The sequence below is a fragment of the Rattus norvegicus genome, chromosome 10 (genome assembly GCF_036323735.1).
Source record: "Rattus norvegicus strain BN/NHsdMcwi chromosome 10, GRCr8, whole genome shotgun sequence".
NCBI classification, from domain to species: Eukaryota; Metazoa; Chordata; class Mammalia; order Rodentia; family Muridae; genus Rattus; species Rattus norvegicus.
The window spans coordinates 96,797,820-96,941,998 of NC_086028.1; the positions used below are offsets into that span (position 1 = coordinate 96,797,820).

General features: G+C 39.9%; 2 long non-coding RNA genes across 3 annotated transcripts; both read right to left on the minus strand.

The window, feature by feature from the left end:
• Window positions 1-13,516: 13,516 nt before the first annotated feature.
• Window positions 13,517-68,076, minus strand: LOC108352153 (uncharacterized). 2 transcript variants are annotated; one of them, XR_001840311.3, is made up of 6 exons: window positions 67,787-68,076; window positions 60,762-60,870; window positions 58,369-58,553; window positions 56,532-56,629; window positions 54,577-54,664; window positions 13,517-14,421 (listed from the first exon to the last, which is right to left on the minus strand). It is a non-coding gene; the product is annotated as an uncharacterized LOC108352153 (long non-coding RNA). The 2 variants fall into 2 exon arrangements; XR_005490517.2 differs by having other exon boundaries at window positions 55,708-56,629.
• A 1,241-nt stretch (window positions 68,077-69,317) lies between these two features.
• Window positions 69,318-81,724, minus strand: LOC108352154 (uncharacterized). The gene is made up of 3 exons (XR_001840312.3): window positions 81,562-81,724; window positions 80,868-80,944; window positions 69,318-69,816 (listed from the first exon to the last, which is right to left on the minus strand). It is a non-coding gene; the product is annotated as an uncharacterized LOC108352154 (long non-coding RNA).
• Window positions 81,725-144,179: the final 62,455 nt, after the last annotated feature.

Genomic DNA, 144,179 nt, shown 5'->3' on the forward strand with positions numbered 1-144,179 from the left:
TATTTCTGTATTGGTGTTAAATGAACCTTGCACCACGAAGAGGCAATTGGGTGAGTCATTTATGAGTCTTTCTAATGTAGCTATTAAATTAAAAATGTCTGGTTTCTAATTCAATAATATTTTCCTAAACACATTAAGCTTATTACATACACATGGCATGACATCCCTGCAGTTTGCCTCATTTGTAAGAGGCTCCTGCCATTGCAAATCTTGGATTCATTAGCTGATACCTAGAACATAGCTCCTAGTCGTTAGTTCAGCCAGTGGTACTATTTGTGGTTTTAATAGTATGAAATCAAGCTAATTGTAAATAAAAACAAGCCATTTGCCCCAATGGCCAGGAACTGAGACCTCATAATTCTATACATAGCCATTGGCCTGATTATCCTCAGCTGCGGTTTACCCTCTGAGCTCAAACTAAAGTCTTGTTTTCTGTCTTAAGTCTTTATGATAAGAGGTCTCCATTTCTATCAGTTGCAATGACATTTCAAAGGTTTTTAGCCTTGGTTGTACAATGAATTTTGTATTGTTCTAAATTATTATCTGTGGTTGGCCAGTTTTCTCTTGTGTCCCCAACTCATAAAATTAAAAGACCTTTGAAGATCAAAGGCACTGACCTGCACTTCTGTGGCCATGCTGGGCCTTATGTCCCACACATTACAACTATCACAGATGGCGTTCCACTCCTGTGAGAGCCCAGACAATGTTGTGCTACATTCTTTGCCTTGTCGTTCTGCAACCATCATATGGTACCTTATCCTTAATGTGATCTTCCCCGCTCTCCTCTCTCCTTCTCTCTCATTGTCTTTATGCATACAAGCACATTTGCAAATTGTTTTATACGATGATACATGGGATACTTGCATAACCCCAGAGGTACATAAGTAGTGTACTTATCTCTCAGGGACTGACATCGATGGGGCTTTAGCAGTTCCCCTGTAATGATGCTTCTAACACATGGAACAAATCTCTTGTTTTCTCCACTATGAGAACTTGGCAAATATTTTTAAAAAGATAGAAATGTTAACTATCTAGATTCGATCATGATACATTACATGCATATACCAAATTATCTTCTTATACTCCACAGCTATGCATCACATGTGTATAACATTTTATACGTGCTGAGAAAAGTCTATAAAATGGAAAACTTTCAGTTGAATTTAATTTTTCATATCCCCCTTCCATTCATTCTCAACATTCTATTGAGAAGACCAAGAGGTGGTGAAGAGAATAGTGAGACCCAAACATGCTGAGCGCAGGTTACAAGTCACATTATCTGCAGTCGTGTTGACAGGCAAAGATTGGTTTGTTCTGACTGTGACACAATAAGATAGCCTCGCACATCCTCTTTGTGTCTGGTTTTCCCCTCTCGAATCATAGGACGTGAGTAAGGGTGACCCGGGAGCATCAGCTGATATATGTCAAGATGAAGATCTTGAAGTAGGAGCAGAAGATGTTTAACCATGATTTGGGTGCATTCTGCATACCACGAAAGCTGGGTTTTACCCTCCTTTACCTAAGCCCCATCTTTCCAAAACCTACAACATTAAACTGAACTTATGATCTCATCTGCCCATCCTCTTTGAGGAAACTCATTTTGGTATATTAGTCCTTCCATCTGCTCTGATGGGCGCGTCAAGTGCTGTGGAACAGAACACTGACATAGAAAACCACACAAAACAAATGGGAGACCTCATGAATTAGTAAAAACTAAACATTCTCTCTCTCTCTCTCTCATTGTTTTATTTATAATTTATTTGCCAGAGAAACCAGATCTTTGGTCTGCATGTTTTTCCATATTTCTGATTCTTTTGAATGTGTTTCCATGGTGATGTTGAACTAGTTTATACTTTCTGAATACTATAGGTTGGTTTCAGTGTACCGGCGGGATGAGATTCTGATTGTCTGACTTTGGGACGACTACTTCAGAGAGGATGGGATTATCCAATAGAGCAGGAGGCCCACATTTCAGGTTCCCCTTCATTCTACCTCATAGAATGACTCAGTGGAAGCTCTCTAAAGATTATAAAGTCAAGCAGACTTTTTTTTTTTTTCTGGAACCTTTGAATATTTAACTGTACTATCATGGTTTAAATACAAATACCCCATATAAGCTTATAGGTTTGAACATTTCACTCCCAGTTCATATTGCTCTTTTGACTGTTGAAGAGCTTATATTAAGAACTTGCTAGAGTGAGTAGACCGCTAGGGATAGGGTCTTGAGGATTGTAAATGGGTTCCACTTCCCACCCAACCTCTCTGCTTCCTGACCTGTATACTTCTACCACCCGAGATCCAGCATCAGCTTCTATCCCTTTTCTATCACAATGACAGTGTCCCCTAAACGGGGAACCCTTCTCCCATTAAATTACCTCTGTCATGTACTCTGTCAGAAGGAATAAAAAAAGTAAGTAATGTATTTGGTCACAGACAATTTTTATTTTTACTTTTCTGTATTTGTAGGCACTGATTCATATAGACATTTAATGGTGACACATTTAACATGTGCTTGCCTGGGTGACACTGCTATGTCATATTCACTTTCTGTTTAGTCTTTCTAAATACTGCTTATGAGTCACTCTGGTCACACCAACTGCTAGCTCCAAGGTAGTGTAATGATGACCAGGAATCGGTCTTCCCCAGCACCAGTAAAATTTGTTGTTTTCATTGATTTGCTCTTGTTTAATTAAGCATGCATGTTTTATCATTCGGGATACCTAGTTTGTGTATCCACCATGGTAAGTGAGGTTGAGATGTTCTTCCTACGTGGACTTCAAATTTAATGTCCTTTCTTTGGTCGATCGTTTGTTCTACAGCCTTACCTACATTTTGAGTCTTCTCTTTCATTTATTGTGTTTTAGAAATTTTTTTTAGAAAATGTTTATTTGCTTTTGTTTTATTCATTGTTATTTGTGTGTACAGTAGTGATCTTTATGTGTCCATATAAGCTTACGTGTGCAGGTGGTATGGCTGCCAGGAGAGAGTGTCAGATCTCTGGAAATTAGTTACAGGTGACTGATTGTGTACCATTTCTTCTGCTGACGAAACCTTGATCCTCTGCACGAGCGACCAACAAATAAGTCCTTTTACTACTGAGCCATCTCTCTAGCCCTCAATTTTAGAATGTTTTGTTAAACAAACAAGTCACTTATTAGCTCTCCCACATTATAGCCTGTCTATACTTCTTGGGAGCTTAGGGAAAATATAACAACTTAAATAGTATGTAAAGTCCAGATCACACTTATCAATAGTCAATATTTTAGAGAGCCTATAACTCACAAGCCATTTTCTATGTAAAATGAAACCAAAAATCACTTCAGTATAAAAATCATTTTTTTCTCAAGGATCCCTTTACCCAGAGGTTTGGCTTCTACATAAGGTAACTTACTCGCGCAGGGTGATGTGTGTGGTAGCCGCGGCACAGGCTCTATCTGTAGGGAAGGGGTGCGTATCTGGCATGGTGTCAGACACAGCGGCCTTGTTGGAAAAAGAGCAGTATTTCATAGCACTAACTGCAACTACAGCAGATGCAGAAAACACACAGCGTGTAGTCCGAGGATCTCTCGAAGCCGTTGTATTTCATGCTGACTCTTGTAGTTGAGTGCTAGAAGAGACTTCCATGAGAAGGACAAGGAAAGATTATATTTTTGATGACAACTGCTTCATTTTCGCGCGTCGAAATAAAAATTCCACTGGGAGAAGCCGTCCGTGCCTCTGTTAATTATGCAGTATGTACAGCATGTGTGTGGGAAAGAGATGATGGCAATTAGACCCTTCATACTGTGTCCTTGGGTAACAGAACAATTATACAGAATATTCCTGCCAGGTCCTAGTTAGCGATAAACACAGAGTGCCCGTGTTTAGGAGACTAATGAACTTATCAACTTTATTTATGAGTGTAGAGATTAGAATAGAGATTTTCTTCCCATCTGGATGGCAGTTTTGGCTGCCCTGAGTGACGGGTTTTGGATTTTAGCTGAAGTTCCCTTTTTCCATTCCCCGTGAAGCTATCTGTCTGCTCTCTGGTGCTGTACTCAGTTCTGTCTCTCTAGGGACACAACCTTCTTTCCTCCCATGCACAGGCAGACTTAGTTTTCGGCAACAAGACCTGCCGTATTCTCCCTTGCTTGCAAAACTTTTGAAAAACTTACCCCAAACGAAAGACTTTCCCTCCTTGCTATAGTCAGTTTGGTTGAGAAAAATAGCTCTCATGGATTCCTGAAGGCAGGCAGCTAGGATGTTTCTGTAGCTTTTATCCCTAGAGTGTTGGAGCCCAATCTTTCCTGCAGAAACATCATAGAACACTAGCTGTCCTCACCCTTTGAGTATTCTAAGCCTTGGAAGTGTCTCTTCTTGCTATGACTATTTTCTGTGGAGGTGGTTTATATCTTTGATTCCATTTGGTCTTGTGCCTATGCCTAGCATACTAAGTCCCTTCTCCTGAAACCATTTCTTCTCGTTAGAGGAGCTCTTAGTAAGAAGTGGAAAGTAGCCATATGACTTAACATAAATGTATCTCGTACTATATGTTAATGGACGACCAATATGGGGAGGCAGAGATGGTCAGAAGGAGAAGGGGGGAGAGGGGTGCCTAGTCAAAAATTTGAAAAATAAATGAAATAGAAGCTGGGAGGTGATTTTAGTTACAAGTTTTATTGCTTGGTAGAAACACTATAATACATGGAAGCAGGTGAGTGTGTGAGCCAATAACGAAGGGAGATCACACAACCCAAAGAGTAAACTGAAAATTATCAATAATAGAAATGCAAAAACATTAACAAGATTCTAGGAAAATAAGTCAAAAAGAGGAGCAGATGGTTGGAGCATACAGCAATTCACGTGCTCATGGGCTCACGGATGAAAGGTAAGTGGTTTTCCATGACATCAATTGAAAAGTAGAAAGTGAGGTCACCCTCTAGTCAGAGTAGAAAGATTGAAAGACACGCTGGCATTTGAGAGGCCATTTCAATTCATAGTAATGATGAGCCAACCAGACAAACCCAAGTAGAATTTATAATGGGTTTCAGCAGAAAAATTGTTGGTCCCATGCAGAGCACAGGGATATTATATAAGTTGGTCCTAATATTTGATTGAATTTTAATTCACTTTATTATACTGGTAGGTTTCAATCTCCTGTCAATTCTTCATCTTTCAAGGCTAACTGACATCTATTTGCTGTTTAGAGATCTATTAGGAGATAGTTTAAATGTCAGATGCTGTGTCAACAGAATTAATTATCTTTCAGGAAAAAATTAACCAAACCAGTAGTGTAAGCCAGTATTTGTGGCAGGTTTCTAAAAGAATAATGAAGGAGTCTTTGCTCTGGCTTAAAATCTTCCTGGCTCATTCTTTCTCACTTAAATTCAATTTCAGAAAGTTGCCCATTAGAGGTAGAGGATTGACTTTATTGTTTTGTTCTAACCCTCGTGCCTCTCTCTCTCTCTCTCTCTCTCTCTCTCTCTCTCTCTCTCTCTCTCTCTCTCTCTCCCCCTCTCTCTTTCTCTCTCTCCCTCTCTCTCTCTCTCTCTCTCTCTCTCTCTCTCTCTCTCTCTGATGTTGAAGTGGTGATGAGCACCCAGATTTTGGGCAATCTACCATCATGTTCTACAGATAAAAGTTTTCAAAGGAGAGACCTAGAGAAACATCCAGGAGGAACTGAGAACTATGGTCCTACAGTTTCCCTTACTTCCTGAGATGAAGAAAAAGAGTTGAAAACAAGCAATGTGCTATCTGGATTGGAAGGCCATGTTTCTTTATGACCCTAGAGTGGACATCACAGGATGAACTCTGGCCTGCTACTCTGAACAGTGAGTGATTCCTTGGAGTTGAGGCTGCTGCCTTTCCATGGAGAGGTTAAAGAGGAAATGGAACTCAGTTTGGGGAAGGAACAGAAGTCGCTCTTATTCATCAACAGGTGAAGCCTAAAATTTTCACTGGAAACAGTCATGGCAGAAGTAACAGCTGAGGGGCTGTTTGGGGAAAGCCAGCAAAGCAATTTCCATCTGGTGTGTGTTACATTGATCTTTCTTGTTTCCCCCCTGTGTAAACAGGGTATGCACCGCAAACCCACTTTATTTGGGAAATGCTATGTCTTGAGATATAAAAGTCTTTGTAAGCCGCCATGGTCATAGATATTCAATGACTTATACAGGGTTTGTAAGATAAAGTCATTTAGCTAACTGGTTACTGGTTTTCATAAGGAGTGACTGTATGAATAGTGGGATAGAAGCAAGAGTTAGGATTCTTGAAAATCAGTTCAGAATTTATTGTAGTAGGAACCTTGCAGAGGTGAGAATTATATGGTCCTTTCAAGATATTCTGCATAAGAAGAACCCAATTCCATAAGGCAATATGTAAAACTTACATGTAAGCTTGCTGGAATAGTGGTGATAGAATATAGCAAAGATTAAACATGAACACGGTCGGGGTTGGGGATTTAGCTCAGTGGTAGAGTGCTCGCTTAGCAAGCGCAAGGCCCTGGGTTCGGTCCCCAGCTCCAAAAAAGAAAAAAAAAAGAAAGGAAAAAAAAAGTAGCGAGTGGAACTGTACTAAGGCCTGACTGCTCTGGTCTATTTAAATTTCCTTTGCCAACGATGGCAACATGCAGAGGACCAGCACAGATCCAGGCCGAAAGGGGTCCCAGACCTAACATTGGACGTGGATGCATGCCCCCGTTCCTGTACAAGAAGTTATCACTAAATGACAATCATTTTCTAATGAAAATAAAAAAGTTTTCTCCAGTGGAATCTCAAGGGGTATACAAGCCATACTTAAAGACAAGTCATATGCCTAGAAGTAGAAAACAAAGTAAAATCAATGATATTTTTATAGAATTTTGTCTCATGATTTCTTTGAGCACTATTTCTTTTTCAACCCTCTTCCGTCTTTTACTTTGGGTCTTATGCTATAAGGGAGACATGAGGGAGGGGAAACCCTAGCCAGAATATGTTCTATGAAAAATATTTTCAATTTATAAAATAAAGGAAGAAATCTCTGCCAAATTAATTAGCCCATGACGTTTACAGTAAGCCTCCCACACAGGATGAGGACAGGAAAAAATAGGTAGACAAAAATCTTTGCCAGAATGCAACCTAAATGGTTTTCTATTATCTTTCCAACAGATTCCTTCCCAGAGAGAATATCTTGACAAGAGGGGCCTGCGGAGGAGGAGGAGGAGGCTGCTCTTGTCAGGATGAACAGGAAGCAGAAGAAAAGGAAGAGATCAGGCATCAGGTACATCCTCCAAAAGCAGGAAGCCCTCCCCCACCCCCAGTGAGTTACTTCCTCTAAAAAGCTTTACCTCTTGAAGTCTTTACTCTCTCTCAAAAATGGCAGAACTCTCTTGGAGCCGGCTCAAACTGCTTTTATTTTCAAAAGCACAATATTTATAGCTTAGCTCCATTTTCGTCTTTTTATTTGGAATTTCAAGTGGCAGGATAATAAAGTCCTAGTCAGATTATTGGCTGCACATGGGTTGAATTCACTTTGTCTACGAAAGGTAAATGAAGACACAATAGACAGTGACATAAAGCAGCGTTGGCACATGAGCAAGAGGTAAACTTCTAGGAAGAGATCAGACTGGAAAATGTGTTTGTTTGTCCAGAAAGTGATTTCAATAAAGCCAATAGTGTTTTTGAAAAAGCAAAGGTGATTTGCCATCATTCTGAACAGGATTATCCCACCCTAAGGAAGGTAGAAAGGGATTTCCCACTTTCCTTCCCAACCACTAATGAATTGATGCTTTTAACAGCTCAAATTCAAGTCACCTCAATTGAGACTGTCAAACTAAGCTGTCACCCACATTGAGTTACTGGGAACAAAATAAATGTATTCTTCTTGACTGACTCTCAATTGAAATTTTATCCTCTCTCCCTTGGCTAGGATGATAATACCGAGCTAGCCAAATAAAGGGTAATAGAGAAGATGAAAATGAGAGGCTACTCACTTTAAACATTGATTGTGTTAGTTTTTTGACAATTTCATATGTGTATGTAGTGTATTATGTTTAATCTCATTTCTAACCCTCCTTTATCTCACTCTTTCTTCTGCCATTTCCCTCACCTCTCAGCAGGCCCCTTATTAATATTCATACCACTTTGCTTTGCAACTCACTAACTTGAGCAGCACGGTCTGATCTGTGTGACTATGGTTTTGAAACCGTCCATTGAACCCAATGGTCTCGCCTACTGGTTGAATTCACAACTGAAGGCAGTGCGTGACCCTCTCTGAGAACCCATTGATAAGGAATAGTTTAGCAGACAGAGACAAAATTTCATTAGCCCCATCTCAGTCCTTGAGTGACTATTGACAACCCCGGTCTTTTTCAGGCCAACTGCAAGCAAAAGCAGCTGCTATGATATCGTGTTTACAGAGGCTGTCGGCCCTGAAGATACCATCTTCCGTCTCCTCTCCGTGTGTCCTCTCCACTCTCACATTCTTTGCAATGTACCCCCTCTTCTGCAATATTCCTTGAGTCTTAATGGGGGTGGTGAAAATGTCTTGTTTAGGACTGACCATTCAACCTTCACTTAGTGTGAACATTTTTCAGTAGTCAGAGACACTCCGGAAGGTTATTTAGTGACGCTAGCTGTCATAGAGAAACTCATTTTAGAAGACTCCGTTTGCAAAGAATAGCATAATTCTTTTTCCCCACGAAAAATGAGTTTATCATGCTTCTAATGGCAACAGTCATACTCTGTTAAAGCTTTAGAAAACATCCTGAGAAGTATTTGAGACGAGCAGGGCTTCCTAAGTTTGGAAGAGAAGAACCTGGCTTCTTTACATTTACAGTATCTAAGAAACATTCAGAGATTTGATAAGGTGTGTTCTATGCTGCAGTATGTTTCTGGTAGATCTGAGATTTTATTCTTCAGAAGCTCCCCAAGGACACTCACGGTGCTCATCCAAGAAGCACATCCAAGAGCCTCTTTAGAGAAGGCTTTGGTTATATCTTCTCCTTCATTGTTTGGACATAGAAATAAGAAAACCACTCAGTGCAATGGAGGAGCTGTCTGCATGTTATGTAGAAAGAGGAATTAGAGGGTTCGTGTAGCACCCCACAGTGGAGCTGCAAAAGAAGTCGAAGTGCAGTTTGGGTATGTCCAAGCTTTTTCTATGGGATGTGCAGGGGGCATCTGTCCATTTCTCACACAGTGTGTTAAGAGGAATTTCACAAAATTGTTTGGAATCTGGCTGTGGCCAGAGGAAGCCGAGGACACACATGTACCAGGATAAGGAGTTAAATGATGTATGAAATGCAAACTCAGATATAACTGTCAACCTCTACTGAGTATTTCACCTGTGTCAGGGACTCTTAAGAGATGTGCAACTTTCAATATTATAATTGCCATTTTATTTGCTAACAACAACAACAATGACGACGATGACGACTACTACTACCACCACTACTACTAGTACTACTACTACTACTGCTGCTGCTGCTACTACTACTACAGCAACAAGACACAAACCTTAAGGGGTAGAAAGGCAGTGAGAAGCAAATTGAACTCAAGCCTCCTATCTCTGAACTAGTAAACCTTGTGAGCCCATTCAATCATACAAGAGCAGGACTATGTATTTTCATTTAGAATAGAGAGTCCTTTCCCCACCCTCCGTCCACCCTCCTTAATAACTCAGTTAGACAGTTGTCTTTCGAACTCCTGAGAGTTACCTTTTATTTCACATCCTCTCACCTCCTGCACAATTTCTGCTTCCCTTCTTTGTTTATAGTCACACCTTCAAACTGCGTTAACACACCTGCTTTCTGTTAGGCAACCTCTTGCTGGTAATGAATTGCAGCTTCCCAGGGTGGCATGGAATTAAGTGATCACAGAGGGATTGCAGCTGGTTTTATAGAGAGACTTCTCATTAAAATATTCTCCTTACCACCAAAATTAATACACTAAATCCTGGATGTTAGAAAGCTAGCTGGTACCCTAGACTGTATTCATTAGTATCCTACTCTTACTTATAGCTTCTAAATAAATGTGTGTGTCTCTCAATAAGTATCTATTTTCTTTTTTCTAAACTTACAAAATGGACATTTTAAATGTTTTCTCTTATAACCTCTACCCTGGAAATGAACGTAGTCCTCGTGAGATCTATACACCTGTATAGCTCAGGCTTATTTATCGCCTCATCAAAGAATAATGAGGCATTAGTCTCGAACTCATTGATCCATTTGTTTGCTGTCAGAGGACATGGGGTTTGGACCCAAGTTGCTTTGTTATTGTTACCACAAAAACCACGACTTCCTTAATCTATTTCCTCCATCCCTGCCATGTCATATCCTTTTGCACATCACTTTAATCCATATCCTAATCCTTGGTGACGTATTAGAATCACCTGAGGGAATTTTGAGACTCCCAATGCCCTTATTGTATTTGAAACCCAATATATCAGAATTTCTGGAGACCAGAGTCAGTTATTAGTATTATGCAACTCTCTCCTGATCCTTCCCTTGGAGAGAGAAGTTTTATAATGTTGCTTTATTTCTACCTCATTTAAAAGGAAAAATTGCTCTCTTGGCTCGAGCCGCATTTAATATAATTTCTCAGCACAATGTCCTCAAAAATCAGAAGCTAAAATGTTCCATCCCGTACCTGGAAATCTATCCCCGTTAGCTGATTTTAGTTTGAGCTACATGAACAGCATGCCGATCTATCTGCTCATGTTAAGTGTGCCCCGTGGTGACATCATTGTTTAATGAGCCCGTTAGCAGTAGCTTCCTGAGAAAGTGGTATTGATTCATGGCAGTCTCTGTGTAACTTTGTAATTCATAGATCTGGTTTGCTTAGAGACCAGAGGTTACAACCTCAAATCACACCGGATCTTTTAGCGATTCAGATCAGAAGGGGAAAATATGTGTAGCATTTTGCTTCCAAGTTATTAATTGTCCAATTTAGGGTCGTATGTTCTACTTGGAGTATTTGAAACCACAGACATACTATCACTTTTTGAAGAACTGTTCTGCTGGCCACTAGCCATTTCTTCAAACCCTTGGGAGAGGACAAGTCGAAAGGGTGCATGGTGACTCAGCTCCAAGGAAAACAGAGAACAAACTGATTTAGTGTCTTAAGAGTAGCTTGTTATGTAAACCACAGACCAATATCCAAGACGACAATTATCCACCATGATCTATGGTGTGGAGCTGAACTCCTCACTATCCCAGTGGGAAGCATTAGATAAAGCACTATTATTCATTTTTTATGGAGACGTAGGTAATTGGGGCAATCGGCACCCAGAACCCTGTAAGAGCAATGTATAGCAGCTACAAGATTATTCCCTTAGAAAAAGGCTTGGAAATTGTTATTTTCTTTGTTAGCCATATTGAGTATATTTCCCAAGGGATGCTAACCTAGGAAGCAGTGATTTCAAGAACTGTTCTCATCTCCTTTGTCTATTCTGTTTTCTTCCTTTTGACTGCCAATCCATTTTTAAACCAATTTTTATACTTTCTATGTTCAGTAATGGAAGTTAGAGATATATAACTTGCTACCAAGAATAATTGAGACATAAATCACATGTATTCACTTGATTTCTTTTTATGAGAGCTCCTAGAACTTGTAAGGCATAGCACCTATTTTAGGAGTTAACTTGGGCAGAAGGTTGCACACATTCATGTATTACGTTGCTTGAAGGGAACCATGATTTGACTTTTCTTCTTGGACAAGTGATTGATTTTGAATTTCAGTTGTCTCAGCTGTAGGGCTTTACAGAGGTCACGTGCGGGGTGCTTATTAATATGTTGGAAAATTTGTAACCATCTGCTGTCCTCTACAGGGCCATTTATTACTCAGAAATTTAAGGATGTGTTTTAGCTATACAAACAAGCCTGTTTTCAAATGGATGAATATTGAACCATCTGTAAACTATTAGAACCTACATAATTTTACTCTGTGAGGGAGGGATAGACATAGAAATAACAGATCGAATAAAGCTCAGCATTCTCTTTTCTGTTTGATATTTTCTCAAGATGAAAATCAAATAAAAATGATTGTGCAGAGTTTTCCAGTGGTACTCCTGAGCACCCCAGGTTTTCTTCAGACACATCTACATGGTCCACAATACTCAATCTATAAATAGTCTGTTTATGTTAGTTAAAGAGGAAGAAAAATAATTGGATGGAAGGCCAGCCCTTGGGAAGCAAGGCAGGCTTGATACTCTGTGTCAGAGGCCTGGACCTGATTACATCTACCTGTCATCTTCTGTCTGTTCTACTATCATTCATCTATCTATCTATCTGTCTGTCTGTCTATCTATCTATCTATCTATCTATCTATCTATCAATTATTTAGTCATTCATTGATCTATCAACTCTCATCTATCTATCTAATCTATCACCAATCTATCACCTATCTGTTTACCATATATTTATTATATGTTCTATCTATATCTATTTATATATATTTAATGCTATAAATTAGATAAAATATGTCTGCATATTTTATTATGACAATGATAGCTATAGAAATTTATCACATCTAAAGTCGGTTAGAGTTCATTTATCTGTATACACTATCCCAAGGTAAAATATATAACAAGAGGAGTTAAAGGAAGAGACTTTCAATAAAGGAGTCAGCGAGAACATTCTCTTTCATGTTTTTCTTCATTGGAGAATGTAGATGCTAGGGGAACACTGGTAAAGAAGCATGAAGAATATTCTACTCTCTTGAACAAGAACTGCTTTGTGAACAATGAGACTAAAGGAGATGCTATATAGATCTTATCCATACGCTTTATAACTGAAATTCTACTACGGAATAGAAAAATCACCATGCCACGTGAAAGCAAGACTGCGAATCATGTGCGTTTGGGGCAATGCTCTATTCCAGATTTTCTAAAGTGCTGGCCCTCCATTGCTGTCCATCAGAGCTCTGTGAGCACAAAGCATCCTACATTAAGGAATACCTTATGTCAACTTAATGGCATTTTACTTACCACATCTATTCCATGTGACCCAAATTCTAATGGGAACACAATTAGAGGGTGAAGTGTATTTTTAGGCTTTGCTTAATATTTTTGAGGTTAGCCATTATTAAATTGTTTTCGCTGATGGACTTTAATGGCAGAAAATGTAAAATAAATGAAGCAAGTCGAATTGCTGTTTCATTGCCTGTGGCCATCTGGCTCGACTGGAAAGGAAAGTATATAAGGGACCTCGAGGTTGTAGGCTCAATAAGGACACAGGCAGCAATTCATTCTGTCCCTTTCACTCCTCCCCGCCAGGCACATCACTTCTCCTTCTGTGTGGTCTGACTCATAAGGTAAGATTCAACAGTGAATTGGATCAACATGCCAACATATACTCCCTCTCTCTCTCCCTCTGTCTCTCTGTCTCTCTGTCTCTGTTCCCCTCCCTCCCTCCGTTTCCCTCTCCATCTCCCTCTCTCCGTCTCCCTCTCCGTTGTCTCCGTCTCTCTCTCTCTCTCTCTCTCTCTCTCTCTCTCTCTCTCTCACACACACACGCACTCGTAGTTGTATAATTTTGTCATTTTCAAAGACATGAATCCATTCCTAACTCTACAACATACAAATATACACATCTATACAATAATTGCAACTATCGTTTATTAGGCTTGCATTAGGTGAATTAACTCAAATGCTACCTTCGTTTTTCAAATGCCATCTTCAAATTTCAAATGCCACGTTCATTTTTGGTATGGATGACTCCATTGTGAAGACAAAGTTGAAAAGCTAAAAATCTCTCTTCAAACGAGAGGTCAATTGTCTTCTTGTCGTGTTTGCCCGAACTTCCATTGAAAATCTTCACACTGCACTTAGTACAAACTTAACTTTTCTGTATTTTCAGTATTCCTTAAGTAGTGGATCCAATTAAATATAACTTCAATGTGCTTTCACTAATAATGTGTTGAAGAAATCAAGATATGTCTGACAAATCACTTCCAAAATTCAGTGCTTGGTAGATATCACAAGAAGCAAACGGCGACCTCGAATGGTTATCTCAGGTTTTTCCTACGTAAGGGGCTTACTGTTATGCCATGTCGTAATTTTTTCATATATGACGTCAGCAGTATGCCACACATGTGGCAATGGGAAAAAGTTGTCAGTTTCTAACCTCATCTATGTAATGATATTGCAATAGTTATCTGCAGTAACTTTGTACTTTTTCATCTAAGATTGATTAGTGTCATGTAGATTGAATTTTTATTCCATCACAATGATTGCAGACCTAGAACCAGTGAAAAATAACTTCCTATCAAGAAGATATTTCTTTGAAGCCCATATAGGTATTAAGAGCATTTAGTTTACACACTCTTAGCTTCTGCTTGCGCTGAAAATCATTATCGTTTTCTCTAAGTGTCAGAGTGAAAGGACAGCTTGTAAAATATTTTTCCAGTCCTTGCTTGAGTGATGTAGGCCAGTTGTCAAATTTCCATCTTGGTAATCCAATGCCCCCTGAAATGTTATATGACACAATGATTATCATTACAACTAGAAAATTTCATACAAAAGCAAAGCCACAGGAGATCATGTTCATTCAATTCTGACTGAGATGCTACACTGGAGTTGCGTTCGATGGTTTGGTGTATTATTCACGATGAAGCAGGTGCTTCATGCTAGACAGTCTCTCCCCATTATTCCTGACACGTGTAACTGAACTCAACCCTGCTGTCTCTATTCTTTGGTGGAGATCCATTTATTCCATAAAGCTTAGAGGGAAATAAAAATAGGCACCTCACGTAACAAAACACCAGTCTCTTTCAACGCGGCCTTGAATACACCTCTGTGTATACCAGATCTATTCCCTAGGCAGCGTTTCCTCTCGGGTCTAATTAGATCCCGTTCTGTGTATTTACAAACAGGAAGCAGCAAGGCTGTGACCTCAGAATCTTCCAGCAAAGGCTTCATCAATTATCATGGGTGCTAGTGTTGTTTGAGAATGAACATTGGGGTCCCTCTGAGTTCTCTGTAGAACAAAGATAAATGTTATATTTTTCTGTATCTTAAAGATGACAGTCAGTATGTTTGTTTTTTATATTACTACAGGAGAAATAATTTTTCTTTCTTAGTTTTTGTTTTAAATGGTAAGCAGATCCTACTGACCTTAGAATGAGTTGATAGGAAACACACACACACACACACACACACACACGCACACACACATCTATATGTTGGACTTGAATGACAAACTTAGAGATATCAATTCGCATGGAAAAATTCCCATTTGATATCAAATAAAGGTTGGACACAAAAACAGAATGTCATAAGATTCCTGACCTGTAATTTGATAATATTGTCATACATTTTCACAACATACTTATGCATATAATCAAATTAATAAAGAAAAGGTAGGGATTCCCAGGTGATCCAAATTTTTTTACAAAGTCCTGCTTAAAATCACATTTGATACTGCAACTTCAACTCTACATAATGAAAATATTCCATTGAATTAACTGATTTAATGAGAATAAATGCCACTTTCCCTTTCTTTTTAATTTCTTTTACATGTATTTATTTATTCTGGATGTATCTCTCCATGTACTATGTGGGTCTCAGGAGTCAATCTCAGATGTCTAGGCCTGGTGACTAGCACCGTCTCCCTGTGAACCATCTTGCTGGACCTAAGATTTCTTTTTATAAAGATATCATTTAATTTATAGGCAGTGTATAAGAGTGTCACGCCACAATAGGAAGAGCCCTGGAAGAATGGTATGTGCAAGTTTGTCTTCTCTTTCGAGCGCATGAGTTCTAAGGATTTAATTTAGTGCTAATGCTGCTGCATGCAGGTCCATCTCACCCACACCCTCATCATTTCTTCTAGAATTTTCTTTTTTTAAATGCACATATTTTGATATTAGGATGAATTTTTTGACACTACTGAATGTATATGCTCTATAAGCTTCAATAATTTGAGCACTAACATGAAGTATTCTGTGGATATAAATCAAAGGAGCCATCTAGATATTAATAAAATAAATCATTCTATATTCATAATGGGATTCCTGACAAAACGCTGAGGCCTCAAAACCAGGTATACACTTTCGGCTCCTCTTTAAGAGGCCTTACCCTTCCAACTCTTGACTGTGAATTTGGCATAGGCACTTAAGCTACCAATACAAGAACCAAATAAAATTTTAGACTGGAATTGGTTATTATAGATTCTGATAGTTAGCATGTCTCACAAATACTGTTGAAAATTAGAACAAACATAGCATACCCTTTAAATGTCAGCCTGCACTCTACGGGCTGAAATGCCATGGTTCTTGGAAAGACAATGTCAGGAATCATCTATTCGAGAGTCAAGCTAATATCCGAACAACTTCAGTTGTTTTCTGCTCTGATTTTAATGGCCTATGGTTCTAGTCTGACTTTTGTTGTTGTGATAATCATTATTTCCAAAGTCGACTTGGGGAGAAGAGGGTATATTATATTTTACAGACTGCAGTCCATCATCAAGAGCCAAGGTGGGAGTTTGAAGAAGAAACCAGTGGAGAAGGAATGCTTCTTCTTGGCTTGCTCCAATTTTCATAGGTAGCTACATTTCTTGTCTAGCCCAGGCCTCCCTGCTTGGGGATGCTGCCACTCACAGTAGATTGGGTCTTCTTTCATCAATCATCAATCAAGAAAATGTCAACAAGCCAATCTGATGGGGGTAATTTTTTAATTGAGCTTCCTTCTTCCAGGTATATCATGTTCACAAGCAAAATTAGCCATCATGCATGCATACATAATATATGTAATACCTTATATATTATACCTAGTTAGTATATAGAAATACTTAATAAGATTTAAATGAAAGATGCTAGTGAAAAGATGCTACCCATGTCTGGACGTTGTCATGGGTTTTATATATTACCAAATGTGATAGTTCACCTCCTAATCAAATTGACTATACTTACAGTCACCATGGAAACAAACCTCTGGGTATGTGTAGTCATTTGAATGAGAGAAATTTCCCCTAGTATTTTGTGCAAGCACTTAAGATCCCAGTTGCTAGCATTGCATGGGAGTATTAGGAGGTATGATCACTGTGAAGGAAATATGTCACTGGGGTAGACTTTGAGAATTCAAATCCTTGAGAGACTTTTTATTATTATTTTTTTTTATGTACTCTGTGCTTGTGGCCTAAGATGTGTTCAATCAGTTTCCTGCTCAGAAACACCATGCTTGCCTGGTGCCATTGTTCCCCTTCAGATACAATTCTATCCCTCTAGAACCAGATACCAAAATAAATATTCACTTCTCTAAGTTGCTTTGCTCATGGTGTCTTCTCACAGCAATAGAGCAAATGCTATTGCAGTATGGCTGCGATGTTGTCTTAGAAGGTTTTCGTAGAGCATGGCAGGCTCTCTAAACATGAGGAGTTCCACCAACCCAGGAAGTTGCTCTACTCGGGACAAAGGGAGGAAGTTATTTGCATTTATCCATCTCTGTTTCCTGACTGCAAATGGAGTGTGACTGAATGCCTCAGGCACCTGCATCAGTGCCTTCCCCACCAGGATGAAGGGTGCTACCAAGCCCTTCTTTCCTTAGGTTACTTGTATCAGGTATTTTGTCACAGCAGCGAACAAGTTAACTAATACAGAGTTAGTAATAAAAATGATCAATGTCCCCCCAAACAGTGTTAAGCTATCATGAGAATTAATTCTTCTGTTTCATGTTTTATATTAGTTATTAGAATTCCCCTTTCATAAGAAAAAGTAACAGGCTAGAGATAATGACAATGTGCGCATAAATAAAAGGATAAGAGTGGCAAAATCACAATTAAACTCAAGAGAAATGTCAGTTCCATTTTGTTGACGATAGAAAGATGTTTGCAACTTAAAAAAACCCCTTAGATTTAATTTTTGTCTGTATAAGTGCTTTGTCTAAACACAGCATGTGTGCCTGCTTCACGAAGGGGTCAGAAAAGCATGGCAGATCCTCCAGATTTGGAGTTACAGAGGGTTGTGAGCCACAATGTGGGTGCCTGACCTTGACCTTAGGTTCTGTAAGAAAGCATTCAGGGCTCTTAATACCCGAGCCATCTCTCCAGTGCCCTGACTGCTCTTTTAATACATTTTCTCCTCCTCCTCCCTTCTCTGTCTCCATCCCCGCCTCCTTCCCCTTGCCCTCCCCTCCCCCTTCATCTTCATTTTTGTATCATCATCATCACCATCATCCTCTCACTTCCTTCTCTGTGCACCTGACTATTACTTTTCACACTAAGAAGCTGAACCCACCAGTTTTTCAAAAGGCCCACCACTTGGATAATGTTGAAGGAAGAAGAATTACAATAGTAGATGGCATTTTGGAGACAATCCAGAGACATCTAGTGTTGCATTGAAGAGGCCAATACAGAAAACTGAAAATTGATGGAGGGATGGTAAGGGGTACATTCTCCCGAGCTTTAGGTAATTAGTGGTCCTTATGGATTCAAAACAAGTATTAATAAGGAGGAAGTCAGAGAGCGCCATAGGCAGGAAGGAGTAAATGTGGAGAAGGCAGGAAAATGAGCTGGAGTTAAACAACAGAGAGGGGCCTTTCCATGGAGTCACAGCAAAGGGGAAGGAGAATAGCGTGGCGTGCCTCATATTCTTGGAAATGGCTTTTCCTCAGTGTTCTCCGAAGTCAGAGAAAGATGAGCAGACGGATTCCTATCGTTTGACCTGGTCATCATCAGAGCTGGATCCCAGACTTCCCAGTAGCCCTGACCCAAAGGATACAGAGGTCGAAAGTTAATCACTGGAGCTGTGCTTCTAAAGTCATCATACACTCAGTGTGTTTTGTTTCATTTTAAACTCAGGCATTTTTGAGTTCAGATCTCTATGAAGCAAAAATTGCTCTCTTTGGAAGGCACAGAGCATGCTGTATTCAGCTTCTGTTGGGTCTATTTAATTAGAAGCAATATATAATGATGTTTTGGAATCCAGATAACTGACTCATGACTTATTGATAATACACTAAATATATTTTGTGTTAGATTTAAACTTTGGACAGTATATTGGAAGCCATATTAAAACCAGGGACAATTGCTTAACATACTGAACAAATGCTTCTCTACTTATTGTTTATGGTTTAGTTGGATTTTTCAACATAGTTTTATAATTTTGAGACAATGTTTTACATTTGATAGTTCAAGCTAGCCTTGAACTTGTGTCAACCCTCCTGCCCCAGCCTCTGACAGTAGGATTGTGTCATGAGCCCCTACCTTTAGCTCATTTTCTGAAATGAGCTTTCTGCAAAGCCCGTTTTGTGGAGTGAATGAAGGCCCACTATTCTGAGCGAGGTGGTTAGCTATTTTCCAACAGCTACAGAATGGTCTGCAATAAACCAGAATTGGGGTAGAAGGAGGCCAAGTGCTTGGTTTTGAGGGTCCTTGCTCTCTGTAGCTCCAGGGGACTGACAAAGGCCATTTATAACTGTATGGATGGGGGAGATACCTCTCAACTCCCTGTAATGCATCTCATCATGTCCATAGAGGGGAACTTTTTTTTTTTGGTTCTTTTTTTCGGAGCTGGGGAGAGGAGAACTTTTAATGCTGTAAGCATTAAGTGGCCAAAATGGGGGAGCTTTCCAGACTTTTAGGATATTACATAAACTCATTTTTTTTAGGGCACTATCTAAATAAATCCTGGGAACATGACCCCGATCTGTGAAAATCTCAAGAATTTTCTCTCTCCATCTGATTTTCATGTTAACCCCGAGGGAATAGGAGAGGCTATAATAAAGAGAGAGAGTCAGAAGTTAAGGGTTCTTATATATGTCTGGAGGAAGTAGTAAGGAAATAACTCATAAACCAACTTGGGGAAGCCAATCACACGAGTTTTCCTGGTATAAAACATGGAAGAAGCCAGTAGCTGAAGTAAGTTATAGGCAACGTCTTAAAGAGGAAATCAGAGAAAAAGAAAGGAAATTTAGCTTGTGAAAGGATTTATGGACTTCTGATGTTAAGATAACATTGGGAAACCAGAGCCTTACTGGCTCCGCCAGTCTTCTCCTCTGTTTAGGGAGAAAAAAACAACTTTTCATCAACTCTACCTAATCCCAAGGGTGGTGTGCAGTGTGATTAAGTAGGAATTCTCTCTCTCTCTCTCTCTCTCTCTCTCTCTCTCTCTCTCTCTCTCTCTCCCTCCCTCCCTCCCTCCCCCTCTCCTCCCCCACCCTACACACAATACCTTTCCCAGGCTTGTTTTGAATGAATTGAAGTAACTGGTTGTTGAGAGAGGAAGCCAAAAATTAAGAGAAAAATGGGTACATCTACTGTGTTTCCATTCGGAAATTCCTGCATAAACTTCAAGGTCCCATCAATATTGCTTGCAACAGAGGGTGGGTTGTAAGTCTCCTGAACTGGGCTCACTTTCCCCCACTCTTTACCTCTCTCTGAACAAAAGTGAGCCCAGTCAGTGTTCTCTCAGCTCTTGTCAGTGAGATGGCTATATGGGTAAGGGCATTTGGCTCTTGCCATCAAGGTTGAGCATCTAAGTTTGATCCTTGGAAACCACATGGGATCAAGTTTGGACAGGTTGGGCTGGAGAGATGGCTCAGCGGTTAAGAGCACTGGCTGTTCTTCCAGAGGTCCTGAGTTCAATTCCCAGCAACCACCTAGTGGCTCACAACCATCTATAGTGGGATCCCATGCTCTATTCTGGCACACAGGGGCCTCTTCTGTGTGTGCTGATACAGTACTTATATACATAAATAAATAAATCTTAAAAAGTTCGCACAGGTTGTCTTCTGACCTCTCCCTTCTCTCTCCCTTTCTCTCTTCTTTCTCTCTTCTTTCTCTCTTCTCTCTCTCTCTCTCTCTCTCTCTCTCTCTCTCTCTCTCTCTCCCTCCCTCCCTCCCTCCCTTCCTCACCCCTTCTCCCCCAGCCCTCCATACACACACAAAAAAAAATCTAACAAAAACATCTTCTCTCCTCTTTTGTTGGTTTTTATCATCTCTTTTGTGAGGATAGGTTTGTCTCTTGAAGAGAAAAGTGTTTGCTTGTTTTTGTTTTTTCACAAACTTCAAGAAGTATGATGAAGCCATCTGGAGATGAGGTATTTATGAAAGGCAGAACACAGTCACTGAATATCTGAGCCGCAGCTGAGGAATCAAGACTGGGTGTAGCCTGTAAGTCTACCACTGCTGGGCTGAGAGCCCTCTTAGACAATGTAACTTCTATGAGGTATAGTTTGAGATCTAGATTCATTCTATGACATTCTCTAGATGTCATATGGCTCTGACTTTGAAAAGTCACCGAATTGCCAGGGCCTTCATTTTCTTCATCTGTAAAGTAGGGGTGATACTACTGTTCATCCCTCAGAGCTCATATGTGGGTTAACTGAAGTGGTGATGCTCATTTCATGTATCTGAATGCCCAGTCGCCAGGGAGTAGCATGGCTTGGTTGGTGTGGTTGCAGTCTTGAGAAAGGAGATGTGTCTCTCAGACTTTGAGGTTTGAAACTTTGAGGTTTCAAACGCCCACAATAGTACCCAGCCCCAGCCTCTCTCCGTCTCTGTCTCTGTCTCTCCCTTCTCTCTGTTGCCTGTCTCTGCCTCTCTCTCTTGCTGCCTGCTCCCTTTAGCAGCTCTCAGCTCTCAGCAACCATCCAGCACCATGCCAGCCTGCTTCTTGCCATGACCATACTGGACTTAACCTTTAAAATTCTGAGCAAACCCCCCAAAATTTCTTTGGTCCTGGGGTCTCTGGACAGACCCATTCATCCTCTTTCATCTATGGACTTGGCTGAAAGCAGCTTAAGGGAGGAAAGTTTTATTTTTGTACCATGTGCTTTGTAGATGTGTCTAGTCATAGGAAAGAAAGTGTGGCGTAGGGACCAGCTGGTGATTGCTAACCTTTTCTCTACCTCGGTGATGCGGATGTAGGCCAGATTAAAGGAGATAAAGTCGGGTTTATTCGGATGCAATTCTTGGATATGTTCATTGATCTCACTTGGAGATCGGTGGAGTCTGGGCTAAAGCAAGGGTTTTAGTACAACCTAAGGGAGGAGTGATGAGGTCAGCAAAGAGCTGGGTTGCGCCCATAGAAAACTGAGCCCCTGTGTGGGTTATGGGGAATGTGGACAGGAGGAGTGACGCCTTGTCAGGCTGGAGTTTTCTCCAAGCAGGTAGGGAAGTTTTCTCTGTGAGGAAAAGGTTGGGTGAAGGAGGGCAGAAGGGATTTCCCAGCTTGGGTAGGGCCCTGCAGGGGTTCCAGCCTAACAGTGATTATGGCTGTAGGCACTTGAGCTTCTTACTGGGTTCCCAACAGGATGGAGAGCAGAAGTGAGCAGACCAGACCTTAGCTGGCTCTCCTCCTCTCACTTTTTCTGTTCTGTGCCACCCACATTCGGAGCAGGCCTTTCTGTCTTACTTAATCCGCTCTAGAAATATCCTCAGACAGGAACCCGTAGGAGTGCCACACTGATGCCCTAGGCGTTTCTTGATCCAATCAAGTCGACAATCAAAACTAACTCTGACCATAAGTAATAAAAGAAAAGTTTCTGTGGAGAATGAGGATCCAGGATTTTGGGAAAATGTATCAGCAGTCAAGTGCTTTGTCCCTGGGCTATACTCCCGAAGGAGAGACTATTTCTGGAGATCAATTAATGGCTTAAACTGTCAGTCTTCCATAAAACAAACTCACATCTCTAGACTACTGCCTGAGGACACAGGAGAATAGAGGCTTAAAGGTATACGTGGAACTTTATGAGATTCATTGGGCATTGGTATTTTTGTTTTTACTTTTGATTTTTAGAAAGTATAAGTGTATTTAGAGCATTTTTACTAAAATTGAAAGCAATTCAAATGTTTATTGACCTAGGAAGCAGGGTAAATAATGATGCCTACTCCTAGTTCATCTGCTGCGGGCACCTACTCAGTAGACTGCTACTACAATGCTTCTGCAGTTTGGATACCTATAACATATGTACTGCATGCTGTGGACATTTTATCAACATATTAGAAAGGGCCTATGCCTGAGGGAGCTTGAGTTTTTAGTACATCTCATTTTTGGTGTTTGCCCCTGAGAAAAAAATTATTTTTACTTGACGATAAAAGTCTGGAGACTCAGATCACTGAAAGAGAGTCAGGTTAGGCTGTTTTTCTTTGTTGTTTTTTTTGTTTGTTTGTTTGTTTTGTTTTCTGGTTTTTTTTTTTTGGTTTTTTTTTTTTTTTTGTATCTGCAGAAAAGAAGAATTGACCTAGATAGAAGACAAAAGTGTCTAAAGCCCTGATTTGTTGCAAAACAATAATTTGTATATTCCAAATGACTTGGTTTTCCCACCTAAAGTCCTTATTGCCTGAGCTCTCCAAGGCAGTATAATCTTTCCTGCTTTTCTATCATAGTCCTGAACCCAACCTCCTATCCTCCCATATAATTTCCTCTTTTCCCGACAGTTGGGTTTAGTGACATGATTGTTCATAACTTTGCATTCCTAATATACAAAAGAAAAATAAAATAAAATGCTCACAGGAACTTAGGCTCCAGCTGCTAGCTACAGGACACATGGCTTTTTGCCTCCTGTTTCTCTGAGATTTACTGATGATCCTTAAACACACCGCACACTACAAATGGACTGGAATGATTCATTTGGATACTATTAAGGAACGCATTTCCTATCCCAGAGTTTTGTTTTGATACTCTTTCTAGTCAAGATTAATTTCTGGAAACACATCTTATGTACTTCCTTTCAAGACTAAAGACAGTGGCATGGCTGCCAGATATCTACTGGGGGGGTTGGTTTTGTTTTTTTCTCTTATAGTAAGCTATGAGGTCATGAAAATGCCATTTCATGGAATCAGCTTACCATTACCTGAGTGTTCGGTTGTTGACACCCTATGGAGTTAACATACGTGGTCTGCACAGGAGTCTACATATGTGCAATTCTATCTTAGTTGTGGATTCCTAATGGAAGGCACCACCACAGGTCAACCTCAGGAAGTAAAGGAGCAGTTTCAAAAGGACAAACTGGACTAGAACCACTCAAACAGAGGAAATTAATTTCCTGATGTCTAAAATGGACTTGGAAAAATAGGATCTAGAATAGAGACCTTCTAGACTCTAGCTCAACGTTCTTCTCTGAACTTGGAGTAGAGAATTTTCTAATAGAGAGCAGTAATGAATGAGCAATATGTAACCTCTTACTCCTTCTCCTTCTCCTTCTCCTCCTCCTTCTCCTTCTCCTTCCTTCTTCTCCTTCTCCTTCTCCTTCTCCTTCTCCTTCCTTCTCCTTCTCCTTCTCCTTCCTTCTTCTCCTTCTCCTTCTCCTTCCTTCTCCTTCTCCTTCTCCTTCTCCTTCCTTCTCCTTCTCCTTCTCCTTCCTTCTCCTTCTCCTTCTCCTTCCTTCTCCTTCTCCTTCTCCTTCCTTCTCCTTATCCTTTTCCTTCTCCTTCCTTCTCCTTCTCCTTCTCCTTCCTTCTCCTTCTCCTTCTCCTTCCTTCTCCTTCTCCTTCTCCTTCCTTCTCCTTCTCCTTCCTTCTCCTTATCCTTTTCCTTCTCCTTCTCCTTCCTTCTCCTTCCTTCTCCTTCTCCTGCTCCTTCCTTCTCCTTCTCCTGCTCCTTCCTTCTCCTTCTCCTTCCTTCTCCTTCTCCTTCTCCTTCCTTCTCCTTCTCCTTCTCCTTCTCCTCCTCCTTCTCCTTCTTCTCTCCTCCTCCTTCTTCCTCTTCCTCCTCCTCCTTTCCTCCTCCTCCTCTTCTTCCTCCTCCTTCCTCTTCTTTCTCTTCTTTTTCTTCCCTCTCCTCCTCTTCCCCATCCTCTTCTTCTTCCTCCTCCTTCCTCTTCTTTCTCTTCTTTTTCTTCCCCCTCCTCCTCTTCCCCATCCTCTTATTCCTCCTCCTCCTCCTCTTCCTGCCCCTCCCCCTCTTCTTCATCTTCCTTCTCCTATTCCTTTTCCTCTTCTTTAATAAAAGACCCAGTCAGTCTCTTTGGCTGTTTTAATGAGTACTAATCAACATTAATGCTGGACAGAGCATGGTTATCCCAAATACAAAGTTTGACACTTTGCAAACTTTCAATTGTTTCAGCATTTAGGTGTCTTGCCTCTTTCTGTCTGTCCACTCTTCTTTCTTTTCTTTCATTGTTGTTATTTAAAATAGATTTTTCTCTCTGCATCTCCCCTTTCTCTTAGATGCCCTCCCAGATCTGTTTTCTCCATGGATCATTAAAACACCTTAATGGATATATATATATATATATATATGTATGTATATATATATATATATTAATCTGCACAAATCTGTTAGAGCACCTCATACAACAAACCTCTTCTTACAGTTCTTACAGCAATCATATGCTTCTGCTAATTCCATAATTATAAATACATCTTATCTCCAGGTGCTACAGATGAGGGGGTGAAGACCTCGAACTAAGATATCACACAGGCACTTTCATCTTGGATGCAGTGATGACAGGAAACTCTTCCAGTTACAGGTCCTAAATCCCCAATACCTGCTTCCCCACCTCTTTCTCCATCCCCCGCACCCCCTATCCCCGTGACTCAGTCTGACCCTGTTCCTCTCACTAGGTCCTTTCTTTATCAACTCTCCTAACTAGGAGAGTTTACTCCTGTTTTATGTCTTCCCTCACACAGCCCATCCCTGCCATGTGTCCTTTCAGCCTGGTTCAGGACAACAGCTTCTCATTGCCAAAGTCTCACCAACGCTTTAGCAGCTGAACTTTCTGCTGTCTTCACAGAGTGGGGAGAGTGGGCAGAGGGATGAGTGCTAAGCGAAAGAATCCTGTTTGTTGCTGCTCAAAATTCCCTGTGAGTACTGCCCAGGAGTCCACCGACACACTGGGAAGATAACTATATGGAAAAAGAAGTCCCACTGATGTTAGCATTCTGTCTAAGCTCTGCCTCACAGTTACCTGGCAACAGCCAGGCACGCCTGAATCACTAAAGGGGCCACTTTCTGTTCTCTTGAACTGTTTCCCCCTCTCCCCAGCCTCCTTCTCTACATGCTCATGGCTAGCCTCCTCTCTCTCTCTCTCTCTCTCTCTCTCTCTCTCTCTCTCTCTCTTTCTCTCTCTCCCCTCCCCTCCACATGCCCTGAATAAACTCTATTCTATACTGTACCTTCATGTCTTCATGTGGCTGGTCCCTCAGGGGGAAGGGATGACTCACATGGCCCTGCAGAGGCACCCCGTTCCCCCACACCTGACTACACACCCACCAAACATCTTTATTTTTATAAAACACAACAGCTGATACTTTGACTTCTGGGGAAATTACTAGGACAACATAGGTGTTATAATTAAATGTCCAGTCTCGAGTAGAGCAAACATTACTAAACACATCTGGTATTGGCCCTACTTGTTTATCTTTCCTATTCCTCTAAAGTTCTACTCAACACTCACATATTTTTTAATATTTTCTACTTTGCACCCTTTTTCTCCCAGCAGAAAACCTCTAGGGTCTACCCTGAAGGCAATGGTGAGAGACCCCTCTACTAGCAACCTTGATCCTCACATGAACATGCCCAGTGAGATTGTGGCTTTTATCGAATATTTGTAAAAGCAACAATCTTTGTCTTAAGGTGAAAACACTATCTTGACCCTACATGCTGTTTGCTTATTTGTATGCTACAGCTTTAAGAGGCATTTGGAGCTCTGCTGCCCAGAACCGATTTATCTATAAGACATAACAGGTATACGGTACCCAGGACCACAATATACTGGGGCTTTGGATAGGATATATATTTTAATATACTTTAAAATGAGAAAAAACATTAAAAATTACTGACGATGTAAGAATGCATGCAGTGGAGGATGTCTGTATGATTATACCAACAAAAATGCTAATATAACCACATGCTAGGGGTTTCCCAGCCGTGAATGGACTCCTGTGCATCTCTGGCTAAGTTCTGAACTGCTACTGGAGCTTTGTATACGAATGGCTCATATATCCGGGAAATAAACATGCAGGCAACAATTCACAGGTGTTTACAGTAAATAGCCTTTGATGAATAAGGGTGAATTCTGAAGCTCTATGAAGGAACTAACAAGATTTATTACAGGAAGTAACAGCTATTATTTGTTTCACAGACTTTCTTTTATATGCTTGACAAATAATTTTCATTCAATTCCAACAAACCCTAAATTAGCCCCTTGGGAAGCTGAGAAAGGGGAAATCTTCCTAAAACAAAAAGAACAATGTGTGTGGAACAAGGCAGATTCTCTAGTGTGAGAAAACCAGGCCCATGCAAAGCAAGGCACACAGGTGGCAAACAAAAGAGCTGTACATGGGCTCAGAATTCACAACCACAAATGACTTCTGAAAGAAGGAAAATCACACTGTATGAGAGGAAAGTTATGTCAATGGAACTATGTGAGGAGAAAAAAAAACTAAAATTCCTAAAGAAAGAGGGTTAGGTTGGGAAGACAAAATTTCTCTTTCACAGATATGACCTCAATGATAGTTAAAAAGTCAAAAGTGAAATCTATGAGGCTGGGATCCATTTGTAGAGCAGGTGCCTGGCGTGCATGAGGCCTGGGCTTGGAACCCCAAACAATGGAGAACCAAACAAAACAAGCAGTAAGTTCTGGTATTGATTTGTAATTTTGAGTTTTTAATCACATACTGAGAATGAGAAATTATACTCAGGAGGCAAAGGCAAGTGGTTCTCTGGAAATTCAAGGATAGCCTGGTCTACAAAGTGAGTTCTAGGAGAGTCAAGTCTATGTAGAAAGACCCTGAGCCAAAGAAACATATAAACACGAATAGTCAATTAGACTCCTTTAGGTAGAATATATTTTAAAATAAATGCTGATTGATGAATTTACTAGTGGAATATAACAGATTTCATCACTTTTTAACAAAACTAATACAAGAAATTGTGAAAAAAAAATCAAATGCAAGCGTAAAGTGTGATGAAGTCCTTGCCAAATGCTAGTATGTGTATACTTATGTTCACTCTAAGAATCAATACATAATCTTTTTAAAGTGCATCTTTTTTATACTTATTACTGTCTACATACAGTATTGGGCATCCTACACTTGGTACACATGGACGGCAGAGGAGAGCCTCAGATTCCCATGAACTAGAGTTAGAGACGGTTGTGAGGGGCCATGTGGGTGCAAGGAATTGGACTTCGGTCAGCGTAGCCTGCACTCAACCCCTGAGCCATCTCTCCAGCCTCACAGATAACAAATTCTACTTTTCTGACATTTTGTAGGTGTTGCTATGGGGATGTTGTACGGGTAATAAATGGAAACAGTGTTAGAAAGAAAAAAAAAGAGAGGGCAACATGGTCAACATAGTGGGGTTTGGCATTTTAAAAAATTTAGATGTTTAGTGCTCCACCTCTCCACTTTTCAAGTGGCGAAGACAGGATGGGATATTTCTGTAGATTGGATCTATAACGTTGTTTTTCCAAGTCAGCTATGTTTTCTAATGATTATTTTCTATCACTTCCCTGGCATTACCTGAACTTGACTTAACCACATGCTTAGAAACTCAACTTATCAAGCTATCCTTTACCATTGTGCTACGGCACTTCCTGTCGTCATCTCCAGCTCCCGTCAGTTTCTCTGTAATGATTCATCCATGGTCAACATTAAACCAAGGATAACACAACTGCTATGACCCCAAATGTCTCCTTCAAAAGCAGGGGCACTTCACCAATGTTCAATACCTTGACATGAAGCAGGGAGTGAAGTAATGTACATTTGTGCATGTGTGGAAAGTGCGGAAAGATTGAAAGAGCATTGGCACAGATAGGAAAGCATCTGTCAATGAAGTTATCTACATCCAGCTCGCCTGGAACATTAGGTGGTTGTAAAAAGAACAGTAAAATGAACCAGAGGATATAGTTCAGTTGGGAGGATGTTTGCTGAGCAAGCAGAATCTCAGCACTGAGAAGGTAGAGGCAGGAGGACTGAAAGATCAAGAACATGTTTGACTACATGGCTATATAGTAAGATTGAAGCCAACCAGGGTTAAAAGACCCTACTGCCAACTCTCTCTCTCTCTCTCTCTCTCTCTCTCTCTCTCTCTCTCTCTCTCTCCCTCTCCCTCTCCCTCTCCCTCTCCCTCTCCCTCTCCCTCTCTCCCCCCACTCTGTGTGTGTGTGTGTGTGTGTGTGTGTGTGTGATAAACAAGATGAACAAGGGTAAGAAAGAAAATATATTAGAGTAATATGATATCATAGTAATTGCGATAAAACTTATATACATACAGATTATGACAGAAATGAGGCCAACATTTAAATCTAATAGTCATTCCATTAACCAAAGTTTGGCTGACTGAACCTAATTGAGGTGCATGTGCATGTGCATGTGCGTGCGTGTGCGTGCCTGCGTGCGTGCGTGCATGCGTGCGTGCGTGTGTGCGTGCACTCGCGCCTGTGTGTTGTGGGAAGGGGGTTGCTTCCTAATGACTATTTAGGAATTAATGTTTTTGATTTGGCCTGGGTTATCTTCCAAGTCATAGGCTGCCAAAACACCAAATTTTCCTTCAAATGATGCTGCAGATGCAAACACGAGTTCTTAAGAAGCTACAGTACCTAATTTATTTTTTAAAAAACTAAGATCCTCGAACTTTTTAAAGACAATGGCACTACTCTCCAGCTGAAAAGTCATGTTTCCCTTTTCTTATTTTCTTGGCAGTGGCTTCTTCACAAAGGCTACACAGACTGTGATTCTTTTATTTGAATCCTAATTAAAAGTCACCATTTATGCACATCTAATGTGACACCCATAAGATTTTAATTGTCTCTGGCGCGACATGCTTTCGTTGTTACAACATAACAAGTATGCAAATTCAGCATGTTCCCCAGCTATTCCTCACTGTGAAATTAGAATTATCCCGGAGAATTCATCTGAAAACCGAGTTAAGCTTCTAGAGCACTGAGATAAATTACATAAACTTGATAAAGTCAGAAGTTGAAACAGAAAATAGGTAAAAAAAATATTTTTTTAAAGCAGGATATCTCTGAGACCATATTCTACAGTTCATGGAAACTTTCTAAGGTACAAAAATAAAGCGAGCCAATAGTATTATAGAAAATGTGATATCCAAATAGAATTGTTTATAAATAGAATGTTTTCCAAAGTTTCCATGAGGCATCAGCTGTTCTTTTAACCCCCTGAGTGCTGAGACTTTCCACCTCACCAGCTAAATTAAGGCATAGGAAAATATTACCTATGCATTGTCTTTCGTGGCGGCTGATCTATTTTTACGTGTCATGGATTCTGTCTTCAATTCAGTTTAAAGAGCCTCAGACACCTACACAAAACAACACAGAGAAACAGGCCAACACCAGGATAAATAAGAAATGTTTTTTTTGTTTTGTTTTGTTTTTTTGTATTTAGGCTGTGAATCGAATTACAATCAAATAAAAGAAGAACGCAGCATGCACGGCTTTCGGGACATGTCCTTGGATAAACTTGTACTGGTCTAGTTAACCAGCATATTTCTGTGAGGACACTAAAATGGGTTCTAATGCCTGACAGAATCTGTCATCGTCCAAGTGTGATACAATGTATTTGCGAGCTGTTCCGGTAGTCGCGGAGTTCATTACTCGTCAAGTGGAGAGAATAATGTTCCATTAAAAGCAAATTTCAGAAAATTTGGAATTAGAAAGTTGATTTGAAGCTAGTGTCCGGCTTGCTCCAAAGCAATAACAGTATTATGAGATGTGAACCTAACCTTTAACGGCTGAGCCATCTCTCTAGCCCAAGGAGCTGAAGGGGATGTCAACCTCATAGGAAGAACGATATCAACTAATGGGGCCAACCAGAGCTCCTCGGGAATAAACCACTAACCAAAGAGGGCTCCAGGCCCCCAGCTACGTAAGTAGCAGAGGACTGCCTTATCTGGCATCAATGGAAGGGGCGGCCCGTGGTCCTGTGGAGGCTTGATGCCCCGGTTTAGGGGGATGCTAGAGCAGTGAGGCAGGAGTGGGTGAGCAGGTCGAGAAGCACCCTCATAGAGACAAAGGGGAAGGAGGATGGGATGGTGTGTTTGCGGGGAGAGGAAACCGGGAAGGGTAACAACATTTGAAATGTAAACCAATAAAATAACCGATAAAAACCTCAATATTATAATATCTAAAACCACTGAATCTTGTCTGAACATCTTTCTTATTTTGTTTTTATAACAGTCATCCAAACACAGAGAAAACCGAAGAATGACTGAGATGCATCTTTCCAGGTATGGATGTCTAAGGTAAATGTAAACCAATCAGGCCGGGCTTGTACTACCCATAAGCCCTTTAAAGCCTGGGGAAGGATTGCATGCCGGGTTGGAGAGTAAAACCTTGTCTCACAAAAAGCAAACAGGAAAAAAAAAATTAAGAAATGTTTTATCAAAATGTATTCACTCTATGTTTGTTCTCAACCCAATTTAAAGTACTTTGCGAATTTAAATAAAGTTGAAGTGTTCTGTTAATGCGTAGAGCATAATATGACCACCTGTTCCTTGGAAGTAATCTGATGAATCATGGCTCCTGGGGAAGAGAGTTTTCTCCAAGAACGTTGTGTAAGAGAGGCTGCACATGCCCCCGTGAATGGTCTTACACCGATGTCCATACGGACGAAACTAAAAGGGCTCTATTAAAAAAATTGAAGCTCTTGCATTTGGGAAGGCAAAGGGTTGGGCAGTCGGGGAGTATCTGGGAAAGGATGGGAGGGTGAATTTTAACAAAAATCATTTGAAATTCTCAAACAACAACAACAAAATGACAACTTCACTGGCCTTTCTCCCCATTTGAAAAGATTTTATTTTAAAGTCCCATTAAAAATAAGCATCTTATAAAAAGGCAGGCTACATATCAACAACACTGACATCAAGTTTAGTAACTTGGGAGTTCAGCCCTGCCAGGTCCAGACTTCAGCCTTGTCCTTTTGAAATCTCTGTGGATGCCTTTCCCTGTCACCTGTTAAATGGCTTGAATGAGCTGTCTCTATAAGGCTTGCCCTATATGATGCTAACAGACAGCTCCGTAACTGGGGAATGTTCTTTGAGGCTGTACCAGAGGCGAGAGCCTCACCTCCCATCCTGCTACAGTAGGGGGTCCAAATTTTAGTTGTTAGAAAAAGTTTCTAAAAGGGAGGCGGTCTGGACAGATTGCACAGAGGTAAAAAAATAAATAAATAAAAATACTCATCACTCTTGCAGAGGATCAAGGTTCAGACCCAGGAGCCCACACAGCTATTTAACAACTCTCTGTGAATCTGGTTCAGGGATATGGTGATGTCTTCTGGCATCCCTGAATCCATGGACAGCATGCATGAACACACTGTACATACACACAGGCAAAATACTCATATACATAAAATCATAAGAACTTCAAGAAAAGAAAGAAGTAACTAGACTTCCTAATTTACTCCATAATTTTTCCTTTTGCAAGTCAGATAACTCAACATAATAGATCAATCCTTACACACACACACACACATACACACACACAGAGAGAGAGAGAGAGAGACAGACAGACAGACAGACAGACACACACACACACAAACACACACACAGACACACACACAACAGACACAAACACACAGACACACATACAGACACACACAGAGACACACACACAGACACACACACAGACACACAGACACAAACAGAGACACACACAGACACACAGACACACACACACACAGAGAGACACACACACACAACAGACACAAACATACACACAGACACACACAACAGACACAAACACACAGACACACATACAGACACACACAGACAGAGACACACACACAGACACACACACAGACACACACAGACAGAGACACACACACAGACACACACACAGACACAGAGACACAAACAGAGACACACACACACAGACACACACACACAGACACACACACACACAGAGAGAGAGAGAGAGAGAGAGAGAGAGAGAGAGTGAGTCAGACAGACTGACAGCTTGGCTGGCTGACTGACTGACTTATTGTGTGTGTAAGAGTAGCTGTGTATTGACTGTATCCACGTGAGTATGTCTCTGTGTGAGTCCTTGTGCATTCATCAGGACTTGGGCATGTTGCATCTTCCTCTGTCATATTTCCTTGAGACAAGGTCTCTCATTTTAACTGGAAGTTCATAATTTTGACCTGGCTGGATGGCCGTGAACTCTGTGCATGCAGCTTTCTCTGTACCCAGTATTGCATTTACAGACATCAGCAGCCCTGGTCGCCCCTGATGTGAGTTTTCAGATTTGGACCCAGGTCACCATGTTTGCAGAGGAAGCACTCCCATGTGTGGCGCCATCTGCCCCTCGCCAATCCCCGTTCATCTTCTAATAACCCTGCTGACTGTGTTAAACTGCCCCTCTATCCACCTAGCGACTAGGTAAACTGATGATCTCTTAAAATGATTTCAATTTTCTCAGACATCTGTTTTTCCCATAATCATTATAATTATCTTTGCCAGGCATATTTGGATATGACCTTGACTTTGGGAAACCAGACTTCGAAATGTTCATAGAGAAAAAATAAACATGATCCCATGGCAGAGAGATTTCTTTGAAAAAAAAAAGTATTAGACAGGACTTTGATTTTTAAATCACAAATAGTCCGGTGAGAATGAATTAGCAACAGAAGGATTAGTCATCATGGTTTCTAGATAAGGCCAAAAGAATTTTTAGAAAATATGCAAGCACACGCTGATCCCATACATGAGAAACAGGAGAAACGTAAAAGAGGAGAGGTGGGATCTAGTTAGCAAAAAGGCTCTAAAAAATGAAAAGTAAGTGTGAGGGAAAATAATGCTACTTCATAGGCAATGGTCAGAGACTGATGATGCCTTGCATGGGACAAAGGAAGCTAGAGCCATTACATATGGGTTTATTTTCTACAGCCTGCCCCACATGTGGCCCACACATATACAGCCACCAAGACTAGATAAGATGGATGAAGCTAAGAAGTGCAGGCTGACAGGAACTGGATATAGATCTCTCCTGAGAGACACAGCTAGAGCATGTCAAATACAGAGGTGAATGCTAGCAGCAAACTGCTGAACTGAGAACGGGATCCCCGTTGGAGAAATTAGAGAAAGGATTGAAAGAGGTGAAGGGGCTTGCAACACCATAAGAACAACAATGCCAACCAACCAGAGCTTCCAGGGACTAAACCACTACCCAAAGGCTATACATGGACTAATCCAACTGCATAGGTAGCCGAGAATAGCCTTGTTGGGCACCAATGAGAGGAGAAGCCCTTGGTCCTGCTAAGGCTGGACCCCCAGTGTAGAGGAATGTTGTGGTGGGCGGGAAGGAAGGGGTGGATGGGGAGGGGAACACCCTTACAGAAAAAGGGGGTGGGGATGGGATAGGGGGCTTATGCCTGGGAAACCGGGAAAGGGAATAACATTTGAAATGTAAATAAAAAAATCCAATAAACAAACAAACAAACCCAGGAAGCAATAACAGAAGCAACAGCGACAGCGACAGCCTGGGGTATATGAGACCCTGCCTTAAAAAGGTAAGCAAAAAGAGGTGTACAAAACAAAACAAGAGTTAAACGCTCAAGACAAACAGACTTGGAAAGGATCTGATGATCACGAGGGTGACCCTTTCAACACATAAAACATATTTAAAAAAATAACCTCATGCAGCCGCTAGGAGAATTGAGTGTATTAAATGAATGAAATTAAATATCGTAAGAAGTGCCTCTCAGGATGAAATTATGTATTATATAATTGCTACTATGTCATAATGAAAACAAGCACACACACACACACACACACACACACACACACACACACACAAATTATAACAAGGAAAAAAATACCCAGAAATGATAGTTATTTATATTAAAGTAGTCCAGTTTTTATTGTCCCTATTTCAAGAAAGATGTTATAGTTTGGTGGCTAAGGACTATACAGTCAGAATGAAATTTTTACCTTGGTTTTGGGCAGGTTTATTAAAACTGATTTTTCTGTTTGTATTCATTTACAATTGGAAGAGAGGAGGCCCCTATCCCAAGATGCACATGTAGAGGTCACTTGCAGGAGTCAGTTTTATGATTCTCTCCTATGAGTTCCAGAGACCAAACTCAAGTCGTGAGGTTTGGTGACAAGCCCTTCTACACACTGAGTCTACTCACTGGCTTTTGGACCAATTTCCTATCATCCCACTCTTCAGTGTTCTCAAACACCTTTGGCAATGATAGTGATACTACATTGGGGTGCTGGCCGTGTTGGAGCACTCAACTAAAGGCAAGAGACTCTGGTAAATCTGAGGAGACATCATGTATTCTCTGCTGCTCAATGAATAAATGAACAAATGAAAGCATGCATACATGCATGCATAATACATATACGCATGCATACATATTGCATGAAGGATGAGTTCATCTCAATATGAAAAAGTACTTTTGAAAGACGGAGCGATCTGCTGACAAAGTGGCTTGAATTATGCAGTCGTTTCTCAGTCACCAAGAGCTCCTAAGAAGACAGGAACGAGCTCCTGTTTAGCATGACGGGGGAATTTCCTCCACCAGGGAGGAACTGAACACAGTGAATTTGTCTGTTCCTTCCAACACTGAGGTGGAAATGTGTGGAAATTCCATCTACAGACTGTCCTATTTTGTACTTAACAACTTCTTTCCCCTTTGTGAGATTACGTGGATTAAGTTCTCCAGTGTTTAAGAGGTGAGTCAAGCGGTTTGAGATTTAATTTGCTGGTAGAACACTGCCCTAGAAAGTTCAGGACCCCAGGTTAAGTAGCCAAATTTGAAAAAATTTAAAGTAAACGCAGACATCACAAAAACAAATGAACTTGCGCTAAAACAAATGAACAAACAAACAAACAAATAAACAAGCAAAGGGCCTAGGCAGCTCATTGTATAGCATAGCAACAGGAGTCAGGCAGTAGGCGACTTCAGAAGAGACCATCATCAGGAATCTTCCCTAGAAGCCACTGCTCCTGGACAGTACACTACACTTCCCAGCAAGCCATGCGGGCTTTGTGACTGCTGTCCAGGGAAGGAAGTGGGTTTATGGAAAACCATAAATCCCCATGACATTGGCAGCTTGAAAATGGCCAACGTCTTCACTATGACTCAAAACTCAAACAAGAACGAGACCCCTTTTCAGTTCAAAGATGAGAGAGCTTTACCTCCTTTCAAATTACGTCCAAAGAGCACTTTAAAGGTCTACTTTTCACATTTAAACTTTTAAACTCTTATAGAAATTTAGTCTTCCAAAAAAAAATCTATCTCCTCTTCCGTGAGAAATGTCTTCTTTTCTGTCTCTGGCTTTACTCATTAACATTTTTGTTGTTGACTAGATTCTCTTCCTCTGTGTGTGTGTGTGTGTGTGTGTGTGTGCATGTGTGCAATTATTCGTGTGTTTGTACATGTGTATGGCATCAACCTAAGTGTTCTTCCATCCATTATTAATATTATTACTATTGCTATTATTACCACCACCGCTACTCCTGAAAGGAGTACTCACAGAGCTGGAACTTCCAGACTGGCTAGGCTACCTGGCTAGCAGTCCCCAAGGATCCTTTTGTCTCTGTCTCCTTAGATCTCAAGTGTTTGCCACAGGGCCCTGCTTTCTTTTTCCCCTGTGGCTTCTAGGGGATCAAAGTCAGGTTCTCTTGCTCACAAAGCCAGCCATTCACCAGTTTAATCATCTCCCTGGGCTTTCAGATACTTATGGAAGCGTTTCGTATTCAGAAATAGTTGAGAGTCTGTCTCTAGGCTTTAAAGATGTGTAAAGCAATACTAATCTCAATATTTTAAATCTTTATAATGCCACGATTAATAGGAATTTGATCCATGCCTTCAAAATCTTTGCTAAAGTGAACACAAAGACCCATGTATATTTTAAGGTAATCCACATGGTAGCATGATAACATTTGCCTCCGTCGAATATATGGAAGGTGCCACCATACATTTCAAGGAAATCTATTTAGTTCTTTTGCTCCTTTTATCCCCCAAAATCAAACAAACTCTTCTCCACAATTGCATTTAGTCATGATGTCGTGTCACAGTAATGCTAACCCTAACTAAGACAGTGGACAGTGGACTGTTGACATTCACAGATGTTACCTGATGGCAACATTCTCACCGTTGGAACCTTACTCATGATTCCACTTCATATAATATTTCTTTCCCCTGCTGACATTAATATGTAACTGTTCTGCTACTTGGTTTTCAAAGCTCTAGTCTCCTTGTGCCATTGTAATCTGGTTCCCTTCTTCACATTAACCATAGCCAAATTATGTGGCTTGTAACCAAGAACTAGTTTGGGTAAAACCCTACGGGATAATTTCATTTCCCAAGCGTTACTATTAACGGCAGGGAGGATTATAAACTAAGCTATTCTGGAAATGGACAAAAGTAATGTCTTGGATGAAAGATTAAAAGGAACACTGAGGAAGACAGTTGGGGGGGGTAAGAAATGTGTTAGAAGAATTATTAATTCTGTAGAAGACAACCAACAGCATGGCAGACCATAAGGGGGATTCAGATACTAATACCAGAGAAAAATGACATTGAGAGAGCACTTGAGATGAAACAGAGGCTCTGACAAACGTAGGGTTCCTTTACTGCTCTTCAGGAAAGGCGCTGCCTGTAGCCAGACTCTGATTTGCAGGCAGGAGACTGGGAATGATGTTACGCTGTATGAGACATTTCCTAGGGGGTCACTACACACATGTCTCCTGAGCCCAAGAAGGAAGTAAGGAATCTACAGGAGGTCAAGGTTACTGTCGCACCAAAGTCTAACCAATGACTTGGCTACTAACAGGAGAATGGGTGAAGGGTTACTTGTAGGGGCAGACATAACTCAAAAATGCAAAAAGCCCATTTTAATACAAGTGAGGATGAGGGAGGACTGAGGAAAGTGGCGTACTTGGAGTTCTCCAGAGTTTGCACCTAACTAATCAGAACCAATCTCCCCCCTTAGCAGCTCTGATGCTCAGGGTCCCCTCCCCCAGAATCGGCTTCCTGTTTCTATAGAACTGGAGAAGGGCTACTGAGAATCTTGTATGTTTCCACTTTCCCAGACATGAGATGTTTTGCTTACCTCCTGGGTCTCATCACCCCGTCCCTCCTAGAGAGACACTTTCAATGCTGAGGAAACTGTCATACAACAGGTAGGAAGCAGGATATGTCCCCACCAGTATCTCTTTGATGTAAACTCAATCCCAGTACGTGAGAAACTCCGGCCCCTGGAAATGTGTTGGCTATGGCCTTGCAGACAATGCTCTCGGTAGGATGCTGGTGTGAACCTGTGGAGGAAGGGGCTTCTAACATTACAAAGAATATATTGTGAGCATGACGCCACAGGTAAATCTGTAAAAGCTAAGAGAACTGACGCTTGATAGAATTATCATGTAGATTGCCCCAAGAGGTGAAGAGTCAATATGGAATTCAATACCAACTCTGGGTTATAACCTTGGTGGGTCAAGCAATCAAGATTCCTTTAGTTGGTGTGATTTCAGTACAACATAGTAGGGAAGGCGTGGGAAAGCCCACAGTGCAGGAACCTTTTGAGCAGACCTTTTTCACACGAATAATTAAGAATTGGGCGTGGATATAACCGTCAAAGACCTGCCCCTGATCTAGTACTGCCAACCATGGATCCTCTCCTGAAGGTCCCTCAGCCTTTGAAATAATGTAACAAGGTGAGAACATTCATTATTGTGTGAGGGCCATTTCAAATTTAAACCATTTTTATAGTACTTTTCTTGGGAGAGGCATAAGCAATTGTTTGATGCAGATCAGGCATCATCAGTAGAACAAAGAACCAGTTCCTTCCAAGCCCATCTTTAGTGAATCAGTGAGTTTATTTGGCTTATTTTCAGGAGCATGGGCGACCCCAAACAAATGCATCACTGGAAAATACAACCATAGAGTGGGTGATAACCTTTGGCATGCTGCATAGATGGAGTCTTCCAATTAAATTTAATTTCCTATCTGCCGTCTGTAGTGTTTTCTGAGACCATGTGCAGCTGAGGCAGAATTTTATGAAGTCTTAGTGGGGTTGCACAGGAAGAATAGAATAGCTCCAATTCCTGTCTAAGCTTCTGATTATTATTCTACGAAGGGATGCCAATTGGAGAAATCGTGTGTCTTCTACAGATAGTCACAGTGATTTTGATTTCAAGACAGCAATGATGAAGACATGACTGAAATATAGTATCCCATGACTCCATTACAACAGCATTCCCATGCATTTCATAATCAAACCATCCATACGAGAAACATAACTCTGACAGTACACTGAGCAGAAGCCAGGTCCTTGGCTTTAAGACCCCCAACATTTCTCCCAAGTCATCACAGATACGATGATTTTAGAAGTTCAGAAGACAGTACTGTTCTGATGGATTTTGATAACAGATTAAGAGTAAGGAAGTTTGTAAACAGAAGGTTCTTTCTGATAATCAAGTAGTCATCTTGATTAGACAACAATAAACTGATTCTACTCAAGGGGATGATTGACATCATGCATTTGGAAAGACCAAACTTTTGATATTATTTTAAAATTAATCAAAGTTAAGCTCTCAAAGGGCTTTCATGGACAAATAGTTTTAGATAGGAGTGGACTCTAAAGACTTTGCCTATTCTCTATGTTGAATATGTCTCTCAAGAAGACAATGAAACTGGGGTAAATGATCTCAGTAAACAAGAAAACAGCATCCGTATTTCATCATCCTCTGGGAACACATAACCATATTGGTCTAACTCCTTGACGGCCCTTGAATTTAAGAAAACCGAAAGCCCTCTGAAAATATTTGGAAATTTCACTCTTAATGTTGACACTAGATTTAAACAATCCCAACAACAATGAATAATATATCGATATAGGAAGGGTCATTTTGAAAAGAAGGCTTACATAACGATGTAGCTGAGAAAATATTAATTTTGTTATAACTTTAATTTAGTTATTACTCCATTCATCACATATCAGTCAACAGTTGTCTGAGCCCTGGAAGAGCTTCAAGTATAACAAGACAACAGAGCATCTCGGGCAAAAATATCCAGATCATATTTAGACAGCCATGTTGGTGAAAGAGAATTCATGAGCATAACTTTGGATATTTCAGAAACAAATATATAGTATTAAAAAGTACAGCTCCTGGACAAGAGATCTTGCAAATTAATTTTCCTGATCATGCTTGAATTTCACAACCTGTGCAATGCTATTTTTTGACTCCGTGGGATTCTCTGCCTTTTTTTGGCATGGGTTTCCCCGGGTTATGTTTTCAGGATACTCTGAAGGACACAAACAATTACATTACAGCAGAAAGAACAGGATCCTCATTTAAGTTCCCATTAGGTTAAATACACCTCGATTATGTTTCTTGTTCTACTGTTGTTTGTTATTGAGCTTCCTGTATTTGTTCTCAGACACCTTAAAAACATGAGTCAGGATGACTTTTTAGGTGTCGAGAAGGTTGGTAAAAGGAAAGAGAGTCGGTAATAGGGCACAGAGAATTTCTTGTTTCCTGTGCTAAATTTATTGAACTTGAATTGAAGCCAAGGCCTTAGGCTCTACAGCTGTTGTTTCAGTCTTCATTTGTGTATTCAATTGTTCAAGGGATATGCAGAATCTCCTAGTGGTCATCAGGGAACACTATCTTCATGCTGGTGTGCAATTTCAGGGTCAAAAGCATCTTTCTCCATGTCCTGTGTGTTTCATCCTTTAGCTTCAGTGATCTCTAGAATGTGAGTCTGTTATTCAAACAGACAGGGCAGAATCAATTCATATGATTTCTGTGTTCAAGAAATATGTACGATTCACACATAATCTCTCTCTCTTCCTCTAGTATGGGATTTGTGTGTGTGTGTGTGTGTGTGTGTGTGTGTGTTTTGCTTTTATAATATATCACCTTGTTTATATCAGATAATCACAGGCCTGAAGATAATGGAATTTTGTATGAGAGGATGTTTAGCCTATATTTTCACCCCTACCTTAAACAGTAGCAGAAAATATTTCCTTGTAAAGTTCGGCCAGTTAGTATTTTCAGCTTTGCAGACCATATGTTTCTCTTGTGTTATATGGACAAAAAGCCACAGACAAGAGAAGGGAACGGGTGTGTCTATGCTTCAATAGAACTCTTTTATTTTAACAGATGCCTGTTTAGTTTGAGATCACAGATGATCATTTCCATATACTGAGCTGAACTCTCTATTCAAGTAAAGATTTGTGTGTGTGTGTGTGTGTGTGTGTGTGTGTGTGTGTGTGTAGAGAGATAGAGATAGAGATACACAGATTTGATAGAGATTAGATGATATAGATATAGATAGATTTAGAGATATATAAATACATTGCTATGTATATGTGTCATTATAAATATATTCACTTAGGTATACATGTAAAATCTTGGAACTTTTCTTTAATTGTGAGGTTTCTTAAGCAAAAACTAGAAACATGCAGACAAATAATATTCTTTGAAGCTATTGGAGCCATCCTCTAAAAATAGATTTTTGTTGAAAACCAGTAATAGGTTCCAAAATTCTGGATTCAGCATCCTTTTCTGTCAGGCCAGAGCAGACCAGGTTAGGCTATAAGCTAGGTAAAAATAAATTGAGCAGGGTGTGACCCATAGGTTCTGAGAAAAAGTTCCTGACTCTGGGGTAAATTCCCCTGACTGTGGACGATTTTAAACTGTGCCCATGTGCTAGCAAGATAGACACAGCAGATGAGTATCACAGGACATTGGTCTTTGACACAATTGTGAGATCTATGCTTGCCTGTGTTCTCAAGATGAGCTAGACTTTGTAGCATGTCTACCCTCTTCATGAAAACAGTATCAAGTATGGAACCTTATTACAGGGGAGCATTGCATACCATGTCTAAATGTAGCATGTGTACCCTGAGCTCTACTTCCTCAGAAAGAGATTGGAACTTGGAAAAAGGCTCTGAATTAACATATAATCCCATGTGTATAAAATAAAGTCTTTTTAATAAAAGTCTCCTTCAAGTGAGAGGAACCAAAAGAAGGATGTGGAGTCCCATGCTTGTAATCCTAGCAATTAGGAAGTAGCAGCAGGAAGATGGTGAGTCCGATGTTATTCTGAGCTAAATAGAAGTATCTTGTACCCAAAACAACAAAAATGAAAGGATGGGGATGAGGATGAGTGTTAGTGAAACAGTGATTGCATGGGGCCATGGGATTGACCATGGAGGTAGGAAAAGGAAAGAGAAGGAAGAAACAAGCAGGAGAAGAGAATGGGTAGGAAAGGAAAGGAGAGAGGGGAGGGGAGGCAAGGTTGTACATGGCTGTATGAGAGGGAGGAAGAGAAGGGGAAGAGAAAAAAGCAAGAAGTGGAGAGAGGAGGGAAAAGTCTAGGATAACAGTACAGAAAGAAGGAGCAGAAGGAAGAGGCGGAGGAAGAGGAGGAGGAGGAGGAGGAGGAAGAAGAAGAGGAGGAGGAGGAAGAGGAGGAGGAGGAAGAGGAGGAGGAGGAGGAAGAGGAAGAGGAAGAGGAGGAGGAGGAGGAGGAAGAAGAAGAGGAGGAGGAGGAAGAGGAGGAGGAAGAGGAGGAGGAGGAGGAAGAGGAGGAGGAGGAAGAGGAGGAAGAAGAGGAAGAGGAGGAGGAGGAAGAGGAGGAGGAGGAAGAGGAGGAGGAAGAGGAGGAGGAGGAAGAGGAGGAGGAGGAAGAGGAGGAGGAAGAGGAGGAAGAGGAGGAGGAAGAGGAAGAGGAGGAAGAGAAGAAGAAGAAGAAGAAGAAGAAGAAGAAGAAGAAGAAGAAGAAGAAGAAGAAGAGTGAAAATAGAGAAAATGGAGGACAATGAGGGAGGGGAAGAGAGAAAAGGCGGGATGAAAGGGGAAGGGAAAGAGGAGAGAAAAGATGTGAGGCAATTCATATAGGGGAGGGGAGAGGAAGAAAAGGAGAGAGTAGGAGAAGGAAGGAGGCTGAGAAGGAGATGGAATGGAGAGTAGGGAAAAAGAGACTTAGGAGAAAGGAAAGGAAAACTTAAGCCCCTCTAGGCAAAGTGTAATTATCAAACATTAGCATCAGAAATTATGTTGGTAAGGTTCATTGTAGAATTTTTAGAATTAAATTTATAATATGCAAGATTTTGCAGATTACACATGTGCTTATAAAATGTTACAAAGACCTTGCTTGAATAGTCTATACTTCTAGCCATCTTACATCTTCAGACCTGGGTAAAATAAATAATAAATAAACAAAAATGAATTAGCAGATATTCAGAGAAATGCTTTCCTGCATACTGACTTCATGAGTTATGGACAAATATCCCCGAACTATTCAATGGTATAGTATAAAAGACAGTTCCATGAAATAAGCCTCTCAAAATCACAACTAAATTATGACCATCTATACAAATGTAGGACACAATAATACAGCTTATCTTATAGCACTTGATAATACATGGATCTGCTAAAGAATTATTCAAAAGATGCCCAAGTACATGCAGGCATTTATTCTATATGAAACCAAAACCTCTTTGTCTCCTGCAGTGAGCGATGCATGGGAAGGCATTCTCTCAGGACATTGGTTGGCGAATGCACAACTCATTGTGTATAAGAACATTTCCAACCATTGTTCTTTTCCTGTGAATTGGATTGTTTTCCAGTGAGCAGCTTCTCTTACACACACACGCACGCACGCACGCACGCACGCACACACACCCTCCAATATATTTGCATGGTTATCAATCTCTCCTCTATTACGCTGCACACCACCACACAGTTTCACTGCAGCTTCTATCTGAGGTATCCAAGTTTAATAGAGTGGTTGAGGCTTTCAGTCTCTGGAGATGAAAGGTACATATTATTCAGTTCAGAAACATCATGATCTTGAAAAGTAAATAATGCCTTCTGCAAATGAATGTACATGGGGTTGCTTTTAGGCAAAGATGTGCTCAAATGTGTAAGATAAAGTTGCATTAACATTGTTGTTTTAAAGTCACATGATCAATGGGCGCGAGGGGGGGGGGAGTGCGAAACCATGCATTATGGATAGAGCGGATAAAAAGGACCATAGCTTATGCATCAATGAAGAAATAGAACCTTTCAGAATTTACCTTGAAGTGATTAACAACATGTATAGGTTTTAGGCAATTTTCTATAGGGCATCTACACATGTTGGGTTTAATTAACTACAGATCAAAAAATAAGACAACTATCAATTTATAACCCATGACCTGTCCATTGGGGACAAAGCCCATATCCAAAATAAATGGAAGAACTCATGCGAACAAACTCTGCAGGTTATTTATATGCACAAGAGAATGCAGAGGTTGAAAAGAGGCGGCTCAAAAAATAGCCTGCGAGTTTGTAGTCGATAAGGGTTAAGAATAACACAAAGGGATGTATTCTGGGTAGAAACAAAATTACCTTTTTAAACTCAGATTACAAAACGGATGTTAAGAACACATGTTTATATGCAGAGACCACATATATCTCTGGATAATAAACTGAATCCTTTAGTACCAATGCATGACCCATTTTTTCAGGAATTTCTAGCCTTTCGGAGTTACAGGCAATAAAGTAGGCAAAAAGTAGACAGACTGAATCACATAAATGTGGTAAGCAACTGCAGATAAGTCTACTCATATGTATACAGAAAAATGGTGTTTGTCTCTGTCAAATGAACCAAATTTAAAATTGATTGTGTGTTCCTTTCAAGTGGGATGCTGGGACGCTTTTAAAGTTCCTTCTTACTGTTGGCATCCTAAGTCACGTCAAGTATTTAAGCAATGCATATGAATGGCTTTTCAAAACCAGAAACTCTCCCTGACGAATTTATCACAAATATCAAAACATAAAAGGAAGCGCGACCCAGTGTCATACGTCGTTGAAACAAGCGCTGGCAATGAAGACTGGGAAGCAAGAGATGCTCACTCAAACATTGACCAAAACTGCCACGGTGGGATCAGAGCAACTTCATCAGAGGCTGAACCTGCTCTGCACATGAACAGGCACACAGGCGGTCACAAACGCACACTCATATAATTACACACATGCTGCCTGTGCCCTGGACCACCCACTGCCCTATCCCACTTGGCCTTGGGGGTTGGAGGTGAGGTGCTGTGGAGTCAATGACAGACTCCAGAAGCAGGTGAGAAACGTTACAGCAAGCTCATCTAATGCTGCTGTAAGCTCTTTTAATGCCTTCCACCCACACACCATTGGTTCCAAGAAAGCATCGCTTCTGTACAGTAGTTTCCGATTGGCTGGTACTGTCTGTGTTAGCAATCCTTGGTCTATGAGCCAGTCCTCTATTAGGTCCTTCAGTAGGAGATGCTTTTGCAGCTGCACAGCCCCCAGCATTTATGCAGAGCTGGCTGTGCTTTTCCTACTTTACACACACATTCAATAAAATCAAGCAAACACACACACACACTCACACACACAGACATACATGCACGCACACACACATACACGCACACACACACTCACACACACTCACATACAGACATACATGTACGCACACACACTCACACACACTCACATACACAGACATACATGTACGCACACACACTCACACACACTCACACACACACACACCTGCACACACACATGCATGCACGCACACACATACACACACTCACACACACACTCACACACATACTCACACACACACTCACACACAAATTCCTTATATTATACACACTGAGCTTCACGAAAATATTAAAAAGCTATTTAAGGATTGACAACATTATTAATATCCTTAGCAATGTTAAATAGTGATCACATTAAAAATATAAGAAACGATAAATGTTTGGCATGGTTGCATGTGACATTAAAGCTAGGTCTTGGGAGGCATAGGCAGATGGCTGAATTCCAAGCTTCACAAGGAGACATAGTAAGATTCTATCTCTAGACACACATACACAGAAATAAAATGTCCTCAATGAAAATTAAATATTCACGATTAAAACAGCAACCATGTATAAATCTATGTGTGTGAAATTCTAAATTCTGTACATGCATAAAACAGATTTAAAAAAACTGTAATGCACCTCTCACTCTTTAAATAAAAAATTTTAACATTAAAAGCATGTTCTAGCTAAGTTAAATTCTAATTCTACATTTTGGTGAGCCTTTTAATGAAATTATGTTAGATGATAATACAACTTATTTGTATAACAGGCATGCAAAATTATTTGCAAAAACCTATGGAAAACATGGGACAGTGACGAGGGGAAGTACACATCATATAGACAATAAATCTCTCATAATTAACCACAGTGGTGTCAGTGTGTAAACAGACAAATGAGAACTGTGGAAAATAACAGAAAGGTCAGACACAGTACGTGTGGAAATTTAGAACAGGATGACACATGATTTAAAATCTATGTACTAGAGACGCCCTTCTAAATACATTAGTCTCGTTTCAGGGTAACCATGCGGTTACATAAATAGGAGCTTGTCTAAGAATAAAACCCAACTGGATGAAGGGAGTAAATGTGCAAAATAAAAATAAAGTAAAAATTCAATAGCAGAAAATATGAACAATTCCTTCCTTAAGTTCTTTTTAACTATGTGCATGTGTCTGTGTGTACATATCTTTATGCACATCATGGATGTAAAGGTGGCCATGAGGCCAGGATCCCATGAAAGTTAGGAGTGTATGAAAACTGTTCAACCAGCATCCTGGGAACTGAACTCAGACCCTCTGCAGAGCCAGCAAATACTGTGTTGTGGTGGTTTTATGGATAATCAAGACTTTTAGTTTTATATAGTCAAATTTATCAACTTCTCTAGTTTAGTATTTTATATATAGAAAGTCCTTTCCTATACCCAGATCAAAGGAGAATTTATAACCATCTAGCTTCTCTGAAAACCATTTCACTATCTAGGAGAAACAACCTAGTAGTTTCTCAGAAAATTGGAAATAGTTCTACCTGAAGACTCAGCTATACCACTTCCGGGCATATACCCAAAAGACGATCTAGAGAGCCAGGAGAATAACAAGAACCTATGCTCCACTAAATACATGGCTCATTTACACAGTGGGATTCTATTCAGCTAGTAAAAATGAGGACATCATGAACTTGGCAGGCAAATGGATGGAACTAGAAAATACTCGGAGTGAGGTAACCCAGACTCAAATGGATATGCATGGTATGTACTCCCTGATAAGTGGATATCAGTCATAAAGCACAGAATACCCAGGATACAATCCACAGACCTGAAGCAATTAAACAAGAAGGTAGGCCAAAGGGAGAAGGTTAAATCACACTTAGAAGGGGGAAACATAGTCATAGGAGGCAGGAGAGAGAGAGAGAGAGAGAGAGAGAGAGAGAGAGAGAGAGAGAGAGAGAGAGAGAGAGAGAGAAGTGGGAGGGAGAAGGGAGAGGAAGGAGAATGGGGAACAGGTGTGAGGAGAGGCAGGGGAGAGACCTAGAGGGCCAAGAGAATGAAACAAAATCTACAGCTGCTTGGGATAAGGTGGGGAGTATTTGGGAAGTCTCAAAGATCCCAGATGAGGAAGGCTTCCTGGAGTCAATGTGGGTGACTTAACTAAGATACCTAACAGTGGGGCCATGGACGATGAAGAGGCTGCCTCCTGCACCCAGACAGGACCCCAGTGGAGCAATAAGGACACTAATCTACCCACAAAGCTTTCAACCCCAAATTTGTGCTATTTAAAAGAATTGCAGGGACAAAATTGGAGACTGAACAAACAGCCAACCAATAACTGGCCCAACTTGAAACCTATCTCATGGGCAAGCACCAATCCTTGACATTATTAATGCTACTCTGTGAAGCTTGTACAAGGAGTCAAAAAATAATTGTCCTGTTAGATAGTGTTATAGTATAGATAGTGTAATAATAGTGTTAGAGACTGTATCTGGCAGCTGACTGAAAGATGCAGATATCCACAGCCAATCATTGGACTGAGTTGGGGACTCTTATGGAAGAGATTAGGGAAGGATTGAAGGGCCTGAGTGGGACAAAACCCAACAGGATGACCAACAGAGCCAACTCACCTGGCCCTCTGCGAGGTCTCAGAAATCGAGTCACCAACAAAATTGCGAGGCTCCAGGCACAAATGTAGCAGATGTGTGGCTCATTCTCCATCTGGGCCCCCAACAAGTAAAGTGGAGGCTCTCCCTAAAGCTGCAGCCTGCCTGTGCTACCTTTTCCCCAACAGGACTGACTTGGATGGCCTCAGTGGGAGAGAATGCACCCAATCTAGCAGAGAGTTGATGCCCCAGAGTGGCAGGAGTACAACGGGGGCCCCGCTTTCTCAAAGGAGAAGGGGAGGATGTATGGGGAAGGGACCATGGAGGCAGTATTTGGGATATAAATAATTAATTAAATAAGGCTCTAGCTTAGTTGTTCATGGTTTAATAATGTCTTAGTAAATACTTTTACTCTGTTAGTCACTAGACTACATGTCCCCAGATGACTAGGAATTTTCCCTAGGATCAGTTATCTGACTGTAACAACTTCCTTCACATTTCTGTACCACAATGAATTATCCTCTTGCTTTAGATGGTTAACACTTGCCATTTCTTTGGGTAGATTTCTAAGTCCAGCCAGGGGCAGTGGTCCAGACCTACAACTACAATACCATTCTCAGGGAACAAATCAGGAATTTGAGACCAGTCTGCTTTGAAAGATAATCTATAAGCAAAGAAAATATTCTACAAATTTCTTCTGGGCTGATTCTTTCTCAAACTTTAATCTACATAACTGAGCTGCTCACCAGACATCCTTTAATGGATGGATAGAAAGATAAATAGGTAGATAGATGATAAATGATGATGATGATGACGACGACGATGATGATGGATAAATGATAGACCAATAGATAGATGTGATACATAGATGATAGATATGCTATATGGCATATATAGATACATCTGTATGTGTAGATGGACAGACAGGCAGAGATAGATAGATAAACAGGCGACAGACAAATAGATAGATGACAGATAAAGGTAGATGATAGGTGGATAGATAGATAGTTTTAAATCCCATAATAGGAATCAGTTTTGTTGCAGCACATCTGGAACATCGCCTGTACATTTACATGTGTAAAAGGACTCTAACAATGTCTTATAGCATCTTTTTCAGATAAGGATACTGATTCTGTATGAGAATGCATATTAAAGATCTTGCATTATTCCCATTGCTCATCATGAATGGTATTGATTTTTATACTACTTTCTATAACCGTAGAGATGAATTACTTATGGTAAAAAAAATGAGATCCCAAGACTTTCAGTGAATTACAGCTGAAGGCACCATAGCCATTGTTATCCTTAGCTCCAGTTACAAGGGTTTGTTTAACCATCTGTAAAGTGATGCTCTGCGCTGTATGCCATTGGAGGAATATGACAAAACAGCAAGTTAGAATCACTGCATGCCAAAGAGGAGGCTCAAACACAAAACATTGTCAACGCCATATGTACATAAGAATGAGGCATAGAGGGAGGTGGTATTCATTGCCGCCGTTAGGAAAAGGAGAGGGCAGGACCACTTTGGAAGACAGTTGAACATCTCCTTATAAACATACTCCCATACTCTGTGCAATCCAGGAATCACATTTCCCATACACACAGATTAATATCTACCTATCTAATCTATCAATCTATCCTCTTTTTAATATTTATCCATTCCTCTGTCTTACATATAGAATCTTAGAAAAGTAGTTTCTATTCTATCATTTCTTGTACATTCTAGCTTGTGCATGTGTGTTCATGTGTGTGTTTTAACAGAATCTCTAACCCAAACTCTTTAATTGAGAACCAGCTTGACATTCTTATTCACTCTAGGGCCAGGATTGTAGTTGTCTACTGCAATGCTATATTAGCTGCTGAGGACCGAAACCAGAGCTGTATGTCTGTTAGGCGGTCATTCTACATCAATTGGCATTCTGAGATTTCGAGAAGGGTCTTCTAAATCAGTGGCGCTCAACTTTATTAATGCTGCAACCCTTTACTACAATTCCTCATGTGGTGACCCCAGATACAGAATTATTTTTGTGGCTGGTTCATAAATACAATTGCATCATTGTAAGTTTGCTACCGTTATGAATCTTAACAGAAATACTTTTAGGGATAATGGTTTGCCAAAAGGTCGTAACCCACAGATTGATTAGTTTCTCCATTCTTAAGGATTTGGTCAAGGTATGTTTACTTTGATTTAAATATCTACCAGTGATTTGAACACGCACATGCACACACACCACGAAGAGAGAGACAGACAGAGAGAGACAGAGACAGAAACAGAGAGAGTGTTCTGTACAAAGACACTTTTCCAGGCTGCTCAGAATTAACTTTTGTAATACTCCTGAATAACTATTACACATGTTGATGTAGACATTGATTTCTAGACTCACCAATCTGAAATAATTGGCATTTTGACCCAACTTTACTACTGTGCATTTTTGAGGGAATGGTCTATATGCTTCCTGTTTCTATAACACCAGAAACATCTTATTAAGTATATACTTATGTAGAGTGTGGAAAATGACTCCATTTCAAAATACTTCCATGTCACCACATCACTCCAGTTCTATCGAGAAAGAAAGAGCAGAGAAACCATGAAATGAATTACTTTAGAAGGAGTGCAGCAAGAACAATTTGTACCATGAGCTGAAATGAACAAGGCAGCAATCTTTGCATCAGAGAACACAATGGAATTTCACCACACAGATTCTTGGAAAGACAAATGACAAAGATAATAGCATAACCCTGCAAGTCTCTGAGCATGCTCTGCGGTATAAGGATCAGTGCTTTGGTGTCTGAAAATAAACATTCCAGTTATAATGAGTCCTGAGAGTTTCTCCCCTTTCAGTCCACACATGAAGCTGCTTGACATTATCACGTTTAATGCTTACATTAATATGTGGAATTAGTTATTGGTGTGGAAGAATTAACAGCTTGGGTTATTGGTAATTTAAATAACAATGGAAAACCTTTTTCTGGACCAACGGACGTTTCTTTGGTTCAGTGTCCAAGAATGCGCTCCCGCCCCTACTCTGTGCTTTTTCCATGATTTACATATTGCAAATGTACTCTTGGTCATTTACTTGGGCTGCATTCCCACTGTCTCCCCTTAGATAATGATTATATATGTGTTTACTTTGCAATATTTTCTAAGTGTTAAAAGGAAGAAGAAATGAAATGAAGAGGAAAAAAATGCATGCTAGTTTTCATGGGATGGATTCCAAACCAACGTCTCCTTGACAACAATTTTTTTATTTCCTTTCTCCCCACTGCCATCTTACCCCATTCTCATCACTTCTCTGAATTAAGTCACGCAACCACTTAGGTACATGGTTAAGGATTTTAACTCTGTCATGAGTTACAGAAAGAACACAAAGTAAAATCATGCAAGGCTATCGTGGTAAAGTACAAACTTCAGAAGTTCATTTCAGGAATTTTTCTAATGTATGGCTTGCCAGATACGTTTTAAACGTGTGTTCAAAGTCAATTTCCCTGTGTCTATTAAAACTAAAGGATGCCCAAGCATGGCGGTGCATACCTTTAATCCCAGAACTCAGAAGGCAGAGGCAGGTAAATCTCTAAGTTCAAGACCAGAGTGGTTTATACAGAGAGTTTTAGGGCAGACAGAGCTACACAGTAATATACTCTTACAAATATAAATAAATGAATGAACAAACTTCTATACTAAAGGGGAAAATGGTCATTTTCTCCTTATCATAAAGCTTCATGATCTTAAGTATATTAAATATTCTGGTTTCACTATATAGGACCAGGCACCCTCAACAAGAGGAAAACTGTGCCTCGTAATGGAAAACCAGCTAACTACTCATTGATCGTGAAGTCATAGTGAAATTGGTTTTCTAAATGAAATAGGGCAGTGTTTCAATCTTTGACCTTTAAGTCTTTTTTTTTTTTTTTTGGTTCTTTTTTTCGGAGCTGGGGACCGAACCCAGGGCCTTGCGCTTCCTAGGTAAGCGCTCTACCACTGAGCTAAATCCCCAGCCCCTGATCTTTAAATCTTTAATCACTGTGTTCCCCATTGGTGTTTAGATGGGCTACATTTCTTTATTGCAGAAGCAACGTCCTAGAAATTTGTCCATCTTGGCTCAGTGTTTCAAAAGATTTTCATTCATCTTGAATGAGAAGCCAAAGTCAAATTTGGCCAGCCCATGTCTTTCATGGCTAATGAAAGCATAATGGACATCCAGCAAATTAGAGTTCAGACTTCCATCCTGAATCCAAAATGGATAGAAAGCTCCGTAGTACCCCACCTCTACAGGGTAGACTGCACACCCCAAAAGTTCTGTAACCTTCCCAACAGTGGCTGAGTTTTGAAACACATGACCTTCTGAGGACCAGGCACCTTCAGCAAGGAGAAAACCATGCCTCATACTGGAAAACTAACTATTCTGCTAGTGAAGTCATGTTTATGGGAGGGGGGGTTGGGCGGGACAGATGTTCGATTCTACAGTTGCTAGTTTACTAAACCAGAATAATCTATAATAATATTCTAAGATATTTGTCCTTATACTCACAGGAAAAAGTAGTCTTCACTCATCTTCTAGGAAACTTCTCTTTGAAATTATCAGGGAAAACTGCAACCAACTAAAATTGGCCATTGTGGAGCCCAGTTCCCATGGATACATCTAAATGCTGTCTTCATATACTTCCAAAATGGAGTGTTCTTATCGGTTGTTTGACTGCTTGCAATGCAATAATACTAGTATATCTTATATTTCTTGGTAGGTGATGTTTCAAAGACACACTTTCAAATTCCAGGAAACCAGAATGTGTGTGTTTTGGTTCTCACACATTAGTTGCCTCATATCAGTAATCACTGAATATCAATTAAAAAAATGCCTCCATAAATTCAGGCTGTAGGTGAGCCTATAAGGCGCTTCTTAAGTAGTGATTGATGAGGGAGGGCACAGTTCATTGTGAATGGTGCATCTCTGGGATGGGTGGTCCTGGGTTCTATAAGAAAGTAGGGTAAGCAAACGATGGGGACTAAGCCAGTCAGCAGCACCTCTCCCTGGCCTCTGCACCAGCCCCTGCCTCCAGGTTCCTGCCTTGTTTGCGTGTGTCTCGATCTCCTTCAGTGATGAACAGTGTTATGGAAGTGTAAGCAGATGAACCCTTTCCTCCTCACCTTGCTTTTTGCTCATGGTGTTTTATCTCAGCAATGGAAACCCTAACTAAGACAGTCAGTACTTGTAAACTCTAATATATGCATGTGCATGTATGCTCTCATCATGTCTAAAACTCCTGTAGTATTTTCCATCGTAACAGTTCTTTTTTTTTTTTTTTTTTTTTTCGGAGCTGGGGACCGAACCCAGGGCCTTGCGCTCTTGCTAGGCAAGAGCTCTACCGCTGGGCTAAATCCCCAACCCCAGTAACAGTTCTTTAAAACTATTTTTTCCTCTTAGCCTTCTAGGTTGTTCCCCTGTCTGCCTCAAAAATATGCTGAAAATATATTTTCAGGTTAGAGCCGTTGGTCAGAATCTACCTGGGAGGGAGGAACAAACAGCAAAAGTCTAGATTCTTCACCGGACTTGTTTTTTCCTAAATCATTTAGGAATGCACCAAGAGATCAAGAGTTAGACTACAAATTGGAAGCGTTGACTCACTTACCCTCCATGTTTTGTGGGAGGAGTAAGAAAGAATGGCAACCTTTAAAGCTATAACCAGAGGAAGGAGCTCAGCTTCGGCATCTTGGTATGAGCATTTAAACTTCACAGTCTTGATCCTATCCCTGCCTTGTCTTCCAACTAAGTACACAAAGTGAACGGCATTGACCTGTGGTTTTTTTTCCCCAGCTGTTTCCTACTTCTTTCACAGAGTTATTTCAACATCTTATGACTCTAAAAGAGGGCTAAGCCTATGGCTTTCAAAGGCATTCTTTCCTATCATTTCAGATGTACTTGCTAATTGGGAGAATTTTCTTTTAATGTCACAGTTCCCAACCCAGTTGTATAGAATTTCAATCTCTCTCTCTCTCTCTCTCTCTCTCTCTCTCTCTCTCTCTCTCTCTCTCTCTCCAATTCCCAATATACATAGAAGTCAGAATGCTATAAGAATTAAATTCTGGCTACATAAAATAAAAATAAAAGATTACTAGTGAGCACTCATTTTTCTGAAAACATTTTTATGTTGATGAGTCTTGGGAACATGTATGCCTAAATGAATTTTGAAATACAAATTGTTCTGTCAAATACCTTTTCTTGTGTCTTATGTTAGTACATACTTACAAATACCCTTTTGAGGATACACATCCCCATCTCTATGCCAAAGTTGAAAGAAATATATTATACCTTGGTGATGAAATCCTTCCTAATAATGTTATGATCGATATCATTCCAATGATTGTTTTCTATCAGTAGAGTTATATAATGCCTCAGCAAATATTTAACATGCACACATGGATATGGAGAAGTTGAAAGACAAGAAGGAATAGTTAAATATTCCTGATATCATATTTGAACAACAAACTAGAGTAACAAATTTCAGTAAAGTTTTACAAATCTCCTTTTTGGATAGAGGGTTATTTGAGCTAAATATATATTAAAATAGAATGCTAAACTAAAATTAACTCCATTATCAACTGTGCAATGTTGACCAATCCTGTAAAAGCTGGAGTCCTTTCTGTTATTGGGGGTGCATATTTATTTATCTTTATTGCATTTGTAACATTGCTATTTATGGTGAAGTTTTCTTAGCTTGAAATGGCTTTCTCTCCTGTCCATATCACCCATTTGAATGAGTCCCCCCCCCAAAAAAAAACCTAGCTTACCACCCAGGGCTGAACATCTAAGAATCATGGTCAGTCAGATCTGCTCCCTTTGAAACTTGAAGTCCAGAGTCAGGTTATCTTCTCCCAGCTGAAAGAGAGCAAGCAGATGGACCAAGGTCAGCGTGATCCACTCCTGAGATGGGACACCACCTCATCCCAACCCCAGAAGCAAAGAATGGCAGTCCTCAGTGAAAGCACAGGAGTGTAGCCTTTCTTCACAAAGAAAACAGGTCTTCCTGGATCCCTGATATTTCAGTCTGTGTCCCTGCTGAAGACAGTCTTTTTTTTTTATTATTTTTTTTTTATTATTTTTTTTTATTTATTTTTTTTTTGAAGACAGTCTTGTCTTGAACATATTCCTGTTTGCCCTCTTACTACTTCATGGAAATGGATTTAGATTTCAAAACTCTTAGCTAGCATAGGTAATTAAATAAAAGAATTAACCATCCTTGCTTATCAAACTTATTTAATATAAGTAGAGTTGGACTGTTGTGATATGGTGAAACCTCTGAGAAGGGAAATCTCACCTATGAGTGCACTTCACACATAGTTAGTGACTCTTTGATATCTCTTAAACCACACAAAGCCATCTCAAAGTAACAATGTCAAAAACTACCTAGGCAGAATATCTTTACTGAGTGACAGGCCAACTGTCTTGACAAAGAATCCCAGCAAACTCCATAGAAATAATGATTGCATTTCTGTGTAATTGACATAAATTCTCATTTTCTTTCTATTATTTATTTCATTAAATTTTCAGTTCTCCAAGTTGGTAGAAATCAGGTGATTGCCAGGCCTTGTCCAGCCACCAACATGCTACATAGACTTTTGTCTCTTGAGTAAATGTCTTTCTTCCATAGAACCCATTTCCCAGCGTTAAATTTCCCACAAGAGTAATTTTTCTTGTTTTAATTCTTAACCTGTCGAGTCTTCATCTCTCCTGACTGATTACTTGCATATAAAACAAGCTATTTTAATGTCTACTCTTTGTAGATGACACGATGTAAGGAAAACTAGTATCTGCCCCATTAATTTTTTTTAAGCTTTGAACATAATTCCCTTTGAACTCAATTTCATAGTTATTAAGAGTAATATTTCATTTAAACGTGCTAGGTATTCAGGAATAATGACCTATTTCCATTCATGTGGGTCACGTTTCTATTTCAGAAGACAGTGAGCGATCATTTGAGCAGTAACTTCCGTTTAGTAGAAGCTCCACGTGGGTTTAAACATTCGTCATGGATCCAGAACCTCTTTTCTCATTTCATGCACCAATGTTCTGAAGAAGGTCTACACCAGGGGAACATTTCTGACTTACAAGAAGAAAGCATAGCAGGGCAAATCTTTTCACTTCATGTCATAAATAAACGAAAACGTTTTCTTTCAATATTGGCTGTGCATAATGAAAATTTAGGAAGAAAAGAACTAAATACATTTTCCTGTTAGAGGTTTTCCTGTGTCTACAAACTCTATGCTTAGATTAATTTTTTTAAGCTTTTCTCTTATCATGCACCAGTTAAATTCTTAGCCAAGAAATAGTTTCTGGTTTAATGTCTCCTCATGTTGGATGAAGATTGGGTCACTTTGACATTTATTTGCTTTTCCATTTTCTCTTTCCCTTCTCTTTTTTCTATGTTTTTGGAACATTTTATTTATTCTTATTATTACTGTGTAGTTGGTGTGTGTGTGTGTGTGTGTGTGTGTGTGTGTGTGTGTGTGTGTGTGCACATCTATACTCATGCCACAGGATGCATTTGTGTATGTCAGCATAACTTTTGCAGATTCTTGGGATTGAAATAAATTCATCATGTTTGAGCTACAAATGTCATTGTACCAGTTAGCCCATTTTGGTCATCTCCTTCCCTTCTCTTCTGCCATTCCCTCAGACTTTCTTATCCCTGATTCTAAGGGGCATCCCTATGATGACTCAAGACACACATGAAACTTTTTCTTACCAATTCAAGTTGGCAAACCGTTCTCGGTGATGTACTCTTGTGATCCCTTCACTTCAGAGATAAAGTCAGGAAGCTTTGGAGTTCAAAGTAACACTTGACTACATAGAGGGATTAAGGATTAGGAGGGATTAAGGGAGGCATCTTTTTTATATGAAATAGAGTTTTATTAAATTAAATTCAAACAACAGCTATGCATCACAGGTCTCAATTACTTGATTAAGTTGATAAATTCCTTTTGCAGAATGTAGGCAAGATAAAGATGTGTTAAAAAAGAACTCCTATGTAAATAATGCTTTTTGACATGTTCATGTGGACTCATGTGCACATGTCTGTGTGCAGGTCTATGAGCCTTGTGTGTATGTGGAGGTCAAAGGTGAACTTCTGGTGTCATTTCTCAGAAGTCATCCACTTTACTTTTGAAAACAAGGTTTCTCGTTGATGAGGGGCTTTCTGATTAGGACAGGCTGGCTGACCACTAAGCTCCCAGAATCTGCCATTCTCTCTTTCCTAAGGTGGATTACAATGGTGTTGCCATGCCTGGCATTTTTATGCAGATTCTGTGGATCTAAACCAGGCACTAATTGTTTCTGTGACAAGTGCTTTCCTAACTGAGCCATCTCACTTGGCTGATAGTTCTAATCTACTATAATTTCTGACTCATGCCTATTTTGAGGTTTGATTTCTGTTTGTAACATGGAATGCTGTCCTGGGGTATTTCCACTCAGGATAAACTTTTAGATGCGGATAGTCAGTGGGGAAACAGAGATAAGCCGGGGAATTTAATCAGTATGTACATCTTAGTCTCATGTGTATATTTCACAAACTGAGGGCGTGGAGAGATGGCTCTGTTGTTGAGAGGATGTGCTGCTGTTACGGAGGCCTCAATCTTGACTAACAAGTACCGAAACGGATAGCTCATAGCCAGATGTACCAGTAGATCTACCAGTTTCAAAGCTCCCTTTTGACCTCCACAGGTACCTGAACTCCCATGCACACAAACACATCTACACATGTTCACGTAATTAAAAATGTACTCTGAGAATGCAATTGTTGGGCTGTGATCTTAGAAACTGGGTTTATACTGCTTGTCCACAGGAAGATGTAGACATCCTCGTAAATGACTTGTTAAACATGACTTGCAGATATAGGCTTTACTGGTAGTAACGAGGGCTTCCTGTGTTGCAAACCTGTAGGTTTGCTCTGCCCTGCATGTTTTCTCAAAAGCTTTTACATGTCCCTAATGACCCAGGGGCATTTATTATGTGTATCCTGGACTCACTTAGAGGAAGCTCCTGCTTTCTTCTCATGTAGGAAACAAAAATCACGGTGTATTAATGAGGTAAATATCTCAAACCAACTACCTTGTTGTTCATACTCAAATCACAATTTAATATAATCTATAATAATTTTATTACATCTTCTTGTTCCAGTAGGGAGTAATAAATGCTACCTGAAAGCTTTCCCTAAGTAATTGTGAGGCAGGTAATGAATCTGGGCACTGCATATAGTACTTATTAAAATACATACCTTAGAGGGTTGGAGATTTAGCTCAGCGGTAGAGTGCTTGCCTAGCAAGCACAAGGCCCTGGGTTCGGTCCCCAGCTCCGAAAAAAAAAAAAAAACACATACCTAGTCCCACAGTCCCTTGTCATATCACAGTAAACAACAGAATCTCACTTATGAATATAGCATTAGTATGCAGGTCACCAAAGCTGCAAATGCATGATTCTAATGTAGAAGAATATCAATGCAAAAGTATTTTAACCTTCAGGGAGATTCTGTAAGCTGATTGTTAGTTTATGGCTCTTTCATGGGCAGAGGCGAGAACAATGCATACCTGAAATATATATTCTAATCCTTGACAAAAGATCTTTAAGGCATTCATTACATATCGCTAATAAATAAGATATCAATCACTTAGAATGCTGTTTTTCTGAAAGATATCCAGCGATCCAGTGACTTTTCAAATGATAAAGTCTTTCTTCATGATGGCTACAGAAATTCAGTAGTCCACATCCCTGCCTAAAATAAAAGAGAAAATTGAATAGTTACATCATTTCCCAGATGTTTTACAATAACCACTGCACTCGTGGAGTAGTTGAGGGCCATCTGTGTGCTCATTTTGCCTAAGATTCTAGACAATAGTCATGGAGAACTAATGCTCTAGTGTTTTTGAACAGAGGGAGGAGAGACATTCCTTATAAAACAAGCACTAAAGATAAGAAAAGGCACTTAGGATGCTATGGCTCTATTGGTTAAGTGCTTTGGCTACTCTCGCACAGGACCAGAGCTCACTCTCCAGTGACTTGGTGGTACTCTGAGAAGTCTGTTACTCTAACTCCACTTCATAGATACCTACTTCTGGCCTCTTGAGGCACAAGTGTAGTTACAGAAAGATACGGTAACTGGGAACTCAGCTATGCCATGCCATTACTGCCAGGATTGAAGGTGAGAAGTACAAGGTACTTTCAGTCCAAACCTGACTGAAGCTTAATCACAAATGAAATTTGGCTTAGCTCTTGCAGAGTTAAAACCAATCTTCCAGAAGAATAGAAGGGAAAGGCAAGAGGAACCTGGAGGCAGCTGTCTGAGCGAAGCAGATGAGTGTGTCAGTTTAAGGAAGAAAAAAGAGACGACCCAGGAAACTTTCACACAGAGCAAAGTTTTGACCCCAGAATACTTGCTTTATTTAAGCAAATCCCAAACAGGGGAAGTTAAGAATGAGAAAAAGATGTGCAATGCAATCCAAAGGAATACAATCCCAAATAAATCATGGGAAGTATCTAGAGCAATTAACGTGTGCAAGGAGAAAGGGTAGATCCTGAACCTCACAGACGCAGGGTCACTCTAGATGGCGCTGGATGTTCTCATTGGGACCAAGTGATCTTGAGGTCTGAGTAAATACTTTTAAAATTGTCATTCTCTGATGACTCTGTCCCAAAACAACCCAACAATAATGACTGCTTGTGGGCTGGAGAGATGGCTCAGTGGTTAAGAGCACCCGACTGCTCTTCCAGAGGTCATGAGTTCAATTCCCAGCAACCACATGGTGGCTCACAACCATCTGTAAAGAGATCCGATGCCCTCTTCTGGTGTATCTGAAGACAGCTACAGTGTACTTATATAATAAATAAATAAATCTTTAAAAAAAAATAATGACTGCTTGTAATGTATGTCTGAACAGAGGAGCAAGATATTATTTTTATGATTCCCACGTTTGCTGCCATTTTTCACGTTAAATGGTTTTGTACCATTGACTAAAAGCCCAAAAGGATAGTTAAATGAGGTAAAAGAATATCTTTGTCCCTTTAAATTATATGTAATTCGAATGTAGAAACATTTCAGTAGAAAAGCATGTTGACTCAAAGACAATGTGTTGTCTGTATCCACTAGACAGACCCCAGGGCTGACTGCAACATGGTATGCTGTCTTCCTTCTCATTGTAAATGGAAATTGTCAGTAGTTGTTGCCAAGAATAAGGCTTTGTAACTTGGAGTTTGGCATGGTCTCTATAGTGAATATCACTGTCCAAGTGTCTCTGGAAAACGTAGACATTTTAGACAATTTCACATGAGTGGGTGAACGAAATCTTATCACATTAAATGACCCTGTATGTACTCTCCTGAGTAAACCCAATGGAACCATCATGGAATAGGCCCAGTCCAGCACCCCAACTCCCCAGTTTTGGCTCAGTAGTATCTGTGGCTGTGTAGTTGGACCAAAGTGCAGGAAAAGGAGAAATAGGGGACATGGACTTGGCACCGTCTGGGTCATTTCTCAACATTTCAGTAATTGTAATTTCTCATTTCTCTGTGTCGACAGTCCTGAGTAACATGGTAAAGCCCAAGAGATCATTTAAAGTCTAACTTTTTCTAAATGGTAGCTTTTCCAAGCAAGCATAGCATTTTTTTTTCATTTTTAGTCCTGTCATCACTCAGAGGAAAACAAAATACGTGATCCATTTCCTTTCATGCATCTAGTTTGAATTTTTGAGGTTGGGTTTTTTTTTCCAAGTACTACTTATGTGAAGTTCACTTTCTTTTTCCCTTTCCAAGTTTTAAGAACTTTACCTTAGTAGACATTGCTGATTAAAACAAAATATTAAGGTTTGCATTTTTCTCTAAAACTAAGGTTAGCACATTGTAAGATGCTGTCATCCTACCAAAAAAAATCATCTGTGGGTTTATACATTGTTAAAGCAAAACATGGAAAGTTAGCTTTTAAATATACCCTGAAGACTCATTAACTTGAGACAGATCAGAACACTGTACAGTTCGTGCAGATGTCAACCAGGAGTCAGCACTCTCCATTGAGGCTCAGCCACAGACAGGAGGACCACCTGAAACAATCAGATATCAATTACTCTCTGGAATGTGGAGAGAATAATTTATAATCCATTTAATGACACATATAAAAGCAAAGTAGCATCTGTTATATCTCTAATAGCTTTACACAGATGAAATTGTTTGATAATCAGAAATGGCTGGAATTAAGGGCACCTAGCATCTTGATTAAATTATGTTTTTGGAATTCTTGTCCTTTGAAAGGAGAACCATGCTCACACTCAGCAATTGCTGGTTTGTTGTTGTCAATCAACTTTTTCATATCCAGGAAGAATGAAAATAGTCCTATGATGGTCAGCTTGAGCTATTGACACTCACTAAAATCATCAGAGGAAGAGCATTATAATGATGGATTATCTGTATTAGGTTTATCTGTGAGGAACTCTCTTAGTTAGGTTAATTAATTGTGGAAGACACAGCCCACTCTTGGAAGCACCATTCTCTAGCCAGGGGTCTTGAAATATTTCAGAGCAGACAAATAGATCTGAGAACCAGCAAGCAAACTAGCATTCGTGCATTTTTTTTTCTTGACACTAGACATGACGTGATTGACTGGAGTTTCTTCTTTGACTTTCAACAAACAATACCAGGCTGTACCCAGGAAATGTAAGCTGGAATAGAGCCCTTTCTTTCCTAAGTTTCCTTTTGTTGGAATATTGTTATCATAGCAACAGGAATAAACAAGGGTGAGATTCCAGTATGTTTGAAAATCTTTAATGCAAAGACCTAGAAAAGAACCAAATTTTCAATTACACCCAGCATACACTAATTCTACCTCCACAGACAAATATTAAATTCATTTAATACAGCAAATTATTTGTGAAATAATTAACCAACTCAGAAGGATTTCACAATGTGATTTCAAGTCTTAGATGCATTTGTGGCTTTGCGGGGGAGAAGGTACCCACAGATGAATATCTGTGGTCCTCTGCAAGTAAAATGTTGAAATCCTCATGGGATAAGTGATAACATTGGAAAACTAGACTTTGGGAGGAGACCAAATCATGAGAGTGTGTGCTTATAGATTGATTTAATATCCTTATAATGGAAACCCAAGAGGGCGTGTATGCTCCCTACTTTATGATATATTCACAGAAGTTAGGTCTCTCTTCAGATCCTTACGCTACTAGAACCCTGAACTTGGAATTTCCAAAGTACACAGTTTTGGAGAAGTAGACATGTTTTTTGTTAAGTGTTTCCTCATAGCAGTTTGAACTGACCGCAGCAGAGGATTCTGAGAAAATCAGACGTACTTTCAACTACCTTAAGTGGGGTGTGGTGATCAGAGCAAAGTCTGTTCATGTTTTGCTCCTGTTGGATGGGTTTCTGCTTGGCTGGTATGTTGCTACCTTGTTTAGAGAAGAGGCGTATGCGTGAACTGTCACGTATTGGGCATTTGAGATTCATACAAAAAGTCGAGAGACAACTGAAGCAGTCCCTCTCAGGTTTGGAAGGATGAGACCGAACTTAAAGCAATTTCAGAGGATTACTGTACTGAATATGGCAGATACAGTCCTTAAAGACCCTGGGATGTGCAACACACACCTGACACGTCCTGAGCAATCCATAGACGGTCTAGGGTCAGGTCTAGTTCTTTGTCTCAAAGGTAGGCTGGGATACATGAAGGAATATGGATATTCCAAACTTTGAAACTGCCCACCAGACCCTTTTTAAAAAGTGACAGTAGTTCTGATCATGTTTGCCACATTTAACTGTACTAATTAGGTCATTTGTAAGAGTTCCTTATAACCTTACACAGGAAACGTTACAAGGTGCTTCCTGTGATAAGAAGGGTTGGAGACACAGCCGAGGCTTGTCCTCTGTGATCCTGTGGCTACAGATGCCTCAGTAAAGTCACCACAGGGTAGCATACCAGCAGAACAAGCACGAAGACATGAGTTCAGATTCCTAGCATCCACGTAGTCCAGGCGCACTAGCGTGCCGGTGAACTCAGCCCCAGGGGAAATGAGGGAGATACTGGAGAATCCCTACAACTCATTGGTTTGTCCGTCTAGCAAGTCAATGAGTTTCAAATCCAGTAAGAAATCCTGTCCCAGTAAGGTAAAATAAAACAAAATAAAAGTGGATAACAGAAGAGGAAGATATCTGATGTTGACTTAGGTGCTTCCTGTGATACAAACGGTCAGAAACACAGTCTGGGCTTGTCCTCCTCTGTGTACAAATGGGTAGAACTGTGGAGACCAAAACTAGGCTCAGGGCAGTCACTGTAAAAACACAGGACACTAGCAAGTACATACATCTGATACACACATCCCACCACATACACTACATATACACAAGATTAAAAATGTACAGTTTAAATGAGAAATGACTGCTTAAACCTGCCAAATGGCCCATTATGTACATTTTTTTTCTCTTTCTTCGTTTTAGTGTCCCAGTAAAATTACAGCACTTCAATATCAAAAGAAAGAAAATGAAACACAATGGTGGAAGAGAATTGGCAAAGACACAACAGCAATTCCAAATTTCAACAGATTTTTCAGAAACCCACAGACGTGTGAGAGAGACTGACTCAGCAGAGAGCAAGCATTCACAACCACAGTGTACACTTGTAGGAGAAAACCGACTCAGCACCTACTGATTGCCAAACTAGATTGGACTTGACTTTTATTTTCATTTTTAAGAAGACTCCCCAAACGTAGGTGGGTTGGGTGTGGACTGCAGAGGGGAACACTTGGGGGAGGATGAATATGGTCAAAACACATCCTGGCAAGTCCTCAAGGAACTAAGAAAAAGCAGTTTCAGAACTTATAGTCTACCAGGATGAAGGGACTTTGATGAAGATTCACGCCAACCAACTTTAAGAACCTAATGACCGTTCAGCCCCTTAGAGTGTAGAACATTATTTGGAGTAAGGGAAGAAGGTGAATAAAGAGAAGATTGATGGAAAACATCCAGACTCTTGGGGTTCACGTTGGGTCACTGCCTTCTGCTCCCCATCTCTTCATTTTCTTCCTTTTAGTGCTTGTGAAAGTGAGGTTCTTACTTGAAGAAATTAAATCAGGGAAGTGCTCGACGAGACAGCAAGAGGACCACCAGATCCGTGAAGTGTCAGTAGGATGTGCAGATCTAGTGGGAAAGCCTCACAGCCCATCCTTGCATCTCCAGTATTGATGTCCCTGTACCATATCTAAGAACTTTCACTCACATAACCGAGAGAGCCTGCTTCCCATCTCTTGAGGTCACAGAACATCTCACACACTAGATCTTTGAAGTAAACTTTAGGCAAGGAATGATTGCAAGGCTTGCTGTTACATATTGATGGATTATATTTCTAACAAAAAATTAAAAAGGGCCATCTTGTAAGGGAAGGAACAACAAAGTAGTCATGATTGTATATTGCCTATCTCCTGTAATCCAGGAATTATGAAACTCCCAGAATTAAAACCAGAATGGCCATACAACCCAGCCATTCCACTACTAGGCATTACTTAAATGAAATGAAATTGCATGTGCTTTTTTCCCATACATAATGGCAACGATATTTAAAATGTGATATAGAATCAAGGGATTTCTGATATATATGAATCTGTCCACTGTGCAAATGTTTCCCGCATTCAGGAAGGCATGCTTCTTATGCATCAAAAGAAGAGAGCCTTGGCATTTATAATGGCCTGGGTGACTTGAATGTGGAGGATTGTATTTTAAATGAAAGTGCAGCTTAGGAAGACAAGTAGATGACCTCACTTTTAGGCCCACTTGCAAAAGTCAACTCTCCCAAAAGTTGAAAGGAATGCATTATAAGGGACTAGGTCACTCGTGGACACTGGAGACATGTTGTATATGTATGAAATTTCAGCTTAGCAAAAGAATGCATCTCAAGAGATCACTGGGTGAGATGATGGCTATAATATAGAATAATATACGATATTCATTGAAAATGCGAAGAGGATGAGTTTTAACTATTTTCAGTAAATGACAGATGCATGAGATAACACAGGATTGGCTATAATTACAGCCAGCATCTTGCTACTTTCTGGGTTCTTTTTCTTCCACCCTTCTCTACCATTTTCCACCCTTTCAACCCTCTAACACTGGATGGGAGAGAAAGAAAATGACAGGAAGGAAAGGGGGCTATGTCATTAGACTACTTCCTGCTGATCGCTGATTAGGGGTATCACAGTCCTTGTGGCAAGTTTGATCTTCACAGTCAGATTATCTAATTTCTCCATTTCTTGTTGTGTTTTTGTTGTTGTTGTTGTTGTTCTTCTTTTTCTTCTTTTTATCCTTCTCCTTTTATCCTCCTCCTTCTTCTTTTTCCCCCAATCCCTTCCTTCCCTTCCTTCCTTCCTCCCCTCCCTCCCTTCTTCTCTTCCCCCACCCCTCCCTCTCTCTTCCTTTCTTCCTTTCTTTCTTCCTTTCTTTCTTCCTCCCTTCCTTCCTTCCTTTCTTTCTTTCTTTCTTTCTTTCCTTCCTTCCTTCTCTCTCTCTCTTTCTTTCTTTCCTTCCTTCCTTCCTTCCTTCCTTCTCTCTCTCTCTCTCTTTCTTTCCTTCCTTCCTTCCTTCCTTCTCTCTCTCTTTCTTTCTTTCTCTCTTTCTTTCTTTCTTTCTTTCCTTCCTTCCTTCCTTCTCTCTCTCTCTTTCTTTCTTTCTTTCCTTCCTTCCTTCCTTCCTTCCTTCTCTCTTTCTTTCTTTCTTTCTTTCTTTCTTTCTTTCTTTCCTTCCTTCCTTCCTTCCTTCCTTCTCTCTCTCTCTCTCTTTCTTTCTTTCTCCTTTGGGCATGGCTACTCAACTATCCATGACCAATAACAACCAACATCAACCAACCACTAGCCATCTACTACTCCTCCACTTGTTGGAACCCTAGCATTTGTATACCATCCGAAAAGATGGCAGACTTCCATATGTCACACAGTCACAGAAACTATTTCCTGCTGGCAAAATCATGCCCCTCCTAGAGCACAAGCAAATTATGGTCAGCTGCTGTGGACAATTTGAATCATAATCTGTACCTATCACTTGGGCTTAAAAGAAAGACACATTCCCACAACATGTCTGTGTTTTTCAAAGAAACCAACACTATTAATCATTCCACAGTAATTTTGTATTTTCAGTCATCGTGTGCCTGTATTTTTATGTGAATGGAAAGAATAGAGGGTGAGAGGAAAAGGGGGGGTTAATCAAAGACAGAAAATGGGGGAGGGAAAAATAGAGGGGAAAATAGAGTGAGAAAAGAGACTGGGAGAGATATCAGGGTGCTTAGATAAATCACTAGATATGCACTTCCTGAGACAGTCACATTGCTTGGGGAGAGCCAGCTGCCTTTAGTCAAGGGAAACCCTGGTCATTTAAGACTTCAGAGTTATAGAGCGTAGTGTTTTCTGTAAAATGACATGTAATTTTCAATAAATATATGTAGTAACTACTAAGCTTCATGATGTTCAAGAATTTTTGCTCCAAATACTAACTTAAATATTGTTTTGATTAATCATTCCATTCATTTACTTCTCAAATGATATCCCCATTCTGGGTTACCTCCTCCACCAATCCCCCCACATCCCATGATATCCCACCTGTTGGTTACGGCTCCACCAACCTCCCTATTCCCCTCCCCTTTGCCTGTGTGAGAGTGCTCACCCACCCACTTGCACTCTCCCACCCCTCTTCTCCTGGATCCCCTATGCTGGGGCACCAAGCCTCCCCAGGCCCAAGGGCCTCCCCTCCTGTTGCTGTCAGACAAGGCCACCCTCTGCTACATATGTATTTGGAGCCATGGATCCTTCCAGGTACACTCCTTGGTTGGAGGTTCTAGACTCTGGGAGAAGTAGGTGGTCAGGCCAGCCTATGTAGTTCTTCCAATAGAGTTGCAATCCCCTTTTGCTCCTCCAGTCCTTCCATTAGCTCCTCTACCAGGTTCCCTGAGCTCTGTCTGATGGTTGGCTCCAAGCACGCACATCTGACAACGGTCAGTTGCTGGCCGGACTTCCACACCAGGTTCCTGTCAGCAATCACCTCTTAACCAAGGCAACAGTGTTGCGTTTGGTGTCTGTAGATGGATCCCCAGGTGCGCAGTCCCTGGTTGGCCTTTCCTTCAGTCTCTGTTCCGTTTTTTTGTCCCTGTTCTTCCTTTGGACAGAAACATTTCTGGGTTAAAAATTCTGAGGTGAGTGGGTGTTCCCATCTCTCGACCGGGGGCTATGACTATCTGCAGGAGGAGGTCTTCCCAGACACCAGGGAAACATGAGGCTCCCAGGAGCTTAAATATTTTTTAAACTTTCCTATACTTTCATCACTCCTTTTCAATGTAGCTTTATTAGTTTTTAAATTAAGTAATTGTAAAAGACAAAAGGCACCTGTAGGCATCTGTGAACTTTATCTACTACTGTTATTTCAAAGACATTTTGCTAATGTCACCAAGGACATCATGGATGAACTAAATTATCATAAATCTGATTACAATGTTTAGGGAAACTTTGTGCTTAAGCTATCCTAGTCTTGCTGAACAGATATATTGATTTTTTATTTTTATTAATTAGGAAATTAATTCCATCTAAGACTGAGTGAGTTTGTTAAGTTTTTATTTTTATTAATTAGGAAATTAATTCCATCTAAGACTCTTGAATGGGTTTGTTAAGTTACAGTACCTTTTGATGGAAACCTCCCAGCATCCATTGACTCCATTGAGAAACAGGATATTTCACCAGAGCAGCAATGTACAGAAATTAACTTAGTGACAAGAAGGAGTGGCGTACTCAGAATATTAAGACACAATAATTTTCTAGACATTGCTCTAGAAAGGGAAAAGGCTTCCATTAGCCTCAGAGTTGTTGGAAAGAACAAAAAGTATAAAATGTTGTAGTCCACCCTTCTTTCTATGACTTAAAAGACACAGTCTCTATCCTTTTACATTGTTTTAATGGAAAAATCATTTTTATTTTATATTTTTCTAACCTTCTCAATGAAGAGTAGTCTGTAATAGAAACTTTCTTATCGGCATGTTGGCTATTTAATCAGGGCAGTAAGTTAGAAGTGCTTCATACTTATCCTGTAATTAATTAAAATATTATAGAGAAAAAACATCATCAGTCGTTTTTGAAATACACATGAAGATGTAACTACCATGGAATTTTTAAAATATCCTTACTGATAAGCACGTGGCTCTGCATACAGCTGAATTAATTATGCTCATAGACATTAACTTGTATTTCACCACTTGGGAGAAGTAAAGGCCAGAGGATTCTTTTGAGGTGAGCAAGGTCAATATAGTGAATTTCACAAAATAATAATGATGATAATTAATAATAATAATATCCTATGCACTGTGAAGTTCATTTTCACAATGATTAGACATCATTTTCCTTCTGTTTGTTCATTGGAAAAATAATATTGTGTGGGATGGTATATTATTTTCATATTCTGAGCTGTAAGTTTCTACTCATGAATAGAAATAAAAATAATATATGTTTGAATTATGTTAAATATTTATAACTATTGCTAAGAATAATTTCAAGAGTGAGATGGGCATTGTGAATTTCAGCCTCTTAGATTTTTTATGACATTTTTAGTTCTTTGTAAAACTTTCATATCTGCTTTTGCACTCAAAATCTTTTAAGTGGATCCTGTGCTTGGGAGAAGTGGATTGATTCAAGATAAAAATCAAATCAATTATTTTTGTTATAATCTAAATCAGTTGTGTCTGTCAAGGCAGATATATCTATCTTCATGGATTCATTGAGTTTATCCTTTGATTTTTTCCTTTGATTTTTGTACCATTACATTTTACATTGTTCATATTTTAAATATACTGTTTAATTTCAGTGATTTTTCAGATAATTTGGAAGTATTTTTGCCTCTTCGGCTTGATAACAGTTGTAAATAGGACAGTTTGAACATGCAATTCTATATCTAATTATTTTTCTATGGGCAATAATAGAAATAAAATATAATAATAAATATTATGGTATACAATATATAATATTATGCACACTGTATTTTATATAATAATAAATAATGTTAATAAAATACAACATATTCACAAATAACATAATAAATTAATAATAATATATGAAATAATATAAGTCATATTAAATAATGTCTTATACTATATAATTTGTAATACTTGAAATAATATGTGCTAATACATAATATATATGAATAATATATAATATATAATGTTATCAAAAATAATTGAATAATATAAAATAATTGAATAATATAAAACTAAATAATATATTTTATAACAATAAATAGTATAGAAATAGTAAGTATAATAGCCCTTAAAAAATAATATATTTGCATTTGTCTTAGTTATACCCATAATTTTAGTTAAAGTAGTGTTCCCTTTTGTAACTTATCACCTGTAAAATAATCAGATTTATCTAGTGGACTGGACAGCCAGCTTTAATCCTTTCTCCCACCAAACCCTTCTCATTTTATTTTATTAATTTTATTTATATAATTAATTTAATTAATTTTGTGATTATCTATGTCTGCTATTGGTCTTGTAGTATTGAACATATTCTTGTTCATTGAGACTACAGTTAACACGTTTAGTGTGCACAGACAGTGACTTAAAACTATTCTTCATTGACTGATACACTTTTCTATTTTAGAGGTTTTGTTAAACTCTAGCCGTGAGTCACTCTGCAGCAGTTCTCATGTTGTGTCCCTGTTGAAAATCTTTTCAAAGACTAAGGTGAGATGTGAAGAATAGAGAACAGCATGATATAATTTTAAAAAATGATGCTCTATTCCCATCTGATTCTACTTTATATACAGTATTTGTATTAAAGGTTTCAGTACAGCTTTTCCAAATACATATTCAGCCAGCAAGATGTACATAACATTTGCTGTCACTTACCCACAATCCATCATTAGTATGCCATCAGTTAACTATTTAAGTTTTAATTCTTCTCCAAAATCCTTATAAATGCAAAGCAAGGCTTTGCTTTTCGTGAGAACAGTGTCTTTCCCAGTTTCATCTGTGAAATAAATATATTAAAATCAAATGTCTTGAAAGTCAATGATCTACAACTCAGAGTTGAAAGACATTTATTTACGTTTCGAGTTTTTGAAAATGTTTCTTTACAGAAACACAAAATTGAGATGAGTCAGTTTAATTTTTGTATTTGTGTATCAATGTGACTAAGCATAATGCAACACATTGACAGTTATTTCAGATATTTGGTGGAATAGTCAGACAGAAGTTTTAATCAAAAGAACCGTGGGAAGATTGGGAGATATGTCAATAACACTTGCCAGAATTCAGAAACTGACTAACAGAACTTTTCGCAAAAGATATCAAACAATTCCAGTTCGAATTTATTGCTGGTATAAAGGTTTATTGGTGAAACTATTTTGGAAAAACCATTGACCATTAATTAAATATTTAAAAATGAATCTATGCAGTGACCAAAACATTGCACTTTTGGTATTCACTCAAGCACATATTGTAGACACAAATATCCTTATAATAGCTTTTCTAACCTTTTTTTTGTAATGATTCCAAACTGGTAACTATAAATATATCAACCATTTGCACATTCACAAATAAAGAAATGACATGGACAGTCAATCTCTCCCTTTCCCTCTCCCTCTCCTTCTCCTTCTCCCTTTCCCTCTCCCTCTCCCTCTCCTTCTCTCCCCTCTTTCCCCACACCTCTCTTTCTGTCTCCCCTCATCTGTCTCCCTCTACATCGCCGTCTCTTTATCACACACACAAGGATTGCTTAAGCAATAAATAACAGCAATCCGTTTATACATATATAGCTCAGCACAGACATTGAAGAAATCACTAGCATAACCAGGAAGAGTATGGACTACACTATGTCTCTTTGTGACACGTTCTTGGGCATTCTAGTGAAGACACAGAGACAAAAAAGAGAGGACTGAACCTCCAGTGTAGGGGAATGTCAGGGAGGGGAGGTGGGAAGGGGTGGGAGAAAGGGGATAACATTTGAAATGTTAATAAAAATATCCAATAAAAATAAATAAAATTCAATATACACTTTTTGGGTAAAAAAGAAGAGAGGGCTGTACGCTTATGAATGGGGATTAAGGAGGAAAAGTAGAAAACGATGTGGAATGGAAGGTTAGAGAAGGTATAGGTCAACTCATGTTGTCCACTGTAATCATGTACATGTGTGTCAAAATTGATCGAATTGCAGTTTTAATAGGTGTGACCAATTATACCTCAATAAAGTCATTATACAATCATAAGATTGGTTGATACCAGGGGGTACAGAGCAGTTTGTGATATATGAAACAAAGTGACCAATGGAAGTTTCTAGGAGGAAGGGACATTCTTGCCTTGACTTAGGTACCAGCAACTATAGATATCATTTTACTGAGATTCACTGAATTTAAATTAATTATTTTATTTTTTGTGGATTAGTGACTTATAATGTTATCGTATTTCAAACCTTAGAAACACACACACACACACACACGTACACACACACACATACACACATACACACACATACACACACATACACACACATACACACACACATACACACACATACACACACATACACACATACACATACACACATACACACATACACACACATACACACACATACACACACATACACACATACACACATACACACACATACACACACACATACACACACACACATACACACACACACACACGAAGTGAAGTTAAAATGTGCACACATACAGTTTGTTATTTGTCTTTGATAGAATCTGATTTGGCTTTTAGTATTAGCAGACATAGTGCTTTATTTGACTTTAGAGATTATGCTTACCTTTTTTTTTTAAAAAAAGATTTATTTATTTATTATATAATAGTACACAGAAGCTGTCTTCAGACACACCAGAAGAGGGCATCAGATCTCATTACAGGTGCACCATGTGGTTGCTGGGATTTGAACTCAGGACCTCTGGAAGAGCAGTCAGTTCTCTTAACCACTGAGCCATCTCTCCAGCCCGATTATGCTTAACTTAAACATCGCATATAAACTGAATCCTGTTTCTACTTCATTCACAGATCTCTATATCAGCTGCATTAAACCAATAAACAGGCTGTGTTGATTAAAACACATCACTCCGTGCAGTGTAGATAATAACCTGTTCCTCTCCTCTGGATTTATAGCAATATCTGACTGGGTGGCTACTAGAAATAGTAATTTATTTATTTTATTTTATTTTTTATGGTTTTGCAGTATCCTGTGGCCACTGGGTTCAGAGTGTCTGTCATTGCTTCATTGCCTGGAGTACCATAGTATATTTATTGTGTTCATTTATCTTGTTCTTTTTCTTGCCCACTATGTGTATTTCCGCTATACCTTGCATATTATAACCTATAACCTCTATTCAAGTTCTAAGTTATAGAAAATACTTCATCAACATGTGAACATAGTCATGAAGAATCTGGGGCGGTTTCAGAAAGGTGACCATCCCTAAAATGTGATCTAGGGATATTTTCTCCAGAGGTAAGAGAATTCTTGCAATTAGTATCACATAGGAAGAAAATAACATATAGATGATACAATAAAATATAAAACTATAATTAGCATCTAGCAGTCCCATTTCTGAAGTCCGTGGAGTTGAAGTAAAGACACCTCCTTAAATTTGCATGTGCATTCAGTGTGCCATTAATCACAAATGTGAAACACAATCTTAATGTAGATGTTGGCAACAGATTAATGGGGATAAATGGGCAAAACCACTAAAGAAACAAATTGTATTAGAATATTGTTCCATTTCCATTTTAAAAACAGAAGAAATGATCTCCCCCAAAAGAACCTTTCAATTGCTTATTCAATACCAAATGGTCAACCCTAAAATTATACCTCTATCTACAGATATAGATATAGATATATATACACAAGTAATATTATATAATCTCTCTCTCTCTCTCTCTCTCTCTCCCCCTCTGTGTGTGTGTGTGTGTGTGTGTGTGTGTGTGTGTGTGTGTAAACAAATAGAGGCCATGAATTTAAGAGTTAGGGACTGCATAAGAAGAGATGGAGAGAGAGAAGCGATGAGGAAATTATAAAATTAAAATAAAACCCTAACATACGTGAATGAATTAAAAAAAAGGCATTATACAAGCCAGGCACATAAAGTCAAGTACTGAATGATTTATTCATATGAAGAATGGGTAAGAGCTGAGCTAGAATAGACGCGTGTAATTTCCAGAGGCTGGTGTTGGAGGAAATGAGAGATGTAGATAAAAGAGAACAGATTCTCAATTCTCTCAGTTACTGTATGAAAACACTCATGCATGCTTATTGTAGCAACACTGCACCAAATAATTAGGAGATTGCATCTCAAGTATTCTCCACAAGGTGATATCAGTGTGATGTGATGGGATGTAAGTGACTTTTTAGTGAAAGATGCCAAAATGCATGTGTGTGGTTATATCTGTCTGTCTGTCTGTCTGTATGTATGTATGTATGTATGTATGTATGTATGTATGTATGTATGTATTCCACTTGTCTGTTATTCCTTCATGAAGCTGGAGACAAAATGCCTTTTTTTGCCAATCAGCCAGGTGAAGTGTTTTACTTTAAATGTGGAAACTAAATTTTCAGCGAATATTTCCACTCATCTGTTGAAATCACCTGATTTGCGTGCAAGGAAACAGTCATTTACAAGATTCCCAGACAGTCTGACTATGATCAGGCTGTCTCTAATCTTCTCCAAATGTAATATTTCTGTTTGGGGTCTCTCTAGGGAGCATCAATTCTAAGATACTTAGAGGCCGTATCGTAGATCTCTACGAGTTTCTCTGAAGAGGAATGTACACGCCTAGATGAGTGTCCTAGTGAGACATGAGTTAGTGAGGAAATTTCCAGCAGGAGTTCACTCCTACTTACAGGATTTACAGACAAATCAATTAGGTTTAATGATAGGGACATCTGATAGCAATTAATAATAATAATAATAATAATAATAATAATAATAATAATAATGATAATCTGAGAGAAGATTATTTGGTAATCTTTGTAATGATTTAAGACAGTTTATAAGCAGATTTAAGTGATTTTTATCCATCAAGGACCATGTAAATTATTTAATACTAGAAAATGAACCAAGTCACGTAACCTTAGATATATTTAGTTCTTCTTTCGGAAAGTTTTCTCATGTACTTTGTTTAAGTGAAAAGAATTCTCTTGTTGCCTTTTCAACTTAACAATTTGGCTACAATAAACAGCATCTTTCATTAAGCCTGAACAAAGACCAAGACTACCCACTCAATAAACGGGTTAGATATTCCTATACAAAACATTTTTACCAAGATAATTCAGAAATTTTGATTCATTTTGAAGATAATGGGGAAAGAAAAGAGGGGAAAGAAAAAGCAATCCCACTGGGAAGAAAATGTCTTTTGGAAAGTTTTGTACTTTTTCCTTCCTCTATAAATTGTCAGCAGTAGCAACAGATTGGTTTGTGTTTCCTGGGGAATAGGGGAATGGAGAATCCCAGCTGTAGTGGGCATAACTAGTGTGCAAGCAAGTTTTGCCACAGCTCTCAGGAAAAACACACACACAAGGCATGGCTCCTTGACAAGCTCATGGCTCAAGTTAGTTACAAGCCTTGATCAGTAGAAACACAATAGAATGCATCATACAGAACAGATTCCACCCACCTGGTAGATTACTACAATTGAACAAATTGAAAGTCTATGTAAAAATAAAGCAATGTCTACTAAAGACCTACTTATCCCACATAAACCCTTGAGGCATGGCAGCAAAGGCCATTCTCAGGACACATGAGCAAACTTTCAGAAGGGATATACAGTTAGCTGCTAAAAGACAACTCTGAGCGTCACACCCATGTTTTTCTGACTCCTTCGCACATCTTTTTCTCATGTTATCTGTTACTACTCTGAAAGCAGGTTAAATTAAGTGTGGGATAAGGGTTTACTAGCTCAACAGCCCCTTTCTGGATATTAAGATGTATAGAATAAAAAAACCGATTTGTACCTTAAGCAAATATTATATCTTTAGAGACATCGTCTCAAAACCAGAAACATTCTCTGAGCTCGGGAATCTTCAAAGTGATATTGCCACTTGCACTGACACAGAGACACAGAGTTGACCACTATGGAGAGAATAGGAGACGGCCGTGTCTAGTCTGAAATGGAACTTGTGTACTGCACCACCCAAGGCTCATTGGTCATTTGGGAAAGCGTGTGAGAGCCAGAGGTGGTGTGTGATTACAAGGAAACCCTGTCTTCAGGATAGAGCAGAGCAGCTGCATTTAGGAACTGACAGAGTCACAGAAGTTGTTATAGCATGTACGTGTGTGACCCTAATCCTGAACAAACAGCATGGAAAAGGATGGTGAACACAAAGTCCCACCACTAGACAAGAAGCTTTTGTCAATTCGTAGTATCTTAAAGAAGAAGGGCCAATTCTTCTTGAAGACTGTAGCCCACGCTACGTCAACCACCCAGGGATGGAAGGCCACACCCCCAAGAATATTTGGGGGGTGCAAATTGGTTTGGGTGGGGAAAGAAAAAGGGCACGAAGTTAGGTGGGACTCAATGGAATGAATAATATGAGTTTTCTCTACATATTTTCACAAGAATGCAAATTTAAACTTTCTAGATATTGCAATTGAAAGCATGATCGTGATAATGTTGACACAGTATTTTTGGCTACAGTAAAGCTTTCGAAATTATTATTAATGCACAAGAAATTCTGTAATGCTTTGTTAGATTTCATCTGTGAGAGCCTGTTTTTTGTCTTCCTGACACAGACTTGACCAGACTGCCTTTAAGCTTATAGAACTAACAATATCTCCATTGCCCTAGTACTGAACTCACAAGTGTCCCTTCCCATACAGTGTATCCGGAGCTGAGAATCTAACCCGGGCCCATGCCCACTCCCTAAATGTCTATTTCAAAACAATAACAATGGAATGAATAGGTACTCAATGATAAAGACTTGTGTGAGTTCACTTGTAGCAAGACCCAACCATTCAGATGACATAACTTTTAAAAATCATATCTGGTCTGAAAACTGATAAAATTTATAATCACCACACATCTCTAGAGACAACCCAAGAAAGTGGTAAATCTTAGGATTGTCAAACATGTATAATTTTTATAATTCAGTTTGGGGAGGATCGTTTCAGCTCCAGTCAAGGTATCATTTCAATGTTGGCATTGTCTCCTAAGGTGTGGCAGTGTTTGAAGCTATAATTTCATTTTGTTAGAACTGAGCGTAGGGCTTAGGGACTTCTGCATGCAGGGTAAGTGCTACCACACGGACCGGAACACTAAAGTCACGTTTTAACCTGTGCCAGATAATGGGGTACTATTTTATAGGGTTTTTTTATGTAATACTAAAATTGTTTTTAAATAAAGAGGAGAGTTACACTTTGGTGTCTTGAGCTAGGGAGATGACTCAGCAGATAAAAACACTGGCACCAAGCCTGATCCCCTGAGTTCCATCCCTTAGAGCCACATGGCAAAAAGAGAGAACCAATTCCTGGCTTCTAACACCCATAGAGGCAGCAAAGTACATGTGAATGTACACACACACACACACACACACACACACACACACACACACACACACAGATACACACATATATATCATGCCTTAGGAATGATTGACATATTACTAAAAGGAAGAAACAATCTTTTTCAAAGTTTATAGCCCTGCAATGGGATTTTGGAATCAATCATGCCTGTGGCTTGCTTTGCGATGGTGTCTCTTACTGTTAGATTGTCTTTTTCCATTCTTCCTTCCAAGACTTCTTTCCAAAAATACACTGTGCAATCCAAATGGTAGCCAGAGCCTTGTCTTTGATGGGTGAACCTATACATTTTTTATCCCAACACTTCTCTTGAAAAGGGAATACAGAAAGCATATTGCAATTAATGGTAATGGGATATCCTGCATTTTGTGGGGAAAATTGGAAACCTGCCCACTACTCTTTTAAATCCTTTGGCTGAACAGAAAACAACTCCAACCCAAAGGAGGACAAAGGATTCAGGAATGAAGACTTGAAGTAGGGTTCAGAGTCAGGTTTTCATAGTCTCTATGGCTGGGGTGTGTGTGTCATTTTTAGGCCATTTAAATATATTTGTAAATATATGTGTGATGTTTCAAGTTGTTAAATATACATGTGGGTAGGTCATATGTTGCTGTATTCGAAATAGAGCTTCCTTTGTATGATGTGGGGTGCAGGTTACATCTGTCCATCAGCACCATTGGTTTCAGCGTAGAGTGAATATACGCCAAGCTCTCGGTCTGTATCCCTCTTACCCTTTCCCTTCCTTTCTGTTATAGTCACCGACCCTTCTTCTGCCTTAATAAGAGTTTACCCTTCTCATGGTTTACCATACGAAGCTTAAAACAGTGAGGTGAGACCAGTGATGTGGTTCAGCAGGGAAAAGGTGCTTGCTATCAACCCCGATGACCTGAATTTCATAACCAGGACCCATATGAAAGAAGAGAATAGACTCCCACAAGCTGTGCTGTGGTCTCCACATAGACTATGAGGAAAGCTTATGCCCAAATACATAGACACACATAGTAAGAGTGAACATACAGTAAAGCTCGATTTAAAATAAACGTATCATTGATCATTAAGTCTGAAACCTGATAGGAGGAATTTCAACCATTGCTTCTTGACACTTCCTTACAGTGCTGATTTTTTTTCACTTGAAGTTGCTTCTTGTCTCACCATGGACCCAGGAGGAAGTAACAACAGTTATTACTCCATCAGAGTTTAGTGGATGCCAAAGGCAAATAGAGCAGCAAGAAAACTAAGAGGCAGAAAATTAAATTACTATGCTTTGCCTATGATGATTTTATAAGCTCATGACCTCGCCCAGACATTGGGTTGATCAGATAACAATGGGAGGAGGGTGAAGGAAGACAGAAGGTGGAAAGATCTAAAGAGGAGAGAAAGATAAAATTTAGTGTTTACATTGGAACATTTCTAAGGATATTCTGGCTGTCTAAGATAATCACAGAGTTCTCAACTCACTGCTTAACACCCAAATAGTTTAGCCAGGAAATGATTGCATTAGCATTATCGATGAAAAGTAGATTTTGTATTCCCTCAACACTTTACCCGTCTATGTACACAGTCTACAACCATTTATTAAGTAACAAATATGTGCAGAAGAGCAAGCAATGTCCTCCCTTTAGAACTATCAATTTTGTTGATAATACAAAGAAGATGATAATATATTCATCAGTGCTAGAATTAAGATTTTACAAAAGTCTCTGAGACCCAGGGAAAGTGTAGAGAAGTCTTGGGTCAAGTGCACCAAGAGAACAAGCTCCACAGAATCAATTAAGCAGGACTCAAAGGGGCTCACAGAGACTGAAGCAGCAACCATGGAACCTGCATGGGTCTGTTCCTGGCCCTCTGCACACATATTCTAAGACTTCAGTTGTCTCAAGTCTCAAGCCAACTGTGAGTGAGTAACAGCTTTTGTTTGCAAACTTGGCTCCTTAATTTACAACTATTGGTTGAATAAAGATACCTACATCCTGTAGCTGGGCAGAAGAGAGGTAACAGGGCTTGGTTCCTGGTTTAGGATCTGAGGCAGAGATCACAAGGCAAGAGGGTCTAAAAGTTAGAGAGCACTGATTGTAACGCGGTTCTTGCAAAGTGCTCAAAACACTTGCACAAGTATGTTTGCCGTGATGAAATAGTTAGACTGAGCCTTGTAGAAAGAAACAAGGCCAGGAAGATGGCTCAGTAGGTAAGAATGTTTATGACCCAAGCATGAGGACCAGAGTTTGAATCCCCAGTGCCCATGTAGAATGGCTGAGTGACTGAACAATGGTTAGAAGAAAGTAGAGAGTTACTGGAGCTTGAATGCCAGCGTTGAGGCACATAATGTAGAAAAAAAGCCTGTAACAAGGGCGTGTGGCAGAAAGTGATAGACCAGTACACCCAACACCCTTCTCTTATCTACACACACACACACACACACACACACACACAAACACACACACACTTCTGTGCATACAGTCCATACCCACAACAAAAGCTATAAGTTAAAATAGTTAATACACTATTTATAAAGAAAATAGACATAAAACGCCAAAAACCTTCATTTAAAATCTCACTGCCATTTTTTTTCTAAACTCATATAATTCCAAACTGCATTCTAAAGACTTCTCCTTATTTGCAGAGGTGAGGTCTCAGCCTGCTTCAAAGAAGCTTTGTTTTACAGCAGTCAGAGGCCAAAACCGAATTCACAGCAGTTCCAAGCACAGAGTACTGATTAGGAGATGCTCACCCCCAATTGATATAGCTTAATGCCTATGCCCACTGAAGTCTCAGAGAACGCTACAGAGGAGGAAGCAGAAAGATTTTAAGAGCAGGAAGAGCAGGATATCAGCTACAAAATGGAACTCAAGAAATCTCAATCAGGTGGTCACCTAAGCACAAATGTACAAATGGACAGCACGCAACATGGATGGAGGAAGTCTAGGCCCCATCCTCAGTTGAGGAGTCGTAAGGTCAACTGATGGCTGACAAGATGGGGGACTCAGTGGACTGTGATTTACAATCTCTCTCTCTCTCTCTCTCTCTCTCTCTCTCTCTCTCTCTCACACACACACACACACACACACACACACACTAACAATTACGGAAGAAGAGGTTGTGAATTTAAGAGGCCATGAGGGGACAGAGGAGGAGTTGGAGGAGAAGAGGGTGGGGTATAAATGAGATATGTACAGTATCCATGTATGAATTTTGGCATTGAGGGGCTGGTGTGCTCTGAGCACTCACACACAGCCACTCCTCAGTGGACCACAGCGGACTGGTGAGAGACATAGCCAAAAGGCAATCAGGAAAAGGATTTGTGAATGGCGAAAGGAACCGAGGTTACCAGATTGAGCTAGGCACCTGGCATTTAGGATGTTGAAGCCATTCAGAAAGTTTTCCTCAAAGAAATGCAGCTTGGTGATGAAAGTCTGGCTCAAGGTCGACAGGAAGAAGAAGTGGAGATCCTGACAGCAACGCTCTCCATGTGCAGGCAGACTCAGCAGTGCTTGTGAGGGTTGCGACAAATTCACCCACTATTGTTGTTCCAGATGTTTCTGAAATAAAAGCCTGGTGACTGGTGAGAGAAATGTCTGTGCTCAGGGCTTAGATACAGATCAACAGATGATTTGAATGAGAAATAGATACTGACATAAAAATCTCAGTTATGAGGATAAAAAGACAGTATGTTTATTATGGTCTGTCCCACACTCAAATTTACTGAACCTAATATCTTAACCTGCTTTATGTACTTCCCCCTACCCTGGTTCAAAGTATCTTTTGATAACGCATCCCATTGTAGAAATGCACTCGGTTGCTACAAATCTCAGGGATTGACTTTAATCCTTCACATGTGTAATTAAAACACACAGCTCTAGAAAGTTACTCAGGTTAAAAGTGCCCTGGGGACAGTTTTAACAGAAAGGATGGGGAAAAGCTGAGGAGGCAACACTTTTTTTTTTAAAGAAGATGGTACATTCTTGGATAAGTCTGAAACTTCTGTGCAAGTGTGTTTATGTGAACCTGAGCATTAAACTATTTGACAAGCCCTGTGTTTGTTTTGATGGCTTGAACATGTGAGGTGTTCCACTGCACCCTCTGAAGAAGTTTATCACTTCCTTGTGCCCCCGTCTTGTATTGTTTAGCCTACATTAGTAGGCTTAACAGGTTATGGGAACCAATTGCATATTAGGTTTATTGGTTAAGATTTGTTTATTTTTTATTTTAAGGGTACACATGCTTGTATGTGCATTACATGAGTGCAGTCTCTGAGGAGGCTGACACAGAGTATTAGGTCTCATAAAACTAGAGTTACAGACAGTTCTTAGCCTCTGTGGGTGCTGAAAATCAAACCTATCACCACTCCAACAGTAGAACGTTCTCTTAACCACTGAGCCATCTCTGAAGCCCTATTCTTAGTATGTTACGTTCAAGTAACTGAAAATAGTACCAGGAGTTGGGTATGGGATCACCTTGACCTCACAGTGCAAGCCATGTTAGCTTAGGTGTAATAAAATGAGACTACCCAGTCTGCAGCTCTCTGAATATCCCTTTTCAATGCTCACTCTTGGCTCTTCTCAGCTTCTTTACTTCTACCACCATCTGAGGAGAGTACAAGAGAGACAACATCTTGTATATTTTGTGTTTTACATTCTCATTTTTAAACATTCTCCTGTATATTTCTAAATTTACAGATTTTTCTCCAACTGACCTATCTTGCCGATTTTCATTAAAATTAAATTATGTCACAGTCCTTCCAATCAGTCTAAAACTGAACTTTGAGGTGATGAGGTGACCTACTTGTGAAATATTTATGGTTTTAATTTTTTTTTTGCCTCTTGTTGTCATTGTACCTCCTTAACCCCACCATGGCTTCTTTAAGTAGTATACAAATAAAGTGTGACCTTGGGACTAAAGTCCTAGATGAAGCTGGTGGGACCTTCTATTCACAAACAGCGCTACGTCATCTGCGACAGTATGCTTCCAAACTGCGACTACACTGCTTTCTTTAACCCAGTGCATTCTACTAAATTCTGTTGCTGGTGATTTAAGTTCTAAAACTGCATCCCAACCCCAGGTCTCACTTGATTGAGTTTCCTACTCTGCAGGCCCAGGTAATAAGTCCAGACTGGCCATATAACATTTCCACTGTGGTTGGAATTAAGAAAACCGTAATTTTGCAGACATTCTGAGTCTTTTAAGTCTTCCGCACAACCCACCTGGAAATCACAACAGAAAGAAGCTTTGACAGCCCATCAGAATTTCCTCATCCCCAGACTTTGGGACATGTGCCAGTCCTTGGTTTGCTGTGAGGGTCTTCAGTCATGCACAGAAAGCTTCTTGCAAGTTGTCAAAGTTTCTGAATGAGTTCTCTGAAAGACTCTTTCCTGGAGGTAGAGAGCAAAATTAAAGACTCCTGGTCCTCCCCCTGTTTCGCTTCAGCCACATAAAGTTAAGGCTTAAAAAGTAATTCTGCTTATGTTTTGGCATAAGGGGCTGCAAGATAAGCTTGAAAGAGAGTCGGGATTGATATCCCTGTGCTGTGGTACAGTGTAATTGCCCCGCTTCAGGAAGCTAAACGGAACCCTGGGATGGCATTTATTATGTTTAATTTTTTTGAGCTTCATTTGATTCTCTCACTATCCCAAACTCTGCACATAAGCCCATCTAGCAAGTTTATAAACAGCATCTAATGCATAATCCACATCTCAGCTCTGCTTTTAACTGCCTGGGTGGTTAAAAATAGGGCTGATTTGTTTCTCTCTATGCTAGAAAATTTATCTTTCATAAGGAATGCTGTCCTAATTGAAATGGGAAGAAATATATGACTGTCATGTTTGCAATCAGACACTTTTGGGGGAACTAAGTGAATTTTCCATCAGATTATATTATCATATTAAAAAGGAATTATTCCATTAACCCCATACTGGCCACTTCAAATCCTGCAGAACCAGCAAGTTGAAATCTATAAACTAAAGTCACTGGACAATGACCTAATGGTTGGATGTTAAGGTAAAATAACTAAAAACTGTGCTTACTTCTACAGAAAGGTGTATGAGGCTGGAGACAGCACTGTAGAGGAACTATGAAAGGGAGAGAGAATCACTCCAGTTATACAAACTCTCACTTTTGCTCTTCTGAGACAGGGTTTGGTTGCACTGCTCAGGTTAGCACATGAATCACAGCAACCCTTGTCCATCACCCTCCCACGTGCTAAGATTCATGCCATCACACATAGCCTACCCAGTCTTTTATATAGGAACGTCCATGTATGTTATATGAACTAATAAAATTAAGCATATTAATTGTAAAAGATAAATATTGTATTCTTCCAAAAATTATGAAAATTTACCATATTGTTAATAAAACTATAGCATTAAGTAAGAAGTTTGGGGTAAAAATAATCAATGCTCCTCTTTATAAGGAATCGTAGATGCTCAGATTAAGAGCCACATGCTGCTCTTCCAGAAGCCCAGAACTCAGTTCCCAGTATCTCTGTGGTAGTTCACAACTCTTTGTAACTCCAGCTCTAAGGGGCTTGATGGCTTCTTTTGGTCTGAACGGACACAAGGACTGTAAGCAGTGAACAGAAATATTCAGGCCAAACACTAATTCACATGAAGTAAAATTAACATAAATATAAGATATATTTTCTTAATTATCTGTATGTTTGTGTGTGTTTATGGAGGCTACCTATGTGATGCTACCTTGGACCAGAAGTTAACCCCTATGCCTCCGTGACAGTCTTTCATTAATAATTTACTTTACACCCCCATCACAGCCCCCCTCACCCCTCTCCTACCAGTCCCATCCTCACAACATCCCCATTACGTCATCCCTTTTACCTCAGATAAGAGGAAACCCCTCTGGGATATCACCTTGCTTTGGGACATCAAGTGGTAGAAGGACTAAACGAATCCTCTCACACTGAGACCCACCAGAAAAATCCACCTATGGGAAGGAGATCCAATGGCAGGAAATAAAGTCAGAGACAGCCCCCATTCCAATTGTTACGGAACACATGAAGACCAAGCTGCACTTCTACTACAAATGTGTAGAGGGCCTAGGTCTAGACCATGCATGCTCTTTGGTTTGTGGTTCAGTCTCTGTGAGCTCTCCTGGGCCCAGGGTAGTTGACTCCATGCATTTTCTTGTGGTGTCCTTGATCTCTCCAGCTTACTCAATCTTATCCCTCACTCTTCCACAAGACGCCCTGAGCTCTGCCTGATGTTTGGCTGTGAGTCTCTGCATCTGTTCCCATCTGCTGCTGGATAAAGCCTCTCGGGAGGCAGTGATACTAGGTTCCTGTCTGCAAGCAAAGCAGAGTATCAACAACAGTGCCAGGGGGTTGGCTCTCTCCTGGGGGACGTGCCTCAAGTTAGGCCAGCAGTGATTGGTTGGCTATTTTGCCAGTCTCTGCTCCAACTGTATCTCTGTGAATCTCGTAGCAGAACAGATTTTGGAGAGGAGGTTTTGTTGGCGGGTTGATTTACGTCTCTCTCCATTGGAAGTCCTCGCTGACAACAAGAGATGACCAATTCATATCTCCATATCACCAGCTGTTTTGAGTCTCAGCTAGGGTAGACCTATAGACTGCCAGAAGCCTCTCCTGTCCCAGGCTTACAGCTGGTCCCACAGATAATCCCCACCAATTTCTATTCTTTCTTCCATCCCTGTTCCCTTCCTCTCCCCTTTCCCCATCCCCTTCCCTCCCTCCAAGTTCCTGCAATATCTATTTCCCTGTTTTAGTGAGATTCACACATCCTTCCTTGAACCATCCTTCTTATTTAGTTTATTTGGGTCGGTGAATTGTAGCATAGTTATCCTATATTTTATGGTTAATATTCATGCCATGCGTGTCTTTCTGGATATGCATATCCTCACTCAGGATGATATTTTCTAGTTTCATCCATTCCTCCAGAAATGACTTTGTTTTTAACAGTTGAGTAGTATTCCAAGTGTACCACATTTTCATTATCCACTTTTCAGTTGAAGGGCATCTGGATCATTTACAGTTCCTGCTTGTTACGAATAAAGCTGCTCTGAACAGAATTGAGCAAGTGTCCTTGAGGTATAGTGGGGCATCTTTTAGGTGTGTGCCCAGAGTGGGAAGGATGGATCTTGGAGTAGATCCTTCATTCTGTTGCATGCAAGAAACTCACCTCTGCAACAAAAACATACGTTATCTCAGTGTGAAGAGCTAGAAAAAGTCTTTCCAAGCAAACAGACCCAAGGGGCAATCAGAGGTAGTCATTCTAATATACAATAAAACAGGCTGTAAATCAAATTTAACCAAAGAGATGCAGAAGGACCCTTGATGCTAAAATCCACCAATATGACATCCTAATTTTGAACATCTATGCCCAACCACAGGAAGCCACATTCATAAAAGAAATATTCCTAAAGCTTAAATCGACCCCCACCCCGCATTAACAGTAGGAAAGTTCAACACCCCACTGCCACCAATGGACAGATCATCAAGAAAGAGACTAAGCAGAAATCATGAAACTAACCAAGGTTATGATATGAATCAAATAGGCCTAAATGTTATCTACAGAATGCGTCATCCAAATGCAAATACCTTCTTCTCTGCACCTCGTGGAACCTTGTCCATAATTGACCATTTAGTCTGTTACAAAGCAAGTCTCAGGAGATGCAACAAAATTGAAGTAGCCACTTGCATCTTGTGGATTCAAGCTGGAATCTGTCAACGATTGAAACAAACTACAAACTCATGGAAACTGAACAATTCTTTACTGAATGACCACTGGGTCGGGGAAGAAATAAGCAGAGAAACTGAAAGCTTTCTAGAAGTCATTGAAAATAAGGAACCAATACCAAACCTTATGGGACACAATGAAAGCAGTGTTAAGAGGAAACTTCACAGCATTGAGTGCCTTTATAAAGAAATTGGAGAGCTCCCACGCTAGCAACTTAAAAGCACACCTGAAACCTCTAGAACAGAAGGAAGCAGACATACCCCAGAGGACTGATTTGTGGAAATCAATCAAACTCAGGGCTAGAACTCAATGGCATCTTATACGTGGACAAGTCCTCAGCATACAGAATGTCCACATATTTATTTGCAGCTCATGTTCATCTGTTTCTATGGGTGGTATGACCTTAGCTGCTAACACTTCTGTAGGAATTTGCCTATGAACTTGTTCTGTGTGAGACTCAAGTGTCTTAAAATCACTTGCCCTTTTATTTGTAGATACAAAACATTAACCAGATATCACTGTGAAGTGAAACATTGCATGTGTGAGTTATTTTTTATTGAGATTCTCAATAATGTGATCCCATGGTGGTATAGTAGAGGGTGATATCTATCAGCTTCCTCTCATTAAAACAGATGCCTGTAACAATCAGTTGTGAGGAGAAAGGGTTATGCTAGTCTGGGAGCTTTGGATCCAAGGCTGAGTCACCCCAAGCCTTCAGATCAGTGTCGAGGCATTGCATCATACAAGGGCATTTATGCAGCCAAACCTTTCACTGCACCCACCAGGAAGTCAAAAGGAGTGAAGGACAAATGATTTCCACAGTGCAAGTTAAGGGAGCCTTGCCAATGATCTAAAGAACTCCCATGATCCCCTACCTTTAAACATTCTAACACATTCCAAAGGGTTCACCCTGGGGACCAACACACTGGCATTTGAGGGCCACTTGTGATTTAAACTACAGCAAATGCAACTCTTTAGCATGTAAGCAGAATGGAGCACAGTACACTGTCAGTTTGCCATTCAAAGGCTTCAGTGGAAAGTTTTATGGGAACAGAATGTGCCTTTCAATGTGGATTTACATTTCTATGTATACTACATCAAGACACAGATCCAATTATCAGCAACAACATTGGAACTCCATTTTTGAACAATGAAGCAACTCTTTGCCACTTTGTTGAATGGGAAGCTAAGCTGTTGTCATGCATTTCCTTTCCAAGTCTATACTTTTTAAACTTTATTTTTGGTAGGCATAGCTTTCTTTTTAACTCAAAGGTTGAGGGAGGGAGACATGATTCTAATTAGTGCTTCAGTATAATTCGCCAGCTTGGAACATAAGAGTGTGGTATTTATTGGAGATAAGGTGTTTGTTGGCGTTGTTAGAGCAAGGTGAGGCTATACTGGGATCTTGGTGACCATACATTCAATAATCTATGTCTTTTTAAGAAAACAAGTTAGAATGAGTCAGGAGTTCAAGTGGAAATAGAGGCTGAGATTGTTGTAAATGAAGAACAAATCCAAGACAACTGTGGCTTCCAAGAATTACCAGAAACCAGCATTCTGTCATGAAGCCTAGGGTAGGAGTGTGCTTATCGACAATCTTCTCAGAATTTTATCTTCTGAGCCCATGAGTGAGAACATTTCTGTTCTTCTAAGCCACATTTGCTCTTGCTTTGGCGGCTCTGAGAAGCTAACATTGAAACTGGATAAAATAATAGTGATAATAAAAATAATCAGTTCTGTGAAAGAAGAGTCTTTGAACTCCATGTTCAGGTCCAATCTGCAAGGCTGGAAACATCTCCAAGAAGCTCTCGGCAATCCCCAGAAAACTACTGCCCAGGAAAGTGTGGGAACGGTGCCCCGAGACGTCATTCTCAGTTTTCAGCACACTGGGTACGAGTTTTCCAAAACTTCCACAGAATGCTTGGAAAGAAAACTGCCCATGCTTTCCTAAAGGCAGATGTCTGTGTTCCCAAAACCGATCTCTGGTCCTGTACTATTTTACTAAGTGAGCAACAGAAAAGGCTATGTTATAGCTTTATGCACATTGGACAGAAGATTAGTGGGTGTGTCGGTCTCCATCAGAAGAGAGTCTGTCTGCAACTGAAGGCAGACAGAGACCACCAACTGGTAATGTTGCAGAGATTCAGAGACTAAGGAGTGTTCAACCCGAAATAGGATTTCTATATCACATCGCTCCTCTCAAGGATGAGGAATCATTGTGGATATGGGGGAAGAAAGAGTATTTTAGGGTCCTCTCTAGGAACAGAAGTGACAGAATGAACACACACACACACACTCTCACACACACACACACATCAGTATGTCTAAAATCATATATGTGTATATAAATAGTAATTATATATTAATATCTAATTATATTATTACATTGCATTACAAAATATTGTATTATTTATCATATTATATATTAGTTATGCTATATATCAATAATATATATATATGTATCTCTCAATGTATATTGAAGGGTATTATACGAATATACATTGAGGGATACATACATACATATATATTGAGGGATAAATATATATGTATATATTGAGGGATACTAGAGTAGACTTTAAGTTATGCCCAAGACAGACAAACAATACTGTCTACCAGCACTTGGTTAGACCATAAGGATGGCTGTCTCCCCTGGCCTTCAGTGCATGAGGAAATCCTGAAGAAGTAGGCTCTAATGCCAGTGAAAGAATGAGCTTGCCAGTGAGCACACGTGCAAGCACGCAGAGAGAAAAATATTCCTCCTTCTATGTCCTTTATATAGGCTGGCAGAAGGTTTGACACAGACTAAAGGCAGATCCTCCCACCTCTGAAGATCTGGATTAAAAGTGGCTGCTCCCACTTCAGATAATTTAATTAAGAAAGATCCCTTGTTGTACAGGCTCCCTTGGATTGTAGCATGGGTACCCTCTACTATATGGTTAATATCCACTTATGAGTGAGTATATACCATGCATGTCCTTTTGAAGATATTTCCTACTTCCATCCATTGACTTTAGAAACTCATGACGTCCTTGATTTTCACAGCAGAGTGGTATTTTGTTGTCTAAATCAACCACATTTTCTTTGTCCTTTCTGTGGTTGAGTGACATCTGGGTTGTTTCAAGTTTCTAGCTATTACAAATAAAGCGACCATAAACATAGCTGAACAAGTGTCTTGAAGGAATGGTGGGGCATCTTTTGAGTATATGCCCAGGAGTGGTATAGCTGGGTCCTGAGGGAGAACTACTCCAGATTTTCTCAGAAACTGCTAGATTGATTTCCAGAGGTTGTACAAGTTCACATTCCTACCGGCAATGGAGGAATGCTCCCTCTTGCCCCATATCTTTGCCAGCAGCTACTGTTACTTGTGTTTTTTTTTTTTTTTTTTATCTTGGCCATTCCATTCTTATGGGTTAGGTGGAATCTCAGAGTCATTTTAACTTGCATTTTCCTGATGCCTAAGGGTATTGAACATTTTTAAGTGTTTCTCAACTATCAGAGATTTCTTTGTTTAGCTCTGTACCCCATGTTTTGATTGGTTATTTGGTTTGCTTATTTCTAAATTCTTGATTCTTTATATATTTCAAATATTAGCCCTCTGTCAGATATAGGTTGGCGGAGAGCTTTTCCCAATCTGTAGGCTGCTATTTTGTCCTGTTGACTTTGTCTGTTTACAAAAGCTTTTTAGTTTGAGGTCCCGTTTATCCATTGTTGAGCTTAGTGCCTGAGCAATTGGTTTAAAAAGGAGAAATAAATTTTAGTAGGTTGGGAGTGTTGGGTGGATCCAGGAGAAGGATCAAGTATGATCAAAATATACTGCATGAAAATCTCAAAGAGTCATGAAACAGTAAATGTAACATTTTAGGACTCTAAAACTTTGAAATGTTTCCACGCTGTGTCCTATTGGATTTCCTTCTACACTGTAAGAATGTGAAAAATCCTGCAAAGGAACTGGCTTTTCTTTGGTTAACCTAGATTATACATGCTCAGAAAAAAGAGACAGTAGAAATTGGGTAAACTTTGAGCGAAAGGAGCCAGCCTCGATGGAGAAAGTCCAAGTTTCCAGTCCTAGCTTGATCATGCAGTCTGACTGTGCTGTATTACAGTTTTCTCCTCCAAAGATGAGAGTCAGAGCCTTCCCTGCCAATGCCATAGGTATTTCAGACGCTTGGCAATGACAGCTATGCCATTTAATGTTCAAAGATGTCTCCACCTGCCTATGATGTGCAAAGATGTTTGTCATATAGCAAGTTTGTTAAGACTAGCATGAGCAAAGGCTGAGTTATGTGCAGGCCAAGTCAAACTTCATATGGTTACAGGACTGACTTTACATTTTCACCAACCTTAATCATTCTAATTTTTGGAGGGTACGTTAGAAAGTCAAAGGAGTCTCTGTTTACAAACTACATAAGCTGAAAGAAAGTCACATTTATTTCTGTAGAAGCATGATCACATTATAGATTTGCAGATATGTGCTTTCTTGGTGCTACCGAACGCTTTGTTTCTTCTTAAATCATCCAAAGCACAGACAGGTAAAGGCATTCCACTGTCCCTTTATACCAAGCCTGGCATGTCTCTCTTGGGACTTTGTATGTCATGCAGAGTATAGCAACACTGCTGGCTTACAGTAAGAATAATAGTCATAAGGCTGCGATGAAGGATTATTGTTGACACAATACAGTCAAATCAACGGAGATTCCACAAGCAGTTATTTTGCAACTTATATATAAAATAAAATCATATACTCATGGATTTACATATGCATATATGCATCATAAATATACAAAATAATTCTAGTAGCATATACCTGTGCACGGGAAGAGTGATGAAGATAGGAACAGAGAGAAAGAGTTGCTTTAACAAACCTTATAATTAGTGTACTATATTTTTTCATCATATTCTAAGTTTATCTTTTTCACAAAGGAGCTGACTCATATCAAGTACACTATAATTGAAGCAAAGGTGTAAGTCCTAAGCCTCAAACAGATTAAACACACACACACACACACACACACACACACATGTATGCACACAAAACTGCTGTGGGCTGAGATATGATCATATGATCTGATCTTAGGGTTTTATTTGTTGGAAACAGGGTTCTCAGCACAGCATTGTTAGGAAGCTATGGGTCTCTTCTGGTGCAGCCTGTTGGGAGGTTATTTAGATCATCCGTTTTTCAGTCTTAAGATAGGATAAAGTTTTCCTTCTAAAATGTCAGTGGAGCGTATGACATTGCATTGCTCTCAGCGATGAATAAGAAAGGACTCCCTCTCTCACATGTGGCCTCATGGATTGCTATGTGTTACTTCCTCTCTTCACCATGCTTAGCCATGCTGCTCTTCATACCGATGTGGTACAGCCAGTGAGACCCTCACCCAACCCAGCATTGTAATCTTTGGGCACTCAGCCTCCAAACTTGTGAGCTCAATAAAACTCCTTTCTTTATTAAGAGCTCAACTTCTGGTAGCTATTTATAGTAACATTAAAAAAAGCAATCTAATACATGCACAGCACATGGATATCGAAATGTCTAAACAATGTCCGTGAAGAGATCTTACATTCAAATGACACAATCAATTGTCTGCGTGTTTCACATTTTTCCGGTTATTTATTTAATTCCGTGGGCCTAGTTTACTCATTTTAGAGTGACTTTTTAGCTCAGAAATGCACAGACTATTTATTGCAGCTCTATACAGATTAAACAGACTTTCGAAAAACCACCCAGCAGTATCTCATTTCTTGTGTTTCTTTTCTCATAATATATGCAAGGAATGACTTATTACTTGTCACTTAGAAAAACACACATTTCCTCTAATGTTGGGAATTTCATAAAACTGTCTCTTAAGAAAAATGCTACATGTCCATATGCAGGCAATGTGTAAAATAGACTTTGGACATTTTGCCATGGTTTGCAGTATATGTTTTGGTGATCCTTGCCAACATTCCATTCTCTTGACCAAAGACATCTAAATTGTTAATGCAGAATATTTTGAAGGCAGAATTTCATCCAGAGCTGGTTTTTTCCCCTCTGAGATATTTTTAAAAGAGAAAAGGTCAGACCCTCCCATTGAGTTGACCCATCCCATCTGATATATTCACTGAGGATCACCAACTGCGTCATGCAACCATTTTCCATTTATTCCTAGTGCGATTAGTGATAGGTTTATTTCCGGATTTATAATCTAGGTCAAAGAGAGAAAGGAGATTGCTGAAACCTAGGAGTTGATGCAATATTTGTTGACTAAGAACCAATTATTGGCCACCTGGAAATAGCATTAGAAGGATGCTCATAGAAAGTAGAATCAGATAACTTATACTATAAGTAGAAGCATGAGGTCGATAACCTGCAATTGATATTTTCCTTCTTAATCACTTTATTTCTTTATGTTTCAAATGCTATTCCCCTTTACAAACCCTTCACCCCATCCCCTCCTCTTTGCCTCTAAGAGGGCACTCCCCCATCCACCCATTCACTCCAGTCTCACCCCTCTTGCATCCCCCTTCTCTTGGGCATCTAGCCCCCAGAGGCCCAAATGCCTCCCCTCTTGATGCCAGAAGAGGCAGTCTCCTGGTAGCAGGAGCCATGGACAGGCCCATGTATATTCTTTGGTTGGTTGGTTAGTCCCTGGGAGACCTGAGGGTCCGGTTAATTGATACTGTTCTTCTTATGGGGTTCAGCCCTTCTCCTAACTCTTGCACTGGAGTCCGCATGCTCAGTCCAATGGTTGGCTGTGAGCGTCTGCATCTGTCTTAGTGAGGTGCTGGCAAAGCCTCTCAGAAGACAGCTCTACTGGACTCCTGTCTGCAAGCAGTTCTTGGCAGCAACAATAGTGTCAGGGTTTGGTGTCTGCATGTGGGATGGATACCAAGGTCTCTGGATGGCCTTTCCTTCAGCCTTTGCTCCATTTCTGTTCCTGCATTTCATTTAGACAGTGTCAATTTTGGGTTAAAAAAAACTTTAGACGGGTGGGTGGTCCCATCCCTTCACTGGGGGTTATGTCTATCTACTGGAGGTGATCCCATCAGGTTCTATTTCCCTGCTGTTAGGCATTTCTGCTAATGTCATCCCCACTGGGTCCTGGGAGTCTCACACATCCCTGGCATCTGGGACTTTCTAGTGGTTCCCCAAGTTTCCCAACCCCCACTACTACTTATTTCCATTCGTTTTCCTGGCCCTTTGGACTGTCAATTGATACATAAAAGTAGCGTAGCCTCTCTTTTAGGACACGATGAGAGCCATCCTTCCAGACTTGAACCTATGCCACGTACACATGATGGACAGAAGTCTGAGAACAGATTTCCACCACACGCTGCCATTCCAAATGAGATGCTATGTTTCCAGAGAGCCTTCCATGGAAAGAAAATCAAGTTACTGAAAAGGAGAATTTCCATTCATTTATGAAAGAACAATGCATTCTTTCCAAGAGGGTTTCTGAAACTCCCTCTGCACCCACATCTACAAACAACAAAAAGAACAACAATCAAAGGTTTTTAAAACAGTAGTTTTAAAGAAAAAGTAAGGACAGCAATCAAAAAAAAAAACATGAACTTTACTGAAAACTAGAATATCAGTTTATAATCCAGGGCTAGATGAATAAATGCAGAACTTTAGCAGATATCTTTACTGCTTCAGGCTTACATGTTTCTTTCTTTCATTCTTTTACGTACATGCTACTTAAAATTAGTGAAGCATTTGTTTTTTTAGGTCCCAGATAAGCATTAATTTTCCTACCCAAATTGAGTGTTCTATGGTTTTAACATCTCATAAAAGTATTTCACATCCCCATCTAAGAATACAGGGAATCTCCCAAGATATAGATTACAATTTTTTCCCTTCTGCCATCTGGTCTTGTTGATCCTTCATGACTACGAGTAGAAGATGAACATCAAATTACACAGTAGGAAGCCACGAGTTTTAGAAAAGTTTCTCATTCCCCAACCACCTTTCTGGTGTCACACCTATGTGATACCCTTAAAAGATTTCCCTAATTTCTAACCTATCTAAGGGGCTGGTTGATACTCAGAGTTCCTAGAGTTTCCATTTCTAATGATTAAATAATCTTATAGAGAGGCACTCATAATATCTCAAGTAACAACTTGAGTTAATGGACAAAAATCAGGGGTCTTAATGTGGAAGTTAGTCCTGTCGATGCCCGCTAATATCTCTGTGACTTTATCAAGTGGCCTCTGTTCTTTCTGTTTCCATTTTTCTCACTGTGAATTAGAGTGTCTGTCTCTTAATGTCAAAGTTAAAAATGTCCTGGTAACATAATAAAGTAATTAAAGAAGTGCTTGGTGAAAAGGGCTATGAAAACCTTCATTATTAAAATTAGTTTCTTCTCCATACACGATGAGAGAGAGAGAGAGAGAGAGAGATGAAAGAGAGAGAGAAAGAGAGCTTACCGAATGCTTTTCTTAGAACATTAACCAAGATGTTAGAAGTATTTGATCAAAGATTTCAAAGCAAATAGTGGATATAGGTTTATTGTAATTCACAGATTATAGACTCTGCTACTTTAATAATCAAGGAAAATAAAATAAAAGGAACATTCATTTTTATGTACTTTGAGAAGAACTTGTACTTTCTACCAAGATAGACTTGGATATAGTCTTAGACCATTAGAAATAAGATAGCTGTTTTTAGAATACCCCAAAAGTTTTAAAGTTAAAAGAAAGGAAACTCTTATAGTGGATGTAATATACCCTATACTTAACAATAAATTTAAGAAGTGTTAACAAATTTAAAAAGTAAGTTTACAGAGAAAAAAGTTGAGAAGTTAATGAAATGACATGCTCCAGTAGTTGAGTGGAAGTGATAGCATTATTAAGATATTAGTATATTATAATCTTACTCCTCTTAAATATGAAACCTGTTATTCAGTATATCTTCACCATGTAATTCTCAAATAATAAAAAAAAATCTAGAATGTATGTAGGGAATCATATGGAACACCCCACAGAGAGATAATTTGAATATGTTTTATATTGTTACGTAATAAGATATACATAATTGGACCCCTAAAATTTATCCGTGTTAATGGAAAACAATGAGTAATTAATCATAGCTTCACATGCAGCTTTACAACCAAATACAAGGCACCTCACCCACATACTCTTTGTGTCTAGTATGCATTTTGGTATTTTGTGTCTCCCCTGTGTGCTTTAAACAGTAAGGGCCTGTGATCTCCTGTGTTGTGTAAGACTGGACATTGTGAGTCTGCTGTGTTCTCTTTCATATGCTTTACTAAGAGATAAGTCGACGGCTCTATTCTTAGACTGCTCTAGAGAGCTCCAAAATGAAGCTCACCCACTGTTTCCCAAACAACAAAAATGGATTTCTCGTTTATTTAGTTCTAGAGGTTTACATGCATAGCCTTGAGTGTTGTTTCGTCTGGGTCCGCTCACTATAGCATGCCAATTGCTTTAATTATCCATGGACACATCCCACCACTATGCACTCGCTAACTAAAATCCACTTGTGTCATTGTCTGACTCACGTTCGGTGGTTTCCAGACACGATTCTAGCTGAAATAAACTAGAAGCTTCTAAGGGACAAATATTCCTGAGCCATGCCTTCTTTCTTGGTTGTGGTTGTGTGAATAGTTCTTTTTTTTTTCTTTTACAACTTCCTAAACAATCTGGCTTAGATTTTATGTTGTATTCAGCACTCTGTCAGACTTAATACTTATTAAAAGTACAGTGCCATAAGTACAGTAGGTAAGTAATATATAGTATATGTCCCACAACTAGTTAATTGTGAAATACAACTACAATTATTGGCCCAACACAGGAGAGACACACTGTGATGTATTAGCCTGTGGCCCTGCCACTGAAACAAAGTGTGTTTCTTCTCATTTCCACAGGGAAGCTACTATTTAATTAATTTAGCAACTTTAGTAGTAGTTTTTTATTCTATTTATTACTTATGAATGAGCGAGTCTTACACTGAGTAAAAAGTGTATACAATGAATAAATGACAGTAGGAAAGTTAGCGTGCCACAGAGTACGTAAGCTAAGGGACATGTTGAGAAAAAGAGAAATGGAAAACTACAGGCAGAGAAAATAGATGCAATAAGGTGTGGAGGACCAGATGAATAAAATTGATGATTATGGAAACTAGTGTGAGGAATGATTGTATAAAAGTAGTTGGAGAGAAAATACTCTATGTCCTCTGTGTTTTTCATATCACGACCTATCCAAGCCCTGTTCTATGTAATTTATAAAAATCTTAGACAATATATGGAACATCCTTGAGCTTGAGATGACATTCTTCGATGCTATTAGCCATCAGATTATCCAAAGACTTGATAGTGAATTTGAATATGAGCATGCAGCCTCCCAGCTCTTCCCTAACAGTCTTCTCCAGTTGCCTTACCTGAGCAATGAGAAGAGATGCTGAGAACAGCACAAACTTAGTAGCACCAGAACAAATAAATAGATAATTTATCTATCATCATCATCATCACCATCATCACCACTGTCATCTATCCCCACCCATCTTCATTCATATCTTCCTCTATAAAGAGTTAAGATTGCAAGCCAAGCACCGACAAGTAATTCTAGAAGTAAACACATGACGGAAACATAGTCAAATTAGAGGGATGCATGGAAATGGGTAGATTAGAAAGACAAGAGTCAAACTCATAAAAGGATACTTTAGATTAACAGGTGGACTGAGAAAAGGTTTTCATGGAGGCTTCAGGGTTTCCTACATTTGCTTTATAAAGTGAAGTGATATTTATATTAAATATAAAATGTAAAGACAGTAAAGCAGAGATCATATTCAAGCCCAATCTCCTGATTCCCATCATATCCTGAAGTATATTTACAATTTTCCTGAAGAAAAAAGGCTATGCCAAAGGTGTTTGTAAAAGGATGCATATTCTTCAAACACTATTTATAATTTCTAATTGGTGTGTGTGTGTGTTTGTGTGTGTGTGTGTGTGTGTGTGTGTGTGTGTGTGTGTGTATAGTACTTTTAGAATTTAGGACGTGTGTAAAATACACTAAAATGAAATTATCTTGGGAAGACATTCAAAACAAGTTATACCGCTTATTTAGATCTTTTCCCACTTTGCCCAGTCTCCGTGCTCCCTGTTTCTATGACAAGAATACAGAGACTCCAGAGAGTGCATTTCCAGAGGAATTCTTCAGCTTTTCAGCAAAACGAGACGACAGATTATCTCATAAAACAAAACTCTCCTGTGAAGTTTCCACTGTGCGTTTCCAGCCCATGGAAGCGCCCAAGGATTAAACAACAGTCTGCATTTTCTACGTGACGCTTGTGGGGATAACTATTTGCAGTCCGTGTTCATCATGGGATTCTCTCTTTCCTGTCTTCATCGCTGCCAACTGTGTCTTTTGCTCTGGATTCCATCAGCGTGCGAAAGCCCCAGTATCTCTACTTTGTGACCCAAATCCTGGAATTTTGCCTCCCAACCTTCGTGAAGGAATGTCTATCTTCTTCAAAGAGTGTGGAATCGCTTAGCGCTTATCTCTCTTGGTGTTTCCTTCTCGCTCCTTTCCATTTTGATAAACTTTTAAAGTATGAAGTGCGGCGCTTTGGTGGACAGACGCAAAGATAAGACGCTGCAGCACAAAACCCTGCCTAGCCTTTTGAAGTAAACCAGGTCCAGACATCCATTACATCACTGCAAACCATTTTCAGAGCTCCAAAGGTGAGTTTGTCATGCCCTAGGAAAACCAGAAACATAGCCTTGCATAACGTAATTTAGTCCTAGTTAACAAAATATTATTATATTCTCCTAGTTAAATATTATTATTATATTCTTCTAAGTTATGAAAATGTCCAGTTTCTATTCAAACAAGCATTTCTCCCCAAGCACATTATGATTTTTTTAATTACATGAAAGGTTAAATTAAGGCGCTGGTATTGAGGCATTCACACGTGCATTAGTTCCGGAATATCTTAATAGGAAGAACAAGTTTGCTTTAGCTTATGATTGTGTCGTGGCATGGACACAAGACTTAGGACAAAAGTACAGGGCCTGAATGTCGGACTGGCAGGCGCGATCAGGCGTTAGCTTCCACTGTCATTCTGTGCTGCAGCTGAGTGGCCTGACGTCTTCTCAGAAGCGAGCCTGTTTCTATGCTATAACGTATTTCTCTGCAGTGGAGTTGTTCAGAATAACTTCCGTGGGACACAGTCACACATTTGATGATGTTAAACAGCGTCTAATTGTTTGAGGAAATGAATATGACTAGTAAAAGTCAAAGGAGCATATCTATTAACTAGCAAAAATTACCTTGTATCTTTAGTGGGTCAATTCTGTAGACATTTGTGCAAAACACAACATAAAAGGATGTAGTATTGTACTGCTGGTATTTTAAATTCTTACTTACATTCTGGTATCACCAGGTGTTCCAGGTTTTTATGCATTTGAACAGTTTTAACAGTGCTGTAAACCATAATAAGAGAAAAATAGTTCTATTTTCTAAACCAGATCTAGTACTAAAAACTGTCTGAGGCGAGGTCGGACCTGATAGGAACAGATGTGATGCGCATCCCCTGACCATCTCTAAGTACTGTGCTGTCTTTTGTTCTGAAAGAGAAAAATGTCTTCAAATGCATCGTATTACTATTGTTTGTTTGGGTGGTAAATTGAGCAACGGTGCTTGTTCGTGTGAGGTGAAGTCATCCTGACGTAGATGATGGTTTTTATTTAGGCACACACTTTGTGAAGAGATGACCCATCGTAAAAAGCTTAGTTCCAACCAGACAATTGCATAGCCCTGGGTTTGTCTCTTTTCCACTTGACTGTGCTGATTTGTAAACCGAATGGGAGGCAATATTCCTTGATCAGAGGGACACACTAGTACCATAACAAGGATTGTTATGCAATAGATAACTCCCAGGTCCCCTTGTCTTCAGCACCCTGGCACTGGGATCAATTAATCAAATGCCTAAAGGCCATGATTAATGAAAAAACATCAGATAGGTCTAAGTGAAGAAAATCATTAAGAGAGACTGAGAGTCATAAGCTTATCAAAAGCTAAATGTAGATTTAAAGAATAATATGAAAATTTTATACTATAAATAGAAAATTGCGAAGCACCCTTAAAAATGATAAACATCTAGGTATGGTTGTCAGTTACTGTGGTTAGACCTTCTAAAAGGCTTAGGCAAGAGTTATTCTCGGTGACGATGATGCAAAGAGAGAGCTCTTGCTCTACACAATGTGGTGACTCTGCCTTCATTTAAGCTCAGTGTCATAAGTGACCCTTGGAAAAATAAGATGGAGACTTAAATTTGAGTTCTAAGCTGTAACCAAGCACGTGAAACAGATGTTGTGTGTCTTTACATCCTTTAAACCCTAAAGAGTTATTACTGATGAATACTCTGTTTACCTGTTCTCCCTCCTGTGCACAAAACTGAGGCGCCTTTTAACACATTCACCAAGCCAGAATTCTCTTGCTGCCAACCCTATTTATCCAGTCAAAACTCGCTTGAAAATACGTTCCTTGACCAATAGCACATATCTTTAGAGTCACACCAAATCTCCAGGTTTCTAGCTGGCACAGTAAGTGTTTAAAGAGAAAAGGATTTGTCTTGAGTCACATTTGGAGGGGTTCTAACCCCCATCATCCCCATGTTCCTGTGTGGTTATAAAGTGGGACAAGATGATCAGTGTCATCAACCAGGAAGCAAAAGCAAAGAGGAAGAAGTTAGCTAGCATCCCACAAGACCTCTCATAGGCCCTTCCACAATGACCTAAGACCCCTCATAAGGTCTCACCTCCTACAAGCTTATTATATCTCCATAATGGGAGAAATCAAAAGGAACAAACCTTAATGATACATGAATTTTTAGGCAAGGTGTCTGTAACTAGAAGTCTCCCACAACTAGAACCCTGGTTGCTGGGATAAACCCTGCAACTAAAGGCAACTTTGAGTGAGAAAAGGTTTTGACTTACAGATTCTAGTCAACCGTGGAGGGAAACAAAGGCAGGCACTCAAGGAAGGAACCTCTCATCTATGGAGAAATAGCTCTTAGTGACTTGCTCAAATACCTTTCTATAAAACGGAACTCAACCTGCCTAAGGATGATGGCACCACCCACTGTGTGCACCTTCTATGTCAATGAAGAATTAAAGAATGCCTCAAAGGTATAGGCCAATAGGATAAGGGTGGCAATTCTTCAATTGAGGGTTCTTTTTTTCCAACTTGACAACAAAGATTATCTGGTACATCCACATCCTTAGTTAACCTATGGCACTGATTATCTTTGTATGGATAAAATACCACACTCCTAAAGAAAGGTTATCCTTCCATTTAGATATTGTGGATACCATATTCTCATCATAGAGTCATCTGAATTTTCAAGGCATTACTGCAGACTCAGGTAAGACAAAGGGAATACTTATATTTAGAGACGTGGATAAAAATCTCTGCTCTATCTCCCATCCAGCTTTGTGAGCAGTTGGCAACATTTAAGGATGAGAATCAAACAGCAGAAAGAATAGTCTGCAGGCATCATTCCCAGATAGAAACTCTGCTTCACTCCTGAGTACAAACGGTATCAGCCTGGTCTATTGCTTCAACTGGAAAAGAGTTCGTGATATTGCACTGAGTGTCTGATAAACATAAGAGCAATTGCCAAACACGCCTTCTAGCTTGCATTAAGCTCTCAGTCTAGCATCGTTTTGGTGGTATTGTTGATGTCACTACTAGAATACTGACAAGAAATATTGACACTGAGCAGAACAGCCAAGTGGCAATGGGGAACCCAGAACAAGCATATCTAAGTTCTAGTAAGAAATAGATTACACATGTACTTCAAATTGTTAATTATAGAGCATTCATTGAAAGGACCACGTGCCAAGATCGGCTTAAGTTTCACAGATTTATAAAGGGTTTGTAAAATGCCTAGAGTCTCACAATACTAGGAAACCCAGCCATGATCTCCCCAAACATGGAGAGGAAGAAATAGAGCTATGCTTCTAGAACCAGGAAAGAGTTGACAATACAGTAGAGGGATCATTCTGCAAAGCAGTGATGGAGATCAGAAAGTGAACAGGGACTGTACAATCATGCTTCAACCTGCTTTAGAGCCATTATTGCCCTGGGCCTGGCAAGCTGGGTCCTTTGAGACTCTGTAGTTACTTTGGTTAAATGCCTGGGTGTAAAACATGTCAGAAGTTGACTTTTGTAGGCCAAGGTGAGACTGATTCTGATCTAAAGTTGCAATGGACTTCCCCCAAGTTCTCTATCACCCAGGCAGAAGGTAGGGTCTACCCTTTAGAACATCTGACAATGCGGGATTGGGCTCTGATGTTTTCTGGACTGGAATTTTATCTTGGAGTTTCAACTATGTTAATAGATATGCTCTTGGAATGCCACCTTGAAATTCACATGCATTTTGGTTTGCAACAGTAAAAGCTTCCTGTCACGAACATTGTGACATGTTTAGACATGGCTCCTATTGCTCAATTTGCTGTAATTAAATTATCATTTTTGGAGTTAATGTGAAGAAATGTTCTTCGTTTGTTTGTTATTGTTGTTGTTGAATGATTTCGAAGGCAGAATCTCTCTGTAGCTCAGGTTGGGCTGAAACTCGTGATCCTCCAGCCTGTTTCATGAGACTTCAGATAATATCACTACGCCAGGATTTTGAGAGTTTACATCTATGGAGTGAAAGTCAGGTCCCTTAAAAAGGTTCAGTTTGTTTCCAAGACACCAACAGTCACTACTGTAAACCTCATTACAAAGATGTAGTAGAACTAGAAATTAAATAAAAGTAGTACATTATTCATCAATAATAATTTATTTCAAAATAATTGTGACAAGTGGAAATTTTGCTTCACTGTTTCTGGTGACTACTTCAAAATTACTGTCAGTACTCCCTGGGATGCTTAGTTTTTTATTAAGGTCTAATGCTGGTCAACTATTTAAAATGATGTTTACATTGGTCAATATGTAAAACTACATTTTTTTGGGAGTATTGTAAAACATTTAAAACTGACCAAATAGTTCAACTTTTGATGTTGAGTGATTCTTTGAGAAGACTTCTATTGAAGTTTTTTAAATTTAAATTTAATTTTGGAGCTTCACACACATAGAGAATGGATTGCTACCCTTTGGAATCCCCTTTCCTTTTCCTCAGAACCTTTTACTCTTTCCAACTGCGATGCTGCTATGCCAGCAGCTACAGCTTTGAGAAAACAACTCTTCCCATCAACTCCTAAGGAACCATTAATTCTCCAAAGCTCCCTGGAAAGGGGCTGGGCTTGGTGAGACTGAATCGTCCCACAGCAAAGTAACAACTGTCTGAAGTAATGTACCCACCAGGTTCACTGACCTAATCATTGCTTATTGTTCAAAGGGTTATGGAATACCACATATACCCATAATTACCTATGATGATTACATGTGAATTAAGTATTAAGTAGATTATAACCAATCTTCAGCTTGACATCCTTCAGAGAAGATACAAAGGGCAAACTAGAATTACAAGTTCCTGACCCAAATGCTTAACCGTCAGCCCATGTAGCCTCTTCTCCTAGGAGCTGCTTAGAAAAATAAGGTACAGATTCACTTCACGTGAAGTACTCCCAACAGAGCAAGCTCATGGCCACATCCCAAATTCTCATTCATTCCGCGCATGCTTACCAAACCACCTCCCACTAAATCACAAAGTAAACAATTGAAAGAGACTATCAGGAAGCACTTGACATAATGATTCAACCTCAATAAAATATTTATGACCCCCTCTTTCACTCAGGAAACTATTTGATACCATCATGGAGTGAGTAAGTTGGAAGCGAGGAAGGAACGTTGACGTCAATGCTCATTATATTAGTGGAATAAATATCGAGGGGCAGTGAGGGAGTACTGTGTCAATGGAAGGGGCCTGCATTCCCTTTCAATTAGCACACCAGGAAGCACTGACAGTCCCGTCTGATAACTGATGTCTGTTTATAAAGGAGGGTCTTGCCTGACATTGGAAATATCCGAGATTTAGTTTTATCTGTGGTTAGATATGTGTGCTGTTAAATATCATTTTATAGTTTTAATATGATTTTAAAAAGACTCACATTCTTTAATTATATGTGTGTTAGGGTTAGAGTTGGGTGTGAATATATGCACACGTGTATGTGGTTCTCCACAGAGGCAAGAAGTTGCCTTTGGATCCCCGGGAGCTGACGTTATAGAGGGTTGTGGACCACCTAGGATAGGTGCTGGGAATCAAACCCAGTTCCTCTGCAAGAGCAACAAATGCTTTTAACCAGTGAGTCAATTCTTCAGTTCTTTTTAACCTTGTTTGAAAATCTGTGAATTCCATCTTGTAATTTATTTTGTATTTGCTGTGACTATTTACTCCTGAGTGTGTATTGGGTGTGCATAAGTGTACCCGTACATGCAAGACAAGCATATAGAGGTCAGAACAGGGCTTCGATTGTCTTCATTCATTTCCTTCTCATTGCCACAAGTTAGGGTCGCTCACTAAGAATGAAAATGATCTTTTTGGCTAAGCTGTGTGCCCAGCAAGCTATCAGGATTCACCTGTCTCCCTTCTCAATGGCCTGTGCTAGCTTCTGTGGATGCGAAACTAGCATTTTACTACTGAGCAGAAAAATAATTGCCCTGTGACATACCTCAAGTTTCATTCCTAATATAAGCCAAATAATAAATGTCCTACAATCAAATATTTTGTCTTAAGGAGCTTTCTGAAAACAGTAAGATACTGTTGGCTGATGAGAGTCACAGACTCTCAGAAACGATAGCATACACAGGTTGTAAAGCTCCCTCAGTCAGTAAAGAGCTTGCGTTGCAAGCAAGAGGACCCAAGATTGATCCTCAGAAGCCACATTAAAAGGTGAGAAGTGCAACCCCATAAGAACAACAATGCCAACCAACCAGAGCTTCCAGGGACTAAACCACCACCCAAAGTCTATACATGGACAGAATCTGGGCTCCAACTGCATACGTAGCAGTGAATAGCTTTGTTGGGGCACCAGTGGAAGGGGAAGCCCTTGGTCCTGTTAAGGTTGGACCCCCAGTGTAGGGGATTGTTGGGTGGTGGTGGTAGTGGTGGTAAGGGGTGTGGATGGGGAGGGGAACACCCTTATAGAGTGGGAGGGGGAGGGTATAGGGGGCTGATGAACAGGAAACAGGGAAAGGGAATAACATTTGAAATGCAAATAAGAAATACCCAATTTAAAAAAATGGGAAATAAATAAATAAATAAGTAAATAAGGTGAGAGGTGGTAGTATGAACTTTCAGTCTCAGAGTATCAAGGAAAAGACAGGTGTACTTCTAGGGATTTAGTATCTGCTATTTGGTAAATTCCAGGCCAGTGAGAGACTCTGTCCGCCAAAATGGGTCATACTGTCCATCCAGGGAATGACACCCAAAGTCTCCTGGTTTCCACACCTTCAAACACACTTGCTGTAGTCATGTGTGAACCTCTTTGCACACACTAAACACACAAACAATAAATAATACAAAGACAGACAGACAGACAGGCAGGCAGACGGAAAGACAGATAAAAAGAATCAAGAATTCAAAAAGGAAAATTATTATTTTGGGTTTTGTGTGCCTGGGTTTCTAGATCCTTCTGAGCATTCTGAACAAGAATGATAAAAAAAAATTCTTATTTTTAAAGGTCGGGACCTTTTACTTTTTAAACTAACATTTCAGTGCTAGTTTGAATTCTGTGAAGTGTTTTTCCTTTGTGGGAGGAGGCCCCTCAGTGCACTCTGAGGCAGCACAGTGATTTGATGAAGGGATTATTGGCTTTTGTACTTGAGTCTAAAAGACTTTTGAAGTCAAGAGTCCCTCTTTTGACCCTGAGCTCCATTCTGTCATGTACGTACAGCCGCTCAGAGTCCTCGGGTGTAAAATTAGAAGGGAAAGAAATTAGAAAAGCAAAGACAAAAGAAAATACGAGATAACATTTCTAAAAATAATTCCTGTAACAGGAGCACTCGGATTTGAAATTGTCAAGAGCGTGTTAAGTCCTCTCCACTCCCAGTTTCTCAACCCTTCCTGGTACTGTCGCTGGAAGCCGAGGAGAACCTTGCGTTTCTCAATGGCCTTCCTGTGTCACCCACTTAGGACTGTTTGAGTTGCCTAACATAGCACGTACAATTTCTTGACAGATCTGAGATAAGACACGTCCTCAAGACCGCTCCCTCCTCCATTACCTGTTTTAGACTTTCATGGCCACTACTCTGTCCACAGGCAAGTCAGCCTGTGTTGTGTTGAGGTGTCTTCTCCACGTTCCTCCAAGTTCCTGTCCATATCTACAGCCAGTTGATGCAAAATTCCTGGTCGGGGGGTGGGTACTTAATTATCCTCCCAGTCTCTTGACTATAGAAGGTGGACTGATCTGTGAGAAGTTAAAGAAAACTAGGATGATCAGAAAGAGGAAAAGCTGACTCCGAAGAAACTGTGTAGGGATTTTAAAAAGGGTTGGGGGAAAGTGGGAGTCTTTTAGCTTCTGTTGGACAAAGGAAGGCTTGTCTGGAGGGGGTTTTGCAACACCCAAGAAGGTAAAAATAAACAAATAAATAAATAAATAATAAATAAATAAATCTAAGCATATATTAGAATGCATCAGTTACCAAAGCAGTATGTTCTCATGGCATGAGTAAAGACAGAGCAGAGGCATAGAGGAAACAAATAAACATATAAATTTTCCCTCTTCCTGGATTCTGAATATGAAATTATTGTCTGCCTCCTTTCAGACATTTGTTATATAAATGATATGTCTGACTCCCAGCAACCAGAAATCACTGTCAACCTCAGTCCAACAGTCCTGTTTAGAATTTTCTAGTAGGGCTGGGATTCACACAAAGCAGGTCAAAACCAAGGAAGAAACTGGGCCTTTGTGGTACACAGCCTTCCTTTCTTAGGACTCCTGTGCCTCTGTAAGGCTGCTTCCCTTGGTTTCTCTCCAGCACACGCATTTCTTTGAAGCCTGCTGCCTCCTATGGATACTTCTCTCTCTGCTTGGTGCCTGGCGGCTCTGGCGTCCATAAGATTTCTTTTATGCCACTGTGCAACGGTCATTTCCTCAGCAATCGCACTCCCAGAAAGAGGGGCGCCTCTTTCTGTGTGTTTTCCCAGAGATTCAAAATCTACTCCTCTGTTGCAGCAGGTCATTCCTGAACCTTGCTGCCTGCTTTGTTCTAATTTGATGCTAGGAATGGAAGCTGGGCTACAGTAATTGACATTCTTAAATACTGTTTCAGGAACAAAGCAGATGGCTCAGTTGAAGCACATGGACTTGACTTCAAACCCCTTAACCTACATGAACCGATGAACATAGCAGTGTATACTAATTGTTCGCATTTCTTCTAGGCTCCGCCCCACAGTTACCCAGGCAACAGGCAGGTATGCCTGACTCACTATAAAAGGGGCTGCTTTGCACCCTCCTCTTTCTCTTCTCTGGCTCTCTTATCCCTCTGACCTTTCTCTCCCCATTTCTCCTCCCCCTCTCTCTCTCGAGGTGCTCATAGCCTACCTCTACTTTGTTGCTCTTGCTCTCACTCTCGCTCTCGCTCTCGCTCTCTGCCTTTCTTTGTCTCTACAACCCCCTCAACTCTTCTCCCCATGCCCTAGATAAACTCTATTCTATACAATACCTTCATCATGTGGCTGGTCCTTCAAGGGGAAGGGATGCCTTAGCATGGACCTGCAGACGCACCCCTTCCCCTGCACCATACCATGCCTCCATCGAACATTTCCCTGTCTTCTTCTTCTTCTTCTTCTTCTTCTTCTTCTTCTTCTTCTTCTTCTTCTTCTTCTTCTTCTTCTTCTTCTTCTTCTTCTTCTTCTTCTTCTTTTCTTCTTCTTCTCTTCTTCTTCTTCTTCTTCTTCTTCTTCTTCTTCTTCTTCTTCTTCTTCTTCTTCTTTTCTTCTTCTTCTTCTTCTTTTTTTATAAAACACAGTATTTAGAATCTGAAGGAGCAGAGACAGTCATGTCCTTAGAGCTCACAGCCCAGGCAGTCTAGCCTAGTAAGACCCAAAACACTGAGATACATTGCCTCAATCATTAATTAGACATTCCAGGGACCCCATCTGAGGTTGTCCTCAAACCTCCAAGCACACCTGCTTACCAATAGCTCCTTGGGACAGGGTGGAATTGTGCACCCAGCTTCTCTCTCTACACTTGAACTTCCTGTTATACTTTCACAAGTATTGTGCGTCTTGTCACAGCAACTGTGAGTTCAGATGTGGAGCTGTCCCATGTCCTCAAGCCACTCCTTTTGTTCTTGTCATCCATCATCTCTCCCTCTTGCACAAAGACTTCCGAGTCTCTGAAGGAGGGCGTAGTGTCCATATTCCAATTAGGGCTGAACATCCTCAGGCATTCATTCTCTGCCTCTCGGTGAATCCCAAGTCTCTGCAAACAGAAGCTCCTCTGGTGCGGATTGAGAGACCCGTCAGTCTGTGAGCACAGTGATAAATCAGTAGGAGTTGGTTTAATATGATGCCCACTTTGCAGAAGAGCAAAAGACTCTCTGCTAGATTCTGGGGTATCTCTGGCGGAGGTGTCCACCAGCTGATGAATGACTAGTCAAAATGTGGTCTGTTTGCACAATAGTGCATGGCTAAGCTGCCAAGGAGAAATAAAATTATATAACTCACAGGCAAATTGATGGAAATGAAATAAAGCATTCTGAGTGATATTACCCAGATCCAGCAGGACATGTAACATGTTTTTTCACCCTCTCATTTGTAAATGTTACCTTTAAATCCCTTTTATTATTTACTAAAATTTATTAATTAAGATACAATTTTGTTACTTTCTCCCTCTTTTTATTTACTGCCTTGACCTTTCCCTCACTTCCTCACAGTGAGAGCCTCTTCTTCTTTGATCACTATTCTTACAAGCATACACACACGCACACACACACGCACACACACACATATACATACACACACGTACATACATACACACACATGCAAACACATACACACACACATACGCACACACACATACACACACATACATACACACACATACACACACATACACACACATATACACACACGTACATACACACATACATACACACACATACACACACGCACACACACATACACACACATACATACGCACACATACATACACACATACATACACACGCACACACACATACACACACATACATACGCACACATACATACACACACATACACACACGCACACACACACACGTACATACACACACATACATACATACATACACACATACATACACACACATACATACACACACACACACACACACACACACACACACACACACACACACACATTTCAAGCTGGTATTTACCAGGAAGCGCCATACTACTGGCTGTTACATTGCTGAAAGGCATTACGCATGCTACTGGAAAAGAAACAGAGCATCAATGTCACCCAGGGAAGAACCCCGTGAGCTACAATGCTGACCAGATTGGCCTGGCTGCTGGTGGCATGAATGTTGCGGATGTAGCCATCCATTATTTTCCTGGATTTTACAAGACGAAACCCATACACAGAACCATTACTTGGCCGAGAAGCTGTGGCTTGAGATTACTAAATCTTTTCCTTTACAGATGGTTCCCTTCTTTTTTAAAAAAATAATTATTCTGAGTAAAATCATTATTTTTTAAGTTAGCATACACACTGTACACAGCATTAGTTGTATAAAATCAGGTCACCCAACTGTATAGTGTACCTTGAACAAGACTCTCCATACAGTCACTATTGCTTCCCCATTTCTTTCCCCTCTTACTCCCAATTATCCCATTCATGCCTCTACATAGTTTTGATTATCCCTTCACCAGATGTATGCATGTATATATTTGTTTTGTGTCTTTATAAAATCTAGGCACACAAATGAGAGAAAACATTTGTACTATTTGGTTTTCTGAGGCTGACTTAATCCATGTATATAATATAATTGAATCAGCCTGCACCCATTTTCCTGAAAATAATCTCTAACTTCTAACGTTCCGCTCTACAGATGAATAAAGTACCATTGTTAAATACATTGTTAACGTTATGAAGTTCTCAAGTAAAATGTTTTTATGTATTTTATAAAGCTTGGCTTTGTTAAGAGAGCTGCAGTACACATTGAAGTACTTATCTTGGACTAGGTTGACTTAGGGTCTCTCATTTATGTTTCCTTTAGTTGGGGCTGGTTTACAGTTCACAGGTTCAGTCCACTGTCTTCATGGAGGGAAGCATAGTGTCAGACAAGAAGGCATGGTATTGAAAAAAATAAGGCATGGTATTGGAGAAGTAGCCGAGAGTGTAGATCCACCAGCAGCAGGAAGAGCGATCCCCTGGGATTGGCTTGAGTGTTTGAAATCTGAATGCCTATTCCTAATGACACATTTCCTCCAACAAGTCCACACCTATGCTAACAAGGCCACACTTCCTGATAGCACCACTCTCTATGATCCTATTGGGACGTTTTTTATTCAAACCACTCGTTTGACTTACATTCAGCTCGACTTCAAATGTCCCTATTGATAGTTTATCATCGTCTCTCTCTGTTTAAAAGTTCAAAGTCTTGTCTGAGACTCACGCAAATCTCTTAACTGTCACCCCTTTTAAAAAGAAAATGAAAAGGGAGATAACATATTTCTAACATACTATGGCATATACATTAACAGTAATATACATTACTGTTGCTCAAGGGAGGAAAGAGATCACAGTGAGGAAATACTAAATCAAAGAAAGACCAAAAACCAGGTGGGCAAACTAATTTCTCTATCTCCATGTCTGATGTCAAAACACTTTTCAGATTTCCAGCTTTTCTGACTGCAACATACTCCCATCTCTTGGATTGGTTCTACTCCCTGTTAGCAGCTTGCCTTAGCAGGTATCCTACAGCTCTGGCGTCTTCAACATTTTGGGGCCTCCACTGAAATCCAAGCTTCACTTTCACAGCTTCGAAAAATGGCCTATTTGGGTCTCCATACAGGGACACCCCTGACATATTATGACCTCATAAGCTTTCCTTAGCCAGGAATAGAGATTCTACGACCCCTTTCTTGTATCCTTGTCTCTACAGCCAGAACGACATAGCTGAAGATGCCAATTTCTGCTGATTGCTGGAGCTGAACATGACTCTCATGTTCAAATACATTTTCGTCATCTTTCCCTCACTGCCTAAGATCGGCTGTCCTGGAACTGGACCTGTAGACCCCAGGTTAGCCTAGAAAGCAGACTATTGGGATTAAAGGTGTGTGTCTTAAAGGTGGTGTCTGATTTCTTGAGTTCTTTATATATTTTGGATATTAGCATTCTGTTAGATGCAGGGTTGGTCAATTTCCCTAATGTATAGGCTGACACTGTCCTATTGACAGTGTCCTTTGTCTTAGAGAAGCTTTTCAGTTTCATGAGGTTCCATTTATTGATTGTTGATCATATTGCCAGATCTGTTGGTTAAGGAAGTTGTCTCCTCTACCAATGTCTTCTCCACTTCCTCTTCTGTTAGATTTAGAGCATACACTTCTATGTTAAGGCCTTCTGCTATCGAGGATGTGGAGCTAGAGGGAAATTCCTCCATTGTCTGTGGGGTACAAACTTGTACAACCAGTTTGGAAGTCAACTTGGTGTTTAGTCCGAAAATTGGGAATACTTCTACCTTAAGACTCAGCTATACCACTCTTGGGCATATACGCAAAAGACATTCCAACATCCCACAAGGACACTTGCTCAACTATGGTCACAGAAGCTTTATTTGTAATAGCCAGAAACTGAAAACAACCTAGATGTCCTTAACCAAAGAATGGGCAGTGATGATGTGGTTCGTTTACACAATGAAATACTTTGCTATTTAAAACAAGCACACTATATAATTTGCAGGAAAATATATAGAACTAGAAAATATTATCCTGAGTGAGGTAAGTCAGACCCGGAAAGAAATGAATGGTATCCACTAATAAGTGGATATTACCACAGGGTACAAAATAAACATAGTACAATCTACAGACCCCCAAAAGGAAGGTAATAAGGAGGACCCAAAGGAGGATGCTTCACTCTTACTCAGAAGGGGAAATAAAATAGACATTGGAGGCGGATGGAAGCAGAAAATGGGTGGGAAGGGGGATGGGGAGGGCAATTAGGGAGGAACAGGTTGGGGCGTAGGGAGAGAAATGGCTGGGAGAGAAAATGGAAATCATTGGGTAGCATCTCTGAGACAATCTGGAGACTTAGGAAAGGGGAGACTCCTGGAAACCTATGGGGTGACCCTATCTGAGAATCATAACAGAGTGGTTTATTGAGCTTGAACTACCCAGTGCCTGTAGCCAGTGGAACTTTTAGTAGAGGGAGGGGTACATCACCACAACCATAACAACTTCAACACAAAATATGTCCTGCCAGCAATTCGTGCAGGGACAAAGATGGGACAGAGATTGAGGGGGAGGCCAATCAATGACCGGCCCAACTTAAGACCCAACCTACAGGAGATCATCAACCCCCGACACGGTTTGTGTTACTCTGCTATGCTTGCGGACAGGGGCCTAGCATAACAGTCTTCTGAGAGGCTTCACCCAGCAGCTGATGGCAATGGAGGCAGAGATTCACAGCCAAACACCAGACAGAGGTAGGGGAGTCTTCTGGAAGAGTGGAAGGGACATAAGGATGGAGGGGAGGTGGAGGGGTCAAGGACACCACAAGAAGACATACAGTGTCAACTAACGTCGGTCCATGGAGACTCAGAGAATGAACCATCGATCAAAGAGCACTCATGGGCTGTGCCTCGGCTGCCTAAGTAGGAGACGTGCAGTGCAGTGTTCAGGTGAGTCCTCTAAACATGGGTTAGGGGCTATCTCTACTCTGGTGTTTGCCCTTGGATCCTTTTCCTCCGAACTGGACTGCCTCGTCTGGCCTTAGTGGGATAGCATACGTCTAGTCCTACTGATACGCCTAGTCCTACTGCAACTTGATATACCAGGGCAGTTGGTGCTCATGAGACAGGCAGAAGCTGGAGGGGAGTCTGACAGGGGTGATATGATTGTCATGTAAAATGAATAAATAAATTTTAAAAACTTCTAAAACTCCTTTTCTTAACAATCTTAAAGAAGTCATTCCAAACAGTGAGACTGACACATCAAAACTCCCCCAGAAGACACTCTCTGAGTGGCAGTTCAGAAATAGAGAGAGAGACCTCAGGGTTTAGAGAATATTTCTTTTTTTTTTCTCAATATAATTCAGAAAAAGTGAAAAGAATTGCAGTCCTTCGTGGTTTATCAAATAATATTGTTATCTCTGAAACACTGCGTAGACACAAAAGGATAAGGGCCAAGATGCCCTTCCATTCCTTTACCCTTTTGGTGTGGCCACCTTTTTATCCGGTTCCTGAAAACAAGAAAAAGTCGAAGCAGGGTGAGCTGCAGGCAGCTGCAGTAGTCAGATAACCGCAGATGCACGGGGCGGCGGCGGGGGGGTGGGGGGGGACTTGGCAGAACAGTAGGGAGAAGGAGTTAAATAAATGCATCCTCATATCTATAATGGCATTATCTGCCTAGACTTATGGATTGTTGAATTTTCTCACTGTAAGGTTGGAACACAAAGACACAGAAGTAGAAGACAATTCCATTTTTTTTTCCCAACAAGTACAAGGATAACAACTGCTAGCATCCTGTATCTTAAATTTTCACAAATAGTTTCCACAAGAAATGCTAAAGATGTGGTATGATGCAAAAGACTCGTGGCTAAAATTTCTGATTTGTTAGTGGTTGTGATGGCTGATGCAGAAAGAGTCAAACCAAACCCTCTGATCCCTCTTTACCTCCAAGCCTTAGGAACAGGAGCCTCCAAATTAGTGATGTACATCTCTGAGGAAATGTAAAAGGCTCTATATAGATATGAGACAAGAATATAAAAATATAAATCGATTTAATGGCTATATTTCTTTCTTTGAAAACTGGGTTGATAAGAGCTATAGTATGCATTGTATGGAAAGTTTATACAGATTTCTAAGTACAAAATATGTTCTGTGTGTTTACTGTTAAAATACATGACAGTTGAGAAATTACAATGATGAAATGTTTCAGAAAGGTGTTTCAGATATCAAGGCTTTGTAGACCCCAAATTCAGTACAAGGAGGCCAATTATCCATTTATTTAAATATATATATATATATGTTTTGTTTTTAAAGGTTTTTAAATACATTTAAATTAAATTTTCAAGCCAATGTGATTGTAGCTTCATGTAAAACTCAATCACTCTCTCATGCCACAGGAATTATAAAGATCTGCTTAAATTTCTGCAAATTACCTTTGTAAACAATATGGGGTCAGAGATGACTGGGGACAAGTTGATGTTATACAAAAATTTCACCATTATGGGTGAAAATGTATGTTCATTGCTGCAAATATCAAACATCGGATCTTTCTTTTTTTCAAGGAAATAAACATTTTAATTTTAAGTAAAGCAATGGAATAATTAAAATGAAAATCATGAAGTTTTTGGAGTCAATCTTAAATTACAATAAAAAGTAAAGGAAATATAACTGCAATTTGGTTGCCACTTTGCCATATTTTACTAAATTAAACTTATAAGATTATCAAGTCCTTATTTTCACTAGCTAAATCTGAAATAAACAATAGTCATGTGGTTTATAATGATCATATTAATGAGTATAAGTATAGAATTTTTTAAACTTTTTTTGCTGGTACTTTTTTTTCTTTTTTTTATCTTTATTAACTTGAGTATTTCTTATTTACATTTCGATTATTATTCTCCTTCCTGGTTTCTGGGCCAACATCCCCCTAACCCCTTCCCCTTCGCTTCTCTATGGGTGTTCCCCTCCCTATCCTCCCCCCATTACTGCCCTCCCCCCAACAATCACGTTCACTGGGGGGTTCAGTCTTGGCAGGACCCAGGGCTTCCCCTTCCACAGGTGCCCTTACTAGGCTATTCATTGCTACCTATGAGGTCAGAGTCCAGGGTCAGTCCATGTATAGTCTTTGGGTAGTGGATCTTTATTCTATTCTTTATTCTATTCTTTATTCTATTTAAAGGCATTTAATAAACACTTTACATTGAAACACAATACAACCCCACCAGAGGTCCCAGGGACTAAGCCACCAACCAATGAGTACACATGGAGGGGACCCATGACTCCAGCCATATATGTAGCAGAGGATGGACCTTGTCAGGCATCAATGGGAGGAAAAAGCCTTGGTCCTGTGAAGGCTTATGTCCCCATTGTAGCCTAATGCCAGGGTGTTGAGGTTGGAATGGGTGGGTGGGAGTGGGAGCATCCTGGTAGAGGCAGGGGAAAGGGGAAAGGGGATAACATTTGAAATGTGAATAGATAGAATATCCAAGAAAAATAAAATTACAAAAAACCCTTAAAGTACTTTGAAATTCCATCTCACCTAGTCTTCATGGTTCTCATTAAGAACACAAATGATAAAAAATGCCATGATGACAGCTTTTGGGATAGCTCCTGTTCCATAAAGACCAAGCTGCACATCTGCTACGTATGTGTGGGGAGGCCTAGGTCAAGCCCACGTATGGTGGTTCAGACTCTTAGAGCCTCAAGGATCCAAGTCTCACAGAAACTTGAGTTCTGTAGGTGGATATCCACGGGGGCCTACCCACTCAGAGAAGGGTCAGTGGATGGGGGAAGGATTGTGGGAGGGCCAGGAGGGCCAGGAGGGAGGCAGTGAGCAGAGTATAAAGTGAATAAGTAAAAGATATAATAAAATAAAATTTAATTAAAAAAAGAAACACACTGCAACAATAATAAGATGATAAGAATCTATGTCAGTTTGAATCATCTCCCACTGTGCTGACAATCTGCGGTCATGTGTGATGGCACATGTCTACAGCCTCTGAAATCCTAGCCCTGGGAAGGCTGAAGCAGGGAGATCGTGAGTTCAAGACCAGCCTTGGCTACAGAGCCATACTGTCAGTCTTGATTTGGTGTCAATATTGATCATAAATAAAATAAGTGAAAGTTTAAAAGACAATTACAGGATAGAGAGTTCAGCAGTGAGTAGCTCTTGTTTCTCTGGCAGAGAACTGGGGTTTATAACCCTCACAGAGTACCTCACAAATGTCTGCAGCCCTATTCTGCTATCCAATGCATTTCCGAACTTCATCCATCTTATCTAGTTTTGGTGAATATATATATATATATATATATATATATATATATATATATATATATATATATATATAGGCCACATGTGGGTCAGGCTCTGAATGGCCATTCCTTGAGTTCCTGCTCTAAACTTTGGTTCCTTATCCCTTCCTATGGATATAATTTTCCCCCTTTTAAGGAGTGGGAGCATCCGCATTTTGGTCATCTTCTTGAGCTTCCTGTGGTCTGTGACTCCTTCAGTACAGGCATGCATTTGATGTATAAACATACGTGTAAGTACTCACACATGTGTGTAATATAAAATAAACCTATCATAAAAAAAAGGAAAACAATCATAGTTACCTGTAGTCGGGGAAATACAGCTCCGTGAACTGCTGGCTATCTAAACATAGTGGCCTGAATTCTGCTCCCCAGAATTCACATACACATTGAACATGCCAGTGCCAGCAGTGAGAGGGACATCCAGTGTGAGGAGTGGGGAGGGGTTTACTAGCCAGCCAGTATTACTGCAATACCGAGGTTAAGATTCAGTAAGTGACCGTAAATCCTAAAATAAAATCGATAAATAAATAATTCAGGATAGACGGGCTGATTCCAATCTTTGGGTTCCACATGGGAAGGCGCATACATCCATGAACACATGTAGGGAAGACATGACATTAGACATGGGTAACAGCTGTATGATTCCAGATTTCAGTGGGAGTGGTGATCAGAGGGAGAAAGAGGTCACATGTCCAAAGGAATTTTAAAATCTAGCTGGAGAGACACCATTAGGTTCCATGCGACCTCTGTCAACTGAATGTTTGCTTTCTGGGACCCCAGTTCTGTCCCTGGAGCCAGCCTTCCTTTTTGTGTGCAGGTAGCAAACATTGGAACAGAGTTATTACCCTACCTCTTTGCTACGTCACGCTTCAGGTCTTCAGCTTGCCTTGATTTAATCTTTACTCATCTCATTTGCCACAGGGTATTGCTATTGGACATTGGATCGTTCTCAAGGTATATTTTGGATCTGTTATGTATGTCATTCATTAGATGACAGGTTTCTTTATGAATCTATGTTGGCCAATCATATCAAAGTTCCTGACTTCTACTAGGTTGGTTGGATCGAGAATTTACTTGCCTCATCTATTCCGTGAGCTGTGTGTGGGGGGATGCTCTAACCCCTTGCTGCTTGTTAGAAGCCTGAAACCATCTTCTTCAATTACCCCCCAGCGTTCTCTTTAGAGCACACCTTTTTATTGATATTTCCTATTTTTAATATAGTCTTATGTCTGTATAGCCTGAGGGTTTCTCAAACCATAAAAGCTTGATTTCTTGGGGATTTTTTTTTCTTAATACATCTTTCCTCTGGTCATGTGCCTACAATTTTCTTTTACTTGAATCAATAAAAACTTGGGTTGAATTTCCCAAAATGATTGGAAATCTCTTCTAGTAAATTTCCAAATTCATCGTTGATCTGCAGTGTTTCCTTTTATTCCAGAAAAAAAATAACTGTTTTCTGTTACTAGGTAACAAAGGATCGTCTTTGCTTTGGTTTTCCAGTAACATGATACTCATTTCCTCTGCACTGTCAACATCAGTGACATCACATGCATCCATCGCTACCAAAATTCTATTTACGTTCATCCTATTATTTCCTAAAATGTTAGCAGCTTCTGGTTTTGCTGGTTCTCACTGTGGACCTCACATCTTTTTTACTTTATTTTTTTTCGATGCCCAAGCCTTTTGTGTATGATACTAGCAGTCTATAGCAGTGTGGAACTCTTTAGGAAGATTCTGGGTTTTCCTCTCTACTGGTTCTTGTTCTCCCAGCTTTGATCCCTTACCTATTTTCAAAGCCAGTTTTATACTTAAAGGGTTTTTTATTTAATATGATGAAGCTCCCATGTTCCAGATAACACTGATTTTTTTTTATTAAACTCTACTTTCTAGCATTGAGATGAGCACTTTAAAAAGAGTTCATTATCTGGGCTGGAGAGATGTCTCAGCCTTTAGAGGTTAGGCTCACAACCAAAACTGCTTCATCAATCATAACATTTTAAAAACATTATGCTCTTCAATTGTAGAGGTTAGGCTCATAACCAAAACAATTGATCTTTGATTGTCTCTACAAAACAGTAAAAATAAAAAATTACCACTCAGATATATCTAGTTATATTGTATAAGCAATATATATTTTACAATATATGCACAGTCCAATAGGATTATTGATCTAGATTTTAAAATATTTGACTGCAACATGTGGAATTAAATCATGTGGAAGATAATTTCACCAACAAAATGAAAATCTGTGATATCAATTTTTGGTAATGATTGATTTGGAGTCATTGTTGAGGCAACTGCCACAGAGTTTGGAAAGATGTGTGGAAGTCGTAGGTATGTCTTCTGTAAGCTGAGAATTAGGCTGGTAGGGCAAGAGGATCAATAATTCAAGATCTTCATAAGCTATTTAAAGAGCTCTATGCCAACATGGGACATATTAGATAGTGTATTGGTAAATTTTAAAAGAAGAAAGATATTGGGGCTCGAGACCCCATATGAACAACAATGCTAACCAACCAGAGCTTCCAGGGACTAAGCCACTACCCAAAGACTATACATGGACTGACCCTGGACTCCAACTGGCAGGAGGTAGCAATGAATATCCTAGTAAGGGCACCAGTGGAAGGGGAAGCCCTTCGTCCTGCCAAGACTGACCCCCCAGTGAACGTGATCGTTGGGGAGAGGGCGGTAATAGGGGGAGGATGGGGAGGGGAACACCCATAAAGAAGGGGAGGGGGGTTAGGGGGATGTTGGCCCGGAAACTGGCAAAGGGAATAACAATCAAAATGTAAATAAGAAATACCCAAGTTAATAAAGATGGAGGAAAAAAAGACAAAAAATTAAAACATGTTCTTGGTAGTAGAAACGTTTCATTACCCGTTGATATTGTACTTGAAATAATCAGAAAAGGTATAATGAATTCAGGGTAAACCCTATGACTTTTTGTCTCTCACTCCACATCTACTGGAGAGACCCAGCTCCGTCCTCACATTCTGGGATCCAGCCCACCTAGGTGAGGAGTCCAAATAAAACAGCACCATATAGGATAATAATACCTACATCCAATAGGCATAGAAGATCTAACAAATCCCCTGTAACCGGATATGAAAAATCTCCTTTTGAGTTGTTGGTGAGGAGAGTTCAAGAGAGTCTCAAAATATAGGCAATTTATTGCCTTGGTTGCTCCCCAGAATCTGAAGCTTAGTCACTATTGCTGAAGATGTCATGCCGTTTGGATATAGGACTCAGGACTTGAAAATGAACTGACACAAAAGCATCCTCCCCAAAGACTAGCTTCCACACTACCATAGTTTCAGAAGGTTCTAAGGGAAAACAAGCAATCAGTAAGCCCTACCCAGCCATGATACCAATGAATCACAACAATGACCAGCATGGTGAGACATCCCAAAAGGTACGTAGTAGCATTTATATCTTGGCATTAACCAAGAGCTTTCTAATTAACTAGACACCCACTCACCACAAGGGAAACTTTGCCTGTTACTGTAAACATAGCCAAGTACCAGTGGCTATTGGGGTCATGAATCTTAAAGGGGAGCCTACGTCAGCCACTTTCCTAGACCAGTAAAATGGCTAACTGCATTCAAGATACTTCACCTGATAGTCACACACAAACGTAAATCTAACCCTTCATCAAAGAAGCTTCATTTTGCACCACATAGACAAACTGACCGTGATCACCTAGCCCCAAGTGATAAGTGTGCAACACAATATCCCTACCTAAGGTTCAGGGAAGATTCTAGAAGAGGGGTTGGTTGGAAAGATTGAAAGAGCCAGAGACCTGCATGTCAACTGTGAGATCGCATCAGTAGGGGAAGGTTTAAGGACACAGGGGTCCACTCTGCTCCCACTGGTCTCCTACTTCATGTTCATGGTTCACAATGCAAGCTCTCACTCTTACTCTTCCAGAACCTTAAACCCGCATAAACTCTTTCTTCTACAAATTACCTTAGTCCCAGTATTATATCACAGCAATAAACTAACTAACATATCCAGGGAATTAATTATGATTACCTTATCATTTTATGATTATTCCAACCATCTGATGTGCCTGCTTCCATTTTGAACACATTCGAGGATGTGCTTTTCTTCAACTTATTTTCTTTGTTGTCTCAAGTATTACTCAAGACAAGGACCGTGATGTGACCACAGAGTCATTGCTAAAACTTTTGCCTAATGTTTTTTTACACCTGATCTTAGCCAAAAGGCCGAGAAGGGATGTCTAATGCTTTTGTTAATAGGGAATTGAGGGGCATGGCTCGGTAAACAAAGCACTCTGCCGATAACCCCATTCTGTAGCAGGCAGAGATAGGAGAATGAATGGGGCTGCTGGCCACCAACGTGAGTCTAGATTCTCTGAGTGATGCTATTTCAAATAAAGAAAGCAAAGGGTAATAAATCATGCCCACAAACAGGTGAAAACACAGAAACACATGAAAAGAAAGAAAGGGGAAAGAAAAAAAGACTGACAGAAGGGTTGGGGATTTAGCGCTTGCCTAGCAAGCGCAAGGCCCTGGGTTCGGTCCCCAGCTCTGAAAAAAAAAAAAAAAGAAAAGAAAAGAAAAGAAAAAAAAAGACTGACAGAAGATGCACATGAACACATGAACATAATACGTGTGCACGTACACACTCACACTTTTGTCACTATTAACACTGAAATATCATGATTCCATGGTAGGAAGTAGATTCGGACAAGCTGACCACATATACGCTGGGAGGGACACAAGGCCTAAAATAACCACCATTAATGTTTGCATGAAATACCAAGATGTTTGGAACTCAAACCCATTCTGGAAGCCTCCTGCCACCCAACCACAGAAATAAATCGATGATCAGACCCAGATACTTTGTCCCTCACCGTTGAAACTATATCCAGACACTGAGGATCGATGTGTATGATTTTTCCCTCGGGTCCTTTCTACCCAAACTCTGAGTAAAACTTCATTTGCTTCTGCCACACCATCATGTCAGCAAGCATTAAGCTCGGTCCCAGCAAACTTCCTATTGACTCTCTGAGCCGATATGTGCAGTGCCTACTCATGAATGTTTCATGTTCGGCTGAAGGAAACACTGAATTTGTGAGCTAAACTTTCCACTTTGCCAATAGTTTATTTGCACTTATTTTATCTGCCTCTTGGGGGTTGGTGAGATGCCAGTGCATTGAAGCTCAATAAATGTGCCCACATGACTCTTCCTGGCTTCAGAAACAACTTCTATGTTCGAGGCACATCTCAAATGAGTATTTGCAAAGCAATCCGGTGCTTAAAATACCTCAGCAAAGCGATGCTCAAAGTCAGGGGAAAATGTTTAGAATCCTTAGTATGCGTATGTGTCAGCCTCACCGGGTCCATTAATTATTGGAGACTCAATGAATCAATCTAACGTCTCAGTGTGTCTCTCCTAATCTAAAACCTTGGGGGAAGTATAAATGGAGTTTAATATCTTGAAAGTGTATTTGAATTTCGTGGTATTTCCTTGTTTAACAGAAGAAAATTGTGGAGGGGGGTGAGTTCATATGTTGGTGCTGACGGACCACATCACAGGTGATTTGGAAGAGTCCAAGGCAAATGCTTCTTTTGGCTTGGCAATTTGCCTCCTGAAGATGGTGCTATAGAAAATTTCTCAAGATAGGAAATGCTAAGTGAAAAAGCCACCCTAGCCTAGATTTTCCTCTCTTGTGAGGACTTGGCTGGCAGTGCCGACAGCCCACATTATACCCAGGAGCCTCTTCCCCTGTCCACCTTATCAGATCTCTCATTTCCTTGGATTCAAGGGTCAGTCTAGTCACCTGACTTCACAACAGTTAAGGGAAGTTGGGGAACACAGAGACCACTCCAAATGGAAGCCAGGGCTCAGTGCTTTGGACAAGTTAGAAAACATTTATTTCTTCTCCGCAATGGCGCCAGTCACAGGTGAGTTTGTCTTCTGCCCTTGAGTGCCTCCTTGGTCTCCTTCTGAGTTAGTTTTAGTCCATTCTAAATTCACCTTGCCAGTGAGATGAAAAGATGCACAGTTATGTCAAAGACATCCTTTTCCCTCCCCATGCTAGGATGTGTCTGTCCGTCTGTCTGTCTGTTTCCCTCTCTCTCTCTCTTGTTCTCTCTCCCTCCCTCTCTCCCTCTCTCTCTTCATCTCTCCTTTTCCCTCCCTCTCTCTTCCTTCCTTCCTTCCTTCCTTCCTTTCTTTCTTTCCCTTTTGGCAGGAATTACTTTTTTTGTTCCACTCCCACATCCAATGTGTAAAATAACTTAAAAATCTATTTAAAATGTCAGATGTAGAGTGTGTCATTTATGAACTATACAGGAAACTGTACAAGTTGGTTAGTATATTGAGTACAAAAGAGTAATGCAAGATAATTTTCCAATTTGAAATGCATTTCTGAAGCTCTACTGTATACCTCGATAGTTTTTTGAGTTTAGCACATTTCTTATGGCTTCCATTTGTCTGTTTAATGAATTTCTAGTATGGCATACCTATTACGTTTGAAAGCGGTTGTTAATTTCATTCATTTGCTTAAAGACCTCAGACTGCTTTACATGAAACAAAATCTAAACACAATGGAAAATGACACATTATTCTTTTTATCGTCATAGAGAAATCTGTACATTGGACTATGTGACAATTCAGTGAGAAAGTTAATTATCTTAACCCAGCTCATGAAAGAATATATTTAGCACTTAGAAGACTTATGCATGTATCATTCTTGCTACAAATCCACCCTTATTAGAAACCTTTAATATGAAATAATAACAATGCAATAAGGGGATCAGGTGATGTCTTTATTTTGAAATAGAATAATGTGCACGTTTTGCTCCTTCTACCCAGAAGCAAGATGCTATGTTTGCCTCTTGAAAACACGTAAATAACAAAGGCAAATGTTAACATCAGGCACATCTGTGGAAAGCTAGAAGTCACCTCACAGCGTCTTTATAGCCAGCTAGCTCTCGAGGACCCAGCGATGAGACAAGTCATCCCTAGGCTCCAGCATCACTCCTGCATCTGTCCCTTCGCACATGTGCCATGTACCCCTGTGTCCCTTTGCACACGAATCACAGCCTGGATAAAAGACTGGTCTGCCCTCTCTCTTTTCCTCCACCCTCTCCCAGAGGCTCCCTCTGACCCTCTCCCAATAAACCTCCCAATTTCTGGGGGATCTGTGGCCTGGTGTGATTTGTTTGGGGGTGTGTGGCCTATTTCTAATGGCAAACACAAGATCCATTCCCATTTCTTAATGAACCTATTCCATAAAACAGGACATTAAATGGCTTTGGATTCTAGTCCCTGCCCATCAAAGTAGCAGCCGATAAATCAGTATCACCTGTGATGTGCTCTGCTTCCTGTTCAGTCCTCAGCAGAGGAAAGGGACTCAGAGCCGTGATTTCTCCAAATGGACATTCTTGTTTGTCTCTGCGAGTGTAAGTAAGGCAGAAGACTTGTTTGTTTGTTTGTTTGCTCGTTGGGTTTGTTTTGTTTTTCACAGAATGTGATCTGTCCAGAGAACTATTGTGATTAGTTTTTATGAAAATTTCACCCGGTGCATGTGAGGGACATTCAAACAGGGCAGGAAGGTAACACCAAATTTCAGGAAGTGAAATTTGTTCTCCTAGCTCAGAGTCTAGTGACCAACCGATTTCAGTTGAGATTTAGCCATGAAAAGGGGATGCCGTTTCAATGACTTTGAAAATAATGTGAAGTTGGGATTGCAGATCAAATGTAAAGAATCATGGAGCAACGGAGAGAGAGACAGAGAGACAGAGAGAGAGAGAGAGAGAGAGAGAGAGACAGAGAGAGACAGAGAGACAGAGAGACAGAGAGACAGAGAGACAGAGAGACAGAGAGACAGAGACAGACAGACAGAGAGAGACAGAGAGAGAGACAGAGAGAGAGAGAGAGAGACCTTTTCTTCTTGTTCTTTACATTCCCTGGGGCTTGGTGCTTCTGGATTTGGCAGTGTGAGAGGATGAGGAAGAAGAGCACGGAGGAGCAACAGACTATTCTTGTCTATGGCTGTGGGATTTATTTCTGTTTGCTTCCTCTGTAAAACCAGTCTCCTGACCACATCTTGAAAAGTTCTCTTGTATAAGATGACATCTTTGATCTGACAAAGTATCAGGCTGAGGCATTGCAGGGCCCGGGCTTCCTCTTCTTCAGACCGCTGTTCTTGAAAGGTTCCTGGGAGATCACTGCAAAGGAGGACATTTCCATAAAAGCCGGCACAGGACACTGCTGATTAAAATATTAGGCACCTTCTTCTGCATTTGGATGTTTGATAAATTCATTTTCTTCACCGGAGGGAGCTGGATGAGTACAAATCCTTGCATGATTTATGTAGATGTATGCAAAGTTCTGCCAACAGGTACTTGCTGGAGAATGGACGTCTGTGTCTCTACACAGGACTTTCACTGTTACCTGGTACAATGCAGGAGCAGAGCTCAGAGCTCATTGTTTTACATCTGTGCTTCTGGTCCTGTCATTTTCTCCATTTGAATTCCCTACCCTTTTATTCTAGCAACGAAATCATTCTCTCTGCATCCCAATAAAGCCTACAGTTTTGCAGAATGCTTCTTTTCCAGGGCACATTACAGCACCTTAGTGGTATGGGTACCACATAGAGGTCTGGGTGGGGTGATCTACATGGCATTCCAGGTTCTTGTGTCCTGGGCACACATGGAGAATAGTGGGAAGAGATAGAATGGAAACAGGCTAGAGAGAGCTGGGTAAGGTTAGTACCTCAAATGGTATTTGGCCACGAGGGTGAAATTCTTTATTAGTCATTTTAATAATACCCACCTCTTCCTAAACTTATGTCTAGCTTCCTTTTCTAGAACATGCTCTGTTCCTTAAATGTAAATCTGGTAGGGAGGGGCTTTCTATCTTTCTGTTCATTGGCTCCCTCCATGTGTTAATATTGACCACCCCTTCTCTCTTTACCTTTCCTCTGTCACATTAGAGCACAGGTCCTGGTTACTGTGCCCCCTAAGTGGTGTGTGTGTGTGTGTGTGTGTGTGTGTGTGTGTGTATGAGTGTGTGTGTGTGTGTATGAGTGTGTGTTTGTGTGTGTGTATGTGTGTGTGTGGTGTGAATGTGTGTGTGTGTTTGTAGTGTATCCCTTATCATTGTGCTTTCTGTGTTATTTTCTTACAGTATTTTAAGCAAAAAGAATTCTACTTCAAGGCTCACTACCACCTGGTAAATATCCTCTATCTGAGAATAGCAGCAAATGCTAACTCAAACATTAAAAGGCAATGATACAAGCACTAAGTTGAACTTTCTTACTCAACACTGTGTAACACTGAGGAGAAATTAGCTCATTCATAGACCAAATACAAGATCTCACAATTTTTATGGAACATTGGTTTCCACCAATAGAACCTCCTCTTTTTTAAAGGCAAAGAATACTTTCCTCCTAGTTGGATACAGTCTGTAATTAGTCTTAGCTACCTGAATGTAAGCAAGAGTGCTCTGTCCAGTTCTTGAAACTTTTATCCAACAGAAGAAAACAATTATTTCATCCAGTGTACACTCTAAGCATGAAGCAAGGGTTCTGTATTAAAAGAGCCTAGATCTTATAGGTGGTTATCATCAACCTACAGACAGTGCTAAAGGATGCATGTCAAAGAAGAAGAAACAATGGAAATTAACTTTTATTTCCCTTTTTGAAAATGACCCATGGTAGGCATTGTGTCAGGGTAGTACTTGGCATACAGAATGAGGAGCTGAGTTTGAGTATCCAGCACAGTGTGAAAAGCTGAGTGAAAGAAGTGTTGTATGTAACCTCATTGGTGGTCAGGAAGAGACAGGAAAACTCCAGGGTTCACTGGACAGCCAGGCTGGTCAAGCTCAGCAAGAGGTCTTGCTACATAACATAATGTAAAGAGTGACAGAGACATCTGTCCTTGACCTCTAGCTACTGCGTGAGTGTGTGCCACCATGTGCATGTACACACTCTCTCTCCCTCTGTCTCTCTCTGTCTTTCTCTGTCTCTGTGTCTGTCTCTCTCTGTCTCTCTCTATCTGTCTTCTCTCTCTCTCTCTCTCACACACACACACACACACACACACAAATAAAACAAATTATAAATAATTCCCAGGGGTTTAAATTTGCATGGCTTAGAGTTGAGTGTTATTCTGAAGTCTCCATGTGAAACTTAACTGTCCACACGACTCATTTGCTCTGGATCTTTCTGGATCACAGTGATATCTCTTGCAAAATCTCTGTAGGTCCAGGTGCCATATCATAAGGAGAAACTTCACAGTCCTCTGGGTTCCAAAAGCTGCAGAGACATTTGCAGAGTTGACATTTTTTCCTCGGGTGTCAAATGTAAACTAGACAGAAATAAAATCACTCTGAGATGGTCACTGTCTAGTGTAAAGTGTATGTATGTGTGTATGTGTGTCTGTCTGTGTATTTGCTTATGCGTCTGTGTCTGTATGTCTGTCCTTGGAGGGAGGCAGCTATCCATTTACCTACTTACTATTGGTTTTTGCTGTTCATTCACGCTGGATAAAAAAAAAAAATTAACAACTGAAAGGTTGATGTTTCCCTCAGACACCAAGGTGATAGTGCATGTGGTAGACTCGGAAGGGAGATGTTCAGGAGGACATTTAACACGCTCTTTGTGAGCCTCTCAATGAACTTGCCGGGAACTGAGCTCAGGCCCTGTGCAAGATCAGCAAATGTTTTTAAGCACTGATCCATTTCTCCAGCCCCCACAAACCTGAGCATTAAAAATGTTGAGCAATTTTCCTAGATTATGCAACACTGGACTAAATGGAGAAACTGAACACAGATGCAAACGCGTTCTCCTTCCTCTCTCAAGTGCTGAAAATACGCCATTTCTGATATCTACAGAGGATGAGTGCAGCCTTGGCATTGCCCAAACAGACATGCTGTTGGAAAGCTTGCACTAACAATGGGATTCTGGCTTCCCGGACACACTCCAGTTGTTAAAAATGCCCCTTTGGTGGAAGAAATATGATTTCTCTCTTTAGTTTTATGCCGAAGGCAGAAGAAGAGCCTGCCTTGCCTAGGACAGTGAAGTCACTTCCTTTATAATTTCTACCTCTCAACCCTTCCCTTCCAAAGACTTACATCTTATTCTTCTTTGTCAAGGACAAGGTTCAACTCTAATACCTTCCCCTGGTTGAGTGTGACAGTCACTAGAATTCAGGCGTATGGGTGGGGCAGGATGGTGCTGACCATATTCAGAAGTCTCTGCGATGTGTAGTGATGTAGCTATTTAGGGTATATCTAGCTATGAATCTAGCTTTCATCAGACAGTCTGAGTCAAGATTACTAAAGGAAAATACTAAGTATGGTTTCTACAGAGTCCTCTATATACCTAAAGCATATATAATCTGTTACTATAAATGGGTGGCCAAGTGATTTCAAAATGAACAAGGGTGTTGTTAATAAAGATAAGGAGTGGAAGTCTGGCCCATTCAAACACAAGGAATACGCTTGCACGGTAGATATATAACGTCTCCATTTAGCTGTCACATCTAAGGCAGTATGGTCAGGGGAAGCCATAGTGAGTATTTTGTACTTTGGAAATTATTTTACTGGGATTGATTGCTTAGATTTTATACATAAAATTGCCCTTCTGCCAATGACCCAATAGCTTCATGATGTTTTCTTGGGCCTCAAGGGTCCGAGATGAGGCATTCAATGTGTCACACTTGTCAGTAGACACTTAACTCTAGTTTAGTATTTGGAACAATCAAGATTGTAAACGGGATCCTAGAAGTGAGCAGATGTCGTATGGGTTTTCAGATTTTCTCCTGCCTGTTTTAGATAAACCAATACCCTGAAGGCACATACACGGTAAAAAGATCCTCAGAAGGCTTCGCTTGTGGCTTTGAACTCCAGGCGATCAAAGGTAAAGGAGGAAGCACAATCTAACTTCATGGGAAGTTAAAGGAAAACAGTTTAATCTGCCTGTTTAGTCTGCTTAACAGACCAGCAAATCTGTTCAACAAACACAAGAAACGATCCTCCCTAGGGAGCAAGGAGGGATCTCAGCCATTCTGACAGGTTTAAGATGCCATCTCAAAGTAGTTTTGATTTGCATTCCCAGATGTTGCACTTCCTAAAGATGTTGAACATTTAAGTGTTTCTGGGCTCCTTGCAGACCTATGCTGAGAATTCTGTTCTGATCTGTACCCCGATTTTTAATTGGATGGTTTGGCTTGTTGGTGTCTAGTTTCTAAGGAAAGCAAGAAGCACGACAAGGTGAAAGGCGTATGTTTAACATGGAAAGCCATGCAGGCGGCAAGCTCAGCCTTGGGTTTCCATCCCTTGGGAATGCTTACCTTCGTTGATTGGGTTACTGGCTCAAACAGACCTTTAAGTCCTTTGAAATGTGATCTCTTTCGCCCTCTGGTGGTTATTACGTTAAATGTTAAGCAAAGAACTCGATGAGAAAAATCACAGCCTAACAAATATTTCACTCCTGGGGTCTCAAATGCTTCCGCGGAGCTGGGTGCAAGGTGGTGTAACTTTTAATTAAAGGCTAAAGCTCTTGAACAAGAAATGAAAGCATGTTGTCAGTTTGCAGACTTCTGGGAAGTCAACCGTCTGCAGGTTTCCCCCCATCACGTTCCAGGAGGTTGCCCACGCTGTTTCTTAAACATAGAATTCAGAGATTCCAGGCATTTCGGCTTGACTGGAGAGGACTGGCCAGTGTTACATTCTCTCTCAATGTTTTGCTTGAAAAGCTTGCTGCGACTTGAAAGGGAATTTCTGAGAGAGACTTTGAACCACGCACAGATGGAAAAGGGTGGCTGTACAGCAACGCACTGAATGATACTTGGTCGGGCTCTAGCCAACCTGTCTGCTTCGCTTCTTGTTGTGTCTGGGAGACAGAAAGAGAGACTAGCCATTATCATGGGAAGCTATCCTTAAATTATTTCAAGTGCCAGTTTGTGAATGACGCCCACCTGCCAAGAAGAATGCTGGAACAAAGGGACCCTTCATGGAAGGTTAGACAGGTTTTTATGGTGCACGCAGTTAACCTCTGATTCAACTGTGCATGAAAAGAATGAGCATTTTATATGGTACTATCTTAGCGTTTTCTTTCTATTGCTGTGATAAGACACTAAGTGAGAGCAACTTCAGGGCAAGGGGAGTAACTTGATCTTACAGTTTACAGCCCACGATGGAGGGAAGCAAGGCTAAGAAGTCAAGACAAAACCATGGAGGTAGATACTGAGACAGAGGGCATAGGAGAGTAGTGCTCTTGACTGACTTTCCCCCCATAGATTCATCAGTCTGCTTTTCTTATACCGACCGGGAAGACCTGCCCAGAAGTGACACCACCCACAGTGAGCTGGTTCCTCCCGTACCAATTATCCATCTAAAAAATGCCCTACAGATTTGCCTACTCTTAGTTAGCTTCATCATGGATGATGTTAATGAAAATCTAAATAGGACATATGACCTCTCGTTAACGTATTGGCAGACTAATACATTACTATTAAACCATAAACTTTCTCTTTTTGTTGTTTCTCACCACGATCACATATTAGTATTAACAACACAATATAAAACAGTATAATCTTAAAAGTCCCACACTCTTTAAAAGTTCATTCAGTGTAGACTATGTACATATGCATATATAATCTATTTAAATGTATAAAATATGCAAGTATTTAAATATATTTAATATATTCAGTTTCTGTAATGCCCAAAGTCACTTACCCACAAAATAAAACTTAAGGTATATATTTCTTATTTCAAAATGGGAAAAAGAGGGCACAGATCAAAACAAAACCAAGAGTCAACAATGTGAACGGAATCTTGGAGCTCAGTGTCTCACATTCGCTATTCACTCAGAACCTTCTGGACTCCAAAGGGCTTTTGCAGCTTCAACTCTCAAGCCCTGAAATTCGTGGCACACATAGCTCACCAGAGAGGCTCGGGCTATCTCCATTCCATAGCTGCACCTATCCTTCACAGTCATCCCTCAGACTGGGCAATTTCAATATGCTGGAGTATTCACAAATTGCACCAATACCAATAGCCTCCTGGCTACTCTTTAGGAACATGAAAATTGCCACAGGTGCCAAGCCTCAACCTTTCTCCATGACCTCTTCAATCCTAAGGTTTCTATCACAACTGAGGCTTCTCTTTCATCAATGGAGTCTCATGGTGCCAAGACTTAGCTTTTCTCCATAAACCCTTCAATCTGTCAAAACCAGTATCATGTTGGAAACTGTGCACATGCACGTGTGTGTGTGTGTGTGTGTTTGTGTGTGTGCGCGTGTGTGCATGTCTGTGTGTTTTACTTACTTTTTAACATTTTTTATTGATTATTTGGAAATTTCATGTAATTCACCCCAATAAGCGTCACTCCAGAGTCCTCTCAGGTCCACTAGCTTTCCTTTATGCCCTCCCCCGAAATGAAGGAGGGAGAGGAGGAGGAGGAGTAGGAGGAGGAGGAGGAGGAGAAGAGGAAGAGGAAGAGGAAGAGGAAGAGGAAGAAGAAATGAACACCATGAGTAATTTGTGTTGTCCATATAAACACTGGAGCCTGGCTTGCCCCTGAACAATGCATCAACACAATTGCACCAGCTTTGAGCAGCAACAGGATGTCCAAGATGGAGAACAGTTCATTTCCTGGATTGGGCCTATACACAAGACCTCCATGGTCTGTCTGTGCTGCTCCCCGAGACCATGTTGGTATCTGTGATCTATGCTACAGGCTGAGGTGATACTCAAGGTTCATGCTGGGTGTCTGTGATCTGTGCAATTCCTGGAGCACATAGAAGAATCTTACACATTACTGAGTACCTGTACTCAGTAGGGTACCCATATATGAAATTCTCAAAAACAAAAACAAAACAAAACAAAGAAACATGAAAACAATCAGTATGAAGTTTATTCAGTCCCTTGTATTCCAATATGTATTTTCCTTGGCACTTAATGTTTCTGTATCACAAAGGAAGAATAAATGAAGGAGAAGCAAGAAAGGAAAGATAGGTGTGAATTTGGGAAAGATTAGAGAAACGAAAAGAAAGAGGAGGGAAGGAGAGGCACTTAGAGAATACATTGGGTTTTGTTAAAAATAAGTGTATCTACTACTCTTTTTCACATTCAACCAACATAGGCCCAACAGATACTCAAGTCACATTAGACAATTTCTACTTGAACTCTTTGCTTGTAGTAAAGGAAGCAAATTTCTCCAAGAAATAATATAAAAGGCTCACCGGGCTTGTGTGCAAGTGTTAGGATTTTAAGCATCAAATTTTGATCGAAAAGTTTCAGACCCTTGCCGAGTCTGATTCTATTTTCCTGGGTAATCAAAAATTCCCTTCTTCTTCTTCCCCTCATTTTATTTTATGCAGAATTGCATGAAATTATTAATAATTCCTTTCTATGTTATTCTCAATGGCGTGTTGTATGAAACGGCGAACCATGTTAATCCCTGTGTTGTTTCGCTGCACATCCATTCGTTCTGGCATTTACTTTAACATTAGTTTTATTATACATGAGAGCTGACACACACTAATGAAGTGAATTTACTATAATTATTTTATTTACACCCACAGACCTTTGCCTCCATGAGGGTGTGTACACCACGTGTATGCCTGTTCCATGACGAATCAAATAGCCCGGAACTAGAGTCATGAGTGGTTGTGAGCTGCCACAGCATGAGCACATGTCTATGCCTGTCATCTCTCAGCTGCCTCTCCAGCCCCTAATTTATAATTTTTCAATCGACTAGTATGGCTCAACTTGAACCATTGATGGTGTGCTCTCATTCATAGTAAGCAGAATTATGCATTTGACAAAGTGCAAATTTAACCTGTTAGATTCAGGGGATTTCTAAACTTTTTAGTATCACGAAACCAAGATTGATTTTTATTCTAAGGCACGAAAATTAATAGCTGTAAAAATTGGTTTTAAAACAAAATCAACCTCTTTTGATAAAACTGCCTATCATGATTTACCAATATTTTGATTTTTTGTAACCATACATAGATTTTTATTTTATAGAATGTCATTAGATATATAGCATGCTATCTTGTACATAGTATTTCCTTCTCTTAACAAAGTCTTTTTGATGTTCATTGTTTTATTTTGGCTAATACCATAATTCATTTTTTCTCACTCGCCTGCTGGAAGACATTTCAATTGTGATTCTTGGTTATGGTGAGTGAGGCAGTATGTATTCTCATACCAGTCTTTTAGGGACACATGTTTTCATTTCTTTGCATGGATGCCTCAAAATGGAATTGCTGGATTGTAGACAAAGTTCATTTTTAAAATAAAAAATTGCCCAGAAACCAGGAAGGGGAATAACAATCGAAATGTAAATAAGAAATACCCAAGTTAATAAAGATGAAAAAATCCTTATAGAAAATAAAATAAAAATAAATAAAAATTTGCACATTAAAGCAAAATGCAGTCCAATAAATGAAAAAATCTTGAATTTTATGAGTTTTCCTTTATGAGTGTATCCTTCTACCATACTATATTGTTTGGATATCTCTCTTTCTCCCCCCTTCCATCTATCCACCCATCCTCTTCTTCCTACTCCTCCTCTTCCTCATCCTTATCCTTCTTACCTTCCTCCTCCTGTCTCTTTCCCTTCCTCCCTTCCTTCCTTTTGTTTTTCCTTTCTTTCTTCCTTCTACCTACATCTGCCTAACACGAGAATATGGACCTATCTTCCTTACTGAATGTGTCGAGACAACTACATAATTACTTCTGAAAAATTTTGTTTCCATGGCTGTTAGAAAATGACAAAATTGAGAATATGTGCTTCAGATGAACTTTCACAAAATTCAAGTTGGCTTCCCCTAAGCCCACCATTAAAGAAGAAATCACTTTACTACCCTTTAGGCATGGAGAGAAAAATATTTCTGTTTCTCTTCTTTTCCCCCAGAATACAATTCAGAAATTAGCTTAACACAAATTAACTGAACTAACTAGCTAGACAAATATTTAAAGGACCTTCCTGTGTTCATTTGTGTGTGTGTGTGTGTGTGCATCTGTGTGTGTGTACATATGTGTGTGTGCACACATGCACACATGTGTATGCCCATGTGTATTTTCAGATCCATATCTACCATTGCATGTATTGAATGTATATGGAGGTCAGAGGGCAATCTCGGGTGACAAGGTCTCTTTTTGTTCCACCATTGCCTGTTCAAGACTAGCTGGCTGGTTACACCCAGGAATTCTCCTGTCCCAATTTTTCCTCTCAACATAGAACTGCTGGAGTTACAATACAGGCAGGCATCCGCATCTTGGCGAGGGTTCCAGAGATCCCAACCCAGATTCTCATGCTTACACAGCAAGCTTTTATCCCACCGAGCTGACTATTTTTAGACCTACTTTTTAACAAACATGCCAGCGACTCTTTCACTCCTGGGAGTTCAACCATTGAGATCATTGACACTATTCCTGGTGCATAGTAACTTCACCCAAGAAGCAGTCACCACCAACCGGACACACTTATAAATGAGGAAGTCAACATCTCTGGGCATGAACACCAGGAATAAATACTGGTTAAATCTTTCTGGATGGTTACAATGAGTTGCCCAACATAAGGAGTACTGGTTTCCTTTTCTTTTCTTCTTTTCATTTATAATTAATTTTCCCCCTTTTTATTAATCATTTTATTTGTTTACATTTTAAGTGATATGCCCCTTCCTGGTTACCCCCACAAAACCCCACATTCCACCCTCTCTCACTGCCCCCTGTTTGCCTTTCTGAGGGTGCTCCTTCACCCACTCACCCACTCTTGTCTCACCCCTCTAGCATCCCCTTACAATGGGGTATCAAGCCTCCCTTCTATCCCATTGATGTCAAATAAGGCCATCCTCCGCTACATATGTATCTGGAGTCCCAGCTCCCTCCATGTATACTCTTCGGCTGGTGATTTAGTCCCTGGTAGCTCTGGGTGGTCGAGTTAGTTGATACTGTTCTCTGTACGGAGTTGCAATTCCTTTCAGCTCCTTCAGTCCTTCCCCTAGCTCTTCCACTGGGGTCTCTGGGCTCAGTCCAATGGTTGGCTGTAAGTATCTGCATCTGTATTGGTCAGGTGCTGGTAGAACCTCTCAGGGAACAACCATATCAGACTCCTGTCAGCAAGCGCTTCTTGGCATCAGCAATGGTGTGGGGGGTTGGCGTCTGCAGATGGGATGGATCCCTAGGTGGGGCAGTCTGTGGATGGCCTATCCAACAGTACTGGTTTCTAAGAGGTGTCTTTAACAAGGTGAAAGCCCTGGTACCTGCACTGTTGATCTGTTTCTGTGCCTGTACATCATTTCAATAGTACAGGAAAATGTTGAGGGAAAACCATCTATGTCCTTTGCACAAAGTCACCATCAATTCACAGAGTTTCCTTCAGGGCACTATGATGTCACTGCTGTTTGCTTTGGTTTCATGACTGTGGAAACTAGACGTCCTTGACATTGGAACTGAAAAGATCACTGATCTTCTATCTATCTGCTTCTTAACTATAATATTAAGAGAAAGTTGTCTAGGTGATTCTTTATTTCTGAACTTTATCTATCTTTTGACATGATGCTCCTGAAACCGGTTCAGGGGATGGAAGCTTGGCTTTCCAGTGAGTATTCAGATTATGATCTCTCTGGTGCAGAAGTAAGTCCTTAGTGTGTAAAAATGTACCAAAGGAGCCGTTCATTTTCAAAAGTGCTCAAATGTCAGAGTGTAAAATTCACTTGGGAGGCAGAAAATTTAGTAGAGTGTCCCATTAGAAGAAATACTCAATACAGGGCAATTGTACTATGCATAGGTAGACTTCCTTTTTAGTGCTAACTTTCCATTTTAAAAACCCACTAACATTGGCAGTGGAATATGTCACCTACCAAGCAAGTCAGGGACTTCCTCGAGTCTCATTTGTAAACGCACCATACTCTGCCTACCATGCCTCGGTGATAGCCAGTGCCTCAAAGCTAAATGGTTTAATTTGTTGATGAAATACAATATTGTGGGGGATTACATGCATGCATGGATCAATTCAAACCACCCTCGGAAAGTACATTAACCTCATAACCTTCCCTTTTCTTTGGTAAAGAAAAGCCTTTGCGTATCCAGGAGAGAACCATATCGCGTTTCCAAATTATCCCAACACTTTTAACCAGCACTTCTCGGACATGATGAGACACAGGATGCCATTTGGAGCATACAATAACTTCATTTTACAGAGAAGGGGAAAGCTAGCTACACGAGAGAACACTTATTTTTTCCTTGCCTTCAGATGTGGTTTGTATTGTGCACTGACAAAGCCAAGGCAGCCATCAGTAGATGGTGCGAATGGTGACTTTCCTAATTAAAAACATGTTAAAAACCTAAAATAAATCTTCCTCATACTCTGCAGGCCCTAATATACATAATGACTTTGATCTATAAATGAAAGAATAGTTTATTTGGCACAGAGAATAAGTCATCTTTGAGACATCCCAACCACTTTTTTCCACCGCTGCTGATGTATCAATCTTGTCTCTGGAATTTCATAAGCCTTAGTCTTTGCTCCATGCCCTTTCAGCAGCCTCTGTCCATATTGTATGCAGCTGGCTTCTGGCCATGCCTTCCAGCACTCTTAAAACAATCTACACTTGGCATTTGCTTGGTTGGAAGTCAGCTGATTTTATTGCTGTCTTCCCCAGTTGCCTTAACCATCGGATGTCTTGACAGTTGGCAAATGCAGACTGTGCCTCTGCTATGTCATATAAAATCTGCGGGGGAATATTTTCCGTCAGGAAAAAGTGAAAGTGAAATCCCATCCTGGCCCACCCTCTTTCCAAAACAATAAACATTTCCTGGCTTCCAGGATTCCCTAATCATTTAAAGCAGTGCAGTTGCTATGGGATGGGCAGCTGAACTTTAAGCTTGAAAGCACCATCTGTCCTCCTGTTTAGTCTTGAACATTGTGAAGGTGACTAGCTCTTTGCACTGGAGTAGTGAGCCATTGGTGAAGTGGTAGGACCTCGCGTCACAGAAATATATAACCTAGAGACTACAGAAAGCATTTATTTTATGATTTTTGAATTTCAGTGTAAAAACAGCCATTTTCCTAAATACATAGGTTATGTGGACACAAACCCGTCTTTAAATCTGCAGTTTAAGATGTGGGCTGAATGGTATATAATGATAGAGAATACACCTTTAGTTTCGCTCTTCCATTTTTGTGGGATGTAATTTCTATTATATAAGAGCATCCTATATCTAAATGGGCATACAGAATAGAAGGGGTATTTTACACAGAGCGGATAACAAGAATTAGACAAGCTGTGGCTAGTGGGAACTCAGGCAAAAATATTTTATTGAATCAAACATTCCTTAAGAATCCTGAGCCTGCAATCAATTTGACTGTTAATGGAATAAACAAACAACACTGGCTTTTTTTTATAGATCTTATAAAAAATAAAGACTTCTAGATTTGTTAAATGTCAGTATAGGCTGGATGATGGCTCTATGCAGGATGTGCAACCTTTGAATGTTAGCACACAGAATGAATTTAGACATAGTTCTTGTTCGGAGAAGTTAACACTTTCTATGTAATCTTTTATCAGAGGAATACATGATTCAGGTCAGTCTATGCCCGGTATATAAATAGATGTCATGTCAGTGGCAAAAATTACAGAGTAACAACTGGTTGCAATTTTAAAAAGCATTTCCAGTGACAAAGCATCACCCGAATGGCTATTTTAGTGTCTTCAAGTCCCAAAGAAAACCAAATCTAAAAATGTTAGAGAAGGAACTGGGACCTTCTCAATGAGATACATGCTTTGGGTAAGGGGTTTGAAAGATGACGCTCCTCGAGTATTGAACAGATTGTGTGCTAAAATTGCCCGCATATTGCAAAACCTTGATGGGTTTTACTTTGAAATTTCAAATTGCTTAGTGTGTAACTTGAGACATGAAGACCAGAACCACGAAGGCCAGCTGGTAGAGCTATGTGCGTGGTCCTAAGTCATAGAACAGCAAACTCTACCTCACAGGCCATGAGAAGAGAAAGGGCCATGGGTAGTGTACAGGGAAAAGAGGAAAAGGGAGGAGTTAGTATAACTATGAAAATGAAGTATATAAGAGATGCTTGATTTTCTCCAGGCATGAAATCTCTGTGTTAACCTGATAAGGTTATCCAATGCTAACTGCATTCGAATTCCATGTATACCAATATGTGCACATGTGAGCAACACTAAGTGAACTCTGCAAATGCAAAATATAAGTGTGTGTGTGTGTGTGTGTGTGTGTGTGTGTGTGTGTGTGTGTAACTATGGAAGGAGAGTTAATGAGTATTAGAGAAGTGAGGAAAGAAGAGAGCACTTGGAGGGTAAGGAATGGGAGTCATGCCTGTTGGCGAGGGTGCACATGTATGTGCATGGCTGTGGAAACTGGAGGTAAAACGTGCTTGCAATTCCTCAGGATTTGTCATCCTTGATTATTAAGACGGGGTCTCCTGTTGCCCCAGAACTCACTAAATAGACTAGGTGACCTGGTCAGCAAATTCCAGATCCTCCTGTGTCCTCCTTACCAGCACTGGTATTACAAACACATACAACATCCTTTCCTTCCTTCCTTCCTTCCTTCCTTCCTTCCTTCCTTCCTTCAGTTTGGCTCCTGAAGATTGAACTAAGATTCCACGAATTTCTGTCCATCTTAGGTGATACTCTGTAATCATCAACACAGAAGGCAGCCTTAATGATCTGTGGTAATGAGCGATGAGTGGAGATTTCAGCATCCAAGTATGAAGAAAACGAGTTCGGAAACATGGATCAAGAAAATACTGAATTAACGGTTGTCTAAAGAGACAAATGATCCTCCCACCATACCTGTAAAAGAAATAGAAAGAAGGACTGGAGAGATGGCTCAGTGGATTAGAGCACTGACTGCTCTTCCAGAGGTCCTGAGTTCAAGTCCCAGCAACCCCATGGCTCTCAGCCATCTGCAATGAGATCTGATGCCCTCTTCTGAAGACAGCTACAGTGCATTCATATACACAAAATAAATAATAAATCTTTAAAAAGAAAGGGAAAATCCAAGGTAGAAGTTTTATTTTACAATGGGCATTGTTTCTAAGAGGGTTTGTTCAACAGCCAAGCAAAAGTGGTAAGCACAGTCATGAAGACGATAAGCAGGACTAATGTTTATCGACCTTTGAGTCAGGGCTGGACCTACTTTCTATTACTTACATGCATTACCCATTTAATAATAACGAGTAATTAGATCGCTATATCCTGTGCTTGTCAACGGATGGTCAGTGAATAATATGTCATGGACAAGAACGGGGTTAAAGTGGCTGAGCAACCATCTTCCAATGGAGGCCAAAATAACAAGGAAGGTGAGAGATCAGAAGCACAGTATGTGATATCCTGTGAAGGGTACAGGTGGGGTCAGGACATGCAGAATCAGCTGTGTCTCTCACAGAACCAGGTCCCCCTTAAATCAGTAAGAACCATCGCCAGGAAGTGCAGACTCCATCAAGTTCAAATGTCATTGAGACGTGCAAATCTTCCTCGTTGTTCTATTTTGGAAAGTGTTGCCTTGACAGTGACCCAAGCAGCCACAGGGACTTTCTAAAATAGCTGTCGTGGGTCTCCATAAGTAGATCCAGGAAAAATATGTAACTGAAGCATTAAAATACCATAGAAGATTCCCTTACACTTCTGGATTTTCACACCAACTGTGAATGGTTGAACAACAACAAAAAGAGGCCCTATGGATTTTCTTAATGTTCACAGAAATAGTTCCTTCCAGGTTGACGTATTTACATGGGCACTGATTAAGGGCCATTTGTCTTGGTTCCACCTGTCAGCATTGATCAGTAATCTGTTTTAGCACTCGACTGTGTAAAAGATTTATATTTTCTTTCCATTAGAAAATATTCTTTGAAGTACACATAGACATTTAGGATGTGTTATAAAGACTTTTTTTGGTGCTGTTTAAAGAAGCAGAAGCCCACTAAATGTAAAACTAAATGTTTTAGGTGTGAAATAAAAATAATGGGGAAAAATGGAATCTGCTCATTAATATCTTTTACTGCTCTGTTACATAGATGAGTCATCTATCCATGTAGGTCCTGTTCATAGTTTAAGGCAATCTATAATAATGATATTATCTAAAATATAAACATGTATATACATATATACATAATATATATATATACATACACACATATATGCATACACACACACACATATATATATACATTTTTTCAAGATTTTGGTATGGCATTTTGGAATAGTTTAGACAAGACTGTTTCAGAATTTATGCATGTAAATATGCAGACATGTAAGAATATATTGTAATTTGTTTTGTACATGCCTGGTTATATCAGTAGTGAAATATTGTGTTGTGTAATACTGAAGCAAAGTATAATACTTGTTTCACAGTGATCATCACACTGCCAATATGAATGGAAGATTAGAGGCTCAAGCTAAACAGTATAAAACAGGTCAAACCTTCAGAATAATAGGGACCCGTAAGCTAGGATGTCTGTTTGTCTTCTAATCAAGCCTGTGTGACTTGCACGTGGTCAGATAATGAGGTCTGTTCAGATGGCCTGTTATAGAACCTATCAGGCTGTACGCCTAACAGGCAAAGGTTTCTGTTTTATGAGACTCATATTTTCATGTAAAGGAAAAATATGTAAGAATAAACAATTTGCCTAATAGTCTTTTACCTTTCATCAGATAATTGAAGAAAATCCTTTGGGGGTAAGTTATGGGTGTTAGAAAATTTCAGTAATAAACATTAATAAAATATATTTAAGTATCTCTAGATGACCTTAATGCTTTGTGACCTACATATCCCCTCCTCCCATTCTCTTCCCTCCTTCCACCCCTCTGTGTGTAACTCTACATTCATGGTTCATGTCCCTCTGTTTCTGTCTCTATTTCTTTCTCTTGCTTCCTCTGTCTCTCTCTCAGTTTCTCTGTCTCTCTCTGTCTGTCTCTCTGTCTCTCTGTCTGTCTGTCTGTCTCTCTCTCTGTCTCTCTCTCTGTCTCTCTCTCTGTCTCTCTCTGTCTCTCTCTCTGTCTCTCTCTCTGTCTCTCTCTCTGTCCTCTCTCTCTCTCTCTCTCTCTCTCTCTCTCTCTCTCTCTCTCTCTCTCTCTCTCCCCCCTTCCCCTTCTCTCTGTGTTTGTGTGTGTTCATGTTTGTATTGTAACTTTATATAAGTTGGCCATAATATGATAATATGAAGCCAATCAAAAGAAAACAATGGCTCACCTTTTCATTTAGACTACAAATTTCCACCAGAGAAAGGTCTCAAATTGATGAATTATAGGAAGAAAGATTTCAGTAAAAACCTGCACATATTGGTGTCAAAATTTTTCTTCTCAATTAATGCTGACAAGTTATTCAATAGGACTGAAATTATATAGAAAGAGAGGAAAATTGCCTGTGCCTTTCTTTCTGAGTTGTCCCTCACAAGATTTTCTTTTTAGTTTGTGATTTAGAAATTGCTATGCCAATTGGTTGAAAACTGACAAAATTAGTGAAATGGGATAAAGTCCCACAATATTATTTTTAGAAATTACGTAGTATTGGAGTTTGGAAGACAGCTCTGCGTATAAAGTGCTTGCTAGGCAAGCATGAGAATCAGAGTTCAGATGTCCAGTACTCATGAAATAGCCAGATGGAGAGTGCTTAGTAAGTTTTTGAAGAGAAAAAAAAATGATCCTGGGGCTCCGTGGACAGCCAAGTTAACTGAGTGAGAGAATGCCAGGTTCAGAGAGAGATCCTGTCTTTTTTTTTTTTTTTTTTTGGAGCTGGGGACCGAACCCAGGGCCTTGCGCTTCCTAGGTAAGCGCTCTACCACTGAGCTAAATCCCCAGCCCCGAGAGATCCTGTCTTTAAAATAGGATGGAGAGTTATTTAGGAAAATGAGCGATGTTGGCATTGACATGTCTTCCCTGAATATACAGACACACACACACACACACACACACACACACACACACACACACACACACACGAGCAAGCAGAAAGATATATACACATACAGAAATAGATACAGGAAGCACACCAGTGAACATAGAAGCTTACACAATACACAAAAAATTTACTCAATACTGTGCAATAGAGTGATGTGATTAAGTAGTAAGTGAAAGTGTGTGTGTGTGTGTATGTTTGTGTGTGTGTGTGCATGTATTTGTGTGGGTATGTGTGTGTGTGTGTGTGTGTGTTTGGGCACACATGCATGTGTGTGTGTGTGTGTGTGTGCACGCATGTGGCTAATTAGTTACATTTTATGGAAAATATCTTTCCAGGCATGCAACCAGACTTCTGTAAACATCATAAATCAACAGAACTATAATGCACAGCAGAAGTCATCCTTAAGCCCTGTTGATAGGCAGAATCCTGCAGAGTGGATTAATTTCTTCCACTGTTGCTTCTTTTAGCTGTCCCTACTCTATGGTCAAATAGATACTCTCATTTCCAACAGGAGTGCCAGGGAAATACACTGTAGATTCAGTTTGCAAGGACACCAGGTTTCATCAGATTCATCATAAATAAAAATTGCTTTCCTGGGCTGCTATGCATGTAATGTTAAATTAAATGTTCATTTCATTCATTATATTATTCCTTGAGAGGTTTGAAAGACCATTCAATATATCTTTCAGTAGATGAGACTCTGGCAAATACAAGGACAACATCTAGCTTGAGGAAGGATGGACAATTGCTTAGACAAAGGGAAAATTAATACCATTCCTCTATGGATAATGCATATGGAGAAGGAGAATTTTCTTTAGTAAGAGAATTCTGCATGAAGTCATTGTCCACTCAACTCATTCAGGAAATACCAATGGTCTCCTTTAAGATTGTCTCCTGTCTAATTAATTCACAAGTTAGCTTATTAAGGACTTACATTGTGGCTAGGATGTAGAGACAACCTATGAATAATTGTTCTTGGTAGATAATTAAGACATTTAATACACCAACTATAATTTGCAATGCAGAAAATTAAAAAGGAGGTCTCTTTTCATGCTTTTCATGTTTGTTTCCCATGATAGAAGTTTAAGTCTTACTAAGAAAAATATTATACTTGGAAATTTTAGTGGTACACCTTGGATTTTATAACAAATATTTCCAAGGATTTTAATATTATTTTGAAGACACATATACTTCTTAAAAGTCTAAATATTAGAAAGGAATAAGATGATAATATAATTATATCATTTCCCTCTTCTCTTTCCTTTCTCTAAACTTTTCTCATGTACTCTTTCTTGCTTGCTTTCAAATTCATAACCTCTACTCTCATTGTTTATATATATTCTAAATATTATATTATTATATATTTCCTAAATACATAAATATATGTTCATTTCAGTAATGTTATTTATTTGTGTATATATATGTATATACCCATCTACAAACACATACACATACACATACGCATACGCATACGCATACGCATACGCATACACATACACATACACATACACATACACATACACATACATATACATATACACATACATATACATATACATGTTTGTTTTCAGGGATGACAACTAGTTTGAGGATAACCAATTGGAATGCCCTTCCCTGGGGAAGACTATTTCTCCCACTCTCATAGTCTTTAGTTGTCTGTCAATCTGGATTGAGTGTTGGTGATTTGAATATGCTTGGCCCAAGGAATGGCATTATTAGGAGGGGTGGCTTTGTTGGAGTAGATGTGGCCCTGTAGGAGGAAGTCTATCTGACCAAGCCAGCTCAGTCAGCCAACAGGTTCTCCAGGGCAGGAATGAGGATTAAAAAGAAAAAAGACAATTAGACAACATTATGACATGACTCCAGCAGTTCTGAGGCTGAAGCGGGTTTATTATGTTTCAGTCTGCTTTTACACCACTGTAAGCACAGGCAAAATAATAAGATCAGGTCTGAGTCAAGGAACAAGCAAGGCAATAAACAAAATCCTGCAAACACCTTTCTCGGGCTAAACAGGATGACCAAGACAAAAGGACTGCCACACATGTCTCACTTGAGCCAGCTCTGAACTTTGCATTAACTCAAAAGGTTCCCATTTCCTCAGTCCTGGCCCAAAGTCAGATTCCCACCTTCAGCTTACTTCTTTGTCCTGGGCATGATGTCAAATTCCACTAAGTTTCTAGAAGCAGCCCCAAAAGGCTCTCCACATCTGTCATGGTTGGGTGAGCTTCCTAGCTGCTCAGAGAGAGTTTTCTCCTAGAGGCCTACAGATCAAGATGTAGAAGTGTCAGCTCCTTTTCTAGCACTGTCTCTACCTAGGTGCTGCCATGTTCTTGACTTGATGATAATGGACTGAACCTCTGAAACTATAAGCTACCCCCAACTAAATGTTGTCCTTCTAAGAGATGCCTTTGTTGTGGTATCTCTTCATAGCAGTAAAACCCTAAGTTGAGGTCTCCTGGGCTTCATCCATTCACATTATCATGTCAATTGGCATTGTACTTGTACAGCACGTGTTTAGGTCACCATATTGGTTGAGAGTTCATGGGAGAAGGCTTTAAAATTTCTTGGACTCACAATCTCACATCTCCCTGCTCCTCTGGCTCTTACAAACTTCCCAACCCCTCTTCCAGGATGATCCCTGATCCTCAAGTACAGAAGTTGTGTCCTTATAACCATAGAAAAGTGAAATACTCACTTCTCATCAAGGAAACTTCCCTTTGCAATATCTTGAGACCTTTACAGGAAACCACAACCAATCAAAATACAGAGTTTAACCTGATACACTTCTTTTCATATTTTGAAAAACTGAAAATGAAACAATCTTAATGTTTTACCCAATTTTCTAGAGACATTTCTTTGTTTTTCTCAAAAATAAACTTTGAGATTGAGGGTTTTAAATGTATGTATGTATATATGTATGTATGTAAGTATGTATGTATGTATGTATGTATGTATGTATGTATGTATGTATGTATATGCACCAAGTATATGTCTGATGCCTAAGGAGGCCAGAAGAGGGTGTCAGATAGCATAGACCTAGAGTAATGGGGAGTTGTGGTGCTGGGAACCAGATCTCTCTGCAAGAGCAGCTCCTAACTTCTGAGTACTCCTAACCACCAAGTTATATCTCTAGGCCCATCACTCTGTAATCTTGAACACACATACATTTTAATATTTGCTATTTTTTTCAGTCAGACTGTATTAGCTGTCATCTCTCTTTGACCTTAGAAAACAGGGTAGATTTTGATGCTCCTGAAATTCACTGTAGATACTAGATCGTTTTAGGCACAATTTATACTAATTATTCAGGGATGTATCTGACACCATTGAAAACAAAGAATTCTGCCACCTTCCAAATAGCTTTTCATCTCAAAAACTACATCTGATCTACCATGATCTGGCATGGGCTTCTTGATGAAAATAATAATGTATGATAATGTCTATGATGTATGATAATATTTATGATGGTATGGTAATACCTATAATATATGATAATGTCTATGATGGTATTATAATGTCTAGAATGTATGATAATATCTATGATATGTTATAATATCTATGGTGGTATAATAATGTCTATGATGGTATGATAATGTCTATGGGGAAATATGATGGAAATCAGTTTGAGCACAACAACCCATTAAATTCAGAGCACGATTACTGGAGACAGTAAGCTATTACATTCTCCTGTAGTCCCCCACCTTGCCCCAGCCCCCACCCCACCGAAGCACACATTTTATTTCCAGCCGAAAAAGTAAAAGAGAAATTGGCAGGTAAGAGCACATGGCAGGGAATAGGAAAGAAGAAATCCAGCCCTCTGTGTCTGGCATCTATTTTAAGACTGATGTGCTACCACTTCTGCTTAGGCAAATCTTGAGAAATTCAACTTTATAAAGACAGACTTTTTTAGTTCAGACCTGCAATATCAAGCAGTGTACGAAAAGTCTAAGTTTCCTTTTATAACCATTTCAGTAACTTAAGAGCGAGATGAAGAAGAGAAGTTTTTGCTTCAATTAGATTTTTGGGGCACACACAACTCTTTGTTTTTAAAGTTTTATAGCAAAGAGGTATATACCACAGCAATTAGGTTTATTTGAAATTATTTCAAGGCCATTAGAGTCACTATTCAATGATAGTTTAATGTGAACATGTATTAATACTATGTCATCTTATGTTAATTACATTTTAAAAGCTTAAGTCTCCAGATGTCAAAGAACTTCAAGAACGCTCTATTAGTGCAGGAGAAAAATCAGTTACAGTTAGCTGTTTCTGCAGAGAGGACCAGGATTCTATTTCCAGCACCACAGGGCTGCTTACAACTATGTGTAACCCCAGTTCAAGGGAATCCAAATCTCTCTTCTGGCCTCCCTGGGCAATGTACACACACAATTCACATGCACACAAGCAGACAAAATATTCACACAAACACAATAAAAATAAATCTTAGAGAGAATTTGCAGAAAGCAAGAGACGTGCACACTATTAGATTTTAATCTATACCCATTATGTAGGGAAAAAACTTACAAGAAAGTGCATGCCTGACACACCACAAAAGTGTTAGAGAAAGACACATATGAGAAATATGAAAGGAACCACATAGATTTTGTGAGCCTTAGAAACAAACCAGAAGGCACTGCGGGATGAGAGATGTCTCGATATTTCATATCCCCCTTTTGGCACACAAGAAAATTTGATGTTCAAACTTCAAAAAACAAAAGTTGCAATTAGTAAATTGGGGCAGAGTGGAGAGTCTTAGAGTAAGAGCTGCACCTGATATCTGATATCGATTGTATTGAATGATTCATTTCCCTTTCTGAAGCGATTATTAACAACTACATATTTAATGGGAGAAACTGAATGTCATGTATGCGACTTTGATCAAGGTCCTTCCCTATGGCACTCTTATTAAATTATTTGAAATTATGCTCTTTAGTTTCAGTTGCACAGTTGAAATCCAGATATTCAACCTTACAGTAGAAATAATATTGTGAACCTTGGCATAGCTTTACAAAGCAGTTATCGTGTAATTGGGGAAGTAGAAATCAGGAGAATTA